This window comes from Toxotes jaculatrix, chromosome 8, assembly GCF_017976425.1.
Source record: "Toxotes jaculatrix isolate fToxJac2 chromosome 8, fToxJac2.pri, whole genome shotgun sequence".
Classification (NCBI taxonomy): Eukaryota; Metazoa; Chordata; class Actinopteri; family Toxotidae; genus Toxotes; species Toxotes jaculatrix.
The window spans coordinates 20,884,639-21,006,105 of NC_054401.1; the positions used below are offsets into that span (position 1 = coordinate 20,884,639).

At 41.4% G+C, this 121,467-nt stretch overlaps 1 protein-coding gene and 1 long non-coding RNA gene across 18 annotated transcripts; one reads left to right on the forward strand and one right to left on the reverse strand.

Moving 5' to 3' along the window:
* Positions 1-12,614: 12,614 nt before the first annotated feature.
* On the reverse strand, positions 12,615-120,180 carry plecb (plectin b). Of its 17 annotated transcripts, none has more exons than XM_041043608.1 (36): positions 119,969-120,180; positions 49,406-49,467; positions 46,306-46,320; positions 45,372-45,461; positions 43,604-43,681; positions 43,351-43,455; positions 41,949-42,115; positions 38,636-38,751; positions 38,393-38,496; positions 37,667-37,786; positions 36,670-36,765; positions 36,441-36,568; positions 35,205-35,298; positions 34,513-34,667; positions 34,102-34,390; positions 33,924-34,001; positions 33,655-33,816; positions 33,440-33,544; positions 33,244-33,339; positions 33,004-33,129; positions 32,611-32,763; positions 32,322-32,476; positions 31,732-31,858; positions 31,065-31,248; positions 30,928-30,951; positions 30,172-30,329; positions 29,383-29,561; positions 29,148-29,286; positions 28,629-28,985; positions 28,458-28,541; positions 28,245-28,349; positions 27,991-28,089; positions 22,639-25,992; positions 13,956-21,022; positions 13,623-13,739; positions 12,615-13,437 (listed from the first exon to the last, which is right to left on the reverse strand). In XM_041043608.1, exons 1-34 carry the CDS (start codon positions 120,057-120,059, stop codon positions 14,894-14,896), a joined length of 13,524 nt encoding a protein of 4,507 aa, XP_040899542.1. In that variant the 5' UTR covers positions 120,060-120,180; the 3' UTR covers positions 12,615-13,437; positions 13,623-13,739; positions 13,956-14,893. The 17 variants fall into 17 exon arrangements, with proteins under 17 accessions (XP_040899542.1, XP_040899533.1, XP_040899532.1 ...); XM_041043599.1 differs by lacking the exon at positions 119,969-120,180 and adding an exon at positions 71,120-74,815 and having other exon boundaries at positions 43,363-43,455; XM_041043598.1 differs by lacking the exon at positions 119,969-120,180 and adding an exon at positions 71,120-74,815.
* On the forward strand, positions 105,897-109,346 carry LOC121185463. Its single transcript, XR_005894366.1, has 3 exons — positions 105,897-105,985; positions 106,738-106,831; positions 108,490-109,346. It is a non-coding gene; the product is annotated as an uncharacterized LOC121185463 (long non-coding RNA).
* Positions 120,181-121,467: the final 1,287 nt, after the last annotated feature.

Below are 121,467 nucleotides of genomic sequence, written 5' to 3' on the forward strand. Positions count from 1 at the left end.
GATCTGTGAAGGGGGGGGGGGGGGGGGGGGGTAATATGAGTCAACAAAAGGGGAAATTGGGATTTTGGCTTGTTTTTTTTCTGGCTGAATTGCAGAGGAGGTGCATTCATAGTGGTGAATGGGTACAGTTACATGCTACAGTCAAGCTGCAGGCGGGCAAAATTATGCTGAATATGCAGCTCTCTGCCTCTGTGCTTCTGTTAATATCCACCCCATGTTTGAGTCAGATCTCATTTGTGTGACTCTCAAATATGAAACTAACTATAATTTAGAGATATCACAGCCTTTTAATAAAGTATGATCTAAAAAGGATCTAGTTTGATTTGATGCCTCCATGTGCATTAGCTAAGTAATTACCTACATCCTGCATGTCTCTGCTGAGCAGATGATGCAGTCAGGGGATCCACAGGGGAGTACACTGTCAGATCAGAGAGTGGTGCCCAGACAAAGCCCCAGCCCCAAGATCAATGATTACCCAGTTAGCTCAGATCACTGCCCAGCGGTCTCTTGAGGAGGGCAGAGAGAGTGTCTGTGGCCATGTCCACATGGGTTAACAATTCAAGAGAGAGGGTGTGGCGTGTCTGGTTACTGCGCCGCATGTGTGGTCATTTACTAAATTACACAGTTGCCTCTACAGTGATCTCACAGCACTGTATGTAGAGTGTTGAGCGCACATGTTCCGCATTCTACATACACAAATAGTCTAATAATTTTTTTTCATCATTTCTACTAGGCCACATAGGTGCTGATATACGACATGCAGTTTGAAGAAGGCAAATCAGTCATTTTATAGGTGGTTTTTTTTTTTTGTCCCAAGTATAAAAGACTGTAACAATGACATGACCTACATTTTTCTACAGTCAAAACAAACCAGAAAAACCCTCCCAACATGCCTCAAGTCTGTATCTGATCTGTGCCTCTCATTTTCTATCATGATGATACTAGTAAGAGAACCAGGGAACCATAGAACCACTCCACCATTTAACTCATACTGCGGATGACCTAACCATCTCATCACTTAACCTACTTTGAAATGGCCCTTAATTCAGCCCAGCCCTTTCTCCGCTCTCAGCAGTGATTTATGATACATGACCACAGTCCATTTCCTGGCGAATTTGATTATAACCGTGGTATAGGGGCTTCTCCATGGTATGGCAAAAGAAATATGAAATAAAAAATCCTAATGGGATTGTCTGGAAGAAAACAAATATTTAATTCTCTCAATTAATATCGAATGACTACCAAAATCTCAATATGGGAGACACGTGTATGCGTATATGTAAGTGTTTCGAGCAGCACCACGTTTCAAAATACTGTACAAAAGATCTCACGTTCATCTCGTGTTGCATCGATTGACCTATTTACCTGATTCAAGTAGCTCTATAGCTAGATTTGTAATTAGTAGCAAAACAATAATCATCAATCACAACAGTAGAGCCCCATGATGTTCTGTCACTGCTGTGTGTCATCCTCTGCTAAGGGAGGTCCTGAAGTAGTAATCATGGTAGTGGTCCCTAATCAAGGATGGCAGCTGTGCATTCACCCATGAGACTCATAACATTTTAGGGTGAATATGGTACAAGGTCACACGTTCATCTCAAAAACAGTCCTCTAAACACACAGCAAATCTTTAAAAATATATATAAAATATGATGTATACAATTAAATATCAGCATGGCTTTAGCAAAATGAATGCCTGCTGAAAAATAGTGTTGAGCAGAACTGTCAAAAATGATTTCATGAAATTCAAGTACCTAAGAGACTGTTTGCAAATTGAACTAAATAAACTCTACTTACATTAGAATGATCCATTCACACTGATGTTATTTGTGCTGGAATATTTCATCTCCTGCTGCACTTGTATTTTTTAATTTAGGAAGAACAAGTGAAGAAAATCCCTCAGTCAGAGTGCATTCACTGTCACATGGCTCCCTAGTTCAGTCAGTGACCAGCAAAGTCCAAAACCAAACTCTATCTATGCCCATCCTGGGTAACTGGCAGTTTTGGCGGTTTGAAGCTTACGTGAACCACACTCACCCTGAAGCAGAGTTGAGCTCAACAGCATGAGTAAAGGAATCCAGCCAGTCCTCAATCACCATTCAAAAAGGAGAGAAAGAAAAAAAAATCCAGCTTTGTTTGAGCATCCTTTGAACGGCCTCCCAGCCTCCCAACATCCCCAACTGAAGGCTCCTCACACGCACACACACTTGCATACTCCCTTCAACACACACTCAATCAAGTTGACTCATTCACACATGCTCGCATACAAACACACTTATTAAACACACTCAAACATGCCCTGATAACTCATGCTTTTCCGTTGCCCACAGTCACAAGCAAACAATGTTCTCCTCTCCCCTCACAGTCCACCCCTCCCCTCACTTCACTTCTCCTCCCACCAGCTCTGCTCCTCTCCCTTTCTTCTTTGTTGTGGGAGCCGTGATAGAGGAATTCCTTCCTTGTTAACGCCGCTGATGGGATAGTGCGCCCAGATGGAGACAATGTATTCCAACGGCTCAGTTGAACTCCCACAGTTCCCAGCCAAGAGCAGTTTTCACATGGAGGTCAGATTGTGCCAATTCCATATAACGGCAAGGCGGTGGCATTCTCACCAGTGCTGCTGCTGCTCAGGTTGCTCCTGTACCAGGCAGCTAGGCGGCAAAGTGCCCCCTTTACCTTCCCTAGGCTTTTTTCTCTCCCTCTCTCCCCCCTTCTCATCCAACAAAGCCCCTCCTCTGGGTCCGATTGTGGCTCAGAAACTCCATGCTGCTTCTGCCTGAAAAATGGGGTGGGAGGGTGGGGTGGGGGGCAAAAAAAAGAGTTTTCTAAAGACCCCTGGGCCGCCCTCGAAACATTCACATGTTAAGTGACAGCTGCCTCAGCCCATTCCCTCTCTCGATGGCGAGGGAGAGAAGTGCAGGCGACAAAAGAAGGGACCCACACCCACCCTGCTACCCACCCTCTCACAAATTCACCCCCATCCCCCTTGCAGTCCCCTCTTTCCCCATTCAGAGTCAGTGCAGCAGTCTCCACAGCAGCAACAAAGACGACTAATTACTGTAAAACATCTCAGATTACTTTTCAACTCACTTCCAGCCATTGCAACCCCAGCACATAAACAAAGAAGCTGGAAGCAAACACAAAATAGAGAGCAATGGGAAGATAATACTGAGTCTTTTCTCTGCTTCTGGCATGGGAAAGCAAAGGAAGGACCCCTATGGTGAAATTCTATCATGCCCCATTTCAATAAGTCACAATATTTGCCTTACACCGAGAATACTGTATACAAACATCATTACAGCAGCAGTCACTTGCATTTTCATGTGTTTGAACTAATCTGTGTGAACTTTTTCTGTTAAATATGTTTCTGGTGTTTATTACAGGGTATGGGATCAACACTCGTTTTAATACCCCAGAAATACAGGCATCTCTTTGAAAGTTTTGTAATGTGCAGGTGCACTAAAACTAAACAGAAGCGTGCATACAGGAGACTGTCTTACAATGAGTGTTCATGCCTCAAATCCTCCCCTCTTTATTCCTTTCCTCGTGTCTTTCTCCAGCCAACCAAATAATCAGCCAATCCACTGATCCATCAAATTTACCCACTGATTTACAGTACACACACCCACACACTCTCTCACACTCTGTCTTGCCAGTACACACACACACACACACACACACACACCTGCATGCAGATACCCGCCAGTCAGCTTCCTCCTCAATTCACAAGGTCATTCATTTTAATGGGGGAGTGTTAGAGGACTGGTTAAATGAAAACGACTCAGGGCGAAACCTCACCACTGACTTTTTCAATAAACAGTCACATCAGGTTCAGATATTTATGCAGCTTTTTAACACAAAAGATATAATTTGCCTTTATCTAATCTTTCAACTGGTGTTGCCAGAAATGATAATAGCTTCAAGGAGTAGGAGGAACGTCCATGTGCCTGCTTGCATTCCACTGCAAGTGTACATATCACCTAATAAAATATCATATAATCAATACCACTCTCTCTCATGTAAATGGCCTACTGTGTTACATGTGAGTGGAAATATCTGTCGATGCAAACTTAGTTCATTCAGCATGAGATGTGTGCAGAGGCCTGATTTATTTGGTTCAGGTCACAGGATCATGATGTAACTCCCTTAACAAAAACTAAATTTCAGTATATTCTGAGGGAACTTCAACCTGGGCATGTGCCTTTCTGAATTAAATACAGAGATAAAACATGATGACAGTTTTCTCATATTCTGTCATTTTACTTTGAAACATTTTATATTGCATGTGTACACAAGACAGTGAACTCAATTTGAAGGCTTTATTCCTCGATTAGAGTAGTCTACGGTCATACTAGCGGCTCCCTGAGACTGTACTTTGTCACAGTGATGATTTGAGCAAGTAGGTAATATTTACTGGGTTGACCAGCTTAGTTTAGCCTGTTGACATGCTAGCGTTTGTTTTTAAGCAAAGAACACACAATACAGCTGAGGCTGATGGGACTCATTTGGTTTGTAGGTTATGTATCTGGCCATAGACCAAACAGTATTTCCAAGGTATTAGGGAAATAAAATGTTTGACCAGATGATGGTGCTAAATGAGAAGTCAAAGGACCACTAAATCAATCTAATTGAACTTTTAGGGACTTAAATTTTCTGTGGCAAATTTCATGACAATTCACCCAATTGATGTTGGTTGGAAATGGGAAATTAATAGAAGTTTCCCACATGTAAATCTGATGTCTTGTTGACCGTCCATCCACCCAATCTCCTCTCTGCATGCACTAAATTACTACAACCAGTAGTTGCAGTTTGTCAGATTAACACATATTGTTTTGGGCCACTTGCTAAAACAACAAATGCTGCTGTTCTTCTTGGGAGGACAGTCTCAAAACCAAAGATGTCAACCTCACAGTGACCTAGAGTAAAAGTCAGGGGATCACCAAAGTCTTTAAGATTCATCATCTGGGGACCATAAATATCTGTACAAAGTTTGATGGCTAACTTTTTCTTTGACTGTTGAAGGTGGATGTTTAGAACATTTCCTGCTGGTTATCATACACAGCTCCCAATTAATAATTTAAGAAAGCTGCTGAAATCTAGGGGATGTAAGTGACCTGAGAAGGGATCATTTTTTTGAATGAGCCTTAAAGTTTTCAGATCTATCCTTAGCCCCTACATTATTGCCCCATTTCTGAACCCCCCCCCCCCCCCCCCCCCCCCCCCCCCCACCCTCCAGCCTTAATGTATGCAAATAAGGATAAAAACAAAAAAACAAAGGTGGAGAAAAAAGGAAACTGAAAATGCCTGTTGCTGTGACCAATGAGAGAGTGAGCAAATTGAATAGAATGACCCCTGTTGGGTCAAGTTATTTAACCCCTGAGCACTCCAGTGCTGATGCACAGAATTCTCGTCTTTAATTGTACAGAAAACAATAGTAGTTATCTCACAGCGCAGGAGATGTACTGTGAATCAGACGTTATTAAGACTTCTGGCTGACAATTTAGCTGTAAAAGAATCACAAGTTCACAGATAGCTGTTTCTTAGGGTCACTCAGAGAGCTAATGTCTTTAGCTGTCTAATGAGCAAGTAAGGCCCACATTCCCCATCCGCCCTTTCTTTATCTGAGAGAAGCTGGCAGCGATGAGGTAACATTTTGCCAGGAAGGCATTGTTGTAGAACCATGACACCTGATCCCAGCTTTCAGCATCCTCCAGCCCCCTCTGTACTAATTAAATGATTTTGCCAAAACTCTCTCCTCTCCATTTCACAGTAGGTGCACATAGAGTCTGCACACAGCTCTTAAAAAGACGAGACCTGATGTAGTTGAAGAGCAACTGGCACGCTGAGCTATGCAGTGATGCAATAAGCTGCTACTGGTAGTACGATTTGGTGAAGTTAGCTCATCTTTCGTTCAGCAGCCCACATTATCCCTCCAAATCACATGCAATCATGGAGTGGACACAGCCTGGGAGATGGAATAAAATAAGTTTCCAAATTAATGTGATTCCAAATTAGCGCCCAATGGGCATCTAAATCTGATCACAGATCCCATGTGCCAAGGGCCTGAGAAAAAAAGATTAATTTTACGGGCTTGTTTTTCCCCTCCTCCGCCATCTCAACCTCTCTGTGGCCTTTAAATTAAATAAGACCTCAATGGCTCCTCTACAGAACATGGTAATTAGCCCTCTTCATGAGAAATGAAAAAAAGAAGGGGCTCCCTTTTAAGGGTCAGACCAGAAGCACCATTCAGTGTGCACACTGTCATTTATCACCAAAAGAGGTTGCTTCCAAGAAAATGGATGAAAGGCTGATGGGCTTCCCTGTTGGGTTGCTCAGGCCCTGCTGGGCTGCCTGGAAACTGGAAATCACAGTCATGGGTGAGAGGAGGATTTAGCCACTTGGGGATAGAGGAGTTCAACCACATCATCAGCTACGCTTTTATTTCAGCTGCTCCCAGGAAGATAGGATTTACAGCCATAAGTCCACATTTTCTATTGAGTCTAGCAAGACATGGGCAAAAAAGGAAGAGGCCCCACATTGCCATTAACCCTGATAAAGTGTGTGAATCAAAAGATGTCTTATGGGAGAGATTACCTAAAGTGCTATAAGATGAAAATCAATTTGACCCGCCAAGCAAGAGACAAACAATCAGTTGGATAGGACATTTAATCTGTGAGTCAGAATAAAGAAGTTTATTTTACTGCCATCTAAACATACCCCTCTATATTCATTTGTCTTGTCCCTAAGAAAACAAGCCCCCTTTTTTCCTAAAGGTTATGACGGCATCATAGAGCAGAGGTGCTGTTTGCTGGCTGTCAGAAACAGAGAGGAGAGGATAAAAGGCTGTGATCTCTCACCCCTCTTCCTGGGCCTGGTCAGGCCCATTTGTAAGTTGTGTGTTCAAGGCTTATTTGGGATGCAGCATCTGCCACAGGCCCAGGGAAACCAGAGACATTTAAAACACAGAGAGCCTTTATCCAGAAGAATGTCATCAGCAGGGGAGTGGGAAGAGTACGGTGTAAAAAGAAGAACTTCTGACCTTAGGTTGACTGTCAAAGCAAAGAGATGACATTTTGACTTGTCACTGACGTAATGTTCTGATAGTGTAAAAAAGAATCTAAGATTGTTATCAAAACCCCATCCTAATTTCTCTGTTTTCATGTTCACAACTATTCTTTCTATGCTAAAGACATACTAAAACACTGAAAAAGAGTATTTGTCTGTTATTACATTGCCCAATGTATCAGTTAAATATACTTTACTACAGATTACTAATTTTTACAAAAAAAAAATTATAAACCTAATGAGTTTATAAATTATTTTCACTTCATTTTCACTTCGTTTTCATTTGTGCCACAAAGTAGGTATGGCATAGTAGGAGGACTTGCCACACCTCACCATGATTCCAGTGCTGATTTATTTTAAATTTGTTGACAAAATGAATTCTAGACAGTTTAGCAAATTGACTAAACCAGGCTTTTTCCAGTTAGCACATCTGTCTGATATAGTTTTGGCCAATAAGATAGTGACATGTACCTGGATGGAGATATGTTTTCCATTCTCTTCATCATTTTTTAAAGGCAGGTTTCCCTTTACCTGACAATACTGTAAATCAAACTGAACAAAAGGTTATTGGAAAAAAAAACTATCAAATGTATCATCCAGCCTAATCTGAGGTATCATATTTTGAAATGTTATTGTAAGCATATTTCAAAATTTTCAATTATGCAGCCACTTTGCCAAACATAAATTTAGTAGACTGATGGTTTGCTCTTTCAGTTCTTGCTCCAAGATTTATTCATATTTAGGCTTCCCTGGTCCATAAGGTAAGAACTTACAAATTACATGGTGTTTCTAATTTAAATGCTTATTATATTCATGCAAGACAACCTCTAATTTGAGGCTCATATGAATCCCAGTATTCATGGGATAAACAGTCTAAGATGTGCCAGTGCATGTCTTGTGTTAAGGAGCAGGTGTGTGTCTCTCCTGTGTATTATATAAGGGTCTATATGTGGGGGGCTGCTCAGGGATGTCCTCATTCACGCTGCTAACTAACGAGTCCCCCAGGCCCAGACTGGAACCAGCAGTGCAGCAGACTAACGGCATTACCATGACAAAGGTCTGTGGTCGGATGCAGTATGATAAAGGCATGGTAGAGATAAAAAGACACCCCCTTATTTCACACACTCTCACTGGGGGTCAGACTGAAGCTCTCCAAAGCCTTCAAGCTTTCATGACGTGATAAGACATGCCTGTGCATCTTACATGTCAGTCCCCAGGGAAACAGAAAAGTCTTTCAAACACAGACAAAACGTGTAAAAAGAATTTTTAACTAAGAACGTCTCGTGTTGAAAAATGTTTTTGTAAAAACTCTTCCTGAAATGATAATCAGCGTTTGGGTTCAAACAGGTAGCATATTGTCTCTTGGCCCTTTCAGTCAATTAATGGCTCAAGTATTCAGTCAGGACAAAGGCACATATTCATTTTAACAGACCATGTAACCAAACCATCTAAAACTGATTTTTACTATAATGGTTATCTAAGTGGTTGAATCAGAGCTGATGGGAGGACCCTAAGCACAACAGGTTTTATGGACAATTAGACTGAAAAAGACAACTGGAGAGAAGTTAGCATTGTTAGTGCTAAGAGTGCTTAGTTTGATTAAAGTTCTTTTATTGCCATTCAAGCTGGTCATCTGAGGTGACACTGTAACTTGGAAAAGTTTAATTTGTAGGTAATAAAACCCTCAATTTAATGCACTCAGAGGATTTGCTGATGCAGCCATACTTGGTGTAGGGTGACCAGTAGTTTAGTGTGGCTAATGTAAGCCAATTTTAGCTTAACTAAAATTAGATAACTTGCCACAGATATTGTTGTGTAACCCACATTACCATGTCAATTTAATGAGGCTATTACTTGATGATATTTTACTTGTGTTACCGTTACATTATGTCTTTCATTTTCTTGTAATTGTCACTGTATCAGCAAAAGTTACAGGGTGATACTTTAACAAGTCTTCCCACAGTTGGCCAGATTTTCTTTTTTTTTTTTTACTCAACCAGTGACACAGTTATTGGCTTGACAATTACTGACAAATCTTTGTATAAATATTGGTATTCCCCTAAATGGTTGTACAACAAAATCTACAGTTGTGTTCAATAAATGCCTCAACAGTCAGATCTGAGTGCTCCTACCATAAAGATCCTGCTTTTCTTTTTTCTGTCCCCTTTGCCTCTTCCTACCATCTGAGTCTAATGTCTTTTCAGTGTGTTCGCTCATGTGTACAGAGGGCCTCCAGTGCCAAGCACTCCTCTAGCCTGGCTGTCCCGGCCAGGCACAATAGCGCCTGATTCCCCAGGCACTCTGTCCCCCTGTGTCCTAAAGAGGTCTCCCCGCAGGAGTGGAGGAGGACCACCTTGGTATCCGTCTGAGTATGCTGGACTTTCAAAAACCTCCACAATCCCTTTCCTCTTTTTTTGTAGTGCTCAATTAACTTAAGTGTTCATATACTGACTTGTATGACTAATTTTGTTCCTCTTTCTTGTTTTCTTTGCTTTTACAAACAAATTCACAGACAGTCTTTTTAGGTTTACTGCTGTTAAAATGAGCTAAGTTCAAACTGCATTGATCTCTATGTGAAAAGTAGGATGTTGCATTAGGTAATGTGAGCGGCGTAGGGATAGTAGAAGGGATATAGGCCTACTGTAAGACCATTTTTCTCCATGAACATGGATTCTAAAACATTTCTTTCAGGCATGCTGTCCTTGCACGATAGGGACAGTAGACTGAGCCTATGTTCACATAGGCAAGACCCCGTCTTGTTCATTTTTCTACCCAATTACATTTGAGCCAACATGAGGCAACACTGATTTCCAATACCTTAGTTTATGACCAAGTATCCACAAAACTAATAACAATTCCATCAGCCTTAGTTGTACTTTGTCTTTAGCACTAATTAGTTAATGATAACGTGACCATGGTAAACATTATACACCTCCCTGCTAAACATCAGCATGTTGGCATTGTCATTGTGATCATGTTAGCATGCTGAAATTATCATTTAGCTCAAAGCATCTCTGTGCATACAAGTGCAGCCTCACAGAGCTGTCAGCATGGTTGTAGACTCTTTCTTGTTGCTTGATGATGATGATGCAGAATTGTTGTATTTTCCCAGTGTGATGAGAACATAAGGACCTGCAAGCATTTTTGTCTTCAGCCTTCAGAGCTACTGTAGTTGAGAGCAGAAATATGACAGATGGATTTCTTTTCATGTAGACCAGCTTGGCACAGTGCACACAGTCCATGACTTTCTTTGTATGAGAGAACATGGGATGTGGTGAAACAGAGAAAGAGACAGAGATAGAGTGAGGTAGAGCGACAACAGCAGGCAGGCAGCCAGCAGACTCAACTGACCCTGGGGTCCAGAGGAGGCAACCTCATCTCCATGCTCTTCAGCCACTGTCTCAGTGCTCGGATCTGACCCCTGAACTCACTCTGCCATTGGCTCAAGTCCTCCACATCCACCCTGAAACACAGAAGAACAATACATTTTACAATTAAGTTTACTTAAAAGGATCACGCAACTAAATCTTGCCAAACATATGTCATACATATGTTAATCATTTGCCAAATGCTTTTATTCAAAGCAACTTACAGCTGAGGGACAACACACAGTGTCCCTTGCTTACAAGTGTTTTGTAACAGATTCAGTCTTAGAGCAGTTTAGTTAAAGGTGGTGTTCCTTCATCCATGTGGATATGTCTGAGAGACAAGCCATGTTCTGTGGGGTCATCTGGTTGGAAGGACAGTTATATTTTGGTATTAAAGATATCAGAAGAGAGATTTGTGTCTGGTGGATGAGGTGGGGGACTGAATAATATTTTAAAGGTGAAAAATAATTTCCCAGGGTCTGTGGTACTGCTGTTATCGTAAATATCTATAATACCTTCAGGTATTATTCTTATTTTAGGATAATATAACCAGGCCTCCTTAGTTGGAAATGTTAGCCAAATACCTCATTAGGCTGGCATCTGGTCCCCGTCTGCTGAGCTGGGACCTTAGCTTTGTTGTATCAGTATGTTTCAATTAGGTGTTTTACACCGTGTGCTCACTTCACATCTCACAGCTCTGTCTTTGTGTTGTTGACAAATGCAGATGCACCGGTCTACAAACCAGATACAATTGACCAACTGCCATCACAGGCTGTGTACTTTGTTTAAACTGACTGTTGGTGGCCACTTTCAATCATGCAGGATTCACTCCATTGGATTACAATATTGGCATCTTTCCGAAAGTGTCTATACAGTATATATGTGATGAACCATTAGTACTTATTTTGGAGTAAATCTGAAATACTGCAGTCAGTATGTTTGAAGAGTTGAGTATATAATTTGTGCAAATGTTAGAATTTGTCATACCCAGATCTCTGATCTTGTGATGTAGGAGTCGGTGATCCAAACAGAGCACTTTCTTTATCCTAGAAGGCCATTAGAAAAGAAATATGCATCAATTACATTAGTTGCATCAGTTTCTGTGTTTTCCTTTACTACTTTTTTAACATTTCCAGCTGCTTGAGCTGACACTGTTCATTTAATAATTCATTACTGACCAGTACTGTACTTTTTTCTATGTGCTTACCTTCCGGTCTGAAGCTTCAGATGTGGGGAGAGCTGGGAGGGAAAGGGTCAGATCTGAGTAGTCAAGGGAGCTGAGTGAAGAATTCTGGGAGGTGAATGTCCCGTTGCTTCGGTTGGCAGGCTCCTCCATCAAACCCAGAGGCTAATGTTGGCACATAAGCAAAAATATGTACAGTATGTATGTAGTATTAAGGCACCGGGTGTACCGACTGAGTGATATACCAAGATACCAACATCTACCAATACATTGAATAGGTGATTTCCATTGATTATCTAAATGCTTTTACACCACGATCAGACCACATTTCTGGTGATCACCCTTCAAACACCCAGTGAGACCCTCATTAATCTGACAAATACTTTATCATTATAGTAAATATAGACTTCAGTGGGTTCATAATATGACGAGTGGTAGAGCTGGTGTTGGACCAAGTAGCTGTTTCAACTGTAGGTCAGTATAATGCTGCCCCCATGTGGTCAACTACTGTTTTTTCCAGAGGGAAGATTCACATCACTGGCAAACTACAAGGTTCACTTAACACTACTATATATATCAACAGGTACCCTGAACAGAATATTAATGCAATTGTTTCTCCTCTTATGACCGCTTTCATAAAATAAACTTTACTGTCAGAGCAGTGGTAAAGAAGATAAACATTGGAAAATCATATTACTGATCTACTGTGACATGTTTAAAATATTCACACTACCCTTTATACACAGTATGAGCAAGACATGAAGCTATTACTTTTCTTTGTATATTTCTCATATTTTAACATATACCACTAGCTCCTCAAGGAGTGCTATGCTCTTTTAACATGGAGTAATGGAAAAAAGACATTGTGTGAAGTGTCCTTATTTGATTTGCTAGTGTGTCATGGGTGATCAAATGTAGCACCAGTACTGAAAAAATATATTTTCTACTACTGGAAATATCAACAGGTGCATGGTTGTCAATATATGGATGACAGAAGGGCCTCTTCAGAGCATATTTATTTACAACATTGTGTTATGTTCGGAACATACAACGAATCCACTCACTGTATCATTCAAAGCAAAATCTGGCCTATAAGAAAAACCAACCAGTTAGTTTGTGATTTTATATATTGCCAATATCAGCACAGTTACATCTGCATTTTTCTTTATTTTACATCTTTTTTTTCAAATATCCTTTGTAAAGTTAGTAAAACATGCAAGGCAAATTCATAATATATCAAAAACATGATGAAAACAAAGTAAAAGGATTTACAGAAGTAAAACACTTTAGAGATGCATAGAAGAAATACTTGCTGTGGAATAATAACTGAGCAAAGTAAAGCTTCAAGCTGTTTTTCAGTTTGCAAAGGAAATCTGTGGCAAAATGTCAACTGAAAAGAGTTCATTTGATATAATACATACATTCATGCAATGTGGTTCTGTATCAAATATGTCAATTCTCCAAATTTCTCTCATTAGTGCTTTGGTTGAACTGAATTTACAGTCAGAGATAATGCAAAAATATATGCAGTGGACTTAAGACTAATGAAATAAAGATGTGCTGTTGTATCATTACAGTTATTTCCAATTGAAATGACAGTGTCTGTATGCTTTGGGAGTGTTCTCTTAAAAATCAGGATATGACAACATAAATATCACTATTAGCATTCAAGTAATAAATACGTGAAAAAAGGTCATGAATGAAGAGTGTTCCTAGAAAGGTATCCCAAGATGGTGTCAGGTTGACTCAGCCTCAGCTTTCTTCAAATGTGATGTCATTGCAAATGTGCGATGGAAATAATGGATATATTCAATGGCAGATCTGGAAACAAAAGGAAATAGCTATGAATTAAAATCATAAATAACCAAAATAAACCAAACAATGCAGCGAGAAAAAAGCAGAAACTAAATGAAAAATGTAAAACAAATCTGAATGAAAATTTGCTTAATTTTTTGCAAATGAAATGAAAATGACACAGTGTTTTCTGAAACAGTTATACACTGTACCTGTGTTACTGCGTGAGGATGACAGAGTCTCACAAATCCATCTAAGTTGAAGGGATCGTATGCTCCAGCCAGCTGAGCATCTGTGCTCAGATGTTGGATTCTAAGGGACTGAGGCATCTGTAAAAAACAAGAGGATAAGCAACAATCAGTTAGCAGTGGTATCAGATTTTTGAACTGAAATGGTTCACCAGTGGTCACCATGGCTATGTGTTTGATGGGGAGAAATGGCATAAATAAGAAATTGCATAATCTAGGCTATGAGATGCGATCAAAATCAGATAAAGAAAAATAACAACAAAACAAACATAATTAAAAAAAAAAAATTCAACTTACAAGAATCAAAATAACAGGAGGCAGGTGTGTATCAGGCTCAAGTCTGACATCATCTTGGGATTTATCAGGAACACTTGATTGACGGTGAATGTGAAGAATCCAAAACTTGTAGTGTGCAAAACTATGAAGTAATGAACTCAAAGAATGTAAAAGTCCACTGAATATAAATGACTACAAAGTAATGACAGAGGTGAAACTGGTTTTAGAACAGTCTGCATAATTTTAATTCTGGCACTTATTGTCAGCGTTGTATTCTAGTAATGTCTCGTTTTATAGTGTCTCACAGGTATATTCTGGCTGGGTGTACTATTTAGTTACCCAGGAAACATTTAACATAAAAACATTCACAAAAAATCTGCCCATACTCTATACAAACATTCAGAAATTTAAAGGCATCTATGTATTTTAGAATCTGTTAAAAGCATCAGAACTACACTGACATACAGTATCTTATTATAGTACTGTCAAAAAGATAAAAGATAAAAAACAGACAAATAATCTTGAATTTAAAAGGAAACAAGGAATACTGGAAAAATATTTCTGTTTGACTTACATACATTATATATTAGTTTCAGAAAGCACAAGTATACAACTAACGTGTAAAATGAAAACTAAAAAGTCACTTAAAAAACAGGTGATAATCATGCTTTGCTTTGAAAAATATAGACTGACTTTATAATCAATACTAAAGGAAATTAATATTTTTATATATCTAGCAATGCTTGGTTATGTCTCCATTTATGAGGCACATGTTTAGACATCTGCTATATATGAAAAAAAATTAATAGCCAATAGTGACCACATGCAGAGCAGAATAAATAAATTATATTTTCTTTGTTACTGTAACTAATTTTTCCTGTGAGAAATGCAACTGTAAAGTGCATTAGTATTGTTGGTTCTTAGTCACAAGTTGTTAGAAAGAAAACTAATTCTGTTAATTAGAATCTGCGGTTGTAGCTTGTTGAAGAGGATGTGAAGGAGGATGATGAGAAGTTCATGCTGAAGCCAGAGCCAGCGTCAAAGCTGCCTCTCCTGGAGCCTGATCGGGATCCAGTCCTTGAGCCAGTTCGGGAACCATAAGCAGATCCAGAGCCACTGACATTGTAGGGACTGTAGAGGCCTTTGCTGGATTGTGAGGAGGCCTCCAGAAGCCTTAGGCTTGATCCTTCCTCGACCATACTTCTGTCCATGGCATCTTTGAAGGAGATTTTCAGTTTGGTTTTTGGACATGTTAGATATTTAGAATAAGCACTGACATCTCTCAGTTTCTGGGCAGTACGGGCATCGATCGTGCCCTTCCTGATGGATTCATCAAGGGACACTCTGCCCTCAATATCAGGCTCAATGAGTCCACCTGTTAAGTACTGGATCTCAAGGAAACGCTGGCCAGCCTCATAATATAACCAGCCCTTCTTTAGAGCCTGGGAGGCGGACATCTTTACTTTAGTTCTGGGATCTTCAAATCCATTGAATGCTTTTTGAGCCAGGTTGAGGCGATCAACCATGACTTTATCCACAAGGCCTTTTTCAGTAGCATCAGTGACTGACAATCTCTCTCCAGTTGTGGGGTCAATTATTCCTCCTGTGCATGCCTGGGCCTCCAACAGTCTTTGGCCTGTGATATTGTCTACCAGGTTTCTGTGCATTGCCTCAGTGATAGACACTTTCTCCAGGGTGTCTACGTCTAGTATTCCAGCTATGGGGCCAGTCTCCTCTGTTGGGTCATTCCATATGACTGCAGGTGGTTTAATGGAGGGTATGGGGCTCATAGGTGAGGAGTAGGTGGAACCAGTGGTGGAACCAAAGGATGATGATCGTGAACGGAAGCCTCCCATGTTTCCAGAAAGCATGTCAGCAAATTCTGTGATGGAGAGGTTTCCAGATCGGTATGTATCAAGAGAATTCTGGTCAATGAGGCCACGTGAAAGAGCATCGTCAACATCATACTGTCTCCCTGACCTCCTGTCAATGATAATGGATTTGACAGTACCATCAGAGGAAGTCATTGTGATCTCTTCCCATTCACACTCTTGCTCAGCAAGCTCCAAGTAGGTTTGATGGTCAATGAGTCCCTTCCTGTAGGCCTCGTACACAGTCATTTCTTTGCCTGTCTCTGGGTCTACAATGACAACTCTGCGTTTACGAACTGAGGATTTGGAAGATGTCTTCCTTTCTCGCTGCTTTTGTTTCAATAGCAGGAGCACCAGGCCAGTGTCAGGATCAGTGATGCACCTCTCCATGAGCTGGAGGTAGGTTAGGTTTTCCTCAGTGTTGGGATCAAAGAAACCTTTGGTGTCATCTGATGGATCTGTCAGGATCTCATTCATTTCCTCATCAAAGAAGCCACGTTTATAGGCCACCTCAACTGGCAGACGGTGACTTTCCTCTGGGTCAATGATTCCACCAGTGGCAATCTGGGCTTCCAGGAGACGGATACCATGATCTTTTAGGATGAGCCCCTTTTTCATGGCCTGGAACAGGGAGATTGTCTTGCCTGAGTAAGGATCTCTATATCCTGTCACTGCACGCTCAGCAGAAAGAAGCTTGTCTTTGAATTCTGGGCCGACAATTCCCATTTTCACTGCTTCATTGACAGTCAGTTTGAGGTTTTTGATTGGATCAATGACATAGCCTGTGGCTGCCTGTGCCTCAAGGAGCTCAAATGCAGTGCCTGGCCTAATCATGTTCTTCTTCATGGCCTGGTAAATTGATAGACGTTCCTTTGTGGACTCTAAAAACACACCAGCAATACAGCTTGTGCCCTCAAGGTACCTTGATAGCCTCTTGCTTACTTCCTCCACTGAAATGAGACCTTCATTTAGTTGAGTGACAGTCTGCTGGTCAATAATTTGTGAGCTGAGCAGCTCCTCCATTGTGATCTGTTTCCTCAGACCCTTGAATGTCAGCCTCTTGTCTCCCAGGGAAAGGAGGCGCAATCCACCATCTAACTTGCATCTCTTGAGCAGTTGTGCATATGATAGTTTCTCTTCAGTGACAGGGTCAACGAATCCCTTAACATCGCCAGCCAGTCTCTCGTTGGTTTCCTTGTTGATATAACCTCTTTGTACGGCAATGTCTGCTGGCAGGTGGAACTGGAATTCAGGATCAATAATACCACCAGTTGCAGTTTGTGCCTCTAACATTTTCAGAGCATAATCTTCGGGAACAAGGTCCTTTTTCATGGCCTGGAAAAGAGATATGATTTTCCCGCTGTATGGATCTTTGTATCCTGTGACTGCCCTCTCAGCTGACAGAAGTTTATCATGGATCTCAGGACCGACAACACCCTTACGAACAGCTTCATCAACAGTGAGCGTCTCATTCTTTACTGGATCAACAATGAATCCTGTAGCAGCTTGTGCTTCAAGGAGGCTGAGGGCTATTTCTGGTTTGATAAAACCTCTCTTCATTGCTTGGTATATGCTTATCTTGGAGCTTGAGTCAGTTGTAACCCCAGCAACACAGCCTGTGCCATAAAGATACTGTTTCACACTGGTCATCTCCATTATGTCACGGATATTCCTCTTGCCTTCTTTAAGGAGGTTGTATGTCTCCAAGTCAATGATGCGGGCACTGTAGAGCTCCTCAATAGTTATCCTTCTCCTTATAGTCTTACATGAAAGTGGGCTCTCATTTCTAATGATCTCTCTCTGCTCCATGATCTCAATAATAATGATGATCATCCTCTCTTTAGTGATTTTACCAGAGCGATATTCATCCATGAGCTTCTGCCTTTCTCCTTCTGGAAGCAAATTTGAGTTCATGATGTCCCAGAGGTTTGTTGGTTTATCAGCAAGGCCCTCAATTGGAATGTCAATCTGGGTGGTGGCCAGGTCACTCTGTGTTTGTTCCTCTGTGTAGAGGTATGTCTTCTCCACCACAGTTGGAGACTGAGGTTTGGAGAGTGAGAGGATGTACAGGCCTGTCTCTGGATCTCTTTGGCATTTGTCTTTGAGCTGTCTGTAGGTGACATTCTCATCACTTTCTGGGTCTGAGAAAGCCTTGTTATCATCAGATGGTTCACACAGGGTCTTTGCAATCTCTTTGCTGAAAATGTTCTTCTGATATGCAGCATCAGCTGGGACACGATGGCTATGTACAGGGTCAATAATTCCTCCACTAACCATTTGTGCCTCTAACAGTGGCATGGCATGCTCTTTCAGGATGAGATCTTTTTGCATTGCCTCAAAGAGGGAGATTTTGTTTCCTGTGAATGGATCTTTATAGCCAGTGACAGCTTTTTCTGCAGAGAGGAGTTTTTCATGAAGCTCTGGACCAACAAGGCCTGACTTCACTGCCTCATCTACTGTGAGGCACTGGTTCCTCACTGGATCTACAATGAACCCAGTGGCAGCCTGGGCCTCAAGAAGTGAAAGGCCTGTGCTGTGTCTGAGGAGCTTTTTTCTCATGGCCTGATAAATGCTTACTTTCTCTTTCGTTGGCTCCAGGTAGATGCCAGCAACGCTTTCAGATCCTTGGAGGTATTTACTGACATTGGGATTCTCACTGACTTGTTGAGGTGTTGTTTTGCCTTGTTGAAGAAGTTCAAAGGTTGGTTTGTCAATGATTTTGGAATCATACAAAGAGACTGCTGGGACAGGGGCTCTGAGTCCCTTGAAGCTGGACTGTTCTCGTTTCTTGGCCTCCTTCTCATCTACAATCGTGATAACGATCTTGATGATCTTTTCAATTGTGACCTTTCCGGATCTAAACTGTCTGATCAGGTCAAGCCTTTGTTCTTCAGTGAGATATTCAGAGTTGATTATTTCCCAGATGGTCATCTTCCTGCCCTTAAATGGTCCAGAATCAAGCTCCACTGTTGCCTGAGTCATAGCCTCTTTTGTCTGGGCTTCAGTGTATGCTTGCTCCTCCTTTGCATTTATTGCTTCGTCAGAAAGAGGAAGAAGCTGGAGACCAGTTTTCTTGTCAGTGACACATCTCTTGAAGAGCTGTGAGTATGTGATATTTTCTTTTGTGTTGGGGTCAAAGAAGCATTTAGTTTCATCCGTGGGACAGCTTAGAGCCTGCTTCATTTCATCATCAAAATAATTTCTCTTGCAGGCCACATCATGTGGAATGCGATGGCTCTTTACTGGATCGATGATGCCACCTGTGGTCATTTGGGCATCAAGCAGTCGGATTCCTTGTTCTTTAGGTATGAGATCTTTTTTCATTGCCTGGAACAGCGATACAGTCTTTCCAGTGTAAGGATCTTTGTAACCTGTCACAGCTCTCTCTGCAGACAGGAGCTTTTCATGCAGCTCAGGACCGACAACACCTGCTTTGACAGCTTCATCAACAGTGTGTTTCTGATTATTAACAGGGTCAACTATGTAGCCTGTTCCTGCTTGGGCTTCAAGCATAATCAAGGCAGGCCCTGGCCTCATCATGTCCTTCTTCATAGCTTGATAGAAGGACATTGTCTCCTTGGATGAGTCAATAATTACACCTGCAATGCAGTTTGTACCCTTCAGTGCTTTATGGACAGGCTCCATTTCAGACACCTCTTTGACTGTCTTATTTCCCTTGTGTAATTTGTTGTACAGGTCTTTATCAATGATTTTGGATTCCAGGAGATCAGTTGCAGGGACAGGTGCTCTCAGACCATCAAAGGTAATTTCATTCTTCTTCTCTTTCTCCTCTGCCACAGTGATCACAATCTTAATGATTTTTTCAATTGTGATTTTGCCTGTCTTGTACTGACGGAGAAGGTCCTTCTTCTGGTCCTCAGTGAAGTACTCAGAATTGATTATTTCCCAAATGGTAACAGTCTTTCCCTTGAATCTTCCAAATGGCACAGACACAGTTGTTTTGCTGAACACATCCTTGGTTTCCTCCTCTGTGTATATACTTGAGCACTGAGCAGCTTTATCTGTGATTGGCAGGAGTAGCAGACCTGTGTCAGGGTCAGTGGTGCATCTCGCCATTAGCTCAGAATATGTCAAAGGCTCCTGAGTGCTGGGGTCAAAGTATCCCTTTGTGTCATCTGAAGGGTTCTCCATAATCTTATTCATTTCTGCATCATATTGTCCCTGTTTATAGGCTGTTTCATTGGGTACACGGTGACTGTTGACAGGGTCGATGATGCCACCTGTTGCAAGCTGAGCCTCAAGGACTCTGATGGCATGATCATGGTCCAGAAGACCCTTTTTCATAGCTTCAAAGACAGATATCTTCCCACCAGTGTATGGATCTTTGTAGCCAACAATGGCCCTCTCAGCTGAAAGCATTTTGTGGTGTAGTTCAGGGCCAATTACGCCTTCCCTGACAGCCTCATTTACAGAAAGTTTCTGGTTCTTAATAGGGTCTAAAATGTAACCTGTGGCTGCCTGGGCTTCAAGAAGGATCATGGCTGTGCCTAGAGTAAGCTTCTTCTCTTTTGATGCCTGATAGATTGACATTTTTTGATTAGCTGGTGTCAAAACACCAGCAATGCAGTCCTTTCCTTTAAGAATTCTTTTCAGATTTTCAGTTTCACCAAGCTCTTGCACAGTGGTTTTTCCATTTTTCAGCTTATCAAAGTCCTTCTTGGGTAAAAGACCGATGTCATGAAGTCTGCTTGCAGGTACCTTATCACGGATGCCGTCAAAAGCCAGTGGATCTGGTCTCTTCTCCACACTGTCTACCACTTCACTGGCATTTTGGCCATTGTAAACTGCTTTAAGTGTCTCCAGTTTTGGTGCTTCCTCAAGCTGCTGCAGCTTCTCACGCAGTTTCTGGTTCTCTTCTGCAAGAATTCTTTCCTGCTCTAGTCTCTTCTTTTCCAGCTCCTGCATTTCTTTTTGCTTGTTAAGCATCTCTTTCTCCGCCTCTTTCTGCTTATTCAGGGCCGCATCCATGGTCGCCTGGAGTTTCTTCTTCTCCTCCTCCATAAGCTGTCTCTGGCGTTCCTGTTCATCTTTGAGAGCCTTGGCCTTTTTGACCTCTTCTTCAAATTGGCTCTCCAGCCTCTTTTTCTCATCTTCAATTAGCTTCTCCTTCTTCAACAGCATTTCCTTTTCTGTCAGGAATGTCTGCTGGAGCACTGTCTTCTCATGTTCCATTTGTTTCTGCTGTGCATCAGCAATCTGGTAGAAAAAAACAAGACAAAACATAAGTTACAATACGTTTTTAGCTGAGGCACATTTTAAATTCTTTACATATTTTATGTTTTATTTAAAGTGTATACATATTATATAGTTTAATTTTTAATTAATAAAGTTTGTACAATGCACTCTGCTTATGCACACAGAGATAAAGCATTCCCCAAGTGAAGTTGTATATCTGAATGTTCTGCTTTTTTTTTTTTTTTTTTTTAACTTTTTAAATTTATTTTTTCCAAATAAATTTACTTTTATTTACTTTTACTTTTATTATTTTTTATTTTCCTATCCTCCTTGTAAACAAGATTCAAGATAAAACATAGTGCTGCTGTAATTTAATTTCATGGTATTTCTGTCTACTATTCCTCTAACACACTAACAAAAATTGCACAGAAAAATTAAACCGACTATAAGAAGCTGTTACAAGACAGATGACTGCACGAACATAATTCCATTCTTGACATGTTAGTGTAAATATTACCTTGGACATTTGTAAAAAATTAGGGTACTATGCCTGAATTGTTACAATTCACTTGAGAAAAATAACTGACACGGTCTCTTTGGATTTTAAAAGACTAGGTACAACAATGAACCATGAACTTTTACAAACTTGCAATGAAATGATAAGACATTCTCCTGATTGTGGACACTATAAGATTAATTGTACTCTATAGGCCACTATGCTGAGTGCTATTTTTCTGGCTCTCACTTTGAATAGTGCATTTTTTTGTGTTATTTCCTGTTAAATGACAAGGAAAATAATTTGGATGGGAATTTTATAATGCTTAGTGTAAAAGGGATAGTTTACATGGGCTCTAGGAAGGAACTTCAAATAGGGAGACATTAAACATTACACTGTTTTTGAACTGTACCTTTCTATGTTGTAATTGTAAAAATAAAACAGCACTCTCAATTCAGTACTTCAGTACAGGTGGACTATTATACTATAGCAACTGTCTCCTTTGCCACTGTGGCAGATGGGGTGTTGTGGGGGAAGCCAGCATACACTTGTCAACAAGGAAGTAAGGGCATGCCTTTTGTGCCATCCAATGCATATGAGTGCATGTAATGTTGATGTCAGATGGAGTGTGGACAGGCTCAGCATGTATGTTGATGGCAGGCTTCTGCTTGCCAGTAACAGTTTTCTCAGTGAATACTGGGCATTGTGATGAATGGGAACTTGACTGCAGGTGCAAATCTATTTGTCTCAGCCAAAACTGGGTGTTTGAGTGTCAGACTTACTACACTGTTTATGGAATGTCATAATTTTAAGCACCTAAACCAGATTTCAAATAATGCTGTGTTAATTTATTTTGGAGCTAAGCTGCAACTGAGTTTTGACACTGAAAGAAATATGAAGCATGTCTTAAAATGGGGAAACATTCCAGGATGGGAGGGGGACATTCAGGATATGATCTGGCATGAGCACAGTGCACTGTAAAGAATTAAAATTAAAATCATATTTGAAATCAAAGATATGGTTTCATGATTAGTGTAATCAGAGAAAGGGATAGAGGAAATTTAAGAAACAAGTGTGTTAGTTTTCAGATAGAATTAACAATGACATAAGCTGCTCTGTTATGCCATTTTTGACACAATACCTCTTTAGACTTATTTTGAAGTTCTTCAGCCTCCTTTTTCAGTTTAGACTTCTCCTTCTCTAGGTCTGCAATAGCTTTGCGTAAATCGTCAGCCTCTTTGCTGGTATTAAGTCTCTCGACTTCCAGTATTTCCACTACTGTCTTTTGTTCTTTGGTGGCTATTTCAGTCTCATGAAGACGAGCAGCAACTGAATCAGCTTGTTTCTTGAATTTCTTAGCTTCCTCTTCAGCTTTGGCCTGGGCTTCACTGAGCTGAGAAACCTGAAGCTTAAGTCTTTCAGCTTCAGCTATGATCTCCAGTTGCCTTTTTCTCTCTGCCTCAAGTGATTTCTGGTACTCCTCTGTTTCCTCCTCCAGACGCTGTTGCATTAGTTGTTTATCCTCCAGCAGCTTTTGTGCCTGCTCCTGAGCCAAGTCCTTCTGCTTTTGGAGCATGTCTGCCTCAGCTCTAAGTCTAGATGCCTCTTGTATGGCCTGCATTTTCTCTTTGAGCATTTTATCTGCAAGAGTTCGTTGCTGGTTGAGGTCTTCTTCTGCAATCTGTCTCAAGCGTGCAGCTTCTTGGGCTTCTACACTAAGCCTAGCAGCATCCTCTGCAAGCCTTTTCATATTTTCAGCCTCTTCTGCAAGTAATTTTTGTGTGTTATCTTTGTCTTTCTTGATGAGGCGCTGATTTTCCTCCTCAATTCTGCTTTTCAGTTTGAGTAGTTCCTCCATCTGAATCTTGACTTTGAATAGCTCATCCTCCACCTGGGCCCTTTGTTTGACAGCGTCATCAACCTCGTCCTTCAAGCGCTGCAGCTCTTCATCCAGGACAGCTTTCTGTTTATCAGTGTCATCAAGCTTAAGTTTAACCTTTGTGAGCTCTTGCTCGACTTGGAACTTCTGTTTTAATGTTTGCTCTGCCAGTTTTTTGTGTTTTGCCATTTCAGCATCCGCTTGTTGCTTTTGCTTGAGTGCTGCAGCTTCTGCCTGTGCTCGTTTAGCAGCTTCAAATTCAGCCTCCTTCCTTAACCTCTCAGCATCCTCCTGAGCTTTGGTTTGGTTTGCAGCTTCTTGCTCAGCAGCCGATTTTTGTCGTTCTGCTTCCTCTGCTTGTTGACGAAGGAGAGCTGCCTCTCTCTCTGCCTTCTCCTTGGCAGCCTCAGCCTCTTTCGCAAGCTTCTTGGCTTTCTCAAATTCATCCTTAAGCTTCTTCTGCATGATGCTGTCTTCCTTTTGTTGGGCCAGGACACTTTGGACTTGGTGTTCAGCTGCACTGCATTTCAGGGCTGCTTGTTGGGCTACAACAATCTGTTTTTCTGCTTCTTTGTCAGCTTCTTCTTTCTGCTTTCTGACTTCTTCTGCTTTCGCTTTCAGGCGCTCAAGCTCTTCTTGGGCTGCCTTGCGTTGTCTAGCTGCCTCTTCCTCTGCAGCTGCAATCTTCTTAAGCTTCTCCTCTGCTTCCCTCCTCCTCTTCTCCTCCTCAAGGGCAAGCTTCCTTAGTTTCTCTGCTTCCTCCTCTGCTCTGAGCTTGCTTTGTTGAGTTTCCTCTGCAATGTTTTTCAGTTTGTTCAGTTCTAGCTCCAGATCGAGTTTTCCTGATGAAGCCTTTTCAAAGTTGAGCTTAAGAATTCGTATTTCTTCCTCGACAACCCGTCTCTGTTTGAGTGTGTCATCCACTATGGCCTTTTGTCTTTCCATTTCAGCTTCAGATGATGTCTTGAGTTGGGCTATCTTTTCCTCAATCTCTTGCTTGTGCTGGTTGGCCTGGTCTTCAAGAGCTTTCCTCTGGTAAGCCTCATCCTCAGCTTGTCGCCGGAGTCTCTCATTTTCTGCCTCCTTCTCCTTCAGGGCAATTTCAGCCTCTGTCTTCAAACGAGTAGCCTCACTGATTGCAGCCAGCTTCTCTTTGAGAATCCTCTCAGCTTCTGCTCTCTGACGAGCTGCCTCTTCCTCAGCAACTTGTCTCTGATGCTTGGCTTCCTCTGCAATGGCTCTGAGCTTGCTCGCCTCCTCAGCCAGGTCCCTCATCTTGGCGGCCTCTGCCTCAAGAAGCTGTTTGCTCTTCTCTGTGTTGGACATGGACTCATTTTCCGCCTTGGACTTGAGCTTAATGAGTACATCCATTTCACTCCTCACTTTGGCAAGTTCATCTTCTAGCAGTTTCCTTTGTTGTTGAGCTGCAATGACTTCATTCTTTAGACGGTAAAGTTCATCTTCAAGGAGGGATCTCTGTTGTTCTGCATTGTCAAAGTCTGCCCTAAGTCGAATCAGTTCTTGTTCTGCAGTGAGTTTCTGCTGAGCTGTGCTCTCAGCTACCTTTCTCTGCCTCTCAAGTTCTTTCTCAGCTATATCTTTCTGCTTTAGGGCTGACTCTTCAGCTTTGGCTCGCTTTTTAGCCTCACGCTCAGCCTCTTCCTTCTGTTTCTCAGCTTCTTCTTGAGCAAGGCTCTTTATATGAGCTTCTTCCTCAGCCTGGAGTCTTAGACGGAGGGCCTCATTAGCTTTCTGCCTCCATTTCTCAAGCTCTTTTTCTGCCTCTTCCCTGGCTTGTTCTGCATCTTCCTGTTGTTTCTTGAGATGCGTTGCTTGTTGTTGCAGCTGAAGGACAGCACCATGCTCCTGCTTGAGTGATTCCTCTAACTTTGAGGTCTTTTCCACAAAGGACATGTGTTTGCTCTGGAGCTCAGCAGCGGCGCTCTTCTGGGCTGCCTCCTGAGCAACTTTGATTTGTCTTTCCTTTTCAATCTCCGCTTGCTTCACCTGTCTTTCAGCCTCCTCGGCCTGCCTCTTGAGGAGTTCAAGGTCTTCCAGGGCTTTTTGCTTTTGCCTAGCAGCTTCCTTCTCCGCCTCATATTTGTCTTTGAGTTTATCCTCTGCTATGCGCTTTTTCTGGGTCTCTTCATTGACTTGTTTGCGGAGCTTCTCAGCTTCCTCCTGGGCAGCCTTTCTGTGTTTCTCAGTCTCATCTGCTCTATCGCGAAGTTGTTGGAGCTCAGCTTCAGCGGTTGACTTTTGTTTTACTGTTGTCTCAAGCTGGATCCTAATGAGGCGGATTTCCTCCTCAATCTTGATCCTGCTTTGAAGAGCTTCATCCACCTGTTGACTCTTGTCCTTGATCTGCTGCTCTGAGATGTTTTTGAGCTCATGCAGTTCCAGCTGGATGTTGTGTTTTTGTTTTTCTGCATCTACAGCAGCAACTTCTCTCTTGCTTACTTCTTCCTGCATTCTGAGCTTCAGCTCTTGAGCCTCTTTCTGAGCTTTGGCAATGGCCTTTGCATGAGCTTCAGCTAACTGCTTCTGTTTGTCTAACTCAGCCTGCATCTCGGCCATTTTTTTCTGCTCTTCCGCTTTGAGTTTCTCTGCAGCTTTCTGCATTAGTGGAAGCAAATGGTAAAGAAAGGATTATAATCAAGCATGACAGGTTAAAGGTAATACTTTACATTAATCAGCTCAAAACAGTGTGGATTAAAATTGTGATTACTATTGTAATCACAGCCTACTAATCCCACTGGAATGAGAGCGTTTTAATGTACTGTATTACCCAGGCCAATGTTAATGTTAAAAATTAGCTCAAAGATCAATCTCTAGATGCAAATTAGATGCACAGTCATCAAAGTGATGTTAAATTCACGATGCAATTAAAATAATTCATGACAAAACAATTCAGGAAAAAAATGGATGATGGGAATGTATCAATTAATGTATGGAAACAAAATATCACTTCACAACACAGCAAGAAAATCATATGGCATGCAACTGTAGCTGTCACACTAACTTTTTAAAACTGCATTATGAATGATCATATTATAGTCTACAATTTTACTTTAATTCTTATCAAATTGTTTAAATATTTTTTTAAATATTTATTTCAATGTTGGCAGCAATTTTCTTATTTTCTTGTGATTAAAATTATAGCTATATATAGTTATATATAGTGATATTTTCTCATCAATATTCAAATATATGTATTCAGCTAAATGTGTTTAATAGGCAGTTCTTTATGGAGGGCTTCTCTTGAACTGCTTCTAATAAAAAAAAATGTTTTACGTCTTTTTTATATTTACATGTTGTAGACTGTGTGAAAAGTGTAGCACAGTTCACTCATTTAAAATAAAGACTAAATACTTCATGTTAAAGTTTTATTCACACCATTCACTTAGACTGTTTTATGTCATCCCATGCACTGGGGGTTCTTTAAATCACTATGTGCCAGAAAATGGAATGAAAAGGAAAGAAAAAGTCAAGAATAATAGGTTCAGATGATATCACTGAAAGTTGAGAAACTAGCATATGACTAGGACAAGTTTAAGAAGCAGTGTAAATTAAGTTAAACAGGCTGACTATGCAAATACTGCAAGAAAGGACATTAGCAACTAGAAGACAGTATGAGTAGTTGCAGTAATTCTATAAAAGGCTGTAGTGAAAGCAGGAAAATAAATATGCAGTGGAAAGCCAAAATGCAGTTTGAGAGTGAGACATGTTAAAGTGACAGAAGGAATGGAGATTATACAGTACAGTAGGAAACTGAAACACTGTGAATAATTTACCTCTTTAATGCTCAAACAAGTTAAGCATTCATCATGGCAAAGCACTGGCAAGCAGTTAAGAGAAGCAAAGAAACAAAACAGGGTTAGAATATAACGTAAAACTGTGAACTCGTGTTAATCTAGAAAAAGGAGAGCTGAAGACCATGATAACCAGGCTGAACCACAGTGTCCTAACTCTGATTTTAACTTCAGGAAATAAAGAGGCCAGTGGGATAAGAAAGAAAAGGAAAATTTAAAGAAGTGAAAGAAAGAACCCCTTGTTCTAAATCTACAATGGCACAATACACACAATGAATGGAAATGGAGTATTTAATGCATGTATGAACATACACTGTGCTGCATTTATTCATTCTAGTTGAAGACATAGAGAGTCAAATGAATAATCTATTTTTGATACTGTATTTACCTCAATGTATGTTCATGGTCAAACTGTGTGCTTCATATTTGTTTGTAATTGTTATTTTGGTTATATTTTTTTACTGTTTTACAAACCTTAAGTCTTCATTTGCTCACTACTGACAACATATAATATGCTGCAAAAAATATCTGTTGCTCTGGCTAATAGACCAGCTACAGCATGCCAATGTTTCATGCATAACCAGTGCAAAGGAACTATTTGTCACCCGTACATTAATATAATGTGTGCGTTTGTGTGCGCATGACACAGAGAAAACTGTGTGTGCGTGCATGCATGCGTGTTTGTGATCGGCGAGTAAACTCTTAGGACGGTTGGTCGGTCGGTCGGTTGATTATTTGGTTGGTTGGTTAGATTAATGTTAGAATTTAGTTTGTTTGGGAATCCCAGCCAGTTGTCACGCACCTCCTCATCCTCCAAGCGACGCTGCGTGTCGGTGATGAACTTGATGTACTGACTAGTCAGAGTCATCAGCTCGCTGTACCGGGTCCTCAGTGTTACGTACTGATACAGAGAGAAAAACAGCACTTAGAGATGCATAACTGTCATCTTAATGCATGCAGTATGACTTTCCAACCAGCCAACGGTGATGTTGTCCTCTATACAAATATTCAGTATTTTCTAGAAATGGTACCCATTATTTTTTTGAAAACACATACCTCCTGAATAATGTTGTCAGAGGCAGAATCCAGTTTGGTTTTCTTCAAGGGAGAAGCAAGAGGCTCCACCTGAGCTCTGTAGGCAACCAGTTGGAGTTCATAGTCCTATATGATGGGAAAAAAAGCGTCTCCATTCATCAGACACTTTTTCTAAATGCTCCAAATTACAATATTTATAATAATTAATGCAAACCTGTGCTATTTAATGCTCACCTTGATAGTATCAATGTATGCTTTAGCATACTTCTGACACTCATCCACTTTGTCTTTGTTCTGCTCAATCTCCTCCAGCAGTTTCTGTTTTGAAAAAAGGGTTAAAATAAGAGATAAGCTCACTAGTTTCATGTTACAAACAATAAAAAGAATGAACCAAACACAAAATACCTTCTCCTGGGCAAGCTGCTCCTTCAGAGTTTTGCTGTCAGTGATGGGCACAGCCTGGATCTTCTCCTGCCTTTGCTTGGCGTCGGCAATCCAGCGTATCAGCCAATCATAGCTCTCACGATAGTATCCTAGCTGGCGACCAAGCTGCTCCAGCTCTCTCTGGCGAAGGTCGATCTGGGTGAACACAGCCTTCCAGCGGTCCTGAAGACTAGACAGGAGCTGGCGGTAATGGTCCAGTTCAGCATCACGCTCGCTGTGCACACGAGACATCTTGTCACTCACGGCAGAGGCTTTCTTCATCTCTTCCTCCAGGGAATCAAACACTGGCTGTTCACCCTCAGCCTCAGCCCGCATTTTCTGCAAGTGTCAGACAAAATAAAAAGACGGTCAGCGGCAAGCAAGCACAGTCAAATTCATCAGGAAAGATTGGGCTGATCTACTATCAAGGAAAGCGGTATTTGTATTTTTTGTATTTCATGATAAATCCACCTTCTAACAGAATTTGAAATTTCTTGGTACCTTCAGTTTTGTTCTGTAAGTCTCTACTTCCTTGACATCACTGGGCACAGTGTGGACTTCACGCAGACAGTCCTCATACTGTTTGAGAACTCCTTCAGCACCCTGTGTGTTACGGATGACCATTTCCACAGTCTTCAGCCTGGGACAATAAAAAACAATAAATAAATGAATGAGTACGAAACAGGCATTAGGAAACAGTGCATTTTCTCTTGAGACTAAACAGCTGGGGACTCACTTCTCGAGATAAACAGAGGACAGCATGTGGGCATGATCCATCTTCTGCACAGTCAGGTCAAGCTCTGACCGCAGAACAGGAGCTGAGGCAGCCTGCTGAGGGGAGGCCAAGACTTCTTGTGTCCTTACAGATACCTTATCAAGGTCCTTCTTGAGGCCCTCAAGCTCCACATGGACTTTCTGTACAACAGAAGAAGACAAAAAGAGTCAACAAGATGTAAAGAGTCAAAACTTGATGGAAAAAAGCACCTACATTGCAGACCAAAAGAAAATTACTTCATGTGCTTTTAAAATTTAAATGAACTTGTGCTGGTGTTTGCTGTGCTCAGCCAGAGGCACTTCTCAGATCAGTAGGGACAAGTACAGCCGCAGTAGGAAGGAAGCCAGCTGGCGTGCAATCTCTGCACCTCTGACTGCAGTTTGCACGCCACCTCTTGAACATGAAATTGTTTACCCCTTGCTTTACCTGCTTTACTTCCTTACTGCTCCTTACTCTCCATCCTACTACATGGATTCTAGTACAAAACAATTTTTTTTCTTTTTTGTTTCTCCTTTTGTGAAAAGATTTATTTTCACTCAAGGATAAATTGGCTGCTAAGATTCACATTATGGATGTTTTTCTCTCCAATGATGATGATTCATTAGGCTCACAGTGTATGAAAACCAGTCCAGTTCATGTCATCATGGCTCATTTAATTCGAAAACATCATAATTAAAACACGGTGCAGAAATATACACACTAACCATATTATTTAAATGGCAGGGCATTTTGGGATATTGAGTACAGTACCTTCTGCTCTGTTGTCTTCTGAACACATTCCTTCAGAGGCTCCTTCTCCACAGGTTTGCGTATGCGAGCCACAGTCCGAGCCTCACAGTCCTCTATGTGCAGACGAAGGTCCTTGAGCTCAGAGATGTAGTTCTTACACAGAGATTCATCCTGTTGACCTGTATAGTAGCAAACATACTTTTTTAAGAACATCAGGAACAGAAAAAAATCTACAGTATTTGGCCTAAAAGTGAGCTTGAAGTATAAAAGGATTTTTAAAGAGTTTTGTGTACATGACTCAGGATGGTGTCATGTTTACGATTTGATATTGATGTGTAACATTGACAGAATTATGTTCATATTCTGTAAACATTTTCCCATTCTCAGTCCACTGTTTCACTGCAGTGCATTTAAGCACAACCTCAGACATGCAGTCCTTCATGTCTCAATCACACGCAGCTCCATATGCACTACATTTTAGCATACAGTATGTAGCAAGTGTTTCTACCACAGATAATCACACTCTTATGTGACATGGCTGCATAATGAAAAGCATAACATACTGTAACGCACAACATATGGGTTCTACTTGGTGCAGAGCTGCAAAAAAGGAAAAAACAAGCAACCTGCGAACCACAACAACATGCAGTCACACGGGACTCTAACCTAAACATTAAGGGTTATATATTACATTATAAACATCTCATCTAAGGTTTAAAAGCGTGTACACACACTACGTTGGTGAGCTGTAGCTTTCACTGGCTTTACATCACTCACCTTTGAGCCTAACAACCATTAGTCCTGAAAGGGGAATTGATAACATAAAGTTGCTGTGTACTTATTGTATATTCCTTTGATATATCCGTGAATAATCAAATCAAAGCTAATTTGTTGTTTAGAGAAAGCATTTTTACCCTTCTCCATGGAGCGAAGCAGGTTGTCGAAATGCTGGGTCGTCTTTGTGTAGTCCTCCTCGATCTGCATGCGGTCATCGGGGCCGAAGAGCTGTGAGTCCTGGCTGTCACGCATGAAGTCCTGGTAGTGGAGCTCCAGGTTCCTCATCATCAGCCTATATTCCTCTGGTTTCATGGTCTTTATCTGCACAGGATGGAGAAAAATGGGGAGAGATAAATATTCAGGTTTGTTCAAGGACTAAAATTTACAGAATACAAATAAATAGTAAATTGATTTTGTGTTAATTTTGTGTCAATTTTAATTCAGTGCCAACAAATTGTCTTGTAGTTATTTAATTATATTCCCAACACTCAATGTATTAAACACTTCCCTGTGTAGCGTACTTCTAAAATAAACTCAAACTCAATTCTTACATAGGACAACTAATGTCTCAACATTGCTTATGTTTGCTTCAAAACAACAATGCGCCATCTTCGGAAATGGGGACCAATGGGACCCCCAGCTAACAAAAGGCTGGTTTAATCTTACTTTCTAAGTACAGCTGGCTGAGGTTAAGATTGTATCTTGCTTTTGTTGAAGTTAAAGATTGTTTCATATGTATTGTAACCTGTAACCTGCACATACAGGTCAACTTGTGGATTAGAATTGAGTGGTGTTAATACCCACCATGGTGATGTTCCAGGATCGTATCTGTGTGAAGTCTCTCATCAGGTACTGCCATGATAGCAGACTCTTCATGTTTATGTGGAGCCTCTGCCACATGGACACCATCTGCTGATGGCCTCCATCCAAGCTGGAGTAGGACAGGAATGCAAACATTATGAAACAAAGACATCATAGAATTTATTAGGCATATTATATCAGGTTGTTATTTCACTGAAAGAAACTGCAGAAAATGGCCTTTTGAACCAGTTACCAATTAGTTATATGTAGTGTTCACTGTTTCTCAGTCTATTTAAATTAAATATTTGGAGACCGCAAATGTTATACAGTCACAAGACCACATGTCAAATAAACCCTGTTCCTCCAGAGTCATGGAAAATGTGCAGTATGTGTACTTATTTATAACACCATAGATAACATGTTGTATTGGCGTAGCTACTAGCAAACCTACAGAGGAAATACTCTGGTAGTTGACACAGTATCTAAACAGCTGCAAGACTTTAAATAGAGTGGGATGGTAGCTGGGTTACTCTGCTCATATACACAGCTGTCACCCAGGTGACTGCTTTTGTTTTGTTTTACTATGTCCTCACCTGGACACACTGTCCACGGCCTCCTTGTTGACTGGAGGTACAATGAAGCAGACAGAGGGCACCACTGCCTCGTGTCCAGAGCGGTTCAGGACCTTCCACTTGAAGGGCTGGGAGTTGTTGAGGAGAGCACACTCATCTCCTTTATGGACAGTGATCTGAAACAAGATTGAGATGAATACACCTTGAATGAGGCATACTCAGGCTTACAACTTACAACTATGACCCCACCCCCCTCCCTGGGCTGTGAATGATTATAAATAAGTATGAAGCAGTCAGTGGGTGTTCTCACCTCCTGTTGTTTGAAGTCACACACAGCCTGAATGGGCAGTTTGCCTTTGATGGAGCTGGTGGGGTTACGTGGTTTCAGCTGGATGATGGACTTGGCCCTCTTGTTCAGGCCGGTCACCATGGTCTTGAATTCATTCAGCTGTTCCTTCTCTTCCTGTTGAAGAGCAATGAAATCAGACTATATTAGAATAACATAACTTAAAATGTTCTAATGTTACATAATAAACATTAGCAGCAGCACAATTTTTCATTTGAACCAAAAGCACTGTCTTATTCTTCCTTAAAACATTTTCTTGTATTAAGGAAGAAGTTCAGATCTTTGGTAGTATACATGAATGTACAATACATGCACATGTACATCTAAATATATTTAATGTTTGCATTCATGGCTTACCACAGCATCCTGCAGCAGATCCTCCAGGCGTGTGGCTGTTGTAGAGCGATCGCAGCTGTATTTCTTTGTCATGTTCTCTTGCATTTTCTTCATCTTGTCCTGAGCCTCTTTTACATCAGCAAAGAACTGTGAGAAGAGGACAACATTTGAGGGGCACAACATTTGATTCTTCTGTGAATGCTGATGGATGATTACTGTGGGGTCACTGAAGTGCCGCTGATTTCTTTTTCTGTTCCATACCTGGTAGTAGGCTGTGTTTTCTTTGAGATGAGCCTCAATACAGCAGCACAGCTGGAGGATCCAGCTCCACTGAGTCTGCAGGGCAGCTGTGAAGGCCTGGTATGGACAAAGACAATATGATCACAGTAAATTAATTGAGGACTCACCCGGTAGCTTTTATACTGTATGTGGATTTTTGGTTTACTAGAATAATTACCTCAACTGTCTTCTTGCCAGGATGTCCGTCCCTGACAAGTTTGTCTCCCATGGCCTGGATATCATTGACCTTCTTCTCCCTCAGCTCCAGCTCTCGCATGAGACCCTGAAGAATCCAAAGGGAAAAGTTAATTACAATTAACAACAATTTGTCTAAACATCTTACATAAAATCTAAAGGGCAGGGAATAGAGGAAAATATTTTTTAAAAACCCACAGAGTAGTTGTCTTTCTTAGCAGTCATGTTGGTGTTTCTGTCACTCCAGTCAAAGTTGACCTCCTCCTCCTCTTTGTCATTTAACCACATCAGTTCCTTAGTGGCGGCACTGACGAAGGCGTGGAGTGAATCCAAGTTCCTCAGGCGGGACTTGGAAGAGTTCTGACAGAAAGAAAATATCAAAACACCAATAATTGATTAAAAAAAAAACAGCATTTATCTTGCACATTCGTACACTTAAAAAATGTTTGAAATATGAAAATATTTACCAGTAGTTTGCCATACTGAAGGTCCAGTTTACCCAGGTATTCTCTGTATGTACCCTTGCTGGCAGGGGATAGCTGGCTCTGAAGAACATGAAAGATGCAACAAAGGTTACTTTTAAAATCATCAGCACCACATTGGATGATATGAAATCCTTTCCAGTGGTTCTGATAAGAGTACTACCTCATCAGCCTTGGCCCGCTCAATCTTGGATCGGAAATCCTCCACAGTCTGGTGTAGGCCTCTGTGGCTGCCCAGCTGGGACTCCACAGAGGGCAGATCTGATCCCCACTCAGCTTCATCAATGCGGCGCTGGTTCTCCTCCACCCAGGCCAGCAGGTCTCGGACGTAGCGCAGAGTGACATCATCCACATCAGACCGCGCCGCGGTGGAAGTGGTCACAGCAACAGTTTTCCTACGAAGGTTGTAATCGCTGCGCAAGTTCACCAGGCGCTCATGGAGGCGGTAAACCCTGTGGACATTAAAAAACACTTACATTATGGTCTTTAAGTGCTTGACAGATGTCCCTGAACTGATTTGTATAAAAAGTTTTGTTTTAAAAATTCACTTGAATGTAACACACAGATCACCCACTTGCGGTACATCTGTTCAGCCTGAGGGTGGCGCCCATCCTTAAGTATCTGCACATCATTGAAGAGCAGGCGAATCATGTTGTCTGCCTTGTCCAGCTCCCTCTCCACTTCAGCTGTGTGTTGTGCTGGTTTTCCTGCATTCAGCAGACGAATGTCCTGAAGGGGTAAAAGCCAATAAAAATATCAATTTTCATCTTCATTTCAAAAGCCACCCAAATTAGAAAGGAAAATAAAGGCTTGTAACAGCAACTGACACATAATCATAGGCCCTGGAGGATAATAGAGATTTGAATAGATTTTTTTTTTTTTTTTTTTTGGTTATTTTCTTAAATTATGTTCTTAAATGTCTGATTGGAAAGATGTTTGTAGTGAGATTGTGTTAAAATGGTTTAAAAGAGGTTTAAAAAGTCTGTACTTTGGACTGTGAATAGGACCATATGACTGCTATGTATCCTACAGCTGAATTATTTTAAAAGAAAAGACAGTATTTGAAAAGTTTTGGGAAAAAAAACATAAAATCCAAAATAGAGTCATTCATTTATTATTTGGTCTTATTGTGATGTTTGGCCACAATGAAATTAACAAGTCAGATGACCTAACAAGTGATGTATGATCATTCTCTGGATTCTTTGTAACTTCGTGAACTCATAACATATTGTAGTATTTCCAGTGTTAGATGTGAATAGGACTCACCGCCTGCAGCAGGGTCTCCAGGTGGCTGAGCTGCTCATCACACAAACCAGACTCCATCTGTACTTTACTGACAATCCTGTGGAGTTTCTCAAGTCTGGATTAGATAAAATAAAATCAAATAAAATTAGAATTATCTCTGAGAGACAAGTTGAAGGTTGCATCAGAATAGAACAGGCTATAGAGCAGTTTGTTATTCAGCATTTTTGATTTTCAGTACATAAAGTATACTGCTGAGAGGACACCAGTTATCATCAGAATCCCCACAGTACTCAGTATGAACTCCCTCCTTGACAGGACTAAAAAACCTGTTACACAAACACATTACATTTTAGACTAACAGAAACTAAAGCTCACAACATGTCAGTCAAAACACTTACGGCAACCTGCGTTGCAGCAAATACTCCAATTTATGAGGGTCAGTCACAAATGCCATATCCCAACTCCATAAAGATTAAAGTTCTAGTTACTGGACCACTGGCTCCTCTCACGCTCCCATTGTGTCTAAAGAAAACACTCTGCCACGTAGAGGCTCAGAGTTTTCTCACAAAGCTGTCCAGTCTGCTCATTCAGTCATTCCACATCTCAGAACCATAAACAAGGTTATTAGATGACCAGACAATCTCGTGACAAGAACCATCCCATTTTCCAGGCATGACGCAAAACTATTTTAAATGCACAGAACGTTTACAATGTCTCATCCTATCAGACCTCATTATATCTTTTTGTCTCCAATTAGGAGGAACATTTCTTTCTCTTTTTTATTACAGGCCAGCTCTCAAAACAACAAGAAAAGCAGTCTTTCACCAGAATGTTTGGCTATCTTCTACAGCTTCTACAAAAGCAGGAAAATGATGCAATAAGTTGAGAAATTTTGGTCAAAAGTAAACAAAAGTGTCACTCGCAATGACATATTTTTGTCATTTAGTCATTCCCTCATGATTTGGTAACATGCTAAATCATGAGGGAGTGCCAACTGGCCAAGCTAAAGCACTAGCTAGTTGGCATTTTTTTGGCATTTTATATAATTTATGGCATTTTTATCCTGTCCAATGACCAAACGTCACTGAACCTTACTTCACTTTTCTAAAGTCAATGCTTTGTCTGACCAATTTATTTATGTACTGTTTCATCTTTTTACTACTACACCCCTTGGCAGGGATGGATTAATATAACTGAATCATTTTCATCGCAATAAACATGTATATTATTACATCCAGTGTCTGCCACTGTCCTAACCTGTCAAACTCAATTCTCAGCAGTCGCTCTCTCTCGAGGATGGCAACATGGAGTCGACCCCATTCTTTCTCCACATCAATGGGATGATAGCCTGGAGGGACCTTCACCTGACCAGCATGGACAGCACTCTGTGGGAAGGTTTTAAGTTCAATGCATAAGTAAAGATGCATGGATAACTCACTATAAACACAACATAATACAAATGCATACAGAATTTGGGTTAACTTGCCTCAAAGGACTGGTAGATGTGTTTAGACCGGCTCTTGTCGGACTCTTTCACTGGCAGCTCTGTCTCTTTGAACTTCAAGAACTGGCGCCACAGCAACTGAAACAAAACAAAAACATTTGATGCTTTATTAATAATTTACATTTTTTTTTTTTTTCCTTAAAATGTTACTTGCTCCTAAAGAGTTTTCTGAGACTTTTCAGCATCAGCCTCTGAGCTGTGCACAGTGAAACCTTTACTTTACTTATATACTGGACACATGACTGTGTTGCTATTTTAGGTTTGTGTTTTGTATGTAGAGTTATGTCTGAGTTATATGTGGAATCTTAATCTCCTAAAATAGGATGAGTACATTCAAGTAACACATCATGCTGCAGTTCTAATGGCCTGCATACAGTGAGGTAGTATCCTCTGAAAGCATCATTCATGGATTCCCATGACCGGTGTAAATTAAATTTGACTTACAATGACTCAAATAACTTCACTACACGTATTACAAGAGAAAAAAAATGTTACACATTCTCTAACTAGACTTAGTATTGTTGGGTGTACAAGTACACCTGATAAACACTATTTTTGATGATCCTGAGCTGCTGATAATTTGACTTCAAAGACAAAAAAAAAAAAAAAAAAATTCTAAAGTCACGCTATGTTTTTGTTCTGCAGCACAAACAGGGAGTGGCAAAGTCTGGATTCTCCAGAGGATTAAGTCTACATTATCTGCCTTTTGGCTGCATTTTCTCAACATCAGCACTGCCCCACCTACAGTACAACAATGTCTGTGAATACAGTTTATTCTATCTGCCCACAGCCAGACATTATGTAAGAGTTCTTTCATCCAACAATGAATAGCCACCAAAAAGTCTTTTTCACAATACATTTTATATATTTATATTTTTCAGAGCTGCGCATATGCAGTAAAAACAAAAATACTCTTAAACGAAGAAAAATCTCTCGCCTACAGGCTTAATATCCACATATTATCAGCATATCAGCTCACCTCTATCTCCTCATAGCTGGCGGGGAACTTCCTCTCCTCGAAGATCATGACATGGTGGCGGATCCACTGGAGCAGAAGAGTCACCAGCTCGTAGTACTCCTGCCAGCGCAGCTCCAGCTCCTGCACCCAGCACAGCAGAAAAGATAGCTGAGAGGTTAACAACTCCAGACAGGAGGACTCCTCTTCTCCTGCGTCTCCATGTTCAATAACTCACACACCACACTAAACTCAATTAGGGTAGCAACAATTTAGATCTTGTGTGAGTGGACAAGGAGGCAGAGAGCAGAGAAGGGGTTGACAAAGGCGTAAGTGGTGGAAGAGACAGCAGGAGGACGAAGACAATGGTGGGAGACAGACAGACTGAAGCATGTCTTGTTAGTGAATTTGCATTAACTACTATGCAGTATGTTTTATGTGAACAAATAATGTGTAACTTTACATGGGCCTATCCCTTTGGCTTCTGCGGTGTAAACACCACAGGTTGCTAATTTCCAGATACTCAGTTTCACAAGACTTTTATTCCTCTTTGAACATTTGGTAGGACTGAAAAAAAAAGCTCCACAAATAAGCTTATTTATAGGCCGAGTCACAAGCTATTGCAGTTTTGATTAAGCCTGATCAAGAATTCAATCAGGTCGAATTAGAACATTTATGTTGCCCTGAGGTGCTTATCGTTTTGGATTGGTGCCTCAACTAAGATTCAGGCATAAAATGTGTTCTGCTCACATTAGCTCTGATGCCATCGTGTACATCAGTCCGAGGCATGGCGTCATATAAGGATGATACATAAGTGATGATGGACTTCTCATCAGGGTGAGGGACATCGACGTCTGAAAGGATAAGGTGAAAGTGTAGCTCATTATTCCATTATTTTGAAAATTAAAAACAGTCAGTAACTGGTGTGAATATTGTAGCATAACACACCAAATAAGCTGAATAAAACTATAAGTATTCACAAGCAAGTCGTACCCTCAGGGTCCAGTAGGCGTGTCACACCCAGGTCTCTCTCAGCCACACCGAAGGCCTGTTCCAGGTTCTCCACGTTGGTCTGTCGGTACACTTTGCCCATGTCGATGAGTGTGGGACTGGAGGAACACAAACATGGACGAGGTTAAATTAACCCTGACTCACTATAATCTACAGTGAAAGGGAATGAGTTTTGAGTTTCCATGAAAAGTACCAATTTTTGCACATTGCCATTGCACATGTGATGATGCATTTTGGATCTCTGATTGACAGCTCAGTTGTATAAGCTGCAATAGAAAGTGAAGTGACACCCGTTGCTGCTTTCTGTGCATATGTTGTATTGTACTCCAGCCTACTACGCGTCAAAGCAACATGATGAACCTCAGGAATGGGAAATGGAGTGGAACGGGATAGACGATTAGATATCACAGATTAACACATATGCAGCATTAACCCAGTCTGTGCAAGCCTGTTCACTTAAATGGTATGAAACCCAGCATATTTGCAGCGGTGGGTGTGCCTTTTTAAGACCTTCTGCCAATGGCTATAAGAGGTTCACCCTCTGACAAACCTGTACCAGCACCTGTCTTTTTGTCCTCTGGGTGTTTGACTCTGGCAGATGTCAGAGCATCTATAGGTAAAATGTAATTTATGGAGCATCTAACATAATCAAAGCTGACACACTTGAAGTCAGCAGCCAGCCACAACTTGTATCCCAGAAGAGACAAAAGTTCACGTCTCCAGAGTGCAGTACAGGATGACTGAAAGCACCACAGAACCCCGTCTATCACAGATTCCTACTTGACTAGAACCAGTAATTAAATCACAATAACATGAATTACAGCAGTTTTAGATGCATTACCAAATCCACAAACTCAAATGTGCAATACATATCCATGCAGTACTAATTATGATATTTAATAAACAAACTGTGCTGATAAGCAGATTCATACAGCTCTCTGATGTGTAGAGTGGAATGGCCAGCATTTTGTCCATAAATAGGAGAAGACTCCACGTGGTGGATTTCCCGGACAGAGTACTGCTTTGTTGGCCTAGGGGACCTGCTCGTGGTCTGGGCCTCTTTTCCATGAAAGCTATGAGACCTCCATCCGTGGCCCAGTTCCTCACTGCTAGAGCGTGCCCCTGAGCTTTGTGAACCCCGCCCTGAGTCCCAGGAGGATCCCTCTGATGGGATATCCTCACAGAACATCACCACCCGGTTGTCCACATCGCTGACAGATCCTGACAAGAAGCCCAAGCTTCTCTTCTTCTGCTTCAACTTCTTCCTTACACCGAGCATCTTAAAATCTGTCTTGTTCTTGGCCAGTGGCACGTTAAAAGCTTATTCTTTAGTGGCTGGCGTTACAGGTGCAATCATTCACACAAACAAATCTTTTGATGGCTGCATGTAAATCCCTCCTATGAATTGTCTCAGGTGTCCATCATCATGTTAAGATCCTGATAATCCTTCTGCTGGGCTGCTGAAATGAAAAAGCCTCCTACTGGCACAGCCGAGTCACTGCTTCCATCAAGCTTCTTTAAATGAGAACTAAATTCAAACTGTAGCCTTGTAAATCCAACTTTGTCAGCCTTCACACTCCTACAACAAACCCTGGACACTCCTGAATTCTCTGAATGCATATTCTGCACTGGGATTCCCTGAATGCCTGGGCACGAAGCAACACCACTCTTTTCATGTTGCAGACACAAAATGCTACAGTAACGCCCACACACCACACCCCTGACCTTTATTAAAGGCAGTGCTAATCCAGCCTCAGGTGACTCCAAAAAATAAAAAAAGAGAGAAAAAAAGCTGAAGGTACACGCTCAAGTTTAAGGAAACTTGCCCCTGCAGGCATCTCTTTTTTTTCCAATTCATAATAGCTCTAAAGAAATACACCTTGCCGAGCATTTAATTTTCTCTTTTCTAATACGGCTTTTCTTCAGTTTACGTTCTGGATTCTGCATGAATCACAAAGAAAACCAACCAATGGCAAACTGTGCTGACAAATCTTCCTGAGAAATAAATGCACATTCATTTCCCAGGATGCTACCACACAAAGCAATCCTTAACCACTAATTCTACTATAAAGACACAAAACAGATTTGGGGGAATTAGAATATTTAGTGTTCAACAGTAGAAACATCAGATTTTGCTTCTTAATACTAAGTTCCCTACAATTTAATAAGCTAATCATATTTAATAGAGGACTTATCATCTTAACATAACACCAAAGGAGGTGCAAGTATTAGTCATAGTCAATGCCTGTCAGTGATATTCTTTGCACAAGGTCTGAAATGTTCACGGAGAGGTTTTAAGGCAGTTTTAATGAATTAAAGGAAAATAAGAGTAGTTATGTCAAGGGCAATAACTTAAAAATGGGTCAAAAGAAGGGATTTTAAAGGCAGAGTATAATAATCTTGGTATAGTAATCTTGGTTGTAGATATTTAACCTCTCATCCAGAAAGCTTCCTCACTTCTTCAGAACTGAAGAAGCCTCTTGGATTAGAGGTGAAACATCTTTCAAGTACAAGTACTTGGTCTACAACCAAGTCCATTTGCCCTCAATTCAGCTCTTTGTGGATGGCAAAAACATCAGATTTTAAAGGCAGAGTGAATAAATCAAGCTTTGCCACTTCAGTTTCAGTAATTATATGCACTATTAAATCTATATCACGCTGCTAAATGCCTTTACATTTCTATAAATCAGATTTAACAGCATAAATGTCACACCATGGCCATCGTGTCTAAAATTATTTAAGGAATTGATACATCTTACTGAGAGCAGAATTTAATCACAGAGCAGGTTAAAACTGGCATTATGAAGTGTAATTTGACATTTGTAACCGTGCCAAGGTCCCGCTCCTGCTCCACTGCACTTCATATTCAATAAAACATACAGATGGTGGATGTGTCGTGACAGGCATCAACATTAATGGTGGTATCACAAATGTTAAACGGACTGCATCTATATAGAGACTTCTAATGTTATTGACCACTCAAAGCGCTTTACACTACAAGTCACACTCGCATTCATACACTCATGGGCACAATGGGGGCAATTTGGGGTTCAGTATCTTGCCCAAGGACACTTCGACAGGGGATGACCTGCTCTACCTCCTGAGCCACAGCCACCCACAAAGGCAATGATAAAGCTGTGCATCATGGGTACAATGCTGTTATATCCACATACCTGTTATTTTAAAAGTGTATTTGTGGAATAGAACATATGCTGTCTTCATACACTCCACTATAGGATTCTTTAACAAAAGAGGGTGGGCACATGTCAGTGCTGTGACCAGCGGTCACACTCACCAGTGTTTGTGTATGACGGCGTTGAAGAGTTTGCCATCCCTCCAGCTGGTGGTGAAGTTGTCACAGCGGATGCCCTGGTAGCCATCAGTCATCCTCTGGGACCAGAGCAGCAGCTTCTCCTTGGCCGTCATATCCTCTGACTGGCCATTCACCTGAATATCTGAGATCTGAGACGATATATACAGGCACAACGTTAACAGAGAGTAGGATGTAGTACCTAGTATGTATGTAGAGTGTATAATGAGGAAATGTGGAAGAAATTAATCATTAGTGGAAAAACCAAAAGATTTTAAAAAAAGAAAATTTAAACTTTGAATTACTTGACACCCAAGGTTAATTTTTAAGTCGATTTAGAGACCTTAATCATTCCTTGACTTGATTTTCTTGGTTGAATTGTCTATTGGCGTATTAGATATTTATTTATTGATTGGTAGATTGAAGTGTTTCTGACTTGGTTCACAGGATGCCGCAGGGTGTCTTCCTGGGAAAGCGTCACTGTGGTTGTGGCATCCAGATAACTTTTCATTATGGGATTTTGGGAATGAGAGGTATGTGTGATGGGTGTCAGGTTTTCCATTTTGTGTGTGCGTGTGTATAAATGAACTTGTGTATTCGTGTGTGAGTGCTTGTCAATTTCTTCTCCTCCTTTTATTTGAGTCCAGATCTTCCGTGCACTTCTCTTTTACCTCTATAAATTAAATTAATTTAGGGTAATCAGATTGTAGGGTACTGCATTACATGATAAATGGGACATTTGACTCTTTCTTTTGATCTCTCTGACTCACCAACAGCCACAACCCAGCTATTTTCTGCCTCTATTCTATAAAAGTATAAAGACTCAGGGGACATTGTATCTACCTACAGGGCACCTTCACCAGATCACCTCACCACACCACACCACTCTTTCCTTTGTTTCCCATGACAAACTTCAGCTTTTTGCAACCTGAACCTGAATCACCTTATTTTAGTGGGTGTGTCCAGGAATTTCTGCCTGGCAGATCTTGGCATGCACAGGAAAGGCAGGAAAAGGCCTGGGTGTATGGAATATGGTTGGGAGTGTAGCATTTCAACATGTTGTACCCTTGGCCTGTCACACCCTCCCCTCAGGAGTCAGGGAGAGAGTGACTCATACTCACACAGCCTGCATGGTTTTCTTTATACTCTTCATAACTTAGCCACAGGACACTAAATACTTGAGTGGGGTGTTAGTGTGTTATGATAGCTCTAAACAAACACCTCTGGGAATATAAATAAGAATGGTCCCCTTTTTGTTTTAGAAAATGTCTTTGAAGAGCAGAATCCCCTCTGATTGTTTCCAAGGAGGTGGTGAAACAGCAGCTGACAGGTGCAGATCCCAGAGACAGAGGTACAGAGCGATAATATAACGGAACACAACACTGACAGATGAGGAGACCTGGAAGTGGAGGATGATGGTCCATATTAACCCCAGGGTCAGCTTGGGGTTTCCATCTGCTATGTCGTCGTTTCTGATGTTAACCAGCTTGACCTGGGAAAACATAACAGAGCAACAGTCATATTAAGTTAATGCTTACAGGATCACCTGAATACACAGATACTATCCGGTGTCTTGTGACAAGGCATTGATTTGTTTGGTCAAGTTTCCAAGGTTCAAGGTATCACTTCATAAGTCTTACCTGCCGGTGTCTGAGGAAGTCCAGTGCTATCTGTACATTCTGCAGTTTGTGGAAACGCATGCGGCCTTTCTCTCTGGGCTATGGAGGACAGAGAAGAAGAAAATAAGTGTTTAGTTAAACCCCGTCATAGTCGATCCCTTTAGTGTGCTCTTGGTGGTGGAAGGTGGAAAGTATCCAACTAAAATGGAGAAATTAATTAGAAGGAAAAGTGATGGAGGGAGCATTTAACAGAAAAATAAATGTTGGAATAACGGGTGAGACGCTGTGCTGAATTTCTCTTCCCAAATGATGCTGCTTTCTTTGGCTTAGTCCTGCTGTTCATCACTATCCCACACAGAGGACAAAAAATAGAATATGATGAGTATAATAAACCCTTCAGAGTAAAGAATTACAGCAGAGGAAATTTGCATTGGCTGAGCCGATAACATGGTTTTGCATTATTTAAGTCATCGGACAAAAGTCAGATTAGCTCATGTTGCATAATGTTTAGTTTGTCTTTTGAATTTCAAATTGATGTAAATAAATGCAACATACAATATAATGGCTGTAATGTAATGCTGAACAAAAGACCAAAGACCCTGAACAAATCCAAAAAGATATTTCAAAAACAAAATGCAAAACAAAGTATTGCTTACACCAAAAGTAATGATAAAAAAAACGTCTAGTTAATCAGTGCATCCTAACAGCAGCACCTATTAATAACTGTATATTGATACTGATAAATGTATATACGCATATAGCAGCTGTGTGGTTAAAGCAAGCCTGTCAATGAGAGAAACAAAAACTCCAGCAAAAACAAAACCTGGATGACCATGGAGGTTTGGTCACCATGCACAGCCAAATCACCAGGAAAGCACGGGCGACTCATGAAAAAAAGAAAGAAAAAAAAAAAAATAGGATGCGTACTTTAAATTACAAACCCACTCACCAACCGAGCGCTCCTGACCACATCTCTCTCCCTCGGCTAGCCCCAGCAAGAGCAGGGCAAAAAGAGAGGAGGCGAAGGCCAGACGGCAAAGATCAGCACACACAGGAAGGTTAAAGGAAGGCAAACAGGAGGCGAGGAAGAGTAGGAGAAAGAGGAGGAGCAGAAAATAAGAACCACAGATCAGAAAGGAGTATAGTGCACCAACACACACGCGTGCGCACTAGCCAAAGTGAGGTGAATGTGTCAAGGCTATGGAGGCATTCAGAAGATGAGCAGAGCTGGAGCTGGTGGAGAGAGAGCGATGAACTACAGCAGCAGAGAAGCGTCTGTACAGATCTGAACCAAGGGTGTGAATACAGCATCCTGCCACAGGCTTTGGAATGAGTCTGGTGTGTAAGCCTTGAGATTTTAGTTCAAGAAAATAGAGTAAAGATTGTGTAAGAGATCACATTTGAGTAAAAGTAAATAAATAAATAAAATAAATGGTTGGTAAGATCGGTCTCGAGACAGTGCCAAAGAGACGGCCAAAGAGACGGCAGACTAAAGATCAACCACAGTCAATAGGTCTTTGTTTATCAAAGTTCAGGTTAAACTGAGATTAAGCCTTTGACTGACAACTTGGCTGCGATTAGTTACCAATTTATTACCACAGGGATGGTATTTCAGGCTGACTTAAATTAAATACTCCTTATATAACAGGTCAGGATTAAGTTTTAGTTTAGAGGATGGAAGATAGCTGAGGTTAAAAAAAAAAAAAAAAAAAAAAAAGGCGCAGAGTTTGGGCATATTTGTCACTCTGAGGCTGTGGTCGAAAAAATCAGACCTCGGGGCGATACTCACTAGTGTTTCCCCAGACAGGACCTCCAACAGAGAGATCAGGTTATGTCCATCTCGAAGGTCTTCATACAGGTCTGACACGTGACGCTGTGCCTGCCAGGAGAAACAAGACAAAATGAGAGGCAATGTCACAAAGGTTCGAAGTACAACGATTTGGACTACCCACACATGTCTCTTGAGTTATCTAGAGAACCTGGCACAAACTGTAAGTACATTTAATGGCATGAGCAGAAAATAAAATCAGACTGATAAAGATTCATTTAAAAAAAGTGGCAGTTATTGGCCTCAATGTGACAGATTTTGAAAAATCTTGTGACACTTGAAACCTAGTTGTCAAGAATTATTGATAAATTACAAGTTTTTATTTCAGGATCTCAACTTATGATTGTCAATTGAAAGAGGTACTAGGTTATGCTGGTTCTAAATCTGTTACTCAGCTGTGTTATATGAGCTTTCTCAGTGCTCAGAGCGTTCTCTCTACTAGTACAATCCTACACAGGTCAGGAATGCATAGCCGTGAGCAGCCAAGCCTGACTCCTACTCCAAATGCCAAATGGCAACTGTCAGCCCTGACAAGTGATAGATGGGACTATGAATAAAAACCAGATCAGTGCAGTAACAGAGGTGCCCAGGTGAACGTATAAATCTGCTACAAGCACAGAAATATTTATTCTAAGATGGTTCTTTCATTCTTGTGGTTGCATTCACAGTTAATTCCCAGACAAAACAGGAGTCATTGTTTATGTAACAGAGGTGTGGTGTAGTTGCAACCAGACAGTGAAGCAAGTGAGAGAGGTGAGGAGGGTTGCTGTGAGACTGGATGGGAGGAGGAGGTTGGAAAAACAAGGGAGGGAGGGGGCAGCTTCCAAGCAAGTCTGATACTGACCAGACATACAGTACATTTAGTACAACGCTGCTCAAACGTGCTGGTACCTACCTCTACCCTCCAATGCTGGATGAAGGGAGATGATAGATGGATGAATGAGAACAGATGGATGAGTAATGGAGAAATGGAAAGAATGAAAGAAGAGGATACGAGAAGAGATGAGGGAACATGAGATGGAGCGCAATGACTTGGATGAAATGGAAATGCAAATGATTTTATAGTGATGAAGACGATGGAAGAAGAGACAGAAGGATGAAACAGCAGATAATTTTCTAGTTATATGACAAAAATCAGAGCAGATCCAGGTTGTGTTTGTCCGTGTGGAAAAAGGAGGCCTCGGCCCGAAAATGGGATGACAGCAAATTTCCCTTACAAGTTACAACAGTGGCTGATTTATGTTGGCAAGAATTTCAACACAAGTTATTCAACCTTTGATACACTCCTCCCTGCCTGCAGAGTGAAGATGACTAACCAACGCTGTGACCACTAGGGTTCACTGTCTACACACTGGAAAGTCTTCTTCTTTGTAGTAAATGTTATGTTGTGGAGTTGATAATCTAAGCTAACTCTTCTGTCTGAGAAGTATCTTTCTTGTTCAGTGTTATTTCATGAGAGGCACCGATTTACACTGTTAAATCCAACCTCTTATTCTGAAAATCCATGTGACATATGATTGTTCATTTACCATATTCAAGTGATCAGTTCTGTATAGGAGTTTTCAAAATAGCTAGTCTATATCCTTATGTATACTCATAACCCCTCTAACACCACCCCTTGAAAAGGTTGTGGTTCTGCATGATCAACCGCACTGTTGCGGCTGAAAGGTAAATGTTACGCTACAAATTGCCCTCTCTGAGTCAAAAAGAGCTGCTCTGTAAACTTTTCCAGGTGAAAATCATTAGCACACATGGTTGACAGCCCCTCATCCCGGGCTGGAAAGATAACACTTAACATACCTCAGTGTTTACACAATGTTTACGTCATCTTGAGCAACGACCCTAAACTCTGAAGGTGATCCTTTCAATGATCGCCATGTATTATCTGAAATCAATATACAACAAGTGTTGTTTTGAATCTAATAAGCTGTAGTTTGTAGGAATCTGCGAGGACAGGTTTTCGCTGTGCAGCTGGTCTGATGATCCACTTTGTCTCACACAATATAAAAAGATTTACCGAGCAGGGGAAACCGCTCAGTGGCCCTTTACAACTCTATATGGCTGCACCCAACCTATTGTCTGCTCCTGTCAAGTCAACCATTAAGCCATTAAATCAGTTTAACATCAGTTTAACCTTAGAGGAGCACTCTTGCACATTGAGAAACGGAGTTAACACTTTCCCTGCCAAACATGCCCATATATATTAAAATGGATTAACTGATACTAACTAGTGTTTTAGGTCTCTTCACTTGTGGAAAACTATCTGTAAAAAATGAACTGAAACTACATTTTATCAAATCAAAAAGTAACATTCACGACTTAAAATCATTTGAGGGACAGCTTCACTTTGCATTGATTTCTTGGTAATAAAGCCAATGAAAGTTTTACAACTTTAAACCATTTCCCACCACAGTCTTGAACTGTGAAAGGTTTCCTAGTATGAATATTTAATAATGAAAACACTGTTATTCTTAGATGACATGAATTATTTTTATACATGGCGCAATGACAACAACAATATCAATGCGAACACTTACGCAACCTCCCTGCATCGATGCATGCCTTTCAGTTTAGGCCGGGCATGAACGCAGGCAGCCACACAGACCCAGGAGTCTGTGCAGCACATGTGCTACCGTCAGCCTTAACCACCATAGGCTCTGGGCTGAAACTAGAATTTGCCTTTTTAGAGGGAGCTAAGTGAGTCCAGATGTGTGCGACTTAACCTCCAAAATTCACAGTGAACACTTAAGAGAAACAAGAGGGAGTAACTCCGCTATGTTCTCATATATTGGTGGCAGAATATGTTGCACGTTCATGGAAAGGAAAACACTCTTTTTGCGCTTATTTTCTTCCCTCTTGTTCCATTTCTAAAAAAAAAAAAAATGAATAGCTCTGTGTCTGTGTGAGTGAATATATAAATAATGTGGAAGCACTTAATGTCATGAGGCTGTAAATGTATTGCTGCCAATGGGGGTTTTCTGGAAGAAAAGTGGCACAAGCAGGAATATTTTTACTTCTCTGAGGGAGGGGTTTATTGTGTTGGGTGGCTAATTTTTCACTCCTAATGAGGAACTCCTGAGTGAGGAGTCCGGCCTGTTTGACATTACCCTCATTCTGACCTGTTTACCTCCTTGAATGTGTAATGCATAGGAGGCCTTCAAGGGCTTCGTTCAGGAATAAAGCGTGACTGGACGAGTGCTGATAGATGGTTTACACAGTCTCTCTGTCGATGACAGACTGGACTTCTGGTAAGCCTCCTCATCACAGCGCGATGTTCGCATCCAAGTGTGAAACAATAGCTGACGAGCTAATGTATGTTTATGTAAGTAGGGGGGTGGGGTGTTGGTAATAATTTCTGCAGACACTTACAATGCACAGGTGAGGGATGGATTACACTTTTGACAATGATGGTCTGTCCCTCAGAATAATCCACAACGGGTGTCTGCTGTCTTGCACACATAAAGACAATGTTGTGCTCTGTGTTCACTCAGGCCTACCCGTGGTCTACGAACTCCTAAATCTACAAATGATCTCCCCTTGATCACTGTTTTGATGGCTATTCATAGTTTTAAACATTAACACCACATCAAAATTATTGCCAACACAAATATAAATGAAGCCCAGCTATTTGCCGCTCTAATTACTGCAAAGTCCATGTATTTAATTCTAAAAGCAGAGATCAGTCTCCTCTAAAAATCTGGGTAGCCACATTTATTAAACACTCAACACAGCATCCTGTGGTTGAAGGCAAATCAGCTGTCACTTATTTAGGCCTGGACCACAATATGGGAAGTTCACCCTTTGATATCCACTGTGGTTGTTGTGTAAGAAAGCAGTCAACCACATGTTCATGAAGTTCGAAGAAAGCTAAATTTGTGCACCCTTATCGATGGAGTTTCACTTATTTTGCTTTGGTTTACCTTGCTCGTAAGAAAATGGAGCATGACATTGAAGGCATGTGTGGGCAGGAATGTGAGCATCACTGTGGTCCTTACCTTTATCAAGTGCTTGTTCACCCATTTTGTGAAGGTCTTTTTCTGTACTCGATCTCGTTCATCTGAAAGATGAAAAGTAAGAATTAGAAATGGTTTTGGTACATTTACGCTTTAAAAAATTTGCTACAGCTTAGTTCCAAGTTGAAAATAACAGCATGGGATTGATGTAATCCTTGGACAGGCAGTGAGTGAAAATTCACAGAGGGAGATCAGTTACAAGTTTCATTTATTTCATCTAAAAGTAGAAAACAAAAGAGGAAATCCCCAAGATACCAGACTTGTTTGATTTGTGTAGGACAAACAGAATTCATCACTGGGTGGAAAAACGTCTCTTGACTGCGCACGGCTGCATCTGACTCAGCCTGTTTCAAAGGATATTCATCGTCGGCAGATGCACCCCTATTGTCTAGGAAACATAGCATTTGCGAGGTCATGTCTCACTCTAACACCACTTCCAGCTGTGCTCATGGACAGAAAAATAAAGGATTCCACCGTCAGGGCAAAATGTAGTGTTAAAACACTTGGTGTGATTACAACAAGACTTGGCAAAACTATTAGAGTGTAATTTTCCAACAAGAAACAACAAGATCATAGTGAGGAACACACCCACTAAGACAACAAACCCTCATACCTACTGTTGTGTCCCTATTGGTGTTCAAGGCAAAAAACCACAAGGTGTGTCACTGCACCATTTATTATGGACACAGTTGATGGATCTGTGTGTTTCCAGTCCTCTGATGTGAACCCATGTGATCTAAAGGCTGTGGTTTGCTAAACACTTTTAATTCACCTTCACTGACTCACACAGCATTTAATTCCATTCACACTGTGCCAGAGTGAACTATGGACACTAACACAAAGTCCTCTGTCTTATCAGTTTTAAGGGAATGATCTGTCTACTGTATAGTGACACACCCAGCAATGAAAAGCAAAGGGCAGTGATTCAACCCTAGCATAAAACAGACGCCCAGAGGCTACGTTTGTTCTCTCAGGACAGAGTCAGCAATGACTTCTGCAAATGTGTTATGGAACTGTGTTTCCACGGAAACCTCATATAGACACCAATAGACCTTTAACCTCCTCATTTATCATTTAAACCAATAGGGACCGAGCTTCACTACCCGACCTCTGGGTTTCTATTTCCTGTCGAGGGGGCACAATGTCACACAGCGTGGCAGCGTGATGATTGGTCACACACACACACACACACACACACACAGAGCAACAACACTGGGATGTTTCGCAAACCCTGCTGTAGACTGAAACAGTTTCCCATGGGAGCTGCACCTTCTCCTTCTCACACCATATTACTCAATCCTGTTTCAACTAATGCAACTCTGTGTGGACGCATTGCTCTTTATATGTGAATGGTATGTGAGTGCATAGGGGCTGAGTGAACTTCAGGTATCAAATGACACCATACACAAAGAGATTTCAGGTTTTTGAGGTGTGGTGTTTATGGTCCGAAACGGCACGAAAGTCATTAGCAGTAGTGGAAAAGACCTGTAACTAAGTGCATTTACTTAAGTACAGTTTTTAAAGTACTTTAATTTTCTGCCACGTTATACTCCACTACACTTATTATTGGCTTTTTACATTTATTTGACAGCTATAGTTACTAGTTATTTTGAAGATTAAGATTTTGCACACAGAACAAACTTATAAAATGATTCAGTGTTCAGATTAAATGACCCAACAGACTAGTTCAAATTAATGCAAGATACAATATTTAAATGCCACTAAAACATGAAGCCTTCTGTAATAACAATCCAATAATGTCATTAATAAATGTACTTTGAGTTACTTTTTTCTGTATTATGAGTAGTTTTACTGTGGATACTTTGAGTACATTTACTTTTTTGGTTAAGTGAGATTTTGAACGCAGGCCTTTACTTGTAACATCATTTTATATAATTGAACTGAGTCATTTTATATAACTGAATTGCTATCAGTGACGTGTGTCACAAGAGAAAACAGATACAATCACAATGGCACATTTAAAGTGTGTTGATGAAGTGAACTTCTTTACATCACTGCGTGGACAAGCAGGGCCTTCACTGAAAATTCAGTTTGTGAAAAATGCTAATGATTTGAAGAGTTGTAGGGGAAAAAAGAGGAAGAATAGGTGACAGAAAATACGACACATCATTCGTCCTAGCTATAACTGAACTGTAGCCACAATGATTCATTCACCCCAAAACACATGCACGCTACACAACAAAAACAGTGAATGGGCTTTGCTGACCAATACGAATTGACGAAGCTGCTGATGCATTAGAAAAGGGGAGTATCCTCCTTTAAGTCACACCGATGAGCTTCACAGATCACAGATGAGCTTACTGATGTACAAAATTATTCATTATACCACATGCTGACCAATAAAAGCTGAACATAACAGGTTCTTGTAGACAAAAACCTACAACCCGAACACTGTCCAATGCTGAAATTACATTAAATGCTTCTCCCACCTCTTCCTGGAAAAACATTTAATTCTTGCCCAGCAGCTCACACACACATGGGAACAAACAGATCAAGATTAAAGCTTGCAATTAAGCTATTTTCCATTAGCTGACACCATACTGGTACCTTTCCTGCCGTCTGTAGCCTTCAGCATCCCTTGGTAATAAACTTCATCTGAGGGCATCCTCTCTCTGCCCAGGCTGTCAGTGGAGAAATTCCTGTACTTCTGCTGCTGAGAGGTCATTGTCACTGTTTGTCAGCACACACAATAATAATCCTATTGATAAAAAATCCTTGGCGGTTTTCCCCTCGATAGGAACTTCTGCTTTTCTCGCGTCTATCTGTCCCTCAGTTCGTCCCACAGTGTGCAGTCTTGTGGCTACACCTCAGCTCTTCACAAACCTATGATTTCTTTCTCCTTCTTTCCTCTCAACCTCCTCACTCTCTCATTGGGTTCGGCTCTGCCCTTCTTTTTCCTCCTTATGTTTTTTTTTTCTTCCCTTTTTCTCCCGCTTACTCTATTTCTTTCATAGCTAATGGTGCCTGTGGGCTATGTAGTCTGGGCCTGTCCTTGTGTGTGATGTGCGAGTGTGTATTTAGTGGCGCTAGAGTGTGGAGGACATGGTGGGCAGGGCTCTGAACACACCCCTTCCTCTTGCAGTGGAAGAAGGAAGAAGGAGAGGCGGGGAAGGATGAAGTGTAACTCGCATGTACTATCACTTAATTGCTTTATTTGCGCAAGAAAACACACACGCACACACACACGCACATACAAGCCCCATCACTAGGGTTAATAAAAAGTCATAAAAGTTACTGCTGATGACGTTTATCTTGCTTTATCCAGCATTAAATAGCATTTAAATGATTTAAATTTACAACAGCTTAAATAGGTAAAAGGTTTCTCTGTCACACACTTGAATATTACACACACACACAGACACACACACACACACACATCTCATGGTTAATCAGTGCTTGTTCACAGGATTCCTCAGACATTTCACATTAGGAGTTACTCACTGTGACGCAGAAAGAGAAGAGATGGGGGATGAGACAGTTTTAGGAACAGCTGCTGTAGATTCTAGACAGTGATGTGTGACCACACCCCGAACATCACAGATTTATTGAGATAAATAGGAGCTTGTAATTCAGCGTTTGTGTGCTTATATATGTATTTACAGACTAACAATTCTACAAAATCATTCAGAAGGTATAATGCCTGTGTAATTTGTGTAATTCTGTTAAGTCTTTTCTCTTTAACTCTTGATCACTTTGCTGCAGCCAGAACTCTTTTTCTGCCACAGTCACCATCGTTTCCCAGCCTAACGACACATTTCCTGCTCCAACAAACAGGAGGATACAACATGTATCACTTCCTCTAAACCAGAGGATCCAGAGGATTTTGCCAGGAAGGCACAGACAGAAGCAAGCGTTCAAAAAAGAAAATTACCTGAGCAGTTTTTAAGATTATTACTTTTGGTTCCCTGCCTGGAAAATTCGAAGCACACACACACACAAATGAACTTTAAACTGTTCAATCAGTCATTAAATCCAAATGACAAGTAGGAATTTCTTTGGCCATTTCATCAGCCAAAGTTCTGTTAAAGCGATCCTACGAACATATTGCCCATGTACAGTGCCACCTGTGGCAACAAGTGGAAATTACTTTTAAAAAATGTAAATGCGTCAAGGTAGCATAACAGTAGCATGAGTAGAAAAGAGTCATCCAGTGAGTAAAGTGAAATAAATAATGTCAGTTAAGTCATCAATTCATTCATGAAATCATCAAATCATGGCTAATTATAGCTAATTTCATCACCAGAACATACAAGGTTGTAGGAAAAAGTCCTGAGTGTACTGAACTGAGAAATGGTGCATTTTATTGCTGGAGAATGTGACTTTTCTTTTGTAAGAGGAAGATTGCGTTATTTCTTATTTTAAAACTTACTTATTCTTTCTTTAAAGTTTCACTCTGGCACATGTGAGTGCTTTATTTATTCAAAGCTTATCAAAGGACTTTGTGATTTATTTACAGTAAGTCCCTGCATAATGGTCCCCTATGGCCAATATGTCCTGACAGCTAAGCTAGAGGGCAGGGTGTGTCCTACCTCAAGGTGGGTGTACATCCCATTTCCCCCACCCTGACTGACATCACTTATCAGGCATCTAAAACCACTTTTCCTTCCAAAGTGCAGGGTTTTGGAACCAACCTGTACAAACATGAAGGTACTTAATGTGTCAGTGTAAGTGTGTCTGGGTGGGTATATGAGAGTGTGTGTGTCTGTGCCGAGTGTTGACTCACTGGAGCCACGCTAGCAAATTTGGAGACACACCTTTGTAGTTCCATACAATGTCTAGGCAAGCAAAGGAATTAAGGAGTGGTATGTGGGTAGGCAATTAAAAAAAGGGAAAGGAATCATTCGAAATACTGAATTTACTGTAGAGAACTAACAGTTTTGGTTTTTTTTTTATTTAATGTTTTTTCCTTGTAACTATACATGCAGTTTAAATAGTTGTCACATATCAGGCTTTAAGAATGAGAACAATTAAAGGCAATTTAGAAGAACAGAACAGAATCAAACAGAAGTTAAATGGTTTTCCAGACTATCTGAGATGCAGAGGCAACAGTGGACAGTAACTGAGAACTCAGTGACGTTCTGGCAGTGGAACATGGACTGACACCCACAGTACTTGAGCTGAATTTCTAAACCTCATGGGAAACACTAGCAGGGACCCAAATGGGAACAGGCTAGGACGCAGAAAGTGTGGAACATCTTAGTCATGAGATCTTTCCTCCAAAAAGAAGACATATCATTAAGGTCTCAACATGCTTATTACTCTGCTCCCTCATCTGGCTTCATCTAAACCAGATGGAAGACTTGGGCTTTTTATACGAGCAGAGAGAGTGTGGTGAAAATATGAGGAGAAAGTATTTTCTTTCTAAATGAGAAGTTTGAGGTTTGATCATTTTTCTTCTTCCCACACTGATGCTGCAGTATCAGGCAGACATTCTGACTCTGATGCAAAGGACTGACTTAGTATTGCTGCGACATGCATTAGCTGTTAGTCTCACGACCACCTGTTTATATGCTGAATGGTTGTTGGATATGGTTGCTGGATATTCAGAGGAAGTTTGTGTTGAGGTGGTCTGAACGTCAAGTATTCTTTTCATAAATCCCACTTTCCATCTGTATGTAGTTATGTTAGTTTGTGTTTCTCCATTTACATCGAAGTTTAGGAGTTCAGTGTAAATGAGTTTGGTGTAACATTTTTCTTGGTAGTGTTGGTCAGTTAATTAATCCCTCACTTTGGTCCAAACTGAGCTCTGTATGTTTTGCCAACTTTTACATTTGGTATAGACATTCATAGTCCTCAGAGGATGACATTCCCATTAGCTTCAGCTGTACACTTTGAGTGTGTTAGCATCTTGAGGTTAGCATTCAGCTCAAACCTATGCTGTGCTTAAATACAGTTCTTGCAGAGCCATGGCTGAAGGCTCTTAGTCTTGTTGCCAAACAATATACTGTATCATTGTGAAAATGGTTTGGTATAATTACCATAAACAAATCTGACCACCAACATCATGGGTCGGTTCTATCCCACACCAGTGCTTGTGGTTCTGAAATCCACATTTCGATGAATGATTTGTGTCAGAAAGGAATCCATGGCTTCGCCTATGTCTTTGCCGAAGTCTATGATTTCCTTCAAAAAGTTTGCAGGCTGTTACACGCTCATTTGTTCTTTCACGGAAATTAGGTTTAACTTTAGAGTTACATATAACTGACACAGCACAATATGTTGCCGTTTATAAAGCTTATATATTGACAAACACATAGTTGAGTTTGCAGCCGTTTGAGTTTAGAACAACCTGTATTTACGCATTAGGGGACTCTGTTTCCAAAAAACACAAACAAATTAGAGGAGAAAAGAATTCTAAGAATGTGTCATTATGGTTTTCTGAAGTGCCGAACTGCAGAGCAAATACAAGGGTTTAGACAGAGGGAGGACAGACAACACCTTTCATTGTGGAGGATGAAAAGCTGCAGAAAGGATTTGCTCTCCCAAATTAGGTTACCTCTCCGCTCTCTCGTCTTCTCCCATTTTTCTCATCTCTCTCTTAAGCCCCCTTAAGAGAGGAGTTTCTCTTGGTCAACTGAGGTGAAAGTTAAGCATTTACTACAATATCTGGCCACCACACCCCACAGGGAAAGGAATGCGGATAAAACTAGGAGCAGCCTAAACACACCCAGGATTATCACCTCGGTTGTTCTGTGAAGGGGATGACGAGAAGGAGGAGAAGGCGTAGGAGGAAGAGAGGCAGAGCAGAGTAGCTGCCACCTGAATCACAGCACACACCGGATCGTATTTCTGCTGTGCTCTGCAGACAAAGCCAGTTGAGCAAAACCAATGACATGCCATGTACTGAAAGAGATCCCAAGCAGCATGACTGTCCCTCTGAAGGTTGGGATTCATAAGGATCAAAAGCAGTATTATCCTCAGCTGTGATGCTCACTACATGACTCAAACAGTCTGGCATATGGCACACTCAATTTAAAACATTGTAAAGCCTTTTTTTTTTAATGTGACCTGAATGAAATGTGAAACTACAAAACATAATGTAGACAACCTTGGAATACAATGTCAAGGACAGTCTGTTTTTCAGTCAGTTTCTAAATGCCCAGTCTAACCACAGGGACAGGGAAGCTTTCTCATAATGCACTGTCCACTTATCATCCCCACAGATCTCCAGCCTGACAGCAGACTTTGCAGATGATGTTGTCAAAATTAGATCTAGCCATGAAGCTGCAAACCCAATTTAACTCAGACTCAACAAGCTCGTGGATTAGCCACGGCAGCTGAGTTTTAAAATAGCTCAGTGCTGAGCTACAGAGGCCTCTGTGGAAAGCCCCACATCAGGGATTGTGTCAGTTGCTAATGTTTAATTTGGGGAATTCTGATGCAGCCGGGCAGTGGAGAAATTAGCTGAGGAAGCAGAAGGGAACAACATTTAAAACAGCATGTGTCTCCCTCTGCTGGTGAGAGCGACAAAACACAATACTTGAGTCACGGTGCTGAAAATGTAGTGAAGAGCAACTCATGTAGAGATCAACTAACAATAAAGTATCCAACTGTATGCAAAGTTAATGTGTAATTAAAAAGACTACCTACACTATTATGATGTTTTCTTGAAACTACAACTGAAGTTGTTTTTTCATAGTGGTTTAGAAAATGAAGTGGCAGTGTTAGTGGTATTTTGTGACCAGTTTACAGTGTTTTTAATTATCATACTAAAAATGGCATTTATAGAGGTAAAAAACTGAAAAGGCCAAGACCGTGGGTGTGGATGTGGTTAGAACCACCAAACGTTTCCCTGCCTTGTTTGCTTCACTCCACACTGAATTATACTTTTTCAACAAAAACACAAAATATTTGTGCTGAATTTTCCTTTTTCTTCAGTGCTTAGTGCCATGCTGCCTGTTCAACTAATCTGCCGATTACTTTACTGATGAATTATTTGGTCTACTTAATCGGTTATAAAGCTCTTCACGTTTGGAATTTTTCACTGATGAAATTACTTAGAAAATTGATTATCAAAATAGTTGCCAGTTAATTGTCTCTAAACTGACAATTTGATGGCCGACTAATTGTTGCAGCCCTACTTGAAATAAAATTTAAATACAGATTTTTTTTAACAGAAGAAGAGAGAAACAACTTAAAGTACACACACAGTAATTGTACTTTTTTGCTACCACCCTCTGTAAGTGACGAACTACACACTAAGATCGTACGAGAAATATCTGTCCCTATTACTCAGCCTAGATCACGTCCTTTAGGCTCCTCATTTCCCTTGTGATCTATTAATTCATTCTTATGGCATGTGGTATTTCCATACGCTATATCAGCCTAGGCAGTTTCCAAACACCCATGTAAATGTGGAAAAAAGGGAACTTGAGAGATGTTTCTATGGCAGCAATTATAAACATAACACACCATGTGCTTCAGTGGTAACTGAGACTGACTCTTACTCATAGCTGTATTTTTAGATGCAGAGACAGAGGAGTCTCCATATGTATGACCCATTTGACGTGGAAAGGAAAACACCGTCCTCCACCCACCATACTCTACTTTCACTCTTTTAACTGAAGGCAAAGCAGTGAACTAGTTTGACCACTAGATGGGGTCAGAGCAACACCACACCCAACTCCTTCCCAGGCAGATTCTGCAACTGTGTCACTTTGCTGCTATGAACAAAAAAATGAAATGACCATGAATTTTGGAAAGAAATGATCTTCAGATAAAAACTCTTACAACTTTTAAAATAAAAGAACACATGGGAAAATTTTAAAGGAAACTTCTTCCCACAATAACTTTATAAGCATGCTGTGGAATCTGAAATCATCTGACGTCTGACAGGGGAATTAACTGGAATATTCTAAGGACTGAAAATAAAAACATCCCCGAAAATATAAATATGTAGGAATGTAGTAATAACGTTAAAAACGCAATACTATAAGTACTTATAAAAGAACTCAGTCAATGGAAACAGAAGAAGAAACATCAGTAAAAACATATTCACGAACTCTAGTTAATGATACACTATCCATTTGCATAAAGTCAGAACATGCTATATTTAGGACAGCATCGTCTCACACAAACAAATGATTCCCTTTAGGTACACAAGAACTATCTCAATTATACTATTATACATTAAACAAAAAATGAATGCTGTATAAATATGTAAAATACCATGAGCCATTAACATGTCACTCTCTCTAGTAATATTAAAGAATTACCAAATATGGTAAAACTGAGTAATGTGTAGGTCACTACGATCAATCATACTTGATTTGACTGTTGAAAATGAAGTAGATGAAGATATGTGAGCCATTGTTCTGCATATATAGTATGATGCCAACACATGACATTTCTCAGATAAAACCTGACACTATCAGTGTGGACATGCTGCTTTTAAACCTGTCAGTAAAGATAATGCTGCCCACAGCTGAGCGTAACCACCCCTTCAGATCTACTGTAGTCCCTCATTTACAACAAGACAATACTCTAAGGTATTGATTTAAACAATACAGTCTCATATAAATTGAAGATCAAGCCTATTAACTGTAACCTCAAGCCAATCTAAAGGACTTCATTTCTTTTATTTCATCTACTACTTATTATTTTCAGGCACGTGTTACTACACCTCACTGCTTCACTTTAGAAAGACAGTTCCCATAGTCATAGCACCTCCTCCCATCACAACACAGGTGTGTCCAAGTACTTCTGGATGGTTGTAACGTATGCATTGCTTCAATCATTTTACTGTGAGATTTACTGCAGCGGCAGAAGCTGGAGGCAAATCTCTGTGCATTCCTTTACATTACAACATTTTCCAAGAAGTCTGTAATTAAACAGGTTGTGAGATGCACGTCTGTTGAGGCGCATAATTTACAATAAACAAATTATGTCTACTTTCTAGTTTTACTCTGTGCCATATTGCTCTGAAAGTACAGAATATTTTATTCAAAAAATAACATGTAATAAATTACAAAGCTAAAATGTACCAGAATAAAAAGATGAATTAAAGAGATCTAAAGAAATATGGAGGCACATTATACTGACAGCAGAGGAGAGATCAACAGATATAAATATGGACAAAGTAGAAGCAGCATGTTATTGAGTGAAGTATTTCTGTATATGAATATTGGAGGATATTAATGTTTTCACCAGGGAATAAAAAGCCTACTACAACAAAACAACTTAAATTTAAAAGGAAGAGAGAGGAAGACAGAAGTCAAATTTCAACCCAAAACTGGTCACCTTTGTTTAGTCTCCCTTACCACGACTCTGCTAGTAACAACAATGTGATTTCACCATGTAGTGGAAACCCTACAGACCAATAAACTATAGTAACTCCTCCCCACTCAGTCCATACGTCAGGTCGCTGCACTCACCTACACAACACATCTTACTGTACAGATATCTGCTTCTTTCCCCGTATGAGCTCATCTCATGCAGATAATTCCCTCGCTCACGGTTCCACAGAGCAGCCATTGTGTTTCTGATGGAAACATGCTCAACAAGATCCCCCGGTAGCCCTCTGCTTCACGCACACCGTGCCAGCTGGTGGAAGGAGACTTAAAAAAGAAACAGGAACTGCTTTCTGACAGATGAAAGCTGCATAGTTTGCCCTGCCCCCTCATTCATGGGCAAAACAAAAGATACACACACACACAGGTAATTAAACATGATTTTCATGTCATCATTGCTCATGCTGATTCATTTACAGTACAAGTATAGTATATACAAGTACTAGATCCATACAAAAGGACTGTAACGCTCATTCATTTTTAATTATTTTCACCAGTTAAATGTTTTTCCAGTCAGGTTTGGATTGAACAACAGAATATTCATCTTTGTCAGATCTGCACTTCCCTAACATCACCTGTTTAATGTGCCTGACTTTGTCCAGAGGCAGTATTGTTCACAGAGAAGAATTAAAAAGAGGAGGTGTTTGAGAGCCTGAGGGTACAAAGGTTTATGTCATTATTGTCATGTGTCTTGGCAGTTTGAACGCAGTCCTCAAGCAGAGAGACGAGTCTCTCATCACATTATAACGATTAGTTTTTCTATGTCCTCAGGGCTTACTAGAAACAATCTGAAAATCTACAAGCATTATTTAATGATCAGCAACAATACCTGCAGAAGGAATGAGATGTTTGAATAGAATAAAAACACATACAATAAACCCTAATCCTGTTAAGATCACAGACTATCGATCTTATGTCTGTTCAAAGGAAGAAGTAAGCTCCAGCTGGCACACACACACACCTACTGTTGCCAGTCAACATTAGGACGTGACAATTTACGACAGGGCACAGATGAGCTGCTCCTAGGTCACATTTAAAAGAGAAAGTGACCTAAATATGCTGTGTTCTCTTCTTACAGGACACTGACCTCTGACACAGGACCATACAGGAAGCTCTCACATGTCTCACTTGCTGCACTGACAACAGTTGCTCACAGAGCAGCATATCTGATTGACCTGCTTGGTGGCTTTTTATAGCAAACATCATTCTTGTTGACCCCAGGTAGATGTCCCCCGTATTTCAGACTTTGCTACTCTATGTTTATAGTATTGAATTGAAGTATAGAATTGAACTGAACTGGCATCATATCCATGCAACTGCATTTTTTGTCTAATTCAGCACTGTATACATGGCAAAAGAATGGTCCTTTGTCAGACTGATAATAAAATCATTTAAAAAGGTTTGTAATAAAGCAATAAAGCATTTTATTGTAACATTGTCTATTATGACCTAATACAACCATAGATATTAAAGATAAAGACTCTACAACACTATAAACCCCACCCAAACTCACTGATAGTTAACAACAGGCCCATTAGGTTAACTACCTCTATCCAAAGATAAGAAAACCTACCAGCACTAAAGTTCATCATCACACTGAATCTTGACTGATTAATCCAAATCAAAACAAAGGCTCACTATTTCTACCATTTCGAGTGTTTTTGCTAACCTACACTAACCAGTGGCTAGCTCCAGTTTCGTAATGACATGCATGAGAAAGTGAATGAACATATGCTTCAAAATTAGATTCCTGTATTGAAACTTGTGTACTGAAACTGCACGGAAGTCAGTTTCAGTACAGCAGTGACTGAGCAGAGCTGAGCTCCAAAGATGTGGAAAAATGGCACAAGTAACTTTTAACATCATTTGATTCATTTGATTATGATATTACGTTTTCTGCGGTACATGAGCTGTATAACTGTATAACTGCACAGAAAGGCCATAGTGACGCCTTCACAAGACACAACACTATCTCTAGATAAACTGCTGATGTCACTGTTTACTATAGGGACTAATGAGTGCTGAGAAATCTGTAATGGAGGTTACAAGCGGCATAAATAAACTCCCGGCACAGGACCGGATGTGTTTCCATGGTCTCTGTGCTGATCATAAATAAAATCTGCTGCCTGTGTGTGCTCCATGTGGCTTTTTGTTGCTCACTGGGGTTTGTTCACTTTTCCCAGAGGACATGAGAACTGTATCCAAATCCACGCTGGGTTTCTCTGAGCCCCCAGGCCTAAGCTCATTGTTTATGTTATGAGTCATGCCTACTGGTTCACCAACGGTTTAGGCAATCTAGGCTGCTTATATACACTCATGGAAAAAATACACATGCGCACACACACAGACACAGACAGACACACACACACACACACACACACACTGGTGTACAGTAGGCAGAACCTGGATTGCTCCAGAGTGGGAGTCTGACTGTTTCCAGGAAGAATGCTGGCTTTTCCACAAACCAGGCCAAAACCACAGCCAGAACTCAACCACCGCAGCCCACACAGATCTATGAGGGCCTAACATTCATCTCTCAAGGAGCATTTGTTTGGCAGTAAGTGTGATTAAACGGCACTCATGGCCTTAGCATGTCAAACAGGATGTTATACTTTACCAGCATTGTAAAAAAAATGACTTGACACATTCTCAGCTCTCAGCTCCTGTATACAGAGAGAGTGAGCTTTCTTTAGCTAAAAGAGCCGCCTGTTTAACCTTACGTGCGTGAGAATACCTGCTATGAAAATCCTTTACCGACCAATTATGCAAATTTAACTGTCCATTAACGACCTAGGAAAAACACAGACTTCTAACACGCCCATGCCTTCATATGAACTTTAAGTCTGATATGCTGTTGCTGTAACACCTAGAAGATTGCTGCTACAGTATATCTTGCTAGGCCTCTGGGGTTGACATGCCAACTATGGCTGTCTGAGGAAGGGAAAACAAACACAGATGACAGGTCAAAGTTCAGCGTGAGAACGCACACTGATGCACCTTATGTGTGACACAGAGTATTTACAGTCTCAGCCACGCCCCCTTGCCTCATGACCTTTCAGATGCCCTCATTCCGACATGGTCGGAAGAGAGTGTTAACATCCGTGTCCCCACCTCTGCACGCACCGCACAGCACGCTGAGTCTGAATCTGAGCTAACAGTGCTCAGACATGGATAAAATCCCAGTGCTGTGATATCTGCTCTCACTGCTTTAACAAGTGACTGTTCAAGCTGAGGAGCTAACGAGCGGATAGAGGACAGAGCTGTCATCATGCAGAATGGATGCCAATGAAAAGAGGGACAGTTAAGACCAGAAATCCCCATGAAGACCACAGATCAACAGGGACAGCAGCTGCATTTAACTCTTCAGCATCTCAGACAATAAAACATTAACAGACAGATCGTTATGACGTCAGTGTGTAGGAAACAGTAAACTGGCGAAATGTGGATCCATTAGCTGTCAAATATTAGTCATTAGAGATTAGAGAGATGTGGCTTTAGTGTCTCAAAGCAATTCAAATTTTAACATTTTAGGAAAAAGGTAGTTTATTTCTATCTTGGGCCAGTACTGATCATCATTATTGTCTTTACCATTAACACACAGACTGCCAAATGTCTATTTACTCAGTAAAAATACAGTTTTGCTTCTGTTACCACCCCATCTTGATTCAAGTTTGAAGCTGAGTTACACATAAACCATATCTCAGCCCTGTTTTCTCATACTTTGCCCTTTCAACCACAGTCGCTCTCCTTTCAAACACAGCTATCTTAGATTAGATTACACTGTGTTGACACTTTCTCCAGATGACATCCCCACTCTTCAAAGTAATAACAACAAGACCAAACCTTGATTGCTCTATTACTGATACTTCAGCAGGATACAATTACCAATACACTCTAAAGGTAACGAAACAGGAGGAGTCAGGGGATCATCAAAGTCAAAGTCAAAGTAAGTTTCATACTCTGGTTTCCATGAATATTTGTAAAAAGTTTTATGGCAATCCATCCAACAGCGGCTGTTTCAGTTAAGACAAAGATGATGGAGTGACTGACAGACAGCTTGTCAAGGTGAGAGACTGAGAAACTTGTGAGTAAAACGCCAAACTCAGCTAAAAACAATAAGCCACTGTGAAGCCACAGGATCAAACAGCTCATTGTTTATGTGCAGTATTAGAGGACACAGTCTGCTGGGAGTTCTGGCATACAAATTTAATGTTTCTCCAGGGTAAATCCCTGATGAAGTCATCAGAGAGTTGCCTTTGAAAACAAATGGATGCATGTCTTTTGTATGGCTGTCTGTTCGTTCAAAGGCTGGCATCCGGTTTGGGGACTGGCAGTACCTCCAGCCTAGCAGGTGTACAAAACCAGTGCTAAGAGACGATTCATCTTACTGAAGAGACACTAGTGCACCCTCCAGCAAGAACACACATACACACCCACTTTGATCCATAACCAAACATGACTAGACAGGTTTGGGAGGGACCTTATGAAGGCATTGTTGTAATACCACTCATCAGCCATTCTGCAGTGCAACAAAAGAAAATCAGCTATGTTCAGATGGTGGAGCCTGGACTGGTTTCTATCCATGCACAATTACATGTCACGCTGTGAGTCTTGGTGCTGCTGCAACATGAGCCAGATGAGAAGGCCTCCCACGCTGCCTGAGAGTAATGAGGGCTAATCCCTTTGCAGCTGCAAGTAAGAACAGATACTTCAATCAGCAGGCAGCAACATGGCAGCATGAAACTGGCACGGAAAGGCCCTGGTGGCACCTTGGACTGGTCACAGTGTGCAGCGACTGGCAGGTTTCAAGGTTACACATGAACGTGACTAAAGAGGAGGGTAAACATGCCACACGTGAAGCTGTGTGTGTGTGTGTGTGTGTGTGTAATATGGCCTGTGGAGATCAGTATCAAGAATAACACTGAAACAAACATAAGCAAACTCGATACACATGATGAACAGACATTAAATATGCAAAGTTATCTTCTGCCACTGAGAACATGGTACTAGCACCAAAATAAGCATTTAGGAGGTTAAACTCCAGCTAAACAGACAGAGGAAGAGATAAAGCAAACACTCCTCCATCATCCAGCTACTCTGATACTTTATTGAGATGTGACTCTCATTGCTTATTTAACCTTTACAAAACCACTTTGTTCCAATATCTTAGAACCTGCAGTTCTCTTACCTCTCTTATGTTTTCTCAAGCGCCAAAATACAATCAGGGAGATTAAGTGCCCCAAAACCACCAGGGCGGGGAGAGTGGGTCCTGAGGGGCTTGCAGGCATTTGTTGGGACAGAGAGAGATAAGGTAGAAGAGTTGAGGGGACGAGTCTGGGCTGTCATAACAGGTGGGCCCTCGCATGGGTGGGGGGGGGGGGGGGGGGGGGGGGGACTGGGGAGTGGGACGGCATGGGTGTGGCAGCATGGACATTTTTAAAAAAGGACGCCCTGAGTAGGAATTCCTGCTGTTTTCTCCACCCTGGAGCTATTACTGAAGGTCTTCTTCTGGTCTGCTCGTCCTGATTGTTCAGCTGTTTTCAAACTTTTATGACCTCTCCTCATGTTCTCTTTACAGTAAAAGCAGTGGAGTGTTTACCATGCTTTGTAGCCCCAACTAAAATCTGTCACATTAGAAAATATGTAGTTTTTCTTCAAATACATAAAACTAATAATCTTATCAATAAAAATCTTATCAATGTTTTCCAAATCCAACTCCAGCTTGATTATTATTCTAAGTATCTCTCAGTTTCAATTGCTGCAATTTGGCGACAATTGAAAAAGAACTGCATTGTGTTTTGCAACTTATCTGATGCACTTCTGTGACTCATTTCATCTTATTGCAACAGCTACATCGTGTTATCAGTGAGGACAGGCTTGCTATCTGCATTCTTGGAAGATAACTCACTTCTGGAGAAAAGGGTCAAACCCATTGAAGAGATGATTAATGTCATTAATATCGTTACACCAGTCCAGCCTGCTTCTCGTTGCTTCATCCAGTGATTCATCCAGAGTGAAAGGATTTTCTAATTACATTGTTAAGTTTTTGTATGATATAAATCTATCTACCTACCTATCTTCCTTTTTGGCACAACAACAATAACAAGCACACTTCAGCATTGGGATTATACAGAACGACAGCAGGTGGTCTGGGTTTAACAATCTGCACTCTGAAATAGCCCACACAGACACACACGGATGCTTTTCACAAACACCTAAACTAAAAGGGTTTGAATAAAATCCATGCTTTACAAGTTGCCCCTGCTTGTTGATGTCTATGAGATGTCAGACAGACAGGAAAGACACCTCCTAAGGGTGGCAAGAGTTGGGGTGAGGTGGGGGTGGGGGGTGGCGGTCCTGACACAGCCGCTATTGCCCTCACCCACTTCACCCATCTACATACCATCAAATAAAGGAGAATATCGAAGGCCAACAGCCAAGCAGCCAACCTCACTTATAACTCAACTCACTCACATTGTGGACAGGTTTAAATATGGAATACAATCTGTGCTGCAGTAGCTGAAGGTTGCTATTTGTTAAATATGAATGTGTGTGTCTCTGTCGTGTTTGTGCGAGTATGTGCACCGACTGGGAACACAACAAGACTTCACACGGCGCGGCTTGCCAAAAACACAGTCAGCAGTCAGACAGACACCCACAGTTAGACACAGACAGACAGACCACAGCAACCCCACTCTGTGGGACCTACCAGGTATGATCTTCATCTAAGAGACGGTACAGAGAGGAAGAGGAGGACGAGGGTGAAGAAGAAGAGAGCTGGACAGAGGGGAGAACGAAGAGGACAGGAGAGGCTCCTGTTTGTTTGCTCTGAACTGCCTTGATTCTCCCTTGTGTTGAATTTTGACAGGCTGTGCCTGCTGCTTGGATCCGTCAGCCTGCTCTCCCGTGGCCAGGGGAGGAGGGACGACACGTAAAGACTGGGGAAGGGGGCAGGGGCGAGGGGCTCAGAGGGCAGAGAGGGGTGGGTGGCCAGGGAGAGAGGGCTAGAGCTGACTGAGGGTTATAAATATCCACCAGAGCCAGATGATCACAGAGTGTCACAGTTAGAAAGTGATGGAAGTGCTCTGGCGGGACACTTGGCTACACTCGCCCCCTAGAGACAGCCCCCACAAACACAAGCAGACCCTCCCTCCCTCTCTCGCTCTTCCTTTCTAGCTCCCTTTGATGATGGTGGTGGCAGGTTTATTCTGTGATATTAGATCACATCTCTTAGCCAGAAATCAGAGCTCATGTCTCTGAGTTCATTGGGATACAACATGATTAACATATGCTAGAGTCATCATTAGGACATAATATTCTTCTTGGTGATATGTCTTGGTGTTACCCTCATGACACATCAATTACAATAAGATTGTTACTGTGTGAGACTTAAAAAAAAAATCTCTCACTGAATGTCCTTCATTAAACTTGGATTTAGTGATGGACAGATTGAGAGTATGGCCGCAGCTTTCAGTGTTCATCCCCTATTGCTTTTGGGATCACGGCAATGCACAACATTCTCTAAATATAGTAGGATCTAATTTATGCATATGGCTTTGTCAACTGCAGTGCTGACAACTGGCTCCATTTCTCTGTATTACTAAAAGCAATTCCACTCAGTGTCTGAAGAGCAGAGCTGGGATTGTCTCATGAAACGCAGACAGTATAGATGGATGTCATGTGTGAAATGAAGGCAGCTATACTGAGAAACCATGAAGGGGATTTACAGAGGATCGCAGGGAATACCTCCACCAACATCCTCATGTGCCTTCATGAACTCCTGAACTCAACAGGCGCCTCATGCACATATCATTCATGTTAGGACACATAGCCGAAAGGTATTCTAAGCTTGTGTCCAGAGGGAAATGCCTCTTGTCTCAATCTATAGTGCAGAAGCTCCATTTTCCATTTTGTAAACATTGCTCTTCTCTATTTAATCTTGACTAAGCAGGTGGTGAGGTGTCTCTTGAGAAAATACAGCATGAAGTAAGGGTCAGAACTTAAAGGTCGCACAATTGGGTGAACTTTAAAATAAGGATAAATGCACCCTACAGAATACTGAACATGTGAAAAACTATTCCTCAGCCTCACAAAACTGAAGTCATGTTAGTCAGCGCCTGTAATAAGGCCCAACATGTACCCTGGGAAATGACTAACGTCAAAGCCATCTTGGCCAAACCCTCAATGTATTCCACATGTGATCGATCTCTCTGTTTCCAGGGTTTGGCCTACAGTGAGTTAACTGTTATGCTGCTGCGACAGATTTCTCCTTCTGCATCACCGTCCAGCCTCAAGTCATTATGTTGCAACAGGCTGCCATTAAATTTGATATCAAATAGTCTGGGCTGACCAGCACGGACGTTCAAACTGGCAAAACTCCTTTGTTGGGCGATCACACGTCACTCGCTCATGGGAGAGCACTTTGGTTTGGTTGCTCACTACATTGTGTAATCACAGTGTACACCATAATATATTATTTGTTTTATCCTGACCATCAAGAATTGCACAGAAAGTGTTTTGGACTGATACCACAGATGTAATGACTGCAAACTGCAGTCGTTCTCTCAAGTTTCATTCTGACTCTGTATTCTCAGCACTGGCACAGACTCTTATATCATCGCCTCTTCGTTGTCAAAATGTTTGCTTGGTGCGTTTGTGTCTCAGTTTATGAAATGTAGGCTGATACGCTCTGGCACTCAAGATGAAAAATTTGAAGTGATTTCAGAAGTGCAGTCAGCAGTAAAAGATATGCCAGCTAAGGTCATTCACTTTGGTTTGAGCAAAACATCACTGGTGGCCAACAGCACAAACAGCAGCAGCAGATTCTACTGGCTAACAACACCGTCTATTGATACACAGCGTGGCTTTTGAACATTCGTTATGTCCCTCATTTTTTTTTTCTTTCTCTACTCAAAAAGGTCAGGCTCATAATTCAAGCCCTCAGATTTGAGAATGATCTGAGTGAGTCACAACATCAAAATGATGTGCCACCATAATGAAAGGCACAGAGCTGCAGTATGCTGTAGCTGTTCATTTGACCAATCACACAAGTATGCACGGGCATAATTTCAGAGATGAAAACATGGAGGATCTCAGTGGCATGTCTGGGATGTGATTTAGTCTAATTGGCCCTGGTGCCATGTGTGGGCAGAGTTTAAACAGCCTCTCAACCATGTCCAGTTCATACAAAAGACCTCACTGCACAGCTATTGTTCAAGTACATACAGCACGCTCCATTCAGCAGAAAATCAAACTGTTCCCTTGAAATCGAAAGAAGCTCAAGAAGCCCTTGTTTTGAAAGCAACGTTTCTGTGGCATAAGTCAGTTTTTCAAATACTTTCCCTCTTCCTGGTTTCCACATCACTGATGCAATGCCACGGAAAAAAAAAACAGAAATTGTAGCACAAAAGTAGACATATTTAACTGCAACTATATCGCAAGGGTGTAACTGAGTCTGCTGACAGCTACTCAGTTAGCTAACATACCAAGAATACCATACTCAGTACTAAAAACAGTATGTCTCTAATAAGCCACAGCCCCATCTGACACTACTCATTATATCTCAGGTAAAATCAGAGAGAAATTGTTTTGGCAACAGTGCATAACCTGACCAAGGTGAAGCTTCCTAACTAAAAAGAAGACAAAGTTTGTCACGATGTGAAATATGCATTACTTGGAGTTTTAGCTAAACACCTCTGACTATAGTTGAAGCATTTAGTCTATGTGATAAATGACAGTTGTAGTTAATGGACAGCAGATGTCAGCAGTGGGTTAGCAAACACTGTGGTTGCCTTGATGGCACCGCTGAATCCATATCTGATAACTTGAGTTGCATACGTTGTTTACTATATATATGAGTTATATCATTTTTATCTAACTGCAAAAGGGACTTATTTTCCTGATGAGCACCACAGTTTGAATATAGGAGCCAGGCTGCTAATTGAATCCAGAGTGACTGCCATGTGTGGAACCAAACAAACACACCCATAGAGCTGTGAGCGAGCTATTCCAACTTCCCGACTCTTTGTCCATTGCTCACACCCACAGCAGACAACGCCCATGTGAAATCCTTGCTGCACATCCTCTCAGGGATACAAAAAATGAACATGATAGCCAAAATAACATCTTATTTTACTAATGAAAACTGGAAAACATTAGGCATCCTCCAAAATCTGGTGTCACATGAATATGCCTCAGCATTGTGATTGAATATGAGCAATGCAAGTTTCACTTCACCCACAGCATCACATGGCACTCTGTTCCTGACTTTGTGCAAGTTTTACTCTCCAAATCCAGCAAAGGAAGACAGCCTACAGAGCTGTTCTCATATTGTCCACATAACTCCCATATCCTACGCATACCATTACATAATGGTATGCAAGGGGCATGCTTATCTCGCATACAAGACAGGCTGAAAAGGAGAACCAAGAAAACAACCACAGAACATAAACCAGTGCCAAGAACACAGTATTACTGGAGCAAAGTGGAGAAATGCTCCCCAAAGCACCACACCTCCCTCTTTTAGTCTGGCTTTAACTCATGCACAACTATCTCCACGGGGAACAGGCGAGGCTGAATCTCAGCAAACAGCCCCACCTTGTTGGAATGACTGCAGGTCTGCATAATCTCATTTGGCAAACACTCAGAGGTGGCTCCAGAGATAACTGTTTTCACTGCAATAGGGTGCAGAGCTGATTTGATTACCTAACAGAACTAGAATTCCCCACCCAAAACAAGTATGATTTGGGATTTTGATTTGCTTAATAGGATAATAAATGCCACTGATGCCTGTAAATGGTGGGAAAAATACAGTTATGGTTTTAATTTGTACTTAATGTTGTGATATAGTTTTAAATGTAGTTTTTTAAGTAAAACTTTCACCTGTTACAATCTGTGGAGGAAGAATCCATGCAATAAAGGCTGTGTCAAATCTGACAGACTCAAATACACTGCAGGGTGTGATATGTCAGTGTTGCTGAGACTTCATCTATTTTAACACACAGTTGATTAAATCACAGCCACATCCCAATAGACTGTTCTCACCGTCTCAAAGAGTCTATTCCTGAAGAGAGACTCTAATCCTCATCATAAAATAGAAGCTGGGCTCTGTAACATGTAACTTTGAGCCATAAACTGTAATCAAATCACGCCAAATAATACTTTGGAAAAGACGTCAGAGACAATTACAGTACGGGGATATTCTTTGTCATGCACTTCATTCTCTAATGTGGAAGGGAATCTCTACAGCAGTAATCAAACACCCTACCTTAGACCTCCCACACTTCCAAGAAAGGTGGGGACTTCGGTGCGAGAGTAATTAGATCACATGCACAGAGAGAGTGGGGCAAGGCAGGAAGTAGGTTAACTTGCAGGCATTTCAACAAACCTTCAATGAAGTTAGGCCACGTCTTCTCCTCTGGCTCCTCCAGTGAGTGGTCCCAGTCTGCCTCAGGTGAGGCTCCTTGCACCTTGGCCCCCGTGACCCCTGACAGTATTGCCCGCTCTATGGCGATCTCTTCCAAAACATCGAGGTCCAGTTCCTCTTCTTCCACCTCAGACTGCACAGGTGGAGGAGGTGACTGCTCACCAGGACTAATAAGCTGTTTCACCTCAACTATCTCTTCTACCACCACAATCTTTCTCCTCATGTTGGCCTCGTCTATGTCAGGGCTTACAGATTCACAGGTGTCACCCAGGTGAGGCTGGTCAGGCAGGGCAGCCGCGGGTGTGGCAGTGGCAGAGGGTGTGTCTTCTTTCAAGTCCCTCTTCCTCTCTTCCTCCTGTTTTAAGGCCTCAGAACGAGAGAGGCTTTTCTCTGCGCTGAGCTCTGCTGCCCGAGTGGCCGAATGTTGTGCAACTCTGGGAGGCTCCTCTTCTTTGACTAGGGGGCTGGCCTGTGCCTGAGCTGCAGCTGCCTCTGCTGTTACTGCTGGTGCCGCTGACGCTAATTCTCCGGCTGAGGGTGCTTCCCTCGCAGTGGAGGATGTTTTTGGTTTCGGAACCTCCCGCTTGATTTTTTCTGCAAAGAGCAGTGCTGGCTCCACCTCCCTTTTGTCTGATGGGGCCTCAGAGAGCACAGCTGCTGCCTGCCTGATTTCCTCACTGCACATTCTTTCAGGAGTCATCTTTGGAGAAACATTAGTTTCTGTCAGTTCAGAGGCCGTGACAGGGCTGTCTTTAACTGTGGCCTTTTGCAATGATGTAATGTCAATGGATGGCGATGCTTCTGCTTCAGGCAAAAGGACAGGCTTTGCCTTTATAGTCTCTGTTTCTGGTGCCTTAGCCTGCTTTTTCCCTTTCCCTTTCTTCTTACCCTTTGAAGATTCCTCTGCAGCTTTCCCTGTGCTTACTGGGGATTTAGTCTCAGCTGTGGGTTTTTGAGATTCTGACAGTGGCACAGAGTTTTTCTCTGCAGGTTTGGAGCTTTCTTGCATGAGTTCCACTTTAGTTACTTTCTGCACAGTCACTGTTTTAACTTTGTTAACAAGCATTTCTTCAGATTTCACTGGCTCCATGTGAGGCAACTTAGCTTTTAACTCGGTAGTGGGGCATAATGGTCCCTGTGTGATCTTGCAGACATTGCTTTCTTCAGCCTTCTCTTTTACTTGTACATCATCTGGAAGCTCCACTGGGGGCACTGCAGGGATCTGGCCAGATGGTAGCAAAGCTTCTTTAGAAATAATTTCAGTTTGTCTGGGGACTTCCTCCTTTTGCTTCCCATCAGTTTGCTTAGTCACCTCTTTTATTTGCTCCCTATCTATATAAATTTTAGCCTCAGCCTTATTTTTCTCTGCAGGGGAGGCCTCATCACTCTTTACACTGTTAGACACAGTTAAAGGCTCTGAGGTAATCACTGGTATGGGTTGGGGGGTATTTTCTGCCACCTCCTCTGGAGGCTTGTCTTTAGATGTTTTTTCCTTCACATTTGTGTCAGCTGGTTCCTCAGTGTTGACACTCTTAGATATCTCACCTGGAGATTTCTTTTTCTTCCTTTTTGATTTAGAGCTTCCTTCAACCACTTGTTTGGTTTCCTTAACCACCTCTATAGCGTCAACATTACGATTGGACTGAGGTGAGGAGTCTTTTTGCACTAATATGGGATCCTGTACTGAGACTTTGTGGACCTCTTCAAGCACTATTGTCTCATCTCTCTTGACATGTGGAATCACCTTCACATCAGTTTTCTCCTGTTTTGTAATAATCTCTGTTGTTGTAGCTTTCCCCTTGACTGGTTGCACATCTTCAGCTTTGGTCATAGGTGCTGAGAGTGTTGTTGTACTCATGGTAGTTGTAACTTCAAGTATTGAGGACTTGGTGAGTGTAGTAGTTTTCACTGAAGTTGGTGCAGCATCAATGGGCTCCTGAGTAACTTTAACTTTGGAAATCTCCTTTACTGCATCAGTGGACAATACTGGCTGGCTGGTGGTACTGTCAGGTGGAGGTTTGGTGGTCTCCTGAGTAACAGCCATTTTCTTGACCTTCTCATGATCTATTTTTGATTCAACTTGGGTCTTCACTTCTGTAGGTTTAATTGATTCCTCTTTCACCTTTGCTTTCTGAACCTTTTCATCTTTGACATCCTTATTGGCAGGCTTTATGACGGCAGGGATGGTGGTGGCAGTGTCAGTAAGAAGTCTGGAGGTTTCCTGAACCTGTGCAATTGTAATAACTGTTTGGGGCTTCACTTTACCAGCTGCAGTTTCAACTGTAGTCTTCACCTCTGCAGATTTAACTGGATCCACAATCATCTTTTTTGTCTTCTCTTCTTTGACCTCTGTATCAGGAAGCTTTGTGGTACATGAATTGATTGTGACCATTTCACTAGACTTCATGGAAGCTTCCTCATCAGCGATCTTGGGCTTTTCTTTATTTGTTTTGGGAGTAGAGGGTTCAGCTGAAATCTTTGATGCTGCACCACCTGTAGCCTCAGCAACAGCAGCCGCAGTTAATGACAGGGCTGTTTTGGAGGACACTGATGTCAGAGTGGTCTGCGATACATCCTGTTTCAAAGCTGCTGTCTGAACAGGGGCAGAACTTGGCTCCCTCTCCCTTTGGACCTCAAACACTCTTCTCTCCTGTGATGTATTTACTGGCCTCTCACTGCTCACATCAGGCTGCTGACGAGAAACTCTTTTCACCCTGTCTTCCTCCATCATTGCTGCTTCACTTCTGAAGCTGTTCCCCTTCCTGTACAGAGGCTGATGCTGGTCTTCCACTTCCCATGATGCTTTTGGTCTGACTGGATCTACAGCCAGTGGACGACCCCTAAACCTGGGGGTCCTATCAGAGTAGCTATCTCTTTCCCCTGGGCCCATCATCTTATGGCGGTATCCTTGACGCTCGGCCAATGCCTCTTGGCTCTCTGCTTCACCTCTGCGTCCCGGCTTGGGAACATAAGACGTAGGACCGTCCACAGACTGGACCCGTGCAGCCCGGTGAGCAATGGCTAGAGTGGCGGCTGGCTTCCTCACCCTCTGCAGGGATGCAGGAACAATCTCAGGGGGCAGGTGGAGGTAGTCACGCAGGTAAACAATGCCCTCATTGGTCAGGTACCAGTAGAAATGTCTCCAGGCAAATGTCTCCTTCACATAGCCTCTGGATTTAAGAGACCCCATGGCACGGATTACTTGTAGGTTGCTGACACCTTCTACCTCAGGGTGCTTGATCTGAGGCCTCTTGTCCTTCTTGGCCACGATGACACCATCTCGAAACAGGACTTCATAGATGGCCCTCAGGTCCCGCAAGGGCATTAGCATTCCAGCAACCATTGTGCTTTATGTCAGTACACTCTCTCAAAGCAAAACTAAACTGCACAACATCAAAGAAAGAAAAATTAGATTGTCTCACGCCTTAAGTGAAGGAATTCAGTGGCAAAACCGGCTGTCACGTGTTTCTCAATTCAATTAGAGGGAAAAAAAATAAAGAACAAATCCTTGTAATTTTTTCTTACTTTCTTTTCCTCTTGTTTACTCCTTTGGTTCTGTTGAAGAAAAAGAATATTCCTCTGTGAATTCTGACTCAAACAAAGTCAAAAGTGTGCTGTCCCCTCTACATTCAGCGTGGCTGGGAATGAACAGTCTCCGTTCTGCCGAGATGGCAATGACAGAATGGAAGAGAGGCAGCGTGTGTGAGAGAGTGTGAGAGAGAGAGAGTGAGGCACACTTCTCAGTCCGGCTCCTCCTACCTTCTCTCTCTATTTCTTAGGAAAAAAATGGCATGGAAAAAAATTCTCACTAAAGTAAATAGTAAAGCAGGAAGTAGGAAGCAAAGAAACAGGCTGCAATAAATTGGAATAAAGAAAGAGCAAAGTCAAACGAATAAGGCAACACACCAATGTAGTGTGTCTAAGCACATGTTCTGTAGCTCTGACTGCGACTTTTACGGAGACGCCCACCCCACAGACGAAAGCACACGCCTCCTATATAATGTACACACACCTCTAAACACACACTGGGACTAGCTGACACACACCCTTTGGAGTATCACACACACCCGGCCAAATGAATGGACTGTTCTAAACAGAGATTAGTTATAAATTGGCATACATCCATCCTGCCCTGGAGCGATTAGCTGAGCATCCATGTAAGTTACCACGGACAAGGTGTCTAGTTTTACACATTTCCTGATCAGGTATCACTGAAAGGCTTTTACTCTACACACAAGGTGTGGCTTTCAGATATCATGTCACGCAGTCTTTGAATATTTAAAGTAAAAGCTGGTGATATTTGAAGAGAAGATTTACAAATCACCATAAATGTATTCTGGTCACCTTAAAACAGACAGAGACACTTTACAAATCTTTTTATAGACAGGATATCTAGACAAAACTGTCATGATAGTTTAATTCACACACCGGTAGTTTGATATGATTCATGCTTTTTTAATTTAACAGAACTAAGTTTAAGTTTACTTCTATTCATATCTGTGTTTGTTTGGAGGGTCTCCAGGCCACCAAGTGAAGGAAGCTACATAGATGAATCAGTGTTTCCCATTGGAGCCCATTAAAGTGATGCAACAGCCTGTAAAGCTCCCTAAAGATGTGTTACTGCTTCAGACAGCTAACATTAGGGCTTCATTCCTCGATTTAGCCAGGAACCAAGAATCTCTCTTGCACAACTATATAAAGAACTGTGCATTATAGCTAACCTTTTCAGCACTCTGAGGAACATGATATCAGATTTCCATCCCTAGATCACTTCTCTCCTGTACATCTGTCTCTCGTTCGTCTCTCTGTGTCAGTGAGAGTGTCCTCTCATGGCCAGTCCAGTGAAAGCCAAACTGAAAGGGAAACTGACTATCGTTGGATAGAGCAGATGAGCACATGTACACTCTCACAGATAAGACAAGGATATACTGACTCTAACTAAGGTTAGAGTAAGCAGACAGTACCGTGCTGAAACACGGTGATCTAGTTGTGAAATTATAGCAGCGGTGAATGGGCAGCAATGAAATGATGCATTCCCCTTGCTGTTTGAAACCACACACACTATTACACATCCAAACACTGGCGGAAAATTGTTTTCTTTTTTTTTTTTTGCCATGGCAACAGTCAAATGAAGTAAGCCAGTTCTGAGTAAGACACATATCCGCTTTCAGGGCCGCAATGGAGCAGCAGGCCATAAATCTGTTGTCCTGGACAGCTGGACTACACTGTCATTTATCAGAGAGCTATTAGCAAAGACACTGTGACATGAAACAAACTATTAGCACATTGTCAAGCTTTCATAAGCAATCAAGCAAAGCAAAGAAAATATCTGAGGGAAAAAAATTGTAGTCTTTACATGCAGTGTGTGTTTAAAACCACAGACAAACATTAAATATGAATACATTAAAATAATGTAGATATTAAATAAATTCTTCAGAGACAGCAGACAATATGTTTGGCAATAGTATACTGAACCTCACTGATGTGTTTAGTTATCCTGTCAAAACCAAGTCCTTTCACACGACAGCTCTCTGAAATCTTTCTGGTCAGACTGGGAGTTGATGCCCCAGGCCACGCCACCTGCACCTATAGCAGACATGTTCTAAAACATCACTCATGATGTTATATTATCTTTAGTGGTGCACCTAAAGTTAATGATTCAGACTGAGGGCTGGGAGGAAAGAAGGAATTCCCAGGCTCACTGTACAAAGGCATTCCTGTGTATTACGAAACAAGTGTTTTATTATTGACATGCTGCAGTTTGCCTGACACTGACCGTGGTGGCGTTGGTGGTAGCAGGTACAAGCCTGTTGTGTTTGTGCATGTGCGTATCTGAAAGCTTGGGATTAGGAAAGTGTTAAAGTCCCATTAGGTTGCTTCTAAAGCATTTTATTATCTGGTACAAGGTTATATAAAACAACACAGAAAGAACTTATTTAAACAGAAAACAACAATGCAAATAATGCAAACAGGGCCCAGTGATATGCTGATCAACTGTATGTTAAAATTCAAGCCTAGGGCTGTCTCATTTGGGGTAATTTGCATCACCATGCGTGGTGCCTTTGCTCTCTGGGCTGCAACTCAATGTGATTTCATGCACTGTTTATGCACAAAGTGCTCAGTGAGCTTCAAACTTCTCACAGTGACCCTTACTCTGGCTTGAGGCCCAGTCCCTTCAGCCATCCAAATATTAAATATGCCTGGGAAATATTGTATCACTGGGCCTAACAAAGCCTGGACATGAAAATGGTGCGGTTCTACTTTATACATCGACATGCTGGTTACAGTAGTTGTGTTCAGGTTTGAAGTGGTGTTAGCAACTTAATAAACAATCATAAATAGACTCTCAGTAGGGAATGGGATGTACGCTCACTATAGAACTAATGCAATCTAAATTTTATTCAAACTATAAACAGACGTTGCAGCAGCCAGCCACAGATGGAGGGATGATGTGATTGCTTGAAGCAGATAAAGGAGTAATACAACTTTGGGGAAGTGTCTGAATAGTTTCCTGGTTAGAAGTCCACTTCTGCTTCAAAGTTTCAGACCTCCAGGAGTCCCAGAATAGACTTGTCGCCACCAACTGATGGGGGCTGGCGATTGGCCAACTGTAAAGGCCTTCTGCTCCGGGGTCTATTGGTGCTGCACACGTGCCCTCCATTCTGATATCAGATCCAAGCCACTCCAGCCACTTTCAGGGAAAGCAAAGGTCAGCAGGGCCTTTCTTACCCTCTAATGAATGTGCTTACAGTACAAGAAGTTAGTGAAGTCAAACCTGTGTCCAAACTAACACACTAACAAATATGATGGGTCCCCCGTAATGAATGACATGTAATTCAAATGTAATGCGAGCAAGTTACAGCAAAAGAAAAGAGGTTTCTTTAGTGTGAAAGCAGAGTGGGTGAGACAGACACAAACAGGGATCTGATTATCTTCTTTGCAAAGTAAATGAGGAGGATGGCCTTTACTCTATTTCAAATCATGGCTTGCACTTTGCAAGCAGTGACAAATCATTCTGCAATGCATGAGGGCTCCTTTATATCTGGATGATAAGCCTATTTTTATGCCTTCACGCCAGCGACAGCCCTGGCCAGAGACATAACGTTTTTGGGTTGTCTGTCTGTCCGTGCATCCATCCGTCCACCTTAAGGGAAGTTCTTGACTACGTATATTAAATAAGCCAAGACAATCATGGATGCAAACTACAACTTGACTGGTTTGTGGAGGCATACAACTGCGAGGTGATAATTCTAGTTATTTGCGGATCTTGTGTCCTTGCTGGGAATAGTTAGGTTGGTAACCAACCCCTCTCCACCACCCCCCAGTCAGGGACAGCTGGACCCCCAACAGAGCTGACACATGTTAAAGCACAAACACCTCCAACTCAGGAATCTGCTAAAGTTAGAGAATGTTGTAAACAGCTTCATAGGGAGGCAGGGCTTGTTCCTACAGTAATTATAGGCTTTCTCAGTAATTAGTTTTAATTGTGAAATGAACTGATGGTTTAACAAATTCTTTAAATTTCTGAAATCGTTAAATATAACTAGTGCAACAAAAAAACTCTCTTGCACCACCAGAGGTTGAGGTTGTTTTTGATTTTAAGTGAAACAGCTTGAACCTGAAACCTTCAAACTAAGAGGGTTAACATGGTTAACATTTAACCTCCTAAACATCAGCATGTTAGCATTGTTATAGTGAGTGTGTTAGCACGCAAATGTTAGCCTCTCGCTCAAAACACCTTGCACAGCTGCTAGCACGGCTGTAGACTCTTAAATGTTGCACTTGGTGTACTTTAAGAAGGCCAAATCTGCAAGCTTTGCCTTTTTTCCCCATATATTTTTCACATTGTCTTCAGATAATAATTTCATATTTACAGTTGCACAGGCCTGAGCCAATTATTTATTTTATTTATTTATTTTTGTGGAGTAGTTTTTTTTTTTTTTTTTTTTAATCCAAATTCAAGGCCCAAACATAAAAGGTGTTGTATATTGTAAAACTTGCCCTCTGGGACAGGTTTGTGATTTGGGCTATATATAAACGTGTTGACTTCACTATTATAACATGCTGACTGACTGCATGTGAGGCCTTAATCCAACCCCCAGGACAACCTTGACTGATATCTGTATGGGTCAGTATGAACAACAGTGTCAATTATTGCTTGAGCAGGGAGAGAATGTGGCCTTTGAAATGCAAGAAGGATGAAACTTGAAGGATTAAACCCTTGTGCTGACTGGTCCCTGGCCATTCTGGGTGTAATTGGGATGATCTAGTGGGGTGAACGACTGATGGCTAGAAGGGAACAATACGTCTCCATGCAAAGACAGAAAAGACCAGATATAGTTTCTGGGGTTGCTAGAAGGAAAACACTCATATACTGTAAATTGTAGCACTAAACACAAACCCACAGAAGTGTGCTAAACCACAAACTGGCTGCACACAAAGAAGCACTGTGTGTTAGGAGCTAGTGAGCAGTGAGGGAGACTGAGAGGTGTCTTTGGCATTTCTCACACTGCTGCAAAAATAAATAATCATCTGTTCTTGGATAACTGAGGTAAAAACAAAGGGGCAAATTACAGTAGAACGAGGAATTTTTTTTCTCTGTTCAGAGCTGAGGGGCAAGAACAATAGACAAAGTTCTGAAATCAATCAAGACACTGGGAACTATTCCTGTTGCTTTGCCAACCTAAACTTTTCTTGCCTCGTAAAAATCTTTGGAGTTATATAAGGCTTGTTAAAAGCATATGTGGAGTAAGACAACCTTTGTTTTGTAAAATAAAGTTTGTGTAACTTTGTGTAAATGTGAAAAAAAGAAGAGCAAAGAGTTATATTTTAGGGAAAGAATAAGTATCTGCAACATAAAACTGTGCTGACGTCACAGGTAAAAAAGTCTACTGTGTGGGTAGAGTAAGTACAGCCAGCTCTTGGCTTTTGTCTCACCAATATATGCATAAATGCACATGGAAAATCTATAAACTGATGTGTGCTTGAGGTAAAAAAGACAGGCCTTGCTTGTGTTCTCAAATCCACGAGTCACACATCTCACTGACTTCTCCTTTTCCAGAGTGGAAAGAAATGAAGTCACAGATTATGCCTCCCTTCGCCCTCCTTACTGACCAAAAATAAGCAGGAGCACCCAAAAAGATTGCCAAGTCCCTTTCGTTCTCACTTTCTCTCACTCTAATAAGCCCTCTGTCAAGTGTTAGTGGTGGAGTCTCTATGTGTCCAACCTTACAACGCCATCTACAGCCTCTCAGACTTGGACAGGAGCCCACCCATGAGGGAGTAAATGAGGCGAGAGTGAAAGCAGGAGCAGTAATGTGACAGATTTGCCATGTCTAACACTACAAACAGCTTTGACCACAGATAAAAATGGAAACTTTGCCTCAAACTGATAAACAGGATAAAACGTTCATCAGTCCAACTTTTCACATCTATTATCCAGCACTTGGGGAAAAGGTTACGATTTCCTCCTGCAGCAAAATGGAATATGTTCTTGCCATTCTGATGTAAAAGTAACAGAAATAAAGTTTTGGTGGTAAATTCTGCAAACAGCCAGTGACTACAAAACCGCTTTGTGTTGTAAACAAGTTCCAGCAGTGAGATCTGGACAGAAAATTTGAACCAGCCCTCAACTCTCTTGTTCTTTCTTCTATGAGAGCTCTATGCCAACTAAGCACAAATGGCAGCCAGGGATCAGAATCAGCATGCAAGAGATGTATTGCACCATTTAGGCGCTAGAAAGGTTTAAGTGTTATTGCACAAGACAGATCCATGACACGCTGAACTCCCTTTTTAACTCTCTGTGGTCCAAAATGAGAATAATGTGTTGTCATCTGGAAGTGGCCACACCTCTTCATGACATTAACTTATATCCAACCAATGCTGAGAATCATTCACTCCCTGCTTCCTGCCTCAGTTTAGAGTACTTACAGTCACTTACCTTTTCTCGGGCTGAGCCAGAACCGATCTCCAAGGGGATCTCCGCTGTCCATGCTGATTTGGTCTGACATATTGTACAAAGGCCCCTGCACCTCCAACAAAACACAACACCTTCTGTCTGCTTTCTGTCAAAACTACACTGCTACTCCTTCTATTCACCCTTATGAGACCCACTGCCTGGCCAGCGGATCAACATGGCATGCAAGTTGGGGCTAAAAGAGAGAAGGAATGGGAGTGGAGGGGTACACTCAGGGTAGGGAGGGTGTTTGTGAGGAAAAGAACAAGGGAATCTTTTCATCTCTGGCCCATAAATGCAGAGGAACATCTACACTATAAATCTGAGGGCCGTGAGAGGCTGGACACATCCTCTCTGCTGCCCCGGATACCCTGCCCCATGTCCCATACATCTGAGGGCACCCACGCTTTAATCCGGCAACACAGAGATACACAGAGATACACACTGGACGCCTTGTTTGAGACGCCTCACAAATAACAGCCACAGAGATTAAGATGAAGGGTGGACACAGGGGAAAAAAAGAGAAGACAAGAAAACTAGAAAGACAGAAAACAAAGAATTCAGAGCCAGCCCGCAAAAGGCACCATCAAGGCATCCAAAACACACCCAACAACAACTCTGGTTTTGTGTCCTGTATATTTATTCCTTGGTTTATGGAGAGCAATTAAGCCTTTTGTAAGTCGATAAAAAGCTGTGAGTTAATCTTAGAACTGGAGTCAGATATTAAGAAACCAGGGGAGAAACAGTTTGACATGTCTGATGGAAACTTATTTTTAATGTGCAAACAACCCACAGGTGTAAACTTCTTTCACGAGCTGTGAGATCACAGGTTACAGCTAACGCTGCTGAGTTTTTATCAGTTCGGGCTGGTTTCCAATGACTGCTTTTGACCCTGAAGGGTAAGACAAAGACATAAAGTTAAGACTGAACTGAACAGGCATGCTGTACAGTGCTGCGCTTTGTTCACACTAACATGTAGGGCACTGAACCTGTCAAACCATAATCCTGCTTTCAATAAATTTTGATGGTTGTGTCAGAACTACACTCGAGTCCCTGCCTTGATTCTTGACTAGAGGAGGCTTGACATACATGACAAGATAATTAAGTGAGGATTTTCAACAAAGGGCCATTAGCTCAGACAAATCTGTGCCTTACATGACACACGCATTTTTTTCAGTATTTGTCTGGCAATATGTAAAGACTTATTGGTTGATGCAATTATCTCTCCTGGCCATAGCAGCCATGAAGAGATTCTTTGGTGTGTGATTCCAAAATAAATGATGAGAAGACAAGAGTAAAATCCACACAACTTACACTGGTTAGATTTTAGTAAAAATTCCCTTCACCGAGGCTCAGCAAAGAGCAGGGAAACCAAAAAAAGAAACGTTGTGAACCACAAACTCTTTTAAGTATTGTGTGAAGACAAACTTGAAAAAACTGTGAACCTCCTTGAAGTATCAGGAATTATAAATCACGCTTAAATGCAAGTTGACCCCTCACAAAATGGAGCTGCTGTTTGGCTGGTGAGGACAGTGTAAAATGGCTGTAGGGAGTGCCAGGTGTGGTGCCAGCCAAAGGGAACCAGCCTGTTTGCGCCACACTCTGCCTGCTATGGGTAGGCAAGCTTATTCACTCCTCCCTTAGACTGTTTGGATGAAAAAGCAGAAAGAGAGGAGATATCTGAGTGGGGGTAAAGACATGAAAGGAAGATCTACCCATCATGAAAACATGTCACACACAATGAAACAAAGTCACATTTTTGGAAGAAAAAACAAACGAACAAAAAAAAAACATCTGAATATCTGTTTCATGAGTCAGCGTCTGCAAGCCTTACAAGGGTGTGGCTATGCTGGGCTTTGGTTGCTGTGGCAACACAGCCCACAGGTTAGGCAAATACCATGTGCCGTCCACAGTTGAGGTCCTGGGGAACATGGGTTTGCTGCTGCTGCCATGGGCAACTGGCTATCAAACAACAAAACTGGACACAGGATCCGGACTGTGGCCTTTCCTGACAGGCTGCCACAATGTGCAGTTCTATTGTAACCTGAAGAGGTTGAGCTTTATTTTTAGTTAGGCATCCTGACAATCAGCCTCTAATAAAATACAGACACAAACACAATGCAGGTGCCTCCTCACAGACACACACACACACACAAACACATGCTCCCACACAGACACACTGGAAGGTGATTTATTGTCATCACTCCCATAAAACCCCTCCATCTGGAGAGAATGAATCAGTTGCATTCTTTCTTTCCTCGGAGCAAAGAGAGAGGAAAATGACAGAATGAGCTGCTCCTTTCACAGAAGGCAGACTTGCAGTAAACTTACTTACTATGCGTTTGTGGCTGAGGAAAGAAAAGGCCTGTTCTCCCACAGATCTAGAGTCCAGTCAGAGAAAGCACTGACTCACCATCATTATTAATTCTGTAACTTTCATGAACTGGCTTTCATTAAGTTGAACCACCCACAAGAGGGCTCTTGTAATTCTATCATGTAGGAAAGAATCGCAACAGCTGTGGCAGTAAGGGACAATGTGACATTTTAAATTCAGGCTGCGGCTTTTTTGAAATGAAGCTCTGAAACACAAGAGATTTTAATTGGCTAGAAAGTTTCAAGTCTCAAAGCTTCCTTGTGGAACCTGAAGTGTGTTTTATCCAGTGCAGAAAAACAGAAAAACACTTCCTCAAATCATTCATTCCAGCACTGAAAGGCGAGGACAGAACACCGCCCTTGCAACATAACAGACAGGTATGAAGTCAGTCAGATTGAGGCGGCTTCAACAAAAGAGCGAAATGAATGTGACTGATGATCCATCTGCAGAGATAACGCTTGATATGTGTTGAACTTACTGCACAAGTGTTTTCCTTGCTTTTTTTAAACAAGTTTTCAGGTAGATTCTGTGACACTACAGAGCTTCAGGAATGCTCTGATTGTCTCCTCCTCTGCAGCAAAGTATAATTACTGGAGTATTTAAAAAACACTATGAAATGTACTCAACATGTCCCTTCATGCAACATCAACAATGTTTGAAAAAAAAACACAAAACTGCAACTTGCAGCCTGGCATCCATGTCACTAAACAACTTGATATTATGACAGTGAGTCTGTGTAAGTGGCTCAACAACAATAACAACAAAAGATATTTAGTTATGCAGGTGCAGAGCTTCATCCAGTGGGTGGAGTGAGTGAGATATGGGAGATATGAGAGTTGATTACTTCGCAGTATTCCCTTATATTAGGTTGTAACTGTGTTAGAGTCATGAACCCTGGGAAATAATACACCACATTCAGCAGCTACTCCACTGTTGGGTCTATAAAATATCAGGTGATCATTGTTAACGTTCATGTTCGAAGTACAATACAGTGGAAGCAATAATAAACACCCACACTAAGTCTTACTATTGAGTTTCCCTTTGCCTTAGCTTGTTAGAAATTTATACTAAACAGTTAATCTTATTTCATATAGGTTATTCATGGACCACCACACCCACAATTCAGTGTCCTCACTGCTGCAGGAGATGGCATTTCACTTTTCTCTTTACTTATCCTTATCAGCATGGCTGCATGGGTTACACATCCTGTTTTTCCATTGTGACACCTACCACTAAAACTCCAGCTTTAAAGAGAACCGTCCAAACAATGGGCAAGCTTCCCTTCACGCACTGCAATAAAAACCTGTGAGCAGGATATGCTCCAATATTGAACAATGCAGTGGGTGAATTCACTGCTCATGAGTGTAGGCACAAAAAAACAAAACGTTTAGAAGAACTCCTGTATGAAATCCTAGACATTGAAAGAAATGTTAAAAGTTTGTCCCTGTCCTGTGGGGACAAGCACAGCACAGTAACTACAGCCAACAATCTATCAGGTTACTCCCCTGACAACACTGAGAGCTGCTTAATGTTTTTGCAACCTCGTCTCATGGTGCAGTCTCAGAGACAAACCACGCTATGAGCTTTTAAAAAGTTTACTGTAATGAATCCACCAATTAATGTGCTGCTAAAAGCTGTTTGGCCAGTTGTGTTCCCTGCACAAAAAAACACCTTTGCACAGAATGAAACTGTATGAACAGTACACTCTTGTGGTAAAGCTGAAGCTTGCAAGTGACAAATGTTTCCTTAAAATACGCTGCGGGGGAATTACTCATGATACGAGTATCAAATGTTGGCACGACCTCTGAAAAGAAATGCAACCCAGTTCGATCACCTTTAACAATGAAGCACCTCGCTTTGTAAAGCTGCCAGAGCTCCCATGTGAGGTGTGACCAGGCCTCTGCACGAGTAATTACTCACCCCCAGGTGATGAAATGTGAACTGGTGTTCACTGGAGCCTGCATAAACACTACGGCAGAGACATATCTGTACTATTACAATGTTATCCCAAAGCTAAACGTCCCCAGCAGTTTAGCTGCTGTATTGACATTTGCCGACCACACACACACGCACACACACACACACACACACACACACACACGTTCTTAGCATTTCTGCTTTATGAGTAAAGTTCAGAGAAACTGAAACGCCATTGTTTGCCCCTACCCCGCCCTTCAATCACACACCCACACATTCTTTTCAGTAACATCTTATTGTATTTCTCCTCTCATCATGTTCACTTTACCTGTTAAGCAGACTCTTAGCAGAGTCCCACTGACACCGTAAATATAGTTAAAACCACACTGAGATGAGCAGTGGACTTTCACTAAAGAGACCATCCTTTCCATAACACACCTTGAACTGCCTTCTACACTTAAAGCAAAGCAAAGCAGTGAAGTGACCTGTTCCATCATGGGGGCCAGGCTACACCCAGGTGTTACAGCCCCCTTTATGGATCACATTCCACTTCTGAGGAAAATTATGGCCTACAAGGGCAGGTCTTGACCCAACCCTTCAGATTCATGAGAACTGTGAATCTTTCAAGGCAGCATAAAACCTGTCTTGAAGCGAGTGTGTAATACAGAATATTCAAGTGGTGATACAACCATGCCCTGAGGACACTTAAGGACTGTGACCAGATCAAACGTTTACAGAGAGTTAATAATCACAATTGTGACAACTGAAGCCCACAACACCCCCTAAGACACAAAGAGTTTATTTCATGCAGCAGACAACACAGAGTTTTGGAAGAAACCGAAAAAGGAAGGAGCCAAGCCACGGAACAAACATCACAAATGTCTCCTCATTGATTATAAACAAGTCTGTGTGTATTTCCTGTGTGTAATTGGATTTCCATAATTCCACGACTGGATTAATTTAATCAGAGTACTTATTGGTTGAGAGCTCCAGATGTTCCAGACCATCCGCTGACCACAATGAAACAGCAGAAGAGAAGAAGGGGCACTCACCTGAAAAACAAAGACAGAGAGACACACATCGTCAGTGGGATCAGAGCTGTGGTAAATAAATATATTAGTAAGCTTCACTATAACAATATATAATAGTCACAACAGTGGGTAGTATATAAAGATGGGTAAAATTAATTCAGATTGACGCTCCAGAGAATCTCTTAACAGACACATCAGTTAAACTTTAATCAACAAGCACAGAGACAAAGATAAATCCTGCTTCAACTCTAAAGTGATGCTGGCAACAAACTATGAGGGGACCTAGATCAGAAGACTAAGGAAGAGAGAGCAGTGAATACGAATGACACATCAAGAGGGAAACTCAGGTTAACTGGCTAAGATCGCCATCTACTGGACAAATGAAAAACAAAGCAAGTTAGGATATTACTAAGAAATGCTACTACAATGGGGGACAATCATGACATTAAAAGCTATTTTAATTTCCATAACTTATCAGACAGTGGCTAGTTACAACTTTGGAGGGAGAATAGTATTTGTACTTTACGTGTGTATTTTCATTTTCAGCTACTTTACACTTCTACTCATTCTAATACTGAACTACTTTACTCTGCTACTCGAATTAAATTTATCTAACAGCTGGAGTTACTGTTGACTTTGCAGACTGTGATTTTATATACATGATGAATTTATGAAATATGTTACAGCTTAAACTGCCCAGCAGCATGTGAAGCTGTTAAAACTAGCTCCAGTTTGAGCAGCTACTACATTAAAATTATGCTTTCATGTTAATGTAAAATAATACATATACATGCAAACACGTAAACAATAATAACACACTAATATAATACTTTATAATACATGAAAAGTATATTGTGTGCAGGACTTTTAATGGGGTATACTTCACAAGTTTCCAAGTACTTCTACCACTGGAGAATGGTTCACAAATACCCTCAGGTTCTATTCTGTTCAACCCTGCTGTCTCTTTGCTCTTCACTATCATAACACTTGAAAGACAAATTGTTTTTAATGAGATCAAGTGAAAAAATAACTTGAGGTTCAACATAGTAAACAGGGTCTGATCTGTTCAAGCTCCAGAAAAACAACACTGTTAACTTCAAAATGTTCCAGGCCTCCTCAGTAACACGACTATTTCAGATGGAAAGCCCCAAACTTTACAGCTGCCTCTTTTTTAATGGGATCATTCCACTCTGCCCTTGACACTTACCACCCACGTCGCTCTGCTGCTGTGCAGGACAGACCCCTAGTGAGCACCCGTTCAGTTCCTGGTGCATGTTAGCAACATATGAATTCCAGCTACCAACCATCAGCCCCGCTACTGTTTCTCATGTGTAACCAACACTGTGTTAAATCATCAGCTTATGACAGTGGTGATCTGGGAAATATCCTGCTCTAAAATAGGACCTGTCCAACTTTTGGTATGGTTTTCAGCAGCTGACTGTCACTGCCTCAGTGTTAATGGTGAATTATCATTATGTTATGGTGAGGCTAATAACCTTTTAGTGGGCAGGTATTAAGGTTTTATGAATTTACATTTCACATTCTGCTGCTCATTTTAAATAATGATGCTCAGGGTTTTACTCCCCAATCAACAAGACTCCAACCATCTTATTACTTTAAGACATGTGAACAGTAGAAGAAGAAGATAAACAAATATAGGGTATAAACACAAATTTTCAAAACTACTCTAGATACATTTTTGTGAAAATATGATATGGTCAGCAATATGATGAGGTCAGCAAAGCGCATAGTTACATTGTGCAACTGTAATTGTAATTGACATGTGACAACAACTGCTGCTGGAATCGTACATGGTCTATGCTTGTGAAAATTAAATAAACAAATAAATAAATATTAAACACAGAACAACAGGATGTGAGAGGAATCCTGAAAGTGCAGCCAGACTTTCTTCTGGAAAATTCCATCACTGTCATATTTCCTGGATGGACAGTTTGCTGCCGGACAATCACATTTAAAAATAGTGTGTCATGGACAAAGTGGTGTGCCAAGCAAGCATTTTACGGGAAAGTCTTTCTTTTAGCCGGATGAACGTCTTCTCGGAACAGCTTCATTTCAGTGTCAAAAGGAGCGTTAATGTGTCATTCACAGAAATAAATATATTTTATTTTCAGGCCACTTTTGAAAGGGTCTGTCATAGAACACAATCTGTTTATAGAGATGTCACCATGTCCCCTGACCTTAGCAGTTAATTTGATGAGGAGCATAAAAGTTCTCAATATTGGAAACAGAAAAAAAAAAAAAAATGTTTTTTCTGAAATGACTGAAAAAGCTTTTCTGAAAATTTCAGTCTCAACTCTACAGTACTACACCTTGGGAGACAGCTTTGAAAAAAGAACAATCCACATCTGTGCAGCAGAGACTGGGATATACTGACTTTTGGTCCCTACTTTAATCACGCGAGTGCAACGACCATCCATAACGGCTGGTCTTGGTTGCACGGACTGTGTGGGCGTCTGCAAGTGCATCTGCTATTTGATTCACGTAGGTGCAGCAGCACAAGATGCAAAAGGACTGGATAAGGTAGACCATAAATCAACTGGTGCGGTGATTAATATATTCACTCTTAGCCAGTCACATCACTGATCTGAAACAGCTGCTCTAATCACAGAGATGCATGACAACAACAGCTCAACAAATAGAAAGTGGCTTCTCTAGGAAATTATGATGTTGTCTGGATGGTGCAGGGCGGGACGATCCCTTCACACAGCACCACAAACCTGCAGCCAGGGGCAGATGGTGTGGGATTTTATTTGCAGTGCATTTGCACTTGCACAGTGCTGACAGGAATACATAGGCAATGATACATTTGGCTGCTGAGCTGCTGTAATCCAACATCTCCCACTTGAACAGCAGAGTACACATTACCACATTACCACCAGACTGGTGTGTGAAGTAATTTTTACTGTGTAGCAGCCTGGTTCGCACGTTCTTTAATAATGCTAAACAAAGCGGACACTGAGACTGAGGCCGGATGCAACACTTCTCAAATCAAAGGGTGCAGATTGCCGCTGTCTTCAGAAGGCTGCAGGGATTTAAACTTCTCATGCTGCATACAGCAGCTGTGGACAACAAACACCATAAGACTTCCTGCCTGACCCTTGAAGGTCCATGGCCCAAGATCAGCTCTGCAATAGACTGTTTGGCCGCCAGCTTGGGGGTGGTGACTGGAACCTGCATCTGTCCAACAACAGCAACACCCAACCACACATTTCCACCAGTGCTGGGAACACTGGCAACTGCCAGACAGACAAACCTCCACCAGCCAAAGACTCAGACAAACACACAGTGCAGCACTTCTTCTCACTCTGTGGGAGGTCTTTGAATCGTGCTGCAGCCTGATGGAAGCTCAGTGGGAACGTTTTTCTCGGTAATCCCAGAGAGTGTGACAGCAAAAAGGCCTTTGAGTGAGAGAAAAATCCCTCCTCTGTTGGCTCTGGACTGAGAGTCAGCAGCACGGCAACATCACACTCAGCAGAGCACGAGGAAGGTAATATACTGCTCAGGCTGCTGAAACAGGGACATAAACTGGCAAATTAGGGAGCTGTAAGTGAGGACAAGACAGTAAATCTGCCCAAGAACACATGGCCATAGTCAGCATCCGTTTCCTCCTGAGTTACACCTCTGAAGGTTTAATTCATCTTTGATGCAGCATTATGAGATCAGGGGTTACTGCTGAACCCTCTCTGTCAGTATATTGAAATTAGAAGTGGTTATGCATTATTCATGAGAGGTTATGTGTTTTTAGCACTGCACTTAAAAAAGTTCACCTATGAGTCAAACAGTCAGTAAAGTACTATGACATCATTTTGTTGATGATTTTTGATTTTCTGTAACTTGTCCTCTTATGTCTGTTCAGCCACGGTGGCTCGTGCTACGCCAACAAAGTGAAAATTTAAAACTCACCATATAACGTTCAACAATTTTAACAGCTACTCCACAGGAGACACTTGGCAGAGATGTAATTCCCCCTACATCCCATGTGAGGCAGTGAAAACCCAACACCTATGGCTCCAAGTCTCAGAAGTGCAGTGTGTTTAGTGAACATACTTTGCCTAAATGATAAGTAGGACTGTTGCAGTGTTTTTATGACCTTTACATAATCAGTGGATCAATGTGTTGAATTTTCATACATTATAAAGGGTGACAGTTTTTGAGCAACAGGAGACAAATTTACAGGATGGGATTTGTTCCTAATGTTTCCTGTCATACACCTCCTCTTCTTGAAAAGAACAAAGGAAACTCTAGACAATTCTAAGAAAATAACATGTTTTGAGGATTGGTATGAGAATAACAAACCTATAGTCCCGTCTATTATTACCCACAATCATTATCAGCTCTAAAGCATGTTGTCCTGTGTTCACTGCAAGCACAGACAAGAAAAGCAAGCAGGCTACAAAACCTGGACGACACACTGATCCAGTGACAAACACAGAAGACAGAAAGGAAAATTTGATCCATGCACGATGGAGAAAACGTATACTCATTCAACAGTTTTCAGCCTCTGAGAGCCTAGCAGTTCTATTGTACAATTGTTTATTTCCACGCATGTATTTCACTGCATTAGCCAGTGATCCTGATCCGTTCCACAGAACTTCAAATACAAATATCCGTATTACTATTTTTTAGCACTACTCTATTACTCTGTTACTCAATTAGTTGATAATTTTCAATGAATATTTTCAGCACTAATTACTCAACACATTTTTCTGTGGACCATCGCCTATCTCCTACAATCAGTTTCTGAAATCCCAGCAGTTAAAGTCCACTGACACCAGACTGAACAGGAAAACATTCACATGCATCCCCTCAGGCTGCAGGGCTACACACACTCAGCTGTATTGTTTCATAGTTGCATAATGTCATAGCTGATGGATGATGAACAATATCAAATTCCAATACACACTGAACTGAATGTATCCTGACATTTGCAACCATACTAATCCCCATCTGACAAAACAAAGACCAGTTAATGCAAGTTAAGCGACTATAGCCCCACTGATACAGCACTTTAGAGAGTTTTAATAATGATATTAATATTCTTTACACAACCTATAATTGTGCAACTGCAACCAGATGCAATGTAACCAGATTTTATAGTTAAAAAATAAACTCAACACCACTGTCTAATGGACAGCAGTGACATTGTTTCTAAATATATCTTTAGCATTTTTATAGCGATATATCTAAAAATGAGCTAATCTGCCACTATCGCTCAGGCTCTGTAAGCATCTATCAAAGTTCATATGGTCTCACCAGATTCTACATCCCACACATCATGTACACATGCAAATATTACTCATGCATTTTTATTCCAGTATAAAATCTTTCAGAGTGTGTATAATGTTTTGTCATAATGACTGATACTGTAAATCAAGATACAGAACATTTCCTGGAGATCAATAAAGAAACCAGGTGCAGACAGAATAACCAGTGTGGCAGGTCGAGTTTCATGCTAAGTAAATACCAAATCAAGGAACAGCACCACACTGATGCAAAAATCTTGTAAATCCAATCTTGCCATAAAATAGTCATGGCCACTGATTTTCAACATTACCTGCAATGGTTCAGTGAAACCAGGGACATAAAAGGAATAGCTACTACTCAGTGGTATGACAAAATCTGACAACTGAGAAATGTAGTCTCTCTACAGTCTACCGCAGATTCAGACATACACCTGTTAGGAGTTTGCTGCTGTGTTTTAGTTTGACCCATGTGCAGTCCCACCCACAGAAATTCCCTCTCTGTCTGCTCTCCACCTGTATCACTTTACCTCTTGGCTTGGCGACCTGCCTCCTTTCTCTCCTTTCAGCTGCACTTCTGTTCAGTTATGCGTGACAGTGTGACTCACCTTTGCTCGAGTAGAAGGACTCCATGCTGAGCATTTACAGTAATAATCCAAAGACCAAGTCCAAACTTCTCCCTCTCTCCTTTTTGATCTCAGTGTCTCACGCCGGATCTTTAACTTTCTCTCACTATCTGTGTTCTTTCTCCGCTCTCTCTTTCAAACACGTCAAGCTGTGTAGATCAACAGAATGGGAGTCCCCCCGCCGCCTCCTTCACAGGTCAGAGCCGCCCTTCATAATAATACCTCTGTTCTTGGGTGCGTGCGTGCGTGCGTGTGTGTGTGTGTGTGCATGTGTGTGTTTGTGTAGCACTGGAGTGTTTGAAAAAGAGCTAAAATTTCAGAGCAGCAAACAAAGGCAAACAAGGGCGTAAAGTTGAAACGCTACACAGAAAAAGAGTGAAAGGATAAAATTAAATCTGGCACAAGCACTTAGTGTTTCTGTTGGAATGACAGATGAAATGTTTCACTCAATAATTACAGTCATATTAGAGTATTCATGAGGCTAAATGTAAGCTTTTCATTCAGCTTTGAGTGGAGAAAAAAAAGACATTTTCACCATGTATAGTGATAGTGTGTCAGGAAAATGAACCATGAGTCTCTTACTCTGTAGACAAAAAAAAAAAAGAAACACTGGGTGACAATGCGACAGAGACAGCAGTCTTTTCCGATTAAAGGGACAACAAGACCACGGAGTTTCACAGAGGCAGGGGGGCTGCAGTATTTAAATGAACTGGACCAGTGCCACATACTGTCCACTCAGTGACATGGCTTTGTGCCAACACTTCTGAAGCCAGACAGGGGTGAGCGTGCATTCATTGTGTAATATACTGTAAAGAGAGGATGTGTGTGTGTGTGTGTCTGAGAGGTGAAACAGGGTCAAAGTTATATATATACGTATATGTATGTAATTAGGCCATCTAACTGGGTCTACTAAAATTCATAAGGCCTGTAATGTTGATGTTGGTGCAGGTGGATGCATTAGGGCTGCTAAAAGTCTAACATACACAATGAATTACGTCCTGTATGTCCTGTAAATACCAGCTGCAGGTACAGTAATAAATGGCAGTGTGGTCTCATCAGGCAGGTGTTTAACGAAGCGTGCTCTATGCAAAGGGTTAATGATTAACACTTGTTCTTAAATTGCAGAATAGCACCACACACATTAACCCAACCTGGAGATATCAATATGGACCCAGGGGAGAGAATAGCAAATGAGGCCCCAGGATAAAGTTTCAGTGAAAAGAAGCTAAGGATTTCTTTTTTAAAGATGGTGAATGGCAGACTTTTTTGATGTGAACTCTGTCAAACAGTAGTTAATGAGTAGTAGTTCTACTTTAATTGGAAATGAAAGCATAGTCCCAAGATAATGAAGCCTTTCTTTGTTCTCCAAGTCTTCTCTGAATCTGATCAACCCACTAATCCTCCTCTGAAAAAAAAAATCAACATTGCAGCACAGCCACAGCATAAAAAGAAAAACTGTATTCTCTAATGCCTTTCCTTTAACAGACAGGTTTTACTATCTTCTATGTTTCTGTATGTTGTATCTGTGCATATTGCTGGTCCTGTCACTTATACACATATTTTTTCTTAGGAGTTGGAGAGAAAAAGGCATGAGGTGTCCAGAAACACAACTACAAAAATAGTAATGTTACTCAGTGTCTGCCGGATGTGTAAATAAGCAACTGTTTGCTAAGATGTTCACTATATTAACTATTCAAGGTGATAATGTGTCAATGTCAGCTTTTAGTGCTGCCCCCAAGTGGCCATACTACTCAGTTAAATCAGGTTTAAGAGATGTGTCTCCTTTGTTTACACTTCAGTTCTGTGTTTGACCACCCAATTCTTTTGTGACCCTGATGAAAGGTCAGGACAGAGAGACCGAATTGTCACCTTTTGATACTGCGGCCAGTGCGCTCCTTTTCCTCGGCCTCTGTTTGGTCACGTTTGCCATGAGGGAGACACTAAGTCAAATCACAGCTGTTGAGCTGTGGCTCAGTCATACTACAATGTGAGGTCTTTCCCTGGGGGGTGCCTCACCATCACAAAAATAGTTCAACAAAAGAGAGGGGAAACTACCCATGATGCATTTCCTCGCAGGGATGCAGAGATAACTATGTCACAGGAATGTCCTGAATTGTATACAAATTGCTTGAGGCATTGTGGAGAGGGGTGTGAAACCAGATGAGTAGAGAGCCTGTGGCAAAGATGTGCCAGGTTACAAAAGTGAGAATAACAATGCATTCAATGAAATATCAAAATTTACAATATACTGTTACAGTAGGTAGGAGAGATTCTGGATTCAGAAACCACAGCTGTAATATGCCAGAGAAAGCCTGACACATAATAAACAGCCAAGGAATTTACCATAATTCCCATGTGGTTAATTACAAAGAAAATTATGAGGAAAGGATGGAAAGGCTGTTCCACAGGTCAACAATAACAGGAGTCACACAATCCATTGTCCCGTCTCGTCTTCTAAAACAGTCCACACAGGACAGACCACACAGAAGCCGGATGACCTCCAAGGTTTGATAATAATCAGACTATCCTCCCACACCAAGCACAACTTTCTATCTCCTACTGGAACATTACAAACATCTAAGGTCCTGCTCCCATTACAATAAGGAGGAGGCAACTCAGCCCCCCTTAATGTTTGGTGAGGGTGGAGCAGATGGAAGATTTCAATAAATGTTGATGATTCAGTTGTTATTGTATTACGAACCTGTTTTAATGTGACACTGTGCACCAAGAAGATTTCCCAAAAGTAACCATGTTAGGAGTTTCATTTCAGAAAAATAGGGCAAAAATATGGTTAAAGGGGGAAAAAAACTCCACTCTATTGTTAGTGATAATGAGCATGCTCATTATCATGCTTTGATAATGAGCATGCTCATTATCACTAACAATAGAGCTTTGATTAGTTTTGGTTTGTTAAAACGATGATGAGGGTATTGCACCTTTAAAAAATAATTCCAGTTAAGTAGATGCCACAACTTTTTTCCCAGTTGCTGTAATTGTGCTGATTACATTCAGCATTTATCATTTATTTCACCGAAGAGGTGGTCACTTCTGTTTCTCCTGAGGATAGTCTCTCCAAACTGGACACTGCCTATTGGACATTCACTGTGCATTTATTTACTTCCACTGTCAAATATTACTCATTGAGCTGAGTTGATATTTCCCAGTTCTGATTTACTACATCACAAATTGTTATACAAGTAATAAATCCACTACAACAGGCAATCTGAGATACTGAAAATCTAAACTATCAGGCTTCAAAGAAAGTATTTTAATCACTTCTGAGTTCAGCTGGTCTTGTACTGTACTGTAGACTCACAGACCAGCAGCATCGTTAAACCAATGCTCAGGAACAAGATACTCAAATCAGCATCATAGAAAAATTGAAAGAAAGAAAAAAAAAAAGAAAGAAAGGCACCAGTTAGAAATAAGTGAAATTTTCCTTTAAGATGCTGAGAGATGCCAGCTGCTCAGCTGATTCATTGTTATTCCTGGGAAATGGAAAAAAAGCATGAAAACATTTCACATCATGATCCTTAAACAGTTTAAATGGCAGCTGTTTTCACTTATCTACAAGTACACATCTCTTTGGTCATTACTATAGGAAGTTTGTTCTCAGCTAAGGACGCTCAACCCGGCATTCTTAGACTGCCAATCAGTGTGTGGTCAGAATGTATGAGTCATTTGTATCTGGTCAGAAATGTGGCCGATCAAACTGTGAGTCATTTGTTGACCATGCATCCTTTTTGATAATGACATCCAAATGAATAAACCCAAGATAGGCAACTGATTGCCTCTGAAGACTGGTAGATGAGTCACTTCCTGTCTGAATTAAGATCTAGTTTATAAATCTGCTGTTTAGTTGTCAGTCTCTGCTGCCAACCAACTGTGGGAAAACTAAACACTGCTTTGATTTTCCCATGCATGGATGCAGATTGGAGAAAAGCACACGCCCGACCTATATAATGACTTATCCACACACAGTCCAAAAGCAGCGGTTCTTTGCCAAACTGTGGAAACTCACTAAACTGTTCTCCCAAATTCTTATCTTATTCTCTTCTAAGCTTTGATTAACTTGAATCTCATCCCATTCCTCTGTCTCGCAGTGCTTGTCCAACAGTTTGTTGCCTTTTTTGGCCTTTTTGGCAGCTGCCTGTTTCTGATCAAAGACTAGATGTTTGTGGCCGGATCATCACACTTTACTTTAGAATTGCAGCCAAGTTGGATTACACTGATTTTATCCAGGCTACTGTAACACTGAACAAGCCAGCTTATTCATTTCAATACCAAGGAGCATTGCTGCACAGAAGCACAGCTTAAGTCTCACATTTTATGCCATATCAACGGTCTCCATTAAGGCAACTACAACTTCCTGAGTTTTCAAAAAACTCCTGCAGTTTTTCCTTCCTGTCTTTGTGCTCTTTGTTTTTGCAGTTATATCAGTGAGATCCAAGACATGAGACATGGATCGTATTTAGCAGCACTTACAAGAAACTATTGTTAGCAAAGACAGTAAGCCAAACAGTAGATTTCTCAACATTATCTGGAAATAGTGTCATTCACAGAGTAGTAGAAACTAAAACTAAAAGAGAAAGAAAATACAAAGTACTGAAAAGCTGCTACAGTCATGTGTAAATGACTGAAGAGAAAATCTCTTCCAGGATGTGGTCTAAAATTTGAAAGGCTAGGAACACCTTCACATTTACCAAAGCTTATGAATTACATGAACAATTTATCCAATAGAATTATCAAATACTTGTTGGTTAAAGATTTTGTGGTTAAAAATGTGAGCATTTCCTTTATCTGTGTGAACTGAATTCCTCTGGGATTTCTGATTATCGATCAGACAATAGGTTCATTAGTTACGGTGTCTCCTTATTGGTCAGCAGCCTGACGCCAGCTTTACCTGCTCATGGTTCTAAATATGATTTAAATTTTAAAAAAATCTGAGAAGAAAACAAATCATTTGTCATGACAGGCCACAAACAGACACTGCTTCACAAAAGGTTGCTAAAAGGTTTGGAACCATTCGACACTCTCGCTCTTATACCGTCTCATGATCCAACAGGGGGACTTAGTGATGACTTGATGGAATATAACACTGCAGGATGAAGGATGATTCTTAACACTGACATGACAAACTGCACTGACACAATGCACACAAATACACAGGCCGGTGTGTTCACTTCAGACGTAGACATAAATGAGTATGCATTCATCACTATCCTACGCTGTGGCGCCTCCTCACGTCTGGCAGCAAACACAGGCCTCAAACTGTCCTGAATGCAAACAGTGTTCTCTGTAATCAGGGAACGGGTGATAATGTGATCGGCCGGTTTGTTACTGGCACTGCTCATCGTTCACATGAATGCACCATGACGGCAGCACAGAGACACACTTCAAAGAGCATTCATGCAGACCTGTAAACGCTGACACAACAACATGTGATTATGGGAAAATAATATCCCCAAAGACCACTGATAACACCTTCTGTGCTTTGCTCCCCACCAAATTCCATGCATCTTTTCTTTTGTGGTTTAAAGGTGAGACATAAAATCTAAAGATCAGCAGCAATTTCAGGACGCTGTGATAAATCCAGAAGAACAGAGACAGTCATCCCTCTAAGGTTTGAGGTAAACAACCACAAGAAGGGTGGAAAATATCCAAATGCTACTGTGTTTGACATGTATTCATTACACAACAAACTGGAAGCCCCCTGGCCCTGCTTCTCAGCCTTGGACTATCCATCCTCTGTTTACCTTACATCACTCCAGACATGACAAATAGTACAGCGTGTCACCTTTGCCATGGATTCTCGTGGTCAGGAAACAGTGCTATGACAGAAGGAAGCTGAGTGTACGTAAAAGTGCTTTCCACTTCAGGAATGGGGATACGTGCAGGTCAGTGGCTGAAATTTTTTGGCTGTGCCACAGAAAGAGGGGAAATAAAGGCAGGAAGACAGGCAAGGGTCTGTGTGAGTAGTAACCAACAAACAGGTCAGGGAATTCCCTGTTACTCGGATTAGGGAGGTGTGTGTATACAGTCGGTAGTATGATGAATGAGAGTGCAACGTGCATGATTGACAGTGGGGACTCAAGGAACTTGAAATCCATCACAGTGCTCATTATATTCATAAAAAACTTTTTTAGGCCTAATTCACCAGAAGTAAATATTACATCCCTCAACAAATATCAAGATCTTAAAGTGTTTAAATAGAAATCTGATTTAATTTCAGATTTTTTTTTCCCAAACATGCTGGAACGCAATACAAATACAACATTTCCTGCATAATAAAAGTTTTTCCCATCAGACAATAGAGGAGAGGAGGTTGCATGCACACAAGGACCTCACCCTGTTCCTCAGTTTACTGTGTCGCAGTTCTGAGGGGCAGTGAATGCATTTAGGTTTTTGACCATGACTTTGCTGATTTCTTGCTTCTGTGTTTTTAATGTGTATTTTCCATCTTTGAGTGAAGCACACTGAATTGCATCTTTATGGTAAGAAATGTGTAATAAAGAAAATTACAATTATTATTAATGAGCCAATTTCTTAAAATCTTTTTGCATTTGATTTTTCACTGGCAACTGGTAGATTTATCGAGGGAAACACATCTCACTCCTCTGCTTAAGGACATGTTTGTTTGTTCCTAGTTTTTTTCAGTTATTATTTCCTGTTTTGTTTTGAAAGGATTCACCTCTTGTCTCATTTCAGATAACTTCATAACCTCCTTGGTTTTCCGCCTGTGTGATTACCTGCCCCACCCTGATGCGATTCACTTGTGTCCAATTGTCTCTCCCTCCTTGTGTATTTAATTTCTGTGTTACCTTCCCTCTGTGCCATCCTAGTACCTTCCAGTGTTCCAGCTGTTTTCTCCTGTGGCATGACCTGGTTTCCTGTAATTTTATCCCTGCTCTTGCCTACCGTTTTTGATACTTCTGCCTCATCTCTTTGGACCGAATCTCCTCCTGATCTGTGAAGTAAACATTGTTGATTCTACTGCCTGAGTTTTGAATCATGCTTTTGAGTCCTGTTGTCTGAACCCCAGTTTAGCAGAAACAGAAAGTGTTGCAATGCATTACCTCCAGCAGCAGCAGCAGCAGATTCAGTGGCCTGTTAAACTGGATTTTTACTTCACCTGAGGAGTTACTGGCAGACCCACAGTAGTTAGCTAGATTTTGATTTATACTTTAGCAAGCACACTCTGATCTTATCACTGCACCTCTAGGCTCATACTGTGTATTACACTATATTTGAACACACAGTATCATACTTTAATTATATTCCCTTCAGCAATTGTATTTACACTCTCATATATATATATATATATATATATACATATATACATATACATACATATATACATACATATATACATACATATATATATATATATATATATATATATATATATATATATATATATATATATATATATATATATATATATATATATATATATATACATCTGCTGTATATGCTGTATATATATATGTATACATCTGCTGTATCTGTTCCCTCTGTCATTAAGGAATGAGAGATGGAGCAGAGATGAGGATTTGGAGATTTTTGCTGTGGAATCAGTGTGTATGCTGTGGTTTGACGTGGAGATGGCTTTGTTAGATGTGTGTTACTGAAAAAGAAACTTGCTTAATCACAGTTCTTGCAGTTTCTACACGTACATAGTATCTCCCTAGCCACCGTAGCCTAAAAGCATAGTTACATTTTTAAGGTGGTGTACATTAGCTACGCATAGCCTTTAGCTTTACCACAGCAAGTATGTGGGTCTGTTATCTATGCTGTAATACCTTAACACACAAGTATAAATCCCCCTTTTGGCCCAGATCTGGCCCAGGGCCTTTTTGTTTTGGATCAGATCTATAAAGCAGACCGGGGCTAGAGAACTTTGGCACAATGGACCAATACCAACGTGGGATTATTGTGGGATTGTTTTCTTTCCCACAAACCAACAACTACTTTGATTCTGCTGACTGAGGGTGAGGTCCACCATCCAGTCATTACCGTACCACAGCCTGCAGCCAGTGAAACAGGTGTGATTGTAACTCAGATCTTTCAGTTTGGAACGACAGGATGGAAATGAACAGCCAACAGAAAAACTGCGCTGTTTCCCTCGCCTCCACATAGGCTGTCTGTTAAACAATATTTACCTTAGGTCGGGTGCAGCATGACAGCAGGATGCCATAAGTCTCCTCCTAATGCATACAGTAGCTGTCTGTTACGAGCTAAAACAGGGGAAGGGCCCTGGGATCGTTTATGGCTGCAGATCTCCCCCTCAGGAAGTGCAACTGAGACTGAAATCAATTCAGGGATGAGATGGAGACACAGAGAGGAGGTGAGAGACACACTGTAAATCTGACAGCTTCCTGATACTGTACATGAACAGGCCTGTGTTCTGTACAACAGGAATGCACACGCACACGCACTGATGTGAGCTACTACTAAAAATGTAACACTGTGTTCCCAGTATCATGACACTTCAGCTGAAAGGGTCTGATGAATGAGCATCAGACACTGGGGTATTCTCTACATAAGTTGCTCGAAGTCCTTGTTTAACTTTTGCACTGTGGTGAGATCCAATAAATAGTTTCCTATTAGTGTAACTGTGTGAAGACTCACACACACCATCTACACAAAAACCAAAGTGTCAGACAGTGACAGAGCTGTAACCACGTAAAGGTTTATTCTGGGACACTGATGAAACTGAGACCTGAAGAAGTTTGCTCGATGCAATCATCTCTGATGTCCTGGTCATAAATACTGTCTGGCTTCTCCCGCTATCTGGTAATGAATTAACCCTGTGATTCAAAACCATGCATGAGCACGCTTCCTAAGAAAAACAAGTGGGTGGTTGATGGTTGCATCTGTGTGTTAAGTCAGCATGACGTTCATTTATCAGGAAAATCAATATGACCGCCTCAGCCCTACACCATCATTCTACCCTGACAGCTGCCACCACCACCACCCTACGTCACCCTTGTGGGGTGGTTGGGGAGTGGTATGACACCATCATGATCACATTTCGTCTTGCTTTGGACATTTTTTTTAAATTAATTCTTGTACCTAATGATTATTTTCATTATCAATTAATGTGCAACTATTCTCAATTAATCTATTAATTATTTGGCTTATAAAACAGTACTAAATAATAATAATTAAAAAAAAAAACAATTGCAATATACAAAATCTTAAAAAGGTGATTTCATCAAATCTCATATTTCAGAACCTAGAAATGTCACATTTTTGTACTTTTGCAATGAAACAAATCACTTTAATTGATTGGATAAAATCAAAACTACAGAAACATTTGCCATAATTTTCTGTCAGTCAATTAATCAATTAACTGTTGGCAGGACTTACTTTGCCCATTTGTCTGCAGTTTGCTGTATGTGTGCACATACGTCTGTCTGCTTGTTCAAAGGCTGCTAAGTTACCCCTATTAGACTTTACTAGCATTGTGTTTATTATCAACTCTATCTTATCTTTTTGATCATGGTCTTCCTCATTATCATTAGTATCAGCAGAACACAGCCATTCACAGTGTACAGTAGGAATCTAATTCTTAGCATTCTCCAGTCAAAGACACTCATCCTGAAATTGACAACAGAAACTGGAACAGCACGTGTGCATGACTTGCCCTGAGAGGTAAAACCTGACGGGTCACATGTTGACAAGGTGCAACTATAGGAACGTACAGAGTGATGGAAAAAGAAAAAATACAAATGAGGAAAAACTGGTGCAAAAAAAGACAACAGACAGAAAGCAAACGCATCCTCAGTCATGTTGTCATGTTGTTGTCAGTCATTCCCTCCATTCCACGTTTTGTGTTATAATCAAAAGACTTTTTCTCAAACCACCTGTCACACACATGCTAACACAGACGAGTAAAAGCAGAGCTGCCCCTGCATTCAGCGCAATTTCACCACCAGCTTTACTAGCTAGCTCCAGATGATGCTCCACTTTGCATGGCGGGTTTGCATGGCAAATGCAAGGTTCAAGAGCATACATCACTCAAAGAGCGTACTTCTCAGTCCAAGTCGGCATTTGTCTGTTTACACAAGCTGGGATACAACGACACACGACAGCACAAAGTTAGTGGACAGCACACCAGTCAAACACAGACAAGAGGAGCTCCCTCTCTGCTTTCATCCATGGTTGTTATCTATCTAAAAATTCTTTTTCATTTTGAACTGTAATTCAGAAGCTGAGTTAAAAGTGTCTGAGCTGGGGGATATTCTGAGCTTCCGCTGCTTCTCAAACAATACCAGAGTCAGACACCCCTCCCTGTCCGTCTTCGTAGACACACAATAACACGATTAAATGTCCCCCTGGTTCTTTTTATTGTTCATCCATTAAGCCCACATTACTCGCAGTCAAATACACACGCTTTTTGATTCTGTGAATTAAAATCAGAATATAGAAATACCTTTCAGAGAAGTAATCTCGTTTTGGATAGACCGGGTTTTGTCCATTGTGACTTTTTGGCCTCCGTTTGTGAAGAATGATGATACTGAACGCGGCCAATATTGATGAGGATTCAGAAAAGTTTCTTCCTGTTTGGCACAACTGCTGACAGACCTGATGCTTCCTCTGGGTAAATTCCTGTGTCTTAAGCTTCAGCAAAGTCTTTTCTGTCTCTCTTTGGTCACTTTCCTCCTGTCTAAGCCCCTGCAGGACTACTGACCAGGACCCTGCTCTGTTATGGTTCCTGTGATACACCATGTGCACAAACACACACTCACTTACAGTCTATCACACACCTACATACACACACAAACATTGTGTGTGTGTGCAGGAATCTACACAATGCAAAGCTCCTCCCTTGTCCCCTCCTCTTTCTTCCTCCACCTCCTCCTTCACCTAAAACTGGCTTTTCAGTCCGTCACTGGGACAGTAAACTCAGCCAATCACTGAGTCAAACAGCTACCTGCTTTGCCACAGACCAGCCAATCAGGATAAAGAGTGGATTAGCTGTCAATCACTCTACTGTAGGAGAATGACATTAGGAAGGAGTTTGTAGAGGATACAGATACATTGAATTGAAGCAAGTTCTGTTGATTTGTTGAGCAAAAGACAGACAGATAAAAAGACTTTGTAGTATGTGTGTGTATGTGTGTGAGTGCGTGTGTGTATGTGAGTGCGTGTGTTTGTCAAGGCAGAGAAGCAAATCCCTGCACCACACCCAGATCCCTGCTTTAATTCCCAGGACGAGCCTGCTGCTTACACAGATCGACCACAAACACATGCAAGGGATACAACAACTTTGTTTTATAACTCCTAATCAAACTAGCTTAACACTAATTACATATTTACCGGTTGTAAACATATTACTACATAATCATACAATGATTTTCTTTTTTTTTTTTATTGGCAACATCTGATAAAACAACAAAAGATATTTAGCAGGGGTTTGCATGAAAAACATGCTAGAACTTAAACTCAGTCTTTGAGACCATCATGCTGGTACACATTCTGGTGCACAGAACAGTCAGAACACTTATTGCAGAATTATGCAAATTGACAATTTTTGTTTTACTGTAAATATGTAAACATGTAGGCATCTGTAATGCAAATGTGTGAATATTCATCAGCAGGAAAACAGGTAATATTTACAACTGTCCACCAAATTAAACACAAAAATATGTTGCTGACACACTGCATTTTCTGATCTGACGGCTCTTTTGGCAGGGCGACATCATTTGTGTGTACTTTTCAAAACTGGTACAAATCACTGTTTAAAAAATAAATCTGTTTAATAATGTCACAGTGCTATGGTTAAGGTTTGGTCAGGTTTAGGGAGCAGACATTTTTAGGGCAAATTTAGAGAAAGATTATGGTTTGAGTTGCAGTAAACCTGCAATAGCTGGTTGATTTTTACATTTATTTTTTACCTTTTTTTTTACCACTTGGGGGCAGCAGAAAGAGGCTGTCAACACAGCCTTGACATATTACCACACCTTATCACATTGCTATGGCAAATGTGTTAGCAAGCAATTGCTTTTTTCCCACATCCAGCATACACCGAACAACGTCAGTATTGGATATGGAGTCGTATAAAAAGCCACCTCTAAAAAGTCTAATGTTCACAACCTGTCTTGCTCTGTTTTGGTCTCCACCTTCTCCAGTGTGCAGCCAGTTTATCATAACTTTTTGTGCTGAAGTAGTGGGCCTGAAAACAGACAAATGATTCTATATACTCTGAAAAGCTCAACTGCAAATTCAGGTGAGAATAGTCTGAGGTTTTGTCCGTACAAGCAACTGCTTTCTGATTACTCCTTTGATCCATTATTTATATAAAGCTATTGATCAGAGCACCTTTTAGAGCATTTTGTAACTTTGTAACAAAACTTAAGAGCAACTGAGGAAATATTTACCATCGTGAACCAAAGTGCACATTCAAATTAGCAAGAGACTTGAAGTCAGTTTTCTATTATGTAGCCAGTTTTCTATACTGTAGCCATGGGGGAAAAAACACAAGAAATAAAAAAATCTATCTTTGAATACAACTATGAAAACAGCCATCAGCAGGAACAGCAGTTTCAGTTTAAAAATTGTGCCCAGTGGCATTTGAGACATGCTCCTTCAGTAAAGAGCAAATAAAATCCTCAAGTACCTCTCCCATGTAAACACTGCAGTGGTTTGCCCATTGTGATATAAACCTGGACCTAAGGAATGGCAACGATAACTTGTGGTAAAACTGGTATGCTAAAAATGTGTGTATAATGGCTCTGTGGCTCTGTGCTTCAAATCACAAATCTACTGCAGCTACTGGACCCCTAATGCATCACAGTGAAAGCATTAATTATTTCCTCAAATCTGCTGACAAGCTTTTGATGTGAGAACGAAGCTGTGATGAGAGACAAACTCAGCTCTGTCATTAAACAATCTGTGCCTCGTGTGAACGAATCCCAAACTGTACTTAGTCAATAAATTACTTCCCTTTTGCTGACGGTCTTGGCTGAAGCCTTCACATCAAGCAGTGATCAAGTCTCATCATCACTGAGGAAGCCCCTGCTTGCACCCGGCCACACAGACTGTGGTCAAAGCCACAGGAAATAGATTAAACTGCACCAAATCAAAATCTAAGAAAATAAATGATGGCAAATCAATGCCTCCACTAATAATCGGTTAACCTCCGTCTCAGCTCAGACAGCAGGCGGCCTTGTTGCAGAGCTATTATTTAATTCAGCTCTTGAAGGGCCTCTTGTACATAATAAAGGAAGTCTGGAGGAAACGACTGACATTTTTTTGGCAGCGGGGAAATTGGAAGTCTAGCTGTTCTGCACTGTCAAGGAGAATTCAGTCATGTGTATATATATGTGTGTGTGTGTTTTTGAGAGTGTGTACAGCTCTTGGAAGTAGTTGTGGCAGCCATCTCTGAATACTTCTTGAGATTTTTTTTTTTTTTTTATACCAGGCTTATACAACAGAATGACGCACACAAGCCTGTGAATTTACAAATGGGCCCAGCTGTGTGTTTTGTGTGTGCTGAGTGTTGTGACCGCATGTTTTGGCTGACATCGGTAGACCTCTGGACCTGTGCCCAACTCCCTCTTTCCATGCCCGACTCTTGTCACAGTGACATGTTCCATTAAGGACAGCCAGACAATGGAAGAAAAGGACGTTTATACCGAATTTGTTATTAACAATGGTTAGTAATAGTTTTCCTCTGAGCAGATACGGCAAAATTTTGTGTTATGTAGGAAGTGTTTAATCTTTGTTAACAAAGATTTGACAACAACGGAAAATAGGAACTGACCACCTATACTATAAGAAAATGAAAAATAAAACTATTAACTTTCATTAATGAATAAAAACGAAACAATAATGTGAAAGATGGACGAATGGAAAAACTAAGTTGTGTTTTGAAACTGAAAATCTTCTTCAGTGACCTGTATACATCTGCAGAATCACATTTTGCATGCCCATAGCTGGTAAAACAGACAGGCCAAAACTTTGGCCTATTACTCAGGCCTATTACTTCTTCAAAAACTGATTTAGCTGCTTGACCTACAAGCTCTAACGACATGTCTCTGCCAACAACTTAAACAATGTACAACAAAAGTGAAAGTAAAATTTGAAAAAAAAAAACACTAAATGTTAAATCAGTGTAAAAAGTTAATTTAAAATAATAAAACAGATTTGATAATAACCTTCATGTGATGCAACCCAAATTTAATTGTTGGTAAGCTTAGCTACTCTGTGTGTATGCTTAGCATTAAGACACCTGAAAAGGGGGAAATTACTCTCTTATATCAGGAAATGAGCAATGAGTGTTTCTGTGCTTTATTTGTTTAGTAATTAACTGATTCTGTTGTGCCATAGCGGGTTTGCCGACACCACACGCACTAATACATGGCCTGCTGCTGGATATTCAATCACAGATAATGCCTTTAATTGCAGGAGTGAATTCCTCAGTTGGAGGGAAGAATGAAAATCCAATGGTGAGACTTAATTGCTGCATGCAATAAAAACCTGCGAGGGGAGCCAAAAGGAGGTTTGGTAGCAGAAATTTCTCCAGATTGTCTGTATTTGTGTCAACATGTTTAACAATATACTGCATACGTTTTGTAAATCTTTATTTAACTTTGGCTCTGTGCCTAACATTTGGAATATGCAGACATTTTCCTCTGTCATCCTTTTTCAAATGTTTAACAGAGATGTAAAACAAACCGTAGACCTGCAGCTGCTCATATGGATACATACTGCAACAAACACAACTTATAATGTCAAACACTAACTCTTCAGCTGTTCAAGGTTACAGGGATGAATCTTTCAGCCCCTAGCAGCGTTTCATAACTGGGTCTTGGGAGGAATGAGAGTTATGAGAAGCAGGGCTTTTGTCATGCTACCCCAGGCTGAGCTGGAGTTATTTGCTTCTGTGCAGTTTATAAGTCCAGCACAGACTTATGGCAGGATCCTGCCAATGTACACAAGAGTTTATTAGCAGCCAGACAGCCTGTATGCTGAAGTTTCTTTGTTAAAGCCTGCTAAAGGAATCTTCTCTTAACCTCTCGCCAACAGTCAGCCTTTCGATGCATCCCTGATGACTTTATCACTGCAGGGCAGGCCAGCTAGATTGCTACTCTTGCTAGAATCGTGCCTGTCCTTCACTTTATTACCTTTTTCAGCTGTGTCAGAGAGAGCTGTGTGTGTGTGTGTGTGTGTGTGTGTGTGTGTGTGTGTGTGTGTGTGTGTGTGTGTGTGCGTGCGTGCGTGTGTGTGGTTTTTAGAGTTATTTAGAGTTGTTTGACATAATGCGTTGTATTTATTGGGAAAAACAGTTCAACCATGTTTGAAAGACTACACTGTTACACTGGACCAAATACTGAGTTACAAATGGGATACACTGCTCACTTTGGGACAATATTTCCTCAAAGGCACTTGGTCCTACACATAAAGGTGTTGGGAGCAGTTGTGTGAAGAATGAAAGAGAGCTTGAGACCGAAGTTCAAACCCTGCACTTGAATTGTTTGTTTTCGAAAGTTACGAAAATTGTCAGACAGGACCCATTGCAATTCCACTGTGGGACCACTGGCTGAGGTCTTATTGTTCTTCACCAAACTACTATCCAAACTCTGCTTTTTGATACTCTTCACCTCAGAGTGTTTTACAGTCCTGCTGGCTCTCAGCTCGGTTGCTTGCAGCCCCTCTGCTCTGTCTACATCAGTAGACCGGTAGCCCTGCTGTGGACATCCAGACAAAACATTCCTTCTGTCTGAGGTCACCCAGCCACTCAAATCTCCAGCCCAATGTACCAGCTTAGAGCCTGGGGCAGCAGTCAGCAGGAGACCGGCATCCCCGCTGAGAGATACACTGTCTGTGTTAGCCAGTGATAAAATAGTTAAGCCAATGCAGTGAATACAACAGATCACAGCATGTCAATCAGGGATGTGGCGTATTGTGAAGGGAAAGAATGACTGTAGGCAGAGAAACCATGTCAGTGTGTGTTTTTAGATGGTTTTCTTCATAAGTCAGGGAATCTCAAACTTACATCGCTGATTCAGCTTTGTTTGGATTTACTTAAAACCATCACACTGTTTATTGAATGATCTTTCTGTTGGATGTTACAGTTCCATGTGTTGTGTGTATACAAAGCTGAAAAAGAATGTGTAGAAGTTAAAGAGACTTTTTTTTGGCTTTCCATGTTGACAGGCAAACATCATGCAGCTGCTACAACCTCCCTGCTGATTTCCCTACTATACTGATATACGCAAGAATGGTGAGGAATTCTGGGAATTGAGACAGAGGGAAAACAAGGCATGAAGCAAGTGACCCTTGCAGGTTTCCTCCTATGCCCCACCCTTCAAGACCTAAGACCAGGTCCCACGGGGGCCTTCAAGTTGTGTGAGGTCGCTCCCTATAAAGAGCCTCCTGTTTTGAGATGTGGATAAATTACAACAGCGAGGTGGAACACTGGAAGGTTCTGCTCCAAGTCACATCCTATTTGTAGCAGGGAGAAAAAGAAGGAGTGATTTAAGCAAAAAACTTTCTGCAGTGGGCCCCAGAGGTCCCCCACCCAGTCTCTGACTCACTGGCTTTAACTCAGAATCAGTCGGTTGGAGCTGGACCAAGACCTTCACTGGAGAGATGCTGTCATCTCAGCTTTATTTAGGCTCAGCTATCAGCTACTGGGAGAGAAGAGGCTAATCCACGCCTTAATTAAAAGATGATCTTAGAATCCACATACTGACCTCTAAGATATCTGGTATGAAATGGAACGTAATCGTCATGTACTTCAGCTACCGTGTCTGATGTCCTGGAAATCAACTCAAAGCTTTTTATGCCTTGAGGATTTCCTTAAAAGTCCATTCTTCTGCTTTTTTTTTTTTCTTTTTTTGTCTAGTCTGTTGTTATGAGGACAGTGATCCACTAGGGGCTGTGCTTACCATGTAAAGCCCAAATAAGCTCAGCTAGCATAAGTAGAAAGAACTACATGTAATGGTCCTTTCACTACCTGAATTTACAGTGAAGAAAGAACATGAACAATACATGAAAACTAAATGTCTTATTCAAACAGAAGAAAAGAGTACAGAGGAAGAATCATTAATTATGAATGGTGCAGTTATTAATATGCATACTTATTAAATGGCGCACACTTTTTTTCATCAGATATTCATTAAGCCTGCTGTGTTTCTACAGGGAGAGGCAGAAACCTCCAGGGAGCTGTAAGCTGGATGCTTGCATCAGGGTGGAAACACTGTCTGTGCCAAACGATGCCTCCCATGGGTCTTAAGGGGAAAAGTACATGGAGCTGGCAGTGTGTGTGTGTTTGTGTGTTTGTGTGTGTGTGTGTGTGTGTGTGTGTAAAACAAACCCAGAAGTTGGATGGAAAAGTGTGACGTTACCGTGGACTGTCATCACCATTCAGACTGGTCAGATTTTACTGGTGGAGAACGTCAGGCTGCTTAGTTTACTGCTGTAGGCGCAACAAGGAGGACGTCACAATGAGCTAAGAAGAAGACACTGAAAGAGTCAAGTGAGAGGCGCTTCATGAGTGTGTAACTGACTCCTTATTAAACCTAAAGTGAAAGTAAGTCACATGATAAAGGGGGACCTTCAATTAATTAATTCATTGTTTCATCTCTAGCATATAAATTCTTTAACCTCTATGCATTTGTTTGAACAGTAGAATTGGCAGAGACAGTTTTCAGAAGCCAAACAAAAAATCTCCAGCAGGAGACCTCAGGCGTCCCGTCTCACCTTACACATGTCCCTTCATGTAAACAAACAGCTGCTGAGTGTGAAACCAACCACATACCTGATCAGTGCTAAGAGAGAGGACTTCACCCTTCCTCTCCTTCAGGCTCTGCTTTTTCTTCCTCTTAATTTCTGCTTACAGTCTCTTACATGTCTCAGTTTCATTTCAGCACTCTGTCTCTCCACTTCCCGTCTTGTCTCTCTCCCACACTCTCTGAGTGCCTCATCATCTTTTTCTGTCTCGGCTGTGCATGACAGGGAGTTTCTGCTAGAGGCGCCACTCTGGCTACTGGCCGCAGTGCTCTGCTCCCAGGATAGGTTGTGGGGCTTGTGTCCTGCATGTCTGACAGATTTACATCAGTTCTTCCACACACCTTTCATCCTTCCAAAAGTTGACACCAACATGTGTGTCTCTATCCCTCTGGTGGCTCTTGCAACCTGCTGCCTCCCACTGTAAGTCACACAGAATCCATCTAGTTAGGCTGCAACTACATTTCAGATCTCCTAAAGCAACAGGAGTACAGTTCAGAAGTACAGTTCAGTAGGCACGGGGTCTGCGAACTGTCACCATTTCCACTGAAGTTTTTTTTTCCTGTGACCAACCAATAAGAACTGATGCTTTTCTAATCGACTAAGGTTTGGGCGACTATCAGGGGGCAGCCCTGATTAATTTGAACGATTTTACTCGCTACAGATGAGACTGATCCTGACTGTGTCTGGAATCGGGCCTAAGTAAGGAACCCTTATTATCCTAAACCTGACATATTGTACTGTTAGAGATCATTTCGTAATAGTTCAGTGGTGCAACACTGGCCTTAGCACAACTTTACACAAAATATACGACTGAGTGAGTAAATGTACTCTCATATTCATAACCATTAGTCTTGGCCTTCAGCTGTGAATTCATGGTATGAATGTAAAGGCCAGAGCTGATGAATGATGTATACCAGAGGTCATGGCTCCACGTTAGCTTTCACGGTTCTGCTACACATCAAGCATAGACCTGGTTTAACTGTGATAACACCTGTAACAACTTCATGACAGAAAGGTAAAAGAGTACACACAGGGTCCCTTCCACCCAAATGTGCTTTTCAAACATTTCAAACACAACCCTGACCAGAGTAAAAGTTGCTAGTGAGCGACTGGAGCCACAGCAGAGTTCAGCTGTGTCAAAGTGCAGCTACAGTACCACAGGAAGGCCAGAATTAGCAGTGATTTGAACTTTGAGATAAGAAAACAAGCAACAGGCAATTTTTTCCAGGGTTGTTTTTTGACCTGTGGTCACCGGGAGAGGGGCCACACCCCTCAGAGACCCGGCGATCAGCAGGCACATGAACACACGAGAGGTCCTGTTTAGTTTTACAGCGGTCTGTCATCTCAGAAGCATCTTTATCGTTGAATCAAATCATGCCTTTTATGTAACACCAGTCTGTGTAACCCTTTTTTGGCGAAACCAGAGTCAGCCACACCATTTAGGGTAGTTTTTAACTAACTGCATCTTCTGTCAAAGCCCAAGAGAAAAAGACTCTGGAAGGTATTTGGAGCTGCTAACAAGCTTTACTCATCTGTCTCTGGTATCTCAGACCAAAAGAGATTGAGTGAACTGCTAACAGAGTAGAATGTAACAAGTTATTCCTTATGGCATGTCTGTAGTCCCTGAGGGTCTGTGTGTGCTCTTGTGGAAAGAGGAGTGAGAAACTTAATGTTGAATGTCAGTGTGTTTGCGTGTGTGTGTGTGTGTGTGTGTGTGCACGTGGGGCACATTCCCCCCACTGTCAGCTGTGTGGGGTGACCTGCTGTGACATTCCAGGCCCGCGTGGTGACTGTCGCACCGACCGGCTCTGGTTGCCCTGAATACCACTGACCAGCAATAAACTCATTGCCTTTCAATGTCAGGAAATGACAGGGCCGACTAAGACACACTCATAAATGCATGCTCCCCTTCATCATTACCAGCTATTACCATGCATCACATCATGGGCGAAGGGGTATTTCCATTATTACTCCCTTCGAATGTAATAACCCTGAAGTCTATTTAAGTCCTATTGGCGGTAAAGCGGAAACGTTTCCACTTGCTCCAGCTTCCAGAGGAATCTGGATGGTTTTCAATGTGAATAAAATGACTCCAGCTATTAAAAAGTTCCTCCCTCAACAGAGTGCTCCTTCACAGTGGACAAACACATTTCTGTTAATTTCAGCCACAGTGGAATAGATGGGACTTCAGTTACTGTAAGAGTATGTCAAACAGCTCGTACGCTGTCAGCTATCACCAAACTTTGTCCGTATTTGACTGCTGTCTTTCAAACCGTCTATGAAAACTGGCCTGTGTTTACAGTGGCAAGGTGGATTCAGGGCCTTCTGTTAAAAAAAAGAATGTAGCCGGCATGATTTACTCTGCATCAGCATTTCCAAAATAAGGAATGGAATGAAATTCAAGGTCAGTTTGCAGAGTTGAATAAAGATAAGGCTAGCAGAGCAGCTTTTGTTTGAGATCAAACATGCTTTTTCAATTCTGAATTCCAAAACTTTTACAGTCACAGGAAAAAGCTTAACACCTGTCACTGTGTGAAGAAAATAACACCTGCAGGTTTAAGACATTCCAGTACTTAAATTTAGAAATAAGGCCTTTTCAGACCAGAGAAGGATTTGTGTAAACTTAGAATCAGCTAAATGTGTGAAAAACAGATTTCGTGAACCCAGAACACTAAAAACATGGGCAATGAATGGACTTCTTTATGAAAAATGTCCAAGAATTCTAACGTTTTGGCTTTTTGGGTCCCATAATCTCGGTTTCTGTTTTCATTCAGAAGCTTCTGTCAACTTTTAAAGATCCTTTCAGCGGGGAGGGTTGGGAAATGAGGGGGAGGGAATGTTCTCCCTGCTTTGGAGGTGGTGACTCCTCTGAGTTTTAAAAGACCTTTTCATCTACAATAGTATGTTGCAGCAATGGTATGTCTGTGTGTGAGAGTGTGTGTGTGTGTGTGTGTGTGTGTGTGTGTGTGTGTGTGTGTGTGTGTGTGTGTGTGTGTGTGTGTGTGTGTGTGTGTGCGCTAAGCTGTAGTACACCAGGAAGTTTTTGTTTTCCCCGTTAACTTTTTCATAGCTCAGTGAAGCCTTGAAGCTACAATTCAGGACTAATACTGAACTTAATAAAGCATCCCTGCGCAGCAGTACAAAGCAGTGGAGACACAGAGTCTTTGTTTCAGTAACAACCCAGGTGTTACAACCTCAGTATTTTCCACACTAAAGTGTTTTCCACACTTTTTTTCCTCTTGAGCCACAAAGCCATGTGTTTCAGCCCTTGTAAAAAATCAGGGAGAAACTCCAAATGCTTAAACAGCAGAGCACTCCTGGTTTGTGAAAAAAAAAAGAGCAGCAGAGAGACTGAAGGCCCAAATCCAACACTGACAAGCTGCAAACTTAAAGCTTTAGTGCTGCCAGGTGATGCACACGAAGGCACCACGGACTGATAGCTGCCACTCAGTTAGTTAGTTAAGCAGTTATTCTGCAGTTTATGTGCAAACAACGTGTCAGATTGAATAGGATCATAAGTACAGTCAGCGGACATCATTATCTAGCATCAACAGGACACAGTGAAACAGCACAGACACATCTGTCTGACTCAGCACTGTCATACATTCAGGCAGGAGCACTACTTTGAAAGGATTTAACCGAACTTGTACGAAACATCTTCATACGCTGACTTCATATTAGCTTGTGGAGCTTGAGGGTGAAGTCGTATCTAATATATAAAAAAATTGCTATGTTGTAGATCCCTGAAGCCGTGTAAGGTACAACAGTGTTTCCTGATATGAGTGAAAGATGACAGTCTGCAAACAGTTTGAATTTCAGTGCCAAGTAATCCAGTAACTTGGGATAACAGCAAAATGCTGATTAAGACGACGTTTGGATTCAGTCCACAAAGTAAAAATTCCAGTTTGGGACTTGATTTTTTTTTATTTTTGGTCGTCATTTTCTATCATTATAAAAATATTGCACAGAGCCAGAAACGTGGGGAATTGACAAAACTACAGTTTTGTACAGGTTAAAAAAAAAAGCCGCATACAAAGGAAAAAGAAAGACTATCAGCAAACTGAAAATCTTTTTAGGTCATGCAACCTACAAGGTATTCTTCAGGCTTCACCAGGTCTTCCTTGTCTCTGGTAAACATTATGTATTCCTTCCTCTTATTGATCTCCTTTCAGACTCTCTCTCACACACCCACCCCCTGCTCACACACTAACAGTCATAAAACACCAGAGATTCAGGCATAAAAGAACAGCAGCTTCTGTTCTGTAAAATCATTGACTGTTTGACAGGAAGGCCGACAGATTGGAGGAACATCCCTCCAGAGTTTCTTTCTCTCTCCCTTAAAAGGCCCTAAAGGAATCCCAGTACAGTTGAGTTTATCAAGCACTGCCCCCGAGTAACCTTTGACCTGAGCTGCTGAGCTGTGTGTCACTGCTAATCTATCCCAGGCAGCAGGATGCTGACATACATGGAAAAACAAATAAATAAAATGACCACTAGAAAAATAAAAGTCTTTTGGCCAGCACTAGTCTGACAACTTTCACAGCACAGCAGCATGGCTAAAGCAGCAAAGCTAAGCACTTTCTGACACCCCCCCGCCCCCACCTCCCCACACACACACACGGTACACTGAGACACACCCTGCATGTGTTGAATGTGACGCTTCGTTTTAGCTGATGAACTTAACGGAAATAGAGTAGGAGAAAAGCCCCATTACGGAGATTTTCCTTCTCGGGTCTCATAGCGCGTAACTGGCAGCTTCAGCTCCAAAAGGGCAGCACTGCAGTTACGGGAAATCTCCTAAAATGTCATGCAACTGTACGCAGACATGCAGACACACCAGATCCACAGATTTTTCTACCAACAGCCTTCTTTCCATGAGCGTTTCACCTGGCACTGACGCCTGTGCATGGCTGACCTCAGGATGAATTCAGCACTGTGTGTTTGTAGTAATAGTGGTCAGAGCTGGTTCCAGCAAAAGAAATGAACACTGCAGCGGGAGGAGGAAAATAAACTGTACAAGTTTAATTGCTTTTACTGGCAGTAACACATGTGTAATGGCCATCATATTTGTTGCTGTGTCATGTGCAGCAGGTGACACATTTCGTTCTTAGGCTTAAATTAACCCTGTGAACAAACTGATGCTTTCTATCCAACAATGGTATGGTGGTGATTAAGAATCACTCTGTGTAGAGATGTAAAATTTGCATTTATATTAAGGATGAGAAGTGTCCAACATTTCACACTCAATTTTTTGACAGTTAATGAGAACACCATCCCAGGACTTATAGTCCACTGCATGTTGTCATAACTGTCAGTGTGAAGACACTTTTGCATTCAAAATAGCAAGTGTAAATACAGAAGAAGGCCAAATGTGTCACACTGTCAGTCTTGTTGAACTTCCGGCTGGAAAAAAAAATTCTAACAGGGACATTACCTGACAGTTACAGATGCAAATCCACCACAGAAGAGGCAGAGATAACCATTATTTATCAGCCTTTCTGCCATGTCATGAAAGGAATTCTGCCAAATGTAGGGAATCAGTAACTACAGCAGAAGTTGATGTGTCACTTTTTGTGATTCTTGCTGAAAAAAAAATGACAACCATGACACAGATATGTAATTGTAAGAGCCACATTGCCATATGCAGAAAGAATTGACGGGCACTGGCATTTATGTTTGACAAGACACTGAAACCAAAGACTCGATAAGACAACATCTGTTTTTGTAAGTAATAAGCACCATTTCTTGGCCTCATACAACAACGTAGAGTAAGTACACCCACATATAGTTGTTGCAGGTTAAGTGCTTTTCTCAAGGGCACTCGAACACCAGTTGTCCTTGCTGGCTTCTTTATTAACACACTTCAACCTGTGGCAGCCAGCCAACATAAGACTCTGAAAAACACTGGAAAAGATGGGAAAGAAAAGATGACATCCCCTACTCTTAGATACCTGCCACAGCACAGCAAGCTAACATAACTTTTCTAATCGATCATTTTTCATGGCAGGGGCACAGGAAATAAAAAGACCTCACTGTCATCAGCATCAGTGTCTGACCGGTCACAATTCAGAGCGTGTGATGGGAAAACCCAACCTGCTAGGTGAGCTCAGCTTAGCAGCTTAAAGCAGACACACACCCAGCAGCTGGTCTTACATATACATTACTTAAGCATGCACACACACACACACACACCCAAACACTCTCTCAGTTGCCTTGCGGCTTTTTAAAGAGTCCATTCATTCACAAATGTGTGTGACAAACCCCCTCCCACACCACTTCTCTCCTCACACAATGACACATAAGCTAGTGTAAATAGAAGCCACTACAGTCATTCATAAAGATAGATACGCTCTGTCTTTACTGGGCTACAAGGTATGGTGATGATATAAGCCTTCATTCACTATGACTTAGATGGAAAAAATAAAGATTGATCATCATGGTTTCTCTTCTCGTCAGACACTGCAGTTTCTTCTATAAATATCAAAGCTTGACTTTGCTTAATAATTCACAAATGTTTGATTTTTTCAGCCAAGAGGAGGCTGGAATTTAAATTACCGTTAGCAGACAATCAAGCCTGCCAAAAATAACCGTTTAATTGGCTGACTGAACATGGCCACTGCTATATTTAGGGGTTATTTTAAGCCCTGCGGGGAATGGGACGGGACCTTGCAGGACACACTCTGGGGCAAAAAATGGATGCCAGCCGTGGCTGCGCACCCTCAGCAGTCCACCCAACGTGAACAGGGCAATCCCCCACTCAGGCGGCCCAGTAACATCGGCATCAGCTGCTAGCACAAATTGCATTAGAGGAAAGTGGGAAGACAGCCAGGCCTTTACCATTCAGCCGGCTACAATTTAGAGCAGGCAATGAGACAGCAGTGAGTAACATTAGAAAGAGCAGACTGACTGATTGACTATAATTGTATTTTAACCCATTAGGAAAATATTCTTGATATCAAATCCAAAATTATATTTATGTTCTATTTTTTTTTTATGTTTATTCCCACTTTAATCTGGAGACACAAATAAGACCAGAGAGGATCAGCAGCTCTCTTTTCACTGATGTCTGCTATTAGATGAAAAAGAATTTCTACCACAAACATAGCTAAAGCCTTCAGAGCTGAACAAGACCTACTACTTATACTGCAGTGACTAATCCATGCTAGCAGCTCAGTGAAGCTGTACTATGTTAAAATTATGATGTTTAGCAAACATAATGTTTAGCAAACATAATGTTTACCATGTTCGGCGTCTTAGTTTTTAGTGTGTTTGTATGCTAACATATGTTAATTAGCACTAACTTTAGTATTGAACAAATCAATGATGGCACTAGATGAAAACCCATAGGAAAAAGATAACGTCACATTAATGTGTGTTCTAAATTTCATGGCAGTCCGTGAAATTGTAGTCAAGACATTTCACTCTAACCCATGAATGTCAGTCTCATGGCGGCGGTCACTAAAGTCCCACTGACTGGCACTGCCATAGCCACCAAACACCAAACATGCCACCTAAAGGAAATACAGAAGCACCAATTATGCCAATGAGTGGAGCAGCCACTTTCCCTAAAAGTTAGACGAGGCTGGCAGCACCCAGATAGGCAAAGATTCACAACTGCAAGTTGTATCCTGTATCTAGAAAGCATCAGTGATTACACAGGCAAATGATTCTTTGTATGGGAGCATGTTGAAGATACCAGGGACAGCTTTCGAACGTCCAGTACAGGTTTTACATAATATCAACTCAGAGTTGTTGCCTGCCTGGAGGCTGCTGCCATCCAAAGTGAGTGTTCACTTTAAAATGGATCACTCCAGTCCTCACACTGCCAGACGTTTCCGTTTTAACACGTCTATCGATGCAGTATGTTGTGGGATATATTTTGCTTCAAATCTGTTAAAGGGGTCTATTTTTTCAAGATAAAACTGGGTCAGTATGTGGACAACACGGACAAGGACAGGTATTTAGGACAGTGTGCTTATTCTGTAAGGATAAAGATGAGTATCTTGCAACACAGAGACATTTGCACTGCTGGGCACCTTCAGAATGTTTACAAACCAAATACAAGCATCTGCAGGTAAATCGATGTACACAACCTCCACAACCACACTGTACTACCTACAGTAAGAACAAGGTTCATGGGTTTACAAGTCTTCCTACAGCTTTTCATGTTCATCAGAGATGTAGCTCGTGTTACGTGTGATTGTGATTTAGTGGAATTCGGCAGAGAGGGGATGTAACAAAGTCAGACAGCTCTCTCATTGGCTGTGTCATCAGTGTGCCTTAATAAGGAGAGCAGGACCTCAGCGGAGCACAGTCGCTGTCGAGGAAGGAACACAGAGGAACGTCTGGAAAATAAACACCTGCCACGCAGCCAGCTCCTGCTTCCCATTACCTCCTGGTACAGAAACAGCACTAAACAGACAGAGATCTGACAAACACACACACTCACAGATGGAGCCATGTACACGTATAGCAAATGCATTCTGATGTTTTCAGTCTTCCACGATATTGATGCCAACAAACCTTTAAGAAGTTGGTTCTGATTGACCTGATAACACCTCCAGCTCCAACCCAAATCAGGTGCAACCCAGTGATGAAAAGTCCATTAGAAGTTGCCAGTGCAGTGCATTTGGCTATAGCTCAGTTTGTTTGCAGGACTTACACAGATGTCTAAAATCAATGTACAAACAGTTAACAAGTGTACTAACTGCAATGCTAAGCAGCGTTTAAAAAAAAAGAGAGCTATGAGATGTCCACACAAATATACCAACTGACAAAGAAAAACCTCCAAACATGCTGATACACGTTAAATAAGCGACAGTGATTCAGCACAAGCCCAGTCGCCAGTTTCTCACAACAAGACAGGGAAAAAAAGAAAAAAGAAAACTGGGGCAATATTTATAGAGGAGCTCTCCCTCTTCCTGATGATCTGCTGGAACGGAACAGATGAAACATGCAGCAGGAAAAACATCTAGTGGAAAGAAAAGTGAAAGAATATCAACCTATGAGACACGGACAGGAATGAAACCAAACTTTGAAATGAAAGCACCTGGAGGACGCTGCTGACGTCCTCTGACATGAAGAAAGTGAAAAGCAAAAGTGGGCAGAAAGATGTGTTGGCATAGATTGACTCTGTTTGGTTGTGGGTTTTCTCTTCACCTGCTGAAGCCAACTGGACTTCATCCTCCACATCTCCAGCTTTCTCTGAGCAATTTCAGTACCACATGAAGATTTCCAAAAAAAGGAAACTATGTCAGATAATCCAGCGAAGGCATGCAGAGCTGCACACTTGACGTGATAAAGGGATAAAGGGATAAAATGAGATGAAGATTTGAGAAGAAAAGCATGAACTCCCTGCAGTGTAATAATGAAATTCACTGTTGCTCAGCAGCACCTGTTAATGTCCTCTGTTGTGACTGGATCCAGGATAACAATCAGCAGAGCACTAAGACTTAAACTAAACCCCTCTCTTAGTCTCATCGAGGTCAGAGGTCAGTAGAATGTGGTTTGTTGCTACGGTCACATATCAAAGTGAAGCAATCCCGTAAATCCACCGGACTCTGGCAACACACGCTCAGACAGGCAGCGTGGAAGAGTGACAGTGAACATGTGCGCCAATCAATAAAACACTCAGCAGTCAAGAGATGAAGCATGCATGGCTGCCGCTCTGTTCCAGGGACACACACACACACACACACACACACAGCAGCCGGCACGATGAAAGGCACAGCAAGGTGCATATGCAAACAGTCACATGTTTGCACCTGTGCAGAGTCAATAAAACCAAAAATAGATAAATGAATAAGAAATAAACACACATGCAGAGACACCTCGTCCATCATCTTATGTAGTCGTGCTGTACTGCGGCTGTCATCACTGTAATGTGAGTGCAGGCTCCCACCTTTGTACTTCTCTCTGACGTTTTCATAAGCCTGGATGAAGTCCTGCTCCTCAGCGTTCGGAGGCAGGTAGGCGGGTTCGTACATGGCCATGCCGGTGCTCTCACCCTCTTCCTCTTCTTCTTCTTCTCCTCCTCCTCCTCCTTCTCCTTTGAGCTTCTTCCTCCTTCCTTTTAGGTCAACTTTTTCCTCTGTGTGTTTGGATGTGTGTGAGGCAGCCTGTGCTGTCCTCTCTCTGCTCTCAGCTGTGTGTGAACCCTCCACAGCTCCCAACTTCATTCCACAGACCCGCGCCACACCCCCGCCCCCTGCGCCACCCCCCCCCCCCCTCCTCCCCTTCCTCCTCTCTTCCATACCCTCCCATAGCCTAGCTCAGAAATACTAATATAAATGTCAGGCCCCTCCTCTTAAAGATACACAGACTGGACCAGCAGGCACACACTCAGTGTGCTGCTTTCCAAGCACAGCAGTAAGGAGAGCAGAGCAGCAGCCTAACGCTCTCTGGTAACATTTCAGCTGATTTAGACTGTGATGGATGGCAAGTGGGTTGTAGGAAACCACTGAAGCACAGATACACTTTTCTTACTGTCACACAAATGTCAGAAAATCTCAGTCCTCTTGTGTGTGACCTCGTAAAATACTAAAAATACATAAAAAGACTCCAATGCATTGCACATTGTGTCTGTTATATCAACATCAGATCACACATCTGCTGTATATAAAAACTCTTTAAGTATTAATTGTGATGTTTTACAATGATTTACAATAAAAGCCAATCAGTATCCACAAACACAACCAGCCAAGTAGCAAGTATCCAGAGCGACTGAGACCCTATGAGGACATGAACATGACAAGTTGTTTTTGTGAATTAAACTGCACAAATCGCAAAAGTAATGTGTTCAGTATCCCGAAAAGGAACCTTCTCTGAGCAATGCCAATCCACATAGCCCCCAGGGGTCAATATGCAAAAAAAAAAAAAAAAACACTGATGGTGAAATCCTTGCAGTTTACTGGTTTCCAGCATTATGTTTTGGTCCACCACCAAAGAAGCTGCAGAGCCTTCACAATTCTCCTAAAAATAAAATTAAAGTGAGACTCAGTCATTCCTTACTATTAAAGATCCTGAAGCTCTGTATGTTATTGTTCTGTACTGTCTTTATTTAATCACATTTGACTAGGAAACAGCTGCTACAGGATGTAATCTCATAACAAAGAAGGTGTCCACCCCGTTTGAAATGCAGTTACACTCTCCAGCTGGTAGCTGTTATGTTTCAGCCAGTCACTGAAAAAGTTGATGCCTGCAGCACAATAAATACATTCATAGGAGGCTGCGGTGTAGATATGCCCTTGACATCCACCAGGAACATCAACTGTTGGGGCAGCCACTGAATATTCAACAGATGCCCCATGACCTGCCAAGCTGAGGACAGTCCACACTGAAATGAACTGTAGTTAAAAAAAAAAATAAAAAAAATACAGGTAACTGTCAACAACACATGCC

Bases quoted from the DNA above. Each gene is read 5' to 3' on its own strand.
- plecb (XM_041043598.1), bottom strand. From the start codon at position 74,501: ATGGTTGCTGGAATGCTAATGCCCTTGCGGGACCTGAGGGCCATCTAT. The intron at 32,764-33,003 runs GTAAGCCATGAA...GCTCTTCAACAG, and splicing joins ATCTGCTGCAGGATGCTGTG to GAAGAGAAGGAACAGCTGAA. The intron at 30,952-31,064 runs GTAAAAATGCTT...TTCCCCTTTCAG, and splicing joins GCTTCGCTCCATGGAGAAGG to GACTAATGGTTGTTAGGCTC.